Here is a 112580-nt window from a genome sequence, read left to right as displayed (position 1 = left end):
GTTGCCATCGCTTGGTATTGCCACATCCACCACTACGGCTTTCCTCTGCTCTTTATCCACCACCACAATGTCTGGTTGGTTCGCCATTACCATTCTGTCAGTCTGGATCTGGAAGTCCCACAGGGTCTTGGCTCGCTCGTTCTCTACCACCTTGGGAGGTGTTTCCCACTTTGACCTTGGGGTTTCCAGTCCATACTCCGCGCAGATGTTCCTGTATACTATGCCAGCCACTTGGTTATGGCGTTCCATGTATGCTTTGCCTGCCAGCATCTTACACCCTGCAGTTATGTGCTGGACCGTCTCTGGGGTCTCTTTGCACAGTCTACACCTTGGGTCTTGTCTGGTGTGGTAGATCTGGGCCTCTATGGCTCTGGTGCTCAGGGCCTGCTCCTGTGCAGCCAGGATGAGTGCCTCTGTGCTGTCCTTCAGCCCAGCCCTTTCAAGCCATTGGTAGGATTTGTTGAGATCAGCCACTTCAGTTATGTTCCGGTGGTACATCCCGTGCAAGGGCTTGTCCTCCCATGATGGTCCCTCTTCCAGCATCTCATCCTCTGTTCTCCACTGCCTGAGACATTCACTCAGCACGTCATCTGTCGGGGCCTTATCCTTGATGTACTTATGGATCTTGGATGTTTCATCCTGGATAGTGGCTCTCACGCTCACTAGTCCTCGGCCTCCTTCCTTGCGGCTAGCGTACAGTCTCAGGGTGCTGGATTTGGGGTGGAACCCTCCATGCATGGTGAGGAGCTTTCGTGTCTTAACATCTGTGGTCTGTATGTCTTCCTTTGGCCACCTTATTATTCCCGCAGGGTATCTGATCACTGGCAGAGCGTAGCTGTTTATTGCCCGGGATTTATATATATATATATGTTCAATATTTTACAGGCACATTTTAACTCTAAGATTATTTTTGACAAAAAGCTCAGGAAATGAATGGTCATCCGGACACTGAAATATATTTCTGGGCTTTTCACTTTCAGGGTTTTCATATAAACTATGAACACTTACTGCAAAACAAACTGATGGCACCAACGGCACTCACACATTTTCTGAAATTCCAGTGAACTTGACACTGCTTTAAAAAACACGTCCTTACTCTTCTGCCTCTATTTATATTTTTAATAAAAATAAAGAAAATCCATATAATTATTTGAGATATATTTCGTAAATTGACAGCTTGAAGTTCAACGTGATCTAATTAGAGGCCTAGGCTGTGGAAGGGCAGGAAAAGGAAAACCACTCCAGAGTCTAGATTAGAAAATAAGATGCAATAAAATAATATCATATTTAAAAATGAATACATTAGAATTAAAATAATTACAATGAAAATGAAATAAAACTAGACAATGCCTGTGGTTTTGATGGTTCCAGTGCAGGAATAAATTGTAAGTGACAGTTAACTAGTTTTCAGGTCACTCGCTTCAACATTTTCTCTCCTTGGTCGTAGCTAACGTTAGATGAAGTTGTTTAACGACCTTTAATCAGAGGAGAAATTACAGAGTCTAGTCTGCTACACATGAATGAGTTTCTCTAAATTCAGTGTGGAAGGTAACAATATCAGTGTGAGAGACCGTCTCTGTTCTCTGTCAGGGTGAAATAGATGAACCCACTCAAATGCTCCAGCAGCTCAGTAATTCAGCGTGTTACACATCAAGTAACACAGTAGCATCATTCACTTCTAATCAACACACAGCTTATGCACTGACGTAAATAGCAGGAAACAAATTCAACATGGCCACAGAAGCAGATCCTAATGCACATAACTGTTCTTCAGCTTTTCACCAGTATATTGGCATTAATTTAACGACTTATTGGTTTAATCATTAACCCCATTAACAAAATGATTTTAGTGTTGTACAGTAAAGACTGATCTGTTGAAATATACGTGACTGAAAGAATTTAACCCAGAAGCACATCAGTTAAAAACTTTGTTCTGCTGGTGTAACTTACAGTGGGATTTTTCATTCATAAAAAACATCTCATGAATGATAGTTGTGAATGTTTCTAGTGTTCTAAATGCATTTTGTCTTTTTTATTTAATTTTGTAAGGCAAATTAATTTGTGAGCCAGTTTGAACGCTGTTTTCAGTCGTAACAAGATGCTATCATTCATTTTCCATCCTTACCCAGAACCCGCGGCACCAAATCACTTAATTGTTGAACCTATTAATTTAACGTTCATAAATGTACTTCTGCGAAATTAATCACAATATAAATTATCTTCAGAATGGCAAATCATAATGTATGCCGGTGGCCAGAGGACGGAGAAATCTGTTCTGTCACTGAGCGAATAATGAAAATGTGTCATCTTGGACGAGGAAAGCAGACGGATACCGCTCTTCAGAGAATTCCATTTTCTAATTCTCTGACAGACGCAGAGGGGGAGCAGAACACATGTACCTCCCCCTCACATACACCAATTACTGCAATGAGCAAATGAAAGGCTGTGTCCCATCAGGGCCGCCGTAGGGGGTAGAGAGGGAGCGGAATGTGGTGAGGGGAGGGGGAGTCATACATAATTGCCCCCCCCCTTCAACCCCCACATACACACATACATTAGCAACAATCATCATCTGCTGTCACTGTTGTTGATAATTCTAGAGTTGTCTGTTCGGCTTTACAGCAGATCGGCGCTCGCTTCCTGCGTTTGCTCGCCCTGTTTTGTGTGTTTTTCTTTTCACCCTCCATTTCTTGTCTCCATTTCTCCATCATGCCATTTTACCCACTCCACAGATTTTCCCTCCTCCTCCTCATCAACTGTCACCGTGCTCAGTGACATTTTCACTGACTTAGTTTTGACAATAATAGCAGTCAAAATATGTAGAAAGAGTCTGTCGGGTCAATCAGGATTATTTGCAGCTTCACAACAACCAAATAAAAGAGGAAGATCGACTGGTTATGAAAAACGGACTCAATCCCCTTTTAGTGTTTGTATCAATGCTTAGTATATTTAATCATAGTCACTATGATATTGATGAATTTAGAACAGTAAAGGCAGCGATGCCAAGCCTAAAGTCTAAATATTGCTAATTTGCAGCTGCTCTGTGTTCGTCTCCTACATACTATAAATCTGTGAAGTCCACCTGACTGCATGTTCTCACTGCGCTGGGCTGCAGCTCCACGTCTCTGCAGGCTAATTGAAGTCAACCACAGGGCACTGCTAATGATCAGCCTACAGCGACCCATGATGGTCTGTCATTTCTCTGTCTGCATCCCCGTGTGGTATTTAGAGAGATTCTGAAGGTTGAGCGAAAATGAGAGAAAAGGCAAAGAGCAAGGGAGAGCGAAAAAAGCTGGGGGAGGAGGAAAGTGCACAAGGAGAAGGCAGTGGGTGTTAGACAAATGACCCAGGTGATAAAATGACCAGCACACTGTGCAGGAAGTAGCCACGTCCGGTTCGGCTCACTTCCGCTCAGTGGCCATTATCCCTCCTCAGAGATCACCAGCGGCTCCCAATTCACTAACACGGAATCAATACGAGCAGGTGGAGCAGGAGGTGGGAGGACAGGAACTGTGGATGAGGGGAGTGAAGGGGGAGGGGGGCAGTGTAAAGAAGGACAAAAGGAGCGAAAAAGAGGAACTAAAGAAATAGAAAGGACGCACAGAAAATGAGCAAAGCGGAAAAGAAAATGCAGGAGGAAGAAGAACAAAGAAGAAGAAGAGATAAATATTGTTATAAAAAGACAGAGTGTATAAAGAAGAAAGGCAAAGAAAGACAAAGAAAATGTAAACTAAAGCAGAGGAGATGGTGAAGAGACACAAGAGCAGCGAAAGGAAAGCAGAACGCACGTCAGTGGAGACAGATGTTCCTCCACGTTGTGCAGTTTGTGCTGGTTTACTGCCGCGGCTCTGGGCCCCGGCGCTGGAGTCAGTCAGCCAGAGCTGGGCTCTCCCACAGCTGCCCCTGTGGCATTTAGGTTTATAAGTCCCAGGCAGCGGAGGTCAACCACCACTTCAATATAACATAAAACTGAGCCAGTCAGACACAATGGCCTATATTAAGCCAGGACTTACACTGAAAAAAACCAGCACTGGGCACCAGCTTTGTTCCAGTTCTTTCATTCCGACAACCAAATATGAATCTTAGCTTCTTAGCTTCGTTTATTGTTTAACTGTGTTTGTCAGAAACACATACACTCATATATGGCATCAAGATTAAGAAAATGTAACAAATGACGGAAAGGGAAGTGAGTGGACAGAGTCCCACTGGGATCTTGCTGATCTTGCAGGCACACCTGTTGATCTGTGCCGTAAACGGAGAATCCGATGTGTAGCCGCATCGTCTCAGGTCGTCTTCATACGACTCTGCCTCCACATGACAGCACGCAGAGTTCTTCACGTGCATGGAAACAAACTCCTTTAGCTTCACAGAGGCTCTTGTTTCATTAACATGAAATCTATTCTAATTCGTCCTCATGAACAAACCGTTAATGATTTCATTAGCTTACTATATGTGAAGGGAAATTATTCTTATCCGATATGATGGAATATGATAAAAAGAACCCCCCGCACGTCCCCCGTCCCTCTACAAGAATTACATTTCACTAACTGGCCTTGACAACCTAATTGAACATTAGTCTAATACAGAACATTACCAGAGGAGAAATGAAAGCCTGCTGTCCTTGAACACTCTGTCAGGTTCATTGTGAACACTACTGTCTTCTCTCAGTTATTCCTCTCTTTGGCTCTGAGTAAAAGGACCTTCATCCCGAAGTGAAGAGCATAATTTAGCCTGCTCTAATGACATGGAACTATTCAACAGGCTGCTCATAATTGTTGGACCAGGGCTGGGAGAATAATAGCCCCAAACTCTTACCCTCCGTGCTTTTTTTCCCCACACAAACCTAAGTACATGCAGTGACCTAAGTCCTCCAAAAAGACAGAGAGATGGAGATAACTAGAGCCAGTAAGTTATGTGAACTACAGGAAGCCCATTATTTCTTAATATGCTTTTTTTAATGTGAAAATTAGAAGCAGACGGGACGTGGAGCTCATTTCTAATGTGTCGTTTGAGTGTGTGTGTGCGTGTGTGTGTGTGCGTGTGTGTGTGTGTGTGTGTGTGTGTGCGTGCGTGCGTGCGTGCGTGCGTGCGTGCGTGCGTGTGTGTGTGTGTGAGAGTGAGGAGGGGGTTCAGGAGTTTAACCAAGCAGCATGTCCTTGTGTGGCAATCTTCAATGTTCCTCAGCTAATACCTGTAACTCGGTGGCTCACACTGGACGTTAATGAGTAGCGAGCACTGAGGAGGGCACACCTCGGCAGAGAGAGAGGGCGAGAGAGGGCGAGAGAGGAGAGCAGTGCTGCTCTAATGAACTCATAGCGCTCTGTACGCCGTCACTCTCCTGCTCAGCGCTGTGACCGCGGACAATGCAGTCACTTTGTTGTCCCAGCATTGTGTGCGCTCGCCCCGGCAGCCAGCTCCCTGCCGAGAATCAATGGCTCCTGTAACTTAAACTTGGTGGCAGTGCGGGCCAGCGGCGGCAGCTGTCATTCTCAGCATTGTCGACTCTGACAGCAGCGCTTGATGAGGGCATTGTAAAGAAAAGAAGCACAGCAGAAAAGTACAGAGACGGCTCGGTGCAACGTGGAGGCTGAGGCTGAACCGGTTCAAAGCCGGGTTCGTGGTTGTGTGTGTTGTCTGGAGCTGCAGAAAACCAAAGAGCAGTTGAGTTCACTTGACATTGTGCAGATAATAGAGATGCACATCTTTTTTTAAATCGAAAAAAAAGCAGATTTCCAATAGATTATCATATTTGGAATCTGAATTAGGATAAACATAAACCCAAGTAATGCATGTATAAGTTTAAAGTCATATTCATACCTTCATTTATTAGGCTTCAAGAAAACCAGGATGACTTTATTATGATTATTCCAGTTTAAAGTGACGTCTCTATCGGGGCTTTAAAGGAGTAACCTGTGACATTTTCATGAAAGTAAATGTCAGCTCTGCTACATGGTGTTATCATTTTGATAAAAAAAAGGAAAAGCAGGCGGTTCATGAAAGCTTTTACATTTGCTGTCTAAGTGTTGTCTAATGCAGTAGACGGGCGGGTCGGAACACACAGCTGAATTCCTGCACGACGTCAGCACAGGGTGTATTAACACTTCACTCTCTATCAGGCGCAAATATACAATATGACACACACATTTGTACACATTCATATATACGCAACACATTTATATCAAAGCCTCTGTTATCAACAATCTGTCGTTTTCCCAGCACAGATGTACATTGCTATTTATATATATATATATATATATATATATATATATATATATATATATATAAATTTGTGCAATGACATTGACTTTGAGAAAAATATAGAATAATACTAATACTAGAGAGATTACTTTAAAGTGCCACTTACCACGCTCATAGGCTGATAAAGGATTTCTGAAGTACAGTGTAGAAACGCCAAAGCCTCAGCTAGTTAGCGCCAGGATGTGAAAATCAATTAAAAGAGAAACTCTAAGTTTTTTTGCGGGGTGTTGAGAAAACAGTATTGTTCTTGGAAAGCTGTAATTTTACAGTAATCACATGCTTTTAAGCTTGTGAAACAGCAGCTTGGGCGATTTTCTTTGCCTTTTTTTCACACTAAACCTCCCACAATCCTCTACAGTATATTTTAATATGCAAAAACCAGCGAAATCCATTTATCCTGCCCAGTGATTTCAAACATCAATCATTCACGTCAGGGGTAAAATAGCAATTTGTTACTTAATTCTTCTAAAAAAAAATAAGTGCGAATGAAGTTTTCCTCCAGCTGTAGTATTATGTGAATTTTAAATTTTACATTTAAGAGCTCAATGGCCCCAGGTCCTGCTTCTTAATGGGCTTTGGACTGATTTGATTGGGTCCTATAGTGCTGCAACCTCAACGAGGCCCTGAAAGCCTCCTCTGAGCAGAGCACCCAGAGAGCAAGGATATGAATAGAAAGGTATTGAAGAAGGTATTGAGGTCTTAAAGAGATGTGTTCCTACATGTGTGTGTGTGTGTGTGTGTGTGTGTGTGTGTGTGTGTGTGTGTGTGTGTGTGTGTGTGTGTGTGTGTGTTCTTTTTCAAGAGCTCTTATCCTTGAGCAGCAAAACATGGAGCACAGCGTCCCTCGACCCTGCCAGTCATTTCATCTACTTCCAAATGTCACAGTGTCACCAGTGTTGAGATCAGCAAACAGGACATCAGTGTGTGTGTGTATGTGTGTGTGTTCTGACCTCCCAGTCAAGGTAAAATATTAACTTTATTGGTCTGCTCTCCTCTCCTGTGCTTTCAATTTTTAACATGTGCCCGCCACAATAAAAGCGTTAGAATAGAAAAGATGCCCGTCAATAAATAAGGTGCGCATCTTGAAACTGTGGGTTGTAAATAAAGTGTGGGAATGACAAAACATTTGGTGTACATTAAGTGTACATACTGTACTTAATGTTAATGTTTAAGAGAACTAAGTGATTTCTTTGGTTTCCTTCTCTCCTCCAGGACAGTAATGAGGCGGGAAGGCGACGGCTGTCAGCGTGCGGCACGCGGCCGTTTACCCGCCATTAAGGATTAATAGGAATAGAGGAACGGCGGCGAGGTTAGCGAGGCCAAAGCCAGCGATATTAACAGGAAATGGGATGGAGCAGAGATGCCGTAGGCGGGCCACCGCTAAACAAGCCATTATCATTCATTTACAGGATATTTGTCATTCACAACACAGCCTGCACCCACAAATCATTTGGTGATGTTTGTCTTGAATAACAGACCACTGGTGAACATGAAAACAGTTATCTCTCTGCTCCATTCTCACACATCTGCACTTGCATTATTTTTCTTCTTCTTTCCCTTACTCTGCTGCTTTTTTGCCATTTTCTGTCTTTTCTCCCTGCTTCCCTCTCCTGTCTTACATTTTTCTTTTTTCTTCTCTTCCTCTTTTTCCCTTTTTCTTTCTCCTTTCAGCCACTTACGTGGTCTTTGTTCCTTTCCTTCTTTATTATTTCAGTCTTTATTTTCCTTACTTCACCTCATTTTACCTTTTCTTACTTTTATCTTAATTTATTATTTTTTATAATTGTATTAAATCATATTTTTATTTTCATTTTCTGTTTTTTTTCCTTCTTTTTTCCATTGTCGTTTGTCATTCCTCTCCTCCTTATCCTGCACAGATCCGACTTTATTGGCAGAGCTTTGGTGAACCAATACCGAGAGATTAAACTTGTGTCCTTTTACACTTCTGTTATTAAAGCAGCAGCTCCTCAGCTCTGTGTGTGTGTGTGTGTGTGTGTGTGTGTGTGTGTGTGTGTGTGTGTGTGTGTGTGTGTGTGTGTGTGTGTGTGTGTGTGTGTGTGTGTGCAGCAGCAGCAGAGTGGGATCCACAGCCGAGACTGTTGGTTATAGATGCATTATTACCAGCACCCAGGCAGCAGCTACGTGCCCTGATCTCCCTCCATGTTTACACCATGTGATGATTGAATAAAGACACTGTGACACATGTGATGCAGTGATACAGCACCATTGTACAGTGTTGAATGTGACATGTCATTGTCTAACACATTCATACAATTAATCCTAAAGGACCTGAACTATCAGCAGTTTCCTCTCTTTGGATTCATGAGCCGTGATGTTTAATACTAGTGGGTATTGGCTTCAACACCACTCTTAACAATGTCTCAGGGAGGCAGTTTCAGCTGCGTTAGTGCATCAGCTGCAGTTTGTTCTCACACACTGTTTTTAATCAGATCCTCAATAATTGGTGACACATCTGATTTCATTAGGCCTATAAGGCTGACTTTGATTAAAAAATGAGCCTTCATTTAGATTTTGATTTTTGTCAGAGCTACAGGTCTTTACATCGTGCTCTACACAACAGTGTGACACATCGTGGAAGACTAGTGATTTTGTTGTTGTAAACTCATGTTCTTGACAACAAGTCACAGTCTACCTCAGTGAGTCATGCGCTTCCACTTCTTCTCCACGTCTGCTCTTTTTGACTCAGTGTTTTCACACTGTTGTTTACAATTATAATCAACCCCTCTACATTTAGTTCGATTTTTACATCCTGGTGGAAATTAAGTAGTCAGTAAAAATGTGTTTTTATATATAATAATAATATATATTTTTTAGGGTGAGAGGTTAAAATCCTTTATATTTCAGTTCTGGTTGTTTTGCCAAGTGCTGGTTGCAGAATCAGTTTTACCACAATCAGTGGGGACAAAAAGGGACATTGACCAGAAATAAGTAAAATAGAAGAAAATGATACAACCTTTTAAACAATGACACTGAATCAGTAAAATACAACCAAAATGTTCTGACATGAATATATATTTACAGAACACTGTGTGTATGAATCAGATTTCCCCTGTCGTTTGGTGGGGGACGTCCTGTTGCTTGCTTGCTTTGCTTATGCAAAGGTAGGTACTTCCAAGTTTACATTTTTCCCATATTGTGTCTGTTTGTTGCTGTGTAAAGAGAATATATATAAATGCACTTTTATAAGATCAGATAATGGTAAATCTGCATTATTTCGCTCATGGTCAAACTATTCAGCGAACACACATGGACACCAGCAGAGCTGCGAGGCAATGCTACCACACATCATCCAAAGTCTGCGGAAAGAAAGAACGAAAGAAAGAGTGCTTCTGTCCTTCTCTCGTGTTTTTTTTTACTGTCGCCTCTCGCATGTAAATTGAACTGTGTACATTTTCCGCTGTACCTGAAATAAAACGAGAACCTGTAGCCCGTTCATGTGAGCTGATTAATGTTCTGCGCTCTGCATATTCCACCCCATTGTACAGCTCAGCCAGACTCCAACTGTGGCAATCAATTCAATCAGCAGCGCTTATGAACCCATTACAATCTAGCTGAGAGCAGGCGGGGGCTGCATCCTTCAACTAGCCTCAGAGTAATTACTATTTAGTCAAGCCAAAAAAGATCGAAAGATGGATGGATAGATGGATGGATGGACGGATGGGTGGGTAGACTAATAAAACATGTCCCTAACGACTTGCGTGTGACTATGAATATGCATTACAGCCATTGGGCAATAAGAGTGGGTGTTGCAATATTTACACCCCCCCCACCCCTCCACACACTCACTCCACCCCTCTGAGAAAGCTGTAGCGGGTTGCTATGACAACAAACCTGTACCATAGCAATAATGCTAAAAGGCCAGAGGTCTCACAGCACTGCGAGGACGTCTACAGGCCTTGAGGGTGTAATATGTGATGTCGGAAATTCACTGGCCACAGCGCAGACAGAGGCAGCCCACCACTCTCACCTCCTGTGTAATTACAGGATCAGCTCTCCATCTGTGCGAGGGAAAGGATTTAACAACGCCCCGAGTGAAGCGCTCCGGCGTGTGTTTGAACCGCTAACCTCAGCGACGAGCACGCACTTGGGACTCTGCGCTGCCGTTGTGTGTGTGCACATATGAAAGTGTTATATTAGCCAGAGGTGTCATGATTCACTAACAAAGCATTTATTTATTGGTGTTCTTTTAGTCAATCAGTATTTCTAAGTTCTCATCCTTCATTGACTCTTAGTAGTATTTTCATGGCACTGACATGTAATCACATACAGTGTGCTGCCAGGTGATGTCAGTACAGTCAAACAGGTTAAATCAATGACAATATCGTGTTAGAGTTTAATGTTAATCCAAATTATATATATAATAATATTAGCAGGTGCAGATCTAAAGCATTTTTTATGTAGTGGCCAGAACTGAGCACACACTCACAATACTAGAGGTAAAGAATGTGCGTGTTTTAGGCCTATAATGTGATATGAATTGACCTTATACTGTATTTGCGTATTGGTACAGAAGTGGTTCATCTCATCCCCAGCCCCACCCAGTACAGTACCCACCACCTTCCAAACTCTGACATGGGAGGAATCGATGGCCGGTCAGGCTTTTGTTTTTTTAGGGTGACCTGCTATGTAGGTGGGATGAGGGGATGACATTTATTTCTAATGCTGCCTGAACTATGTGATTGTATTTCAACCTGTTGCTGCAAAATTAAGCTGTATACTGTAGCATAAGCCAAGGCAACCCTGTCCTGATATAATAAACTTGGAAGAAGTTGTCAGAGGCTGCTGAGGCAGCACATCAGCACTGTTTGAGAGTGTAAGGAGGTCATCAGTCATATCTGAAATGGCAATAAGCAACGCTTTACGTTGGAGAACAGCATCTGTGCTGCTCTGTGCTAATGTCTTTTAATTTGGAGGTAATTATCTTCAATCTGAAATGCTGCTTGATGGTACTGACTGTGCTCTGTGGTTAAAGCCATTTAAAAACAATGTTCAGCATCCATATGATAACTGATTCCAAAAAGCAGTACATTAATGAAAAACTAAACACCCTTTTGATTGATATTCTGTTTGTCACTTAAAAAAATAAAATACAAGCACATTGTGATACACTGCTTGGCATCATGATTTGGAGGCACAAAATCTGGTTAGGTAGAAGAAAAAGATCTCACAAACACTGTATTTTTACTTTTACTACACAAACAGGACACATCAGCGCCAAGGGGCGCCAAACATAATTCATACAGTTTATCTAAAGTTGCCCAATGCTGTATGTAATATTTAATGTCCTTCTGCCCTCTGCTGTAAAGCTACTGTAAAACATTGCTTATTCATATAAGAGATGATGTCTACATTATGTCAGGCTCCACAAGTAGATGTCAGCTTAGTGTGGTAGGCAGACTACCAGTAGAGCTATGATAGTTGTAATTAATTTCCACATCTAAGACAAGCTTCTGTGCTGACAGTACTTTTCGCTGATGGCAGAAAATGCACTGTGGTATTTATGAAAGGAAACAGAGAACATGGTGGGACAGATCTTTCAGAGGCTGCAGTGTCAGTAAATGTTTAACACTTGTTTGACATTTTGCGAAGATAACTGTCACAATTGTGTCACAATTATCACTTTAGTGTATTTGCAAAGTACACAAGCCAGAAACACTGACAGCATCCACCTTACTCTTAATTGTGTCTTGGAGGGGAGACATTAGTGATTTATTTAGTGGTTAAGTGAAAAGGTAATTGATTTATATAACAATCCTCAGGTTGCAGAATCTACAAAAGCACACCAAATAAAAACAAGAGAATAATAGTATGCTTATGGGTGTATTTTAATAAAAATAATTCTGTCAAAATTAAACAGAATACAATATCTTTTTTTAAACATGTTTCCAGTACATAGATATTTTTTCAATTATTTTGACTTTTTTCAATATCATTTTACAGATTAAAAGTCATGCTAAGTAGAGGGTAACTCATTTCACAATTTTTTGGCTAAAACTTAAAATTCAAAACATGAAATTATAATCGTTACATAAGTCAATTATGCACAGCTTGTCTTTGATGCCTAAATGCTGCACTCTGGTACAGGTAGCGTCAGAGGCCTCAGGGCCCATTGCGAAAAAACTGCTCACATCCCTTCCTTTCTCAAAACAATCACTGATCATGTCAGTGGCTATGTCTACACAGACAGTAGAGGAAGGGTGTGTGGTAACAGTGTTGAGATGCAGCCCAGGCTAAAACACAAAGGAAAGCTGGGAGACTTGTTCCCTACAGTACAGGTATGCAACAGAGGTTGTTTCTCCTCATACATTGGGTGTAACAGAAGTCCGTTATAGCTGGAAAAGCAGGTGCCATGTATCAGCAGTATGTGTAGTTAGTAGCATAGTTCCCATTTAGCAGAAGGTGTTTATTAAAATCAGCTGGGTAAAAGAAAATCTGGCCACATACCCTGTATGAAACCCCACACTGCATTTACAAATCCTCCGTATCATAGGAGCCCATATTTCCCTACTGTTTGTGTTTATGAATTCAAATATACACTTCAGGATGGATCCAGATGCCGTTTATAAGGTCACAATAAAGCAGTCACTAATCAAACATTCAGTCATCCTCATTTGGTAAAGAAAAAAAAAAAACAAAGAAGCTCAATTATGTTTAGTTGGGTAGTCAATCAATGATAGAGGTTGAGCTACTTTGGAAATTGTGTGTTTTGTTTGATACATGCAGAAACAGAATACAAAGAGTTTAAATATAAACTATATAAAAGATGCCCAATATTACACAAGTAGTTCAGTCAACCCAATTATTAGCAGTTAGCTAGCTAGCCCTTAAGCTAAAGAAATCAAAAGCTTTGTGCTTGCTCAGTCTCACATTAGTAAACCGACTAACATTAGCTGTTGCTAATAATATCTGTTCTTTAACTGAGGTTAATGGCTAAGCCAAAAACCCAGATTACCAGCCAGGCTAGTGCGTTAGATGGCCAAGAGCTAGTTTAGCAACATTAAGCTAAAAAAAAAGGCAAACCGTTACTGTGCTGCTCGTTTATGCACGTAAGCAACAAGTGATCTCCTTTAAACGTTTGAGCTACTGGCGAGTTAGCTAGTAGCTAAGAAGAGCTAACTGGCTATAACAGGGTAGTGGTTTCTGAACCTAGAGGAAAAAAGCTAGAGATTCAAAATAAGGTAAGTGACATTAATTCAAACTGATGTGTAATAACATTATTTCAGAATTCATTAGTGCTGCTAAAAATTTCAGTTCATTTTTAAATAAATGTACTATTTCATATTAAATATATTAGTTCTCTATATAATATTTCTGAAAAGGAGGTGAAGTTGAAAATAATCTTATGCTTTGGGGTGTAAGAAAAAAGAAACACTTAAGGATTTTAGAAACAAATGATCACCCTATTTAATGTTACAGGAGGGGCAGTGTGTAAATCTCACAGCAGCCATCCAGGACAATTAAAATGTTCTTCTTAATTACTTCATTTTATTTTTCATACCTTTCAAACTCTGACCTTTCACTCTTGTCTATATAGAAAAGTTAGGGTTATGGGTGTAAGAAATGAAATGGTCCGTGTGCTCCCAGCAACTGGACTGGTTTCCACATTTGTGTGATTTGAAATTGAAAAAAAAGATACAGATTTAATTGTCTGCACTAAAAATAAAACTTTTCCGTTTCGACCAATGCCTTGATCTTGTTATTTTAAATTTTAATTGCAAAGGAATATGAACAGATACTGTGTCCATGCAGACTGTGGACCGTAGAGAAAAAAAAGACTGAGGTAATGAATGCACGGGAGGGGGCTTGACTTTTAGCCGTACACACACTGTGCTTGTTAGTCAGCCTTTGCTACTGATTTTCTCCATGCTGGCATCAAGGTGACTATGATAATAGTGTTAGGCTCAGTACTGAGAGCGGCCGTTACAGGTGCAGCTGGGGCCGTGTGCTGCCACCTGCAACCGCATCACTGATTGGTCGATGCAGTGGTTGTTACAGTGAAATTAAGGCCCCAACACCTATAATATTCCAATTGAATCCCTTATCATCACCTTTTTCCCTTGGTTACTGGCAGAGTTCGCCACTAGAGAGACCCCCCAATTATGTTTTATACACAGGTGATGTTTTTCAGGATGTGTCTTGTTCTTTGGCTACTCACCTGTTAGCTCACAGGACTTTATTCTCAACATGACTAGGGTTAAGGAAGGCAACAAAATACAGCCACCAAACTTTCTGGAATAATTTGGGGACTCGTTTTTGTTTAACATATAGCAATGTATTATATTTGTATATGAACTCATAAATGCTTCCAAACTCAATGTATATTTCTGGAGGCTCAAAGTTACTACTACAAAATCTGTCGGTCAGTCTTCTATAATGCACATAATACCACAGGGATACCATGGGGATGGGGACAGACGTGTAACCAGCTGTGGGTACTTTGGTGTATGATATGGTGAACAATAACAACATGTGAGTACAATACTGATAGTAAGGAATCAAAATGCACCCAGAAGAAAAATAGGAAGGAGTATAACATTTTGTTTTGTCCAGGATGAGCACAACAAACAGACATAAAAGAACTAAAAAGACTAGATAAACAGAATTTTTTTTTTAAATAGTGTCACACATTTTTTATTTGATAATACTAAATTAAAAGGAAGCTTTCTTCTCTCTCTCTCTTGCTCTCCTATGTCTGCGGTGATGTTTTGGCCTGACAGGCAGCCAAACACACAAATCACAGCATACTTATCCCTCCATCGCCATGACAACTGCCTGCTGGACATGCCTTTCCTCAGTGCTACTTAACATTACCTGTAGAGAGATGCATAGTAACGAATAAGATATAGTGTTTAAAACACCTTCCTAAAGTAAACAGCAAATACTAGTCAAATATTCTCACTTCTTAATTTATAATATTTAATTAAAATAAACTGCTTTCAAAAGTATTTTTACTTATAAAATTTGTTAACAACTTACTTGGACCTGGGCTAGTGCAAAAAGTTATCTACTCTGGCAAATGAGCAGGAACCAGACCGGACTCGGGCCATGAGTTGAACACACTCTGTGGCCTGACCCAGTGCCAACATCAAAGGAGGCTGTTTAGGCAGGTTTTGGGACTCTATAGCAGAAAGAATATACACAGTTACAGATTTATTAAGAGCTTATTTCTTCAAAATATAATGTTAGATGAAGAAAAACATTTCAACAGAAACAGAAAAGTCTGTCACAGTATTGTGCAGTGTTAATTTTTTTTGGATTACGTTATCATGCAAAGAGACAGAAATTATATTAAAAAAACATTTTCACATTGGAAATAAGCAGTGCACAAACTACTGTATGCAGACATGTAAGGTGTGAAGTCAATTAATGTAACGTTTGTTGATGCATTAATATGACTATTAACACAGGTGACATTGAGTTTTACCCAGTATGGCGCTGTTAAGTGCAGAGCAGAGTGATTCTCTCTGTGTGGGGTCCAGCTGCTGACCAACGGGACAGCTCCACGGGTCAGAGTATGCCAACAGACTGAATGCATCCTACACATCAACAGACAGAGATCAACATGAGTACTGAAATTCTTTCACAATGCTGCTATGTATGTAATAAAATACACCTGTATATCATCTAACTCACCAATATTTTGTCCATATACAGTATAATTATCAACTGACCGGACTTTAGTCTTTCATCAGTACAGTATGAACAGTATCTTGAAGTTCTAATAAACATTTTGTTTGAGTGAGATTCTCATGGTTTGCAGCAATTCTCGTTGCTTTTATAGAAAGGAATGATTTTAGGCAAACATACAGTAACAGTAATGTGTTTTTTGATTAGGCGTTGCTATAGTACACATGAACTTCCAAGGAATGTCGTGTCAATACTGGCATATTAAGCAATAACTGTGCTGACTTTATCATGATTATTGCTTTGCACAGTCTTTATGTTTGCATCCTGTCGGTGCACCCGCCAATATACAGTAAGAACACATGCTATTTTTAAAGGGCAAATCAAGGCTAATATCCTGATGTTAATGAGCCATCGCACCACCATCCCACCCTCTGACTTGCGAACACAGATACACTTAGCAGATCCTGAGAATGATATCATACAGTCGAATTTTGTGAGTAAGAACTTCATTAACCAAATCATAGGTCTGTGTTCACCTACTGTAAGTAGGGCTCTTTCTGCCCCCTGGTGGATAGAAGAATAACCAATTCACATTACATTAGTATAGGTTTCGCAGGGCTAAAAAACTCCCTGAGTTTAACCAGGAAGCTAGATTTTAATGCTTTTACCACACTTTTCCAAACACTATAGTTTGAGTAGCATCTGAACATCATCTGTGTATACCTGAAGCATTTTCTTGTGTGTGGCATTCTTGCCATATTCCCGGCACAGCTGGTCGTTCAGTGCCTGTAGCTCCCGTCCAAACTGAATCATTCTCTCTGTGGCCGCCTGGTTCCCACCACAAAGCTGTTTGCCATTACTACAGTCATCTGGTGGCAACATACACACACAGGCGATATTCTCATAATTCTAAGCAATCGAAGCCAATGTTCAATGAAAACCACCATCACAAGAACAAGCAATGGTTGTGGTCTGTGTTTGTACCTGCGAACCCGTTACTGATACTGTTGTCATCTGGTTGAAGGATCTCTTCATGTTTGTATGTGCCATTCATAATTCTTGCTGATGAGCTCTCAACAACCCCATTGGTATAGTGCTCTGCTTCTATCTCCATCTCACTGTCACTACAAATACGCACACACACGCACAGTGTAGGTATATAATGCAAGACAACATACCATAAATACGGAAGATTCACAGAATAATAGCATAAAAGTGATGGATAGAAGAACTTAGCCCCTGGCTCATTTTGACTTCACAAGCAGCCCAGAAGCTCACACGGTCTATCATTCTGAACTGAGATTTTTTTACAACGTATACAAACACACCTAAGTTGTTATATATTAAACGTACTGAAACCTCTTGCCACCAAGAGTTGGGCTTCTGCTGTATAGACTGGCAGGCCTTCTCACCTTGTTTCCTGGGTGCTGTTGGTACTGTGTGGTTGGCTCTTGGTGGAGTCTGAGAAGTTAGACTCAGAGTAGTTTACAGAGGAGGGGGAGGAGGAGGTGGAGGAGGAGGCGGAGGAGGACGCGCTGGGGTATTTGACGCTGCTACTGCTGGTGCCGCCGTGTCTCTTTGACTTGTTGGGAGGAGTTACCCCATTACTGCAGGTAGGGCTATCTGCTCCTGGGGTTGAATACGGGAGATGGGAAGACAAACATATTACATAAGATTGCAGTTAATCAATGCTTCTGGTGGATGTTTTTAAGTATTTCTATATCTTTGAGTTTCTGTAATAGGCTCCTTCTGCATTCATACCACCGGTGTGCAGGTGTGTGTTGCTGACTCCGTGGCGGGGGCTAAGGCTGGGTGAGCCTGAGTAACTGTCCTGGGACTTGGGGGAGCGAATATTCAAGCAGCGAACTTCACTGTCTGTACCGTTTACCATCTCCACAAACTGACGACACCTAAATCATAGAGGATACAGTACCAGTGATGGTTACAACATGCTAAAATCATTTATTTAAACAACCCATACAAAAGCAAACTGTGCTTCTGCACGAGCCATGATGAAGACATGCTTAGCTTTACATCATACATTGTTTTTAGCACATTTGTCCTGCATTCAAAAGTGCTAACTTACTTTAACATGAATAGCAGGTTGGGGTTATGTTCTAACAGACCCGGATAAATCTGCTGAGTAGCCTCTATAGCTTCACCGACCCGTCCTGCCAGCACCAGCTTTTGTATTCCTATTAGACAAAGGCAAAGATAAGACATGACGGCATTAGGAACCTGTTCAATATAGTCTAGTATGTCACAGGGTTAATGTGAGGGTTTGTACACTGACTCTGTCTGTTCTTTATAGATGTCTGGTCCTCTTGTATCATGGTCTCTGTGGCTCTGGCAAAGGCAGTTGCTGTTGCACAGTATCCATGGTGCACCAGATAGCTGGATACCATGCTGAACAGAAAACAAAACATGAGAAAACTATTTACAGTAGTGGAAGCAAAGGTAATCAACTAATTTCTATAGGATTTGATAATAAAATGCGAGATTTGTCAAACTCTCTAATATAAACGTATTCCTAAGTTGATAAAACACAAACAACATTGATGAACACACCTAAAAAACATGGTGAAAACAAGTAAACTAACTGTTGAACTTTGGCAGCAGTAAGCTCAAAAAAAGCATTTTCCATGGCTGTGACTTGGACCTGCACAACTTTGAACTATTCTGCTTCTTAAACTGCTGCAGCTCTGACATGCAGTATTCTCACCACTATTATGGGTACTTATTTGTTATTTCCACAGTATACAGTATGTCACATTAGGGAGGCAGATTTTCAGATGTTATATGGACATCCTGCACAACTGTTGCTTATCTCACCTTTGGTTTGAAACACATCTTACAGAGCAAACAGGTTTGTGTGATGTTTGATGCAAAGGTGTTTGCATAATGTATTGCAAATGCAAAATTAGCATTTTGAAACTTAATAGTGTATCAAATAAATGTTAATATATCCCACTCCTTGTGTGAGTAATTACTAATAGTGGGAGTGATCCGTCTTCTCCAGAGTTGCTCATATCTGCTATCTCGACTATCATTCTCTCACCTTAGAGATACATCTGTGCTGTTAGAGCAGCATAAACAGCAGTGCTGGTTATGAATCTTACTTCTGCAGGACTGCCTGCCACTCTCCCAGCCTTTCTCCTATGGGGAACCGTGCTATCATGCCATGGATCTTGGCCCGCCATTCACTCATGTAGTCCTCAATGTCGAACACAAATGGCTGCTGGCCAAAGTTAGCGTCTACAATCTCACCTGGTGTCTGGAGCCCCACAGTGGGGTACAGGTTGGGCTGTCATTTGTTAAAAAACAAGAAACAATAAGGGCTTCATTAATCGGTTTTCCAATTTCCACTGTTCAGCATGAGTTTGTGATTGTATGACATTTTTTTATTAGAACAAGTACTGTTTAGTGTATAAGCCTTACATAAGTTTTGCAAACACCTAATAGGAAAAGGCAAACGATGAATGTTATATTATAGAGAACAGAGAGAGAATTCATCATGAATACTTACAGGAAGGTCTGTGAAGGCTACACCTATAGATGAGAAGATAGTTAACCAAAAGATTTCTTATATTTATATACATCTACACATCTAATATTTTGCAAAAAAAAATCACCAACCTAAACTGATGCCGTTTTTGGTGTAAAAGCAAGTGTTGTTAATGAGGTTAACACAGCAGCCAATGACATCTCCTGTGGTGAATGTTGGCCCATATGGTTGGCCAGTCCCAGAGGAGCAGAAGGAGTGTCCATCATCTCCATGGTAACCATATGAGTGTTTGTCCCATCCTAAAATAGGACAAGGATTAGGATTAGTTTGGTTATTTCATATTTGACCCCTTATGAAGATGTGTTGTCAGTCAAAGCGCTATAATTAACACTAGGACTGTTGATAAATATGGATGATTTTAATGCTGCCCACTACGTATGACCGGTTTCTCTCTATAGGAGCATTTGAGGTGAAATGACTTGCTGCTGAAGGAAGGAAGACAGTTACTCAATGACTTCTGCTGCTCAGATTTTCCCCTCTACTACCACCGCCTGCAGGGCCTCTTATGAAAATTCCGTCAGATTCACACACATACTTAAAACTCTGTGGTATGTGGTGCAGTGCCCTCAACGACCAGCAGGAGGATCTCGTCTGCGTAAAGGAACTGGTGAATCACTGACAACAGGAACAGCAGTACAGAAGGTTGAACCAGGAGGAAGAGGATTCACCTAATTTCTTGTTTGTACTGGAGGAAATCAGAGCTGGTTTTCAGCTATAAGCTAAATCTTTGATTTTACTGCAGCTATAATACGAGTAGCTTATTATTAAATATAATGCACAGTATATTTGTTGTACAGTATAGTAAGACAGCAGGCAGAGGAATGTGCATTCTTAGAGCTTCCGTTTTGCCACCATCTATAACAGATCACAATTCTTCTTGAAGATGTGAGCAGTTTCTACAGTTTGCTAGTGCAAATGATCAGCGACATGTTTCAAACTAGGCCATAAGTGGCACCCCCCACCCCTTTGCTGAGGTCTGACAATTTAAATTGAAGGCAAGCAAGACATATGGAAATTTTTAACAAAAAAAAAAAATTGGTACTTGTTCTTGTATTAGTCTTAGTTTGTAGAATATATGTACTTGTTATTTTGTGTTATCAATTTGTTGATTACTATAGAAAGCTGTTAAACATACAGTATTTAAAAAGTATTGCACAATGCATTTAATTTAGACAAGGAGGCTCCTAAGTAATTAATTCATGCATGTTTAGCTGTCTATGACAGTAATATTTAAGTGACAGCTGTTTGTCTCTAAAACTAAAACATACAGTAGTGCAGAAAAGACAGGAAGAATACAACTGTGCAACAATAAACATAAGACAGAATTGCTTAACTTCAGTTCACCTAAACCAGACTGGATATCTAAAAAATGGATAGATCTTCAAAGACATCTTAACACTGGGAATTCTGTCCAAAAACAGCTCAAGGTTCTGCAGTAGGAGGAAACCACTACAGTTTCTAGTTGTAAGTTATTTGAATGAGCACCCTGTTGTGTTCTGTTTAGCTGATTGAGTTTCTCAGGAATTCCTCCTCCCGAGCTGACTGCACTGAATGGGACCTGAACTCAGCAGCATTTAACTTCAGCCCGCTGTCGCTCCATCAGTGTCTCATCTCAATCACAGCCTGTCTGTTGTTGCCAAAAAGCAAAGCGGGGGTTAGTGAAAGTAGGTCGTTGGTGAGGGCAGATATTAAATGCGTACTTGTATGTGTGTATCCGTGAGTGAGTAATTAAGAATTAACCTAAGCCAAATGTGTGTGTGCATTTGTAATTGTGCTGCTATTTACAGGAAGCACATTGAGAGACAGGGAGCTATTGTGTGACTTTGGTGCACACTGGCTCTGTCTCTCTGCTGCACTTGTGTATATGATTCTGTATGTGTGTGTTGAGAGGTATTAGATTAAGCTGCTGACAGGGATATTGCCTCTTAAGCCAGGGTCACTGCTGCAACATGCTAATGAAATGGGCAGGCCTCCACAGTAGGATCAGACACAGAGGTCAGCAGTGGAGAACATTGTACTATTAAGGAACCCACACACACATACACCCACACACACCGACAGAGTCAGTCAGCATTAAGGCAATCGTGAGTAATCTGTCTACCAGGTCTATAGACTGTAAACACTGCATTTGTAGTGGAATCCTAGCAACCAAGAATTTTTCACAAGTAATTGAATGATTAATGTTCGAGCAGGTTTGGAAAACATGCTCGTCAATGCAATATGGTTCCATATTGTTCCTCCCTTTGTGTAACATTTGACACATGATTCATGAAGAGAGGGGAAACAATTTATCTGAGTGTGTATGTGTGTGAGTCTGCTGCCCCAGTGTCCACACAGTTCCAGAAACATCAGCCACCGGACTGATCTTGACTCGTCAATAAGCAGGTCAAATGGCCCCAGACAGGCCTGGAAACTCAACACTGATTGGTCAAGCAAAGGCGACTTCTGATTGGTTGGGGGATGCAAAGAGCTTTAGACCAGACATGTGGCTACTATGCTTCTTTTTCATCAAAGATCTTTGTTGTCATTGTATATGTTTGCCAGGAGTTGTAGGGATGATTTGGAATAGAAATAAGTGAAGTAAAAATATATTTTTTTACAAAAGATATACATTTGATACTTTTGACATTTAATAGCTGGAGTGTATTAAAAAATATATAATTATATAATACTACTGTCTCTTTTCATTAGTTTGAGTGATGATAATAGACATAGAATTATAGAAAATGACCAAAATGTAAACAGGAAAAAGTGCAAATACTGTGAAAAATGTCCTTTTTTTTTTTTACAAAAAGCTTTGAATGAATGGGACATTCTCTTGTCTGTCATTGTTTGTGGTTAAAAAATTGCCATCTGTGTAACGTACTACAGTTATATTTTTCAAGAGGATGAGCTGTTAAATTTAACGATGTCAAGAACCCATGTCAGCTTGGGAAATACCTGTAGAATTGTAGCGAGTGTTGGAAATACCTTTTTTGATGTATCTGACAAATTAGCTCTGTGCCTTGAGTATATAGAGGCTCAGGCTGTGGCTAAGTTAATCACTGTTTAAACAATGACACTAAGCCCCCAATAATACTGTACGTTGAATGGCCGTTATTACAGTACAGTAGATTAGGTATAGATACAGTACTCTCAAAATTTACATTAACTGGACAGAGTTTATGAAGGGAATTGGCAATTGATCAAACATACAGATGGATGACAGATTAATTGAAAATTCCTGAATCCTTGGGGGCAATTTACTAACATGATCTGGGCCCAGTTGTCCCCACAGACACACAAAGTGGTTCTCCCCTGTAGTCACCATTCGGTTATCACTGAATGGTTTGAGAAATAGTGGGAATCCATATGGCATTTGCTGTCACTGGATCTTAACTCAGGGAACGAGGGAACTATTTTGGAAAATTGTGTTATAATTCTCCGGCAGAAACGGTAACACATGCAACACATAGTTCAGTCCAAGGTCAAACGACAAACCCAAGTCATCATCATCGGTCTCTGTCCATTTGACTGCTCAGTGACATGTCCCAGGTTGTTCTTTCTACCGTTGTCACATTGACAACAGCCGACACAAAACCCATTTAGATACTATACCAACACCACATATTCTCATTTCCTCCTGCTTCCATCCCTAAATATGCCACTTTTCTATGCTATTTTCACATATTCTTACAATCCACTTCTTCTCACTTTCATCTACTTTAAATATTCTGTGCAATCTCCACACACGCAAACTATCATTCATCCACATCCTTTGCTCTCTCTCAATACTCCAGATCCTAAAATATCTCCAGCCTGAATAAAAACAATGACTAAGTGTTAATAATCAACCCTTTTCCTGTCATGTTTTATATTTTACTACTATTATTATTATTATTTAACTATTGTAATCTGTAGTGTAAAAAACAACAACCACACACTCGTTAATTAATTAATATTGTTTTCCCTCTGGAAGTGACTGTTCTGCTCTCCTTTGCTCTGCTAGCTTAGTATGTAGATTAACGTCTGCCATGGCTTCTTCAACTGTGTTTTTCCTACTTTGTCATGGTCAGTGTGCGTTGTGTTCTCTCTGCCTCTTATAGTATCTGTGGCATTTTTAATAAGTGTAAGGTATTTTCAGCTCTAGAGGCGAGGTGACTGAATTGGAACCTCAGCCTCTTACAACGGAAAACACATACAGTTACACAATAGTGGCCTGATAGCCCATCTAGTAGAGCATCTCACATCTGTGTACCTACACAGAACACAGAAGTCGCCCTAATCCTACTACTGAACAGGTACATTGTCTTGTTGATGCTGGAGCTTCACTGTTGTTCCTCTCAAGGAGGCAGTGAATCAAAGGAGGTTAGCTTCATGGTATACAGTAACTCAGATCTACAGCCTAAAGCACTGGACCTGAAAACTAGAAAGACAGTGGCAAAAAATTACATGCAACTTGCAGGCAACAGTTTAATACTACATAAAAAAAGCACTTTGTGCAGCTAGAACTACATATTATTCATCAATCATTCATCAACGACCCAGGTTTCCTTTCAGCACTGTAGCCAGGCTGACTAACAGCCACAGTTGTGTTAAGCTTAGTATCCCCCTCAGCAGCAATGAATTAATTTTATTACAAATAAAACCATTACCATTAGAGAAAGAATTCACCAGAGTCTCCCAACAAATGAAATAAATCAATGTGCATATCAATCAGCTTCCTTGCTGGGGACGTCCTTCACCCACACTAACCTGCCACCATGGATCTACAGGTCACACTAACTGTCTCTTTTTCTTCTGTACTTGTGCTTCTCCCTTCAGACTTATACTTACACTGAGCCTCTTTCTGCTGGAAGTTTCTTCCTCTAAAAGAGGGACTTTTTCCTCTCTACTGTGCTATCAATATTTTATAGCATATACAAATATATTTGTATGTTAGTATATATAAAGTACACAAATGTTAAATATACTTTATTTATTGATTGGCTACAAATACAATCTTGCTTTATGTGTTGTGAATTGGTGTCTATATAAAATAAAACTAAATTTGACTGAATGTAACCATAACTGAACAAAAAGAGCTTTGCGGAATTTTTTTCTTTCTAATTTGCCAAAGAACTCATTTTAAGTGACTAAAAGTTGGCTCTTGTCCAAGGAGGCAATGCTCTTGCTGAACAGAAGCAGAATCAAGTATTTGACATGAACTCTATTCATGTTTTCAATCCTGCAAATCTTTATTTCACCACATTTGACTGCTCAAGCCAAAGACACCATTCCATCATTTTTGCATCAGCAGATTTAGTTTTCTACCAGCCTGCTGTAGCATCCTGAAAAAAACAAAAGCCTCAATCTGTTTCTCAGCTGGAGGGGAGTCCATTATATATAAAGAAGTGGTTTTAATGTTTTAGCCCTCCACATTCTTTATTTTATGGCCAAAACAAGAGCTCTCCAGTATGACATCATACACTTATAACCTTGGAAAAGTAGAATCAATGGTTCTGTTGCTGTAACTGGTTGAATTAGACTGTACAGGTGTATTGGATAAATTGAGTGCTAGTTAAAGGTATCATTGACGGTACTCACCAGGCAGCCTGTTCATGTTGACTCCCTGGGCTGACAGGCCAATGCCCATGTAGCTGCACATATGGGGAAAAATTCAAGTATTAGTCGCTTTTATACATTATGCACCCTTATCATTCAATCCTCTGGATGTTTAAAGTAACTTTGTTGCACAGTTCAAAAATTATTCAACTGAGGTTTCAGGTTTTGATGAGTGTTAAGCAGAAGTAACTTTGAAAATTCGTTGATGTCCTTTATTGCAGAGTGAATTTCCTCTAACAGAGAGTTGGTGAGGTTTGCACAAATTTCACAAATATGTTTCTATTTTAGGTCTATTATATCTATATTTCTCTATTTTAAGTTGTCTGAAGTTGTGGTTCTGAAATAGTTTTTCCCCAAACTTCTGGTGCATATTTGTAAACATGTTTTAAGTACTCTACATGTTTTTCCTGGTGTTCTTACTGCTTCTACAGGTAGTAGAATGACAGGACAGTCCAAAATGTGGTCTGTGAAAAAGCATGCCCTTATTTGACCTTATAAACAATAGTGGTATGTTGCTAAATTGTAACTACATAGCGCCATGTAATATCAGCACTGTTATCATATTTAGACGTGTGAAAATAGTTCGACCTCAGAATCAAACACATCTTCCAAAATGTGTTTATCATTTATTATAAATCTGGGGCAGAGAGCATTTTAGTGTGCATGAAGTGTTTTAAAATTTGAGATGCTGTTTCAGCATAATTGTGGTTACTACTATTGAAAAACTAATTCGCTTTTATGTTGATTTTTTAAGATAAATTAAACAATATATATGGGGCCATGAGCTGGTGTTCTTGAGGAACATGATTTTTTGCTTTTGGATTTTTTGCTTATTTTGTGGTAGGAATGTTACAAATCTCTGTACAAGCACATGTTATTTTGAGAGGTTATGATAATAACATTACCATTATACCAACTGAAGCATTAATCTGTACTTTTCCTGTAGTTTATGACAGCCCTAAAAATCAATGCAAGGTAAAACTGCTAAAGTTTTGCTTGTGGAGGACTTTGTTCGCTTGAGACTGGCTCTCTTGATAATACTCGTTGGAAACTGCAAATGCTATGATACAGGGACCCAAGCAAAAAACATAGAATGAAGTATAGCTAAAGATAAAACAGCTCAGTTTTACTTTAGTTTCCTTACAGAAACTGAAAAATCCTAACAGACCACACACACACACACACACACACACACACACACACACACACACACACACACACACACACACACACACACACACACACACACACACACACACACACACACACACACACACACACACACACACACACACACACCTTTATTTAAATTCAGATCACTTAGACAGAATCAGCAAACACTCTAGGTGTCAATAATTGAATGAGTAAAATGTATATTAGAGAACTGGCGATTAAATCAGCTCAAAATAACACTATTATAACTACATGGTCGTACAATCACACATGAATTAGCAGTAAAGTGACCCCAGACTGACTCACATGTTATTTTGAGAGGTTATGATAATAACATTACCATTATACCAACTGAAGCATTAATCTGTACTTTTCCTGTAGTTCATGACAGCCCTAAAAATCAATGCAAGGTAAAACTGCTAAAGTTTTGCTTGTGGAGGACTTTGTTCACTTGAGACTGGCTCTCTTGATAATACTCGTTGGAAACTGCAAATGCTGTGATACATGGACCCAAGCAAAAAACATAGAATGAAGTATAGCTAAAGATAAAACAGCTCAGTTTTACTTTAGTTTCCTTACAGAAACTGTTGAGAGAAAAATCCTAACAGACCACACACACACACACACACACACACACACACACACACACACACACACACACACACACACACACACACACACACACACACACACACACACACACACACACACAGTTGACTTAGTTAAGTTGACTTACCCATCTCGACCTTTGCTGACAATCTTGACTTCAAAGTAGTAAATCCCACATGCAGCAGGAATTGGGTGTGTCGCTCGCACGGACGCTGCATCCTTGTGATTCTTACCATGGCCTACAAGAAGAGAGGTGCAAATAACTTAGGTAGGCTAGTATCAACCTAGCATCTTTCACACAACTGGGAAAACGGCATTGTGAAAATTTGTGGTTCTGCTGGAAAGAGCTCAACTAACATTAAACGGACATTAGCTTGCCACTTCCACTATTATTTAACCAGCACATTGAGCTTTAGGATAACACTGGGTCTGCAGTGCCAAAGCTAATACATAAGGCCCAATGTTGCAGGCAGCAGCAGCAGCAGCAGCAGCAGCAGCAGCAGCAGCAGTAGCAGCAGAAGCACCACAACAGTTTCACTCAAAAATTGGCCAAGCTTAATTCCCAAACCACCAGCGGCAAGGCCAGCTGTTAAGTGCCAACATTTGTCCACACAAATTTCCACTCAGTACATTTGAATTTGTTTATAACATCCCAGATGAGTATTTAGCAGGTTTCACATGATAATGTGAAGCAATCTAGGAGCAACTGCAACCAAGTTCTATTTACTCAATATGTTTTTAACACAGCCCTGCGATGGACTGGCGACCTGTCCAGGGTGTACCCTGCCTCTCGCCCGTAGCCAGCTGGGATAGGCTCCAGCACCCCCGTGACCCCGCACTAGGGAGTAAGCGGTTAAGAAAATGGATGGATGGATGGATGGATGGATGGATGGATGTTTTTAACACACATTTATCTAGAGCTGTGTTTGACTATCAAGTTGCTTTTTATCATTCCACCTTTTTAGGTTTAATTCCACATGTGATAGTGACATCAAGCTTGTTAACTTGATCTAAGGTACAGTGAGATGAGCCAGGCCTAAATAATGACTGATCTCTGTTAAGGTGACTTTTCCATAATGATATTAAGCATGCTGCTGATTGGTTTGATTTGGTTTGTTGGTGAGTTAGAGACAAAGATGCATTTTACAGGTTCAACAGGAGTCTGAACTTATTAGACCCTGGCAAAACAGTGATTTCTTTCTGTCATTCTACTGTATATTCAGATAGCATCTTATGTAATCCCCTTAGGTCCTAAGAGAATAGGGAGAGCGACTACCATGTTCAGTAGTGTGTTGTATAACTGCAATTTAGCTTCAACATTAAACATGTGCATCTTTTACTGTTACACCTACTTCTTGTGACCCATAAGTCGTCAGGCCTACACACACACACACACACACACACACACACACACACACACACACACACACACACACACACACACACACACACACACACACACACACACACACACACACACACACACACACACACACACACACACACACACACAGCTCCTGTGTGAAATGTAGATGGACTGTAACCTTAAACGAAGCAGCTGGCTGTCAAGAGACACAGGTTGTTGCTTATACGGCCACAACCTCAAGGTGTGTGTGTGTGTGTGTGTGTGTGTGTGTGTGTGTGTGTGTGTGTGTGTGTGTGTGTACTAGACCTAATTTCCCAGTTTATGGAGACTTCAGAATGTACACACAGAAGATAAAACGCAATGAGGGGAAACTGAAGCAATGAAAACTACATTAGTATTAATCATGATTTGCAATCTCAAATATTTACCCAGCAAGTCACGTTATTTTAAATTGACCAACATGCTCAGTCACGTGTGAATCTGTGACATTGTCTGGTCTGAAAGTTGCAGGAATATTCATGTCATCTATTTTTAGCTGCTTCTCATGAAAACTAGTCCTCAGTAGAGCTACAGGTTAACATAGATGGGAACTAGAAAATGACCAATGACCAATAATGACCATATGGTAAACCAAGATCAGCAATTTATTATCAGTTATTGGAAGAATAGATTCATCTGAGTAGGAAAAAACTGTCCAAAATGCAAAAGATAAAACACCCAACTGTGTAATGAACAGCACTGGCATTGCCCAATTGCAAGTTTGCTGCCATTTTACATCAAATTTCTTCACCAGAGGTCAAGGATCAAGAATTAAGGTCCCGTTTGTTTTACACAACAGCTAAGAAAAAAAAATAAACTTTGGTATTTGAAAATCAAACTCTTTCCCAGTCCCCTTAAAAACACAAGTGGCCAATTTTATTTAGGTTTATAAATTAAACATGACTCTCAGCTTAAAAAAACAATTATTCCATCAACCTTGCTTACTGGATGTCTGTGTGGCAGCTGCCAGAAACAGTAAAAAGAATATTAATTGTGTTTTGTAATACAGTGAATAGAAATTAAATCAAGTGTGGCTATTTTTAACCATGCTAAAATGCACCTTTTATTTAGGCAAACTCTTGGTCACAGAATGCATTTTAACACCAGGGGTAGGCTGATGTCCTGCAATAATCCTTCAGAACTTGAACATATTAGATGGTAGAACACATTACGTATTGTTCAGTCATCAACAGATATTTCAGAAAAGACACACGTCTAAAAACAGATTCAAACAGATTTGAAGTGATCTAATCATCAGATGTATCACTTGTTCCGTGATGCATTTGGACATTTGTGATACACAAACAGACAATTCCTACAGTAACCTCATTGTATCAACATGCAATTATACCACAAAAACTATATTATAACAACCAAGAGTTAACTATGAAATCAGTATGTACAGTTGATGAACTTGAACTAATCAAAAGGAGTGATGATCAGGCAACACTGAGACATTGGCAAAATGAACACTTAGCCCCTCATGTAATTGGACCAAAGACTTTTGTCTTTGAGCTTGGCACCCTGTCAGACCTCGCTGTGCTGTGCTGTGCTGTGCTGTGCTGTGCTGTGCTGTGCTGTGCTGTGCTGTGCTGTGCTGTGCTGTGCTGTGCTGTGCTGTGCACAGTACTATAGGCTTTTCAAGGACAACCTTTCAAGGCACAGCCAAAGACTGGAGGATGTCCCCTCTGGACCTTGAGTTTCAGGATGTCTTACTTTGGCAAGTTATGAAACCCTTGTTACTTTTCACCACTGTACCTACAGTAACAGTCAAAGTTTTGTCGCACATAGTATCTCCTTAAATCTCAGCAGCCATAACTTTCTGAATTTTGTTACAAATAAATTAGTAACCACTGACTTTCTACAGCTTTGTTGTAGTAACGTTCATGAATATGTTGGAGCGTACACCTGCTGTCAATCCTGCAAATGGCATAAATATTGTGCAAGTTTAACAGCGTATGAGTTGTTGGTAGGACCTTTGCCTTACTTACTGTAGGGTGCCCCCCCCCCTCATACAGAGTTTACTTAACAATTAACTAATCTGAACCTTAAAAATGTCTTTTAGCAGGCCTTGTCTTTTAAAGCACAATATGTCTATGTCTAAACAATATGTCTATGTTTTTAAATAACATGAATGACTGGGATGTTCTTGTGTCCAAAATCCAAGCCAATAATGCGCTAATTAAATTTGTCAATCGGTGGACTTTTTAGAGTATATGTAGGTGTCTAACCCCAAAGTAAAAAAAAGGCTCTCCAAGGCAAGCTCGCCAAGTAGACGATCCAGTCTATTTGTCGAGCCCTAACCCACCAATGCTAACCCTACCCCCTAACCCTCATCACAAGTGGGCTTGGGGAATAGAGTGGGATACACTATTTAGGGAGCCGGGCTCGGCAAATAACCACTGCATTTCAAAAATGGCGGAGATAGATGTCTCTTAAATAGTCATTTAATTACATACCGGAACCAAGTATTGCTGTGCATTCGAAAATGTTGTGCCTGCAGCAATTTCGGGGAGCAAATTTGTGTTTGACTACTGTTTTTCCTGAGAAGGACAAAGTCTGTCTCAGACCCAATCCACTAGAAGTTTTCCCTTTAATTAGCATGTTCATATTAGATCAATCAGGATATGTACTACAAGGTTTTAAGGTTGCATCCAGTTAAGACTTAGATGCATTCAAGGTTAAAGATTACATCGACTGGGAGATTGCATCAAGATCAAAGGTTATCCCTTAAACAGATTCCAATTTTTTCATATCTTATGATAAATCTTGCATACAAGCAAAAATTTGATTTGATGTTTCACAGAGTGCTGTGCTTGGTCCAGTACTTTCTTCTCTTTACATATTTCTTCTAGGTCATATTATTTAAAGATACTTACATTGTCATTGCTACACAGATGACACCCAGATACTTTTATCTGTGAAGTCATATGACACTAATAAATTAGTTGAATCTCAAGCAGATTTAAAATATATAAAGACTACTATGTGTCATAGGTTTTTGCTAAATTCAGACAAAACATTATTGTTCTTGGCACCAAAAATCTAAAAGATATGTTACTGAATCAGAAAGTTACAAAATGTGGGCCTCAGGTTCTACTGTGATCTTAGTGCTCTCCTTGGCCAGGTTAGCTCCCTTACCTGGAATATAAGAAATCTTTACAACTGCCTTTTTCCACAAGCAAGCAAAATTAAGCTTCTGTGCATCGGCTCCCCGTAAAATCTAAAACAGAATATAGAATCCCTATGTATACTTACAAAGCAGTTATGATCAAGCACCATGATATCATAAAAACTCACATTTCCATGTCTTCCTAAAAGAACACAGAGTTCTGGTCTACTTTTTGTTGCTAGAGATGCCGAATGTAGAATGGGATCCACTGATGGGGTCTCAAACCCCATTTCTACTGTATAATAAACAAAAGAACCCCAAAAATAAACAAATATCCTAAACAAAACACCCTGACTGTACTACTTACAGGGATCAACCCTATAAACTGGGCCACCAGCACACTTTCAACCAAATTAATACAAAAAATAAATAGACATTTTCAAGTAAGAGAGAAAACACCCACTGCCATCAACAATCCATTTGAGGTTCCAACATTTAGGATAATGCTTGTTCAGCTCAACTGGAGTGCAATGGCTGAGTCGCCTTCTTTATCATGGTAACTCCCTAGCCTGGTTGGTACAGGTGGTTAAAAGTGGTAGTTCAATTATATGATTTGCTATTAAAGAAAACTAAAAAGTACTGACTACTAAGAAATATTCTGTCTGGTATCATGTTGTTTGAGGAGATCAGAACAATTACAATAGTCAAGAAATTTAAAAACCTACAAGACCATTTCCAACTCCTGCAACTACAGTTACTAATATTATTAATGGCCATGACAAACAGCTATTGGCAGGAGGACAGTTTTTGGAGTGTATATAAACTGTTGGCAAAGGTGAGACCTTGTCAGCGACAATGATCACTTAAGAGTCTCCATTTGGAGTTGCTATAAACATAGTAGTGTGAAACTAGCAAAATAACACTGCTGAGTGTTACTACTTACAGTTTCCAGCAACAGTTTTCGTAGTACCTTTACAAGGGAAATGTAAGGTGATGCAGCAAATGGTCTATTGGGCATAGTCAACCTCCCTGGATGTGTCCACTAAGTCCAAAAACTGTGAGGTATTCATAAGCACAAAGTCATCATTAAGGCAGGGCAGGTAGACACCATGTGGCCTTAAACTGACAAAATTGGCACACTGGCCAAAATAGCTTCCAAAACCACAAGGGTGAAGAAACAGAGCAGGAGCTAGAACAAGCAGGAGGAGAAAAATTATTCTATACATGGCAGAACAGACCTATTTATATAACACTTGTGCAGTGTCACTTAATCTGTGCACCTGTCAAAGAAATAAAGACTTGGGCTGCTGCTCTGCATAAGCTAAATGAAATGGCACGTCTTTTAATAATACAGGGCATCTATGGATTAGTTTTGCTAATAAAAAAATTAATTCATAGTTCTATACAGAGAAAAGGAGTCTACATAAAAACTGATTAGCAGCAGTTCACATGCAAAAAACACTGACAATTATGTCAATCTACATAACTCAATATATATATTATAATGTCATCCATTTGTATAACCACACATACCTGACAAATATTTTATTCAAATGATCTGTGTTGTGCCTACTTGGTAGCCTTGATTTAACAAATATTACGCCTTTTGTCTCAAACAATAGGACAATTACAAAGTATGTGCCAAATAAGGCTTTCAAAATAGGTTACACGGCCAGCCTCAGCCTGCATCCTCTCATCCACTGCATGTTTCACTGACGTAAACAGCCAGCAGGGCCAAAAGTGGCCTTGCAAAGCCTCTGTGGAGATTTCTCCTACCCATCCTGTTACTGTGGGGGGCTGACGGATCGCCTGACGAAAAATAACAGAGCAGGCAAAAAACTGACAACAGGACTTGACTTCACCCAAATGTCACCTTGTTTTGATTTACACACTGCACAAGTAAAATAAGGGCAGACACTACTAACATCGTTTAGCCATCTGAAATAAGTGAGTGACTATAGCCTGTGAAGGCAAGCGTTGCTGTTATTGTGAAAACTGTCTGGTGAAACTATAGATTTAGTACAAGATCGGTACATTTGGCCTGATGTAATGCGCAGAGGCCTCCTGCCTCACAGCAGCTGTTAGGAGTGAGCTGGCTGCCTGCTCGTTGGGGGATGGACGTGGAACTGGTGTGGTGTTCAGGGCATTTATGGACATGGATGGTGTTGAACCAGTTATTTCCAGGCGGGGGGGGCAGAGAATTGTGCATTCTGGAAAAAAAATGTCTAGAACATTGCCACTGAAATCACGCGAGAAAACACAATGCAGATTTTCTTCTATTTTGTTGCTTGCTGTTGTCAAAAACAACAATTGCAGTTCTGTACGCAGTCATACGTCATGAAAGGGTAACAAGTTTGGCTGACGTCCACTGCGTATCAGACTTATACTGCTGTTTTCAATACAGCGTTAATGCAGCTAGGTTAGCTAACGTTGGCTAATTAGCAGCAAGGCTAACTATTGTGTTTAGTTATGAGATAGCGTGCCGTTAGCTAGCTCCTGTTTGTCAAATGACATTAGCTAGCGTATTAGCAAACCCATGTCTACGCGTTGTTAATGCTCCAAATGCTTTCTTTCAGCATAAACTACAGGGGCCGTCAGATGTACAGTCAATATGCTGCAAACAAATAACGTCACAAACCGTAAATAAACAAAGGAGAATCGTTTTGTTCAAAGTAAATTTCAGTGAGGTGATAATGCGACCGTCAGGGTTAGCGAGTTCACTGTCAACCATTTGGGCATTCCTCTGCTCATTTGTTAGACAAAGCAAGGTTATAGGACAGGAGAGGCAGCTCAGGCTAGATTTACCAGGACTACACACACACGCGCGCGCGCACAGTCAACATAATCGCATACTGTGTGTGCGACTGAGAGACAGACCCCCTCCGCAATAACACGGTGACATATTTGAGCTGCGACCCTCTTATGGTGTGACTACTTGTTTAGACCCATCGGGACTGTGCCAGCTCTCTAACCTTTGTAATGGACCCGCAGGTTGTTCTGTGACAGTCCAATGTAGCTGTATTTATCCTTTGGGCTCCAGAATCGGGGTAATGGGGTCTCTTCCTCGTTCACAGCCGGGTAAAGACGTTTCAGACGTTCGTTCAGCTCGTGTTCCTGGTAATTAAAAGCAGGGTCTCCTAACGGCAGACTTCCCGCTCCAAGCTCTGCCATCTTTGGCCTCTGTCTGGAATCTTATTGTTCGTCTCTTTCTATCCAAAGCCCCGTGTCAGTCCGCTGTAGGCTGAGAGTGAGAGGGACTGAGGAGAGAAAATAGCAGCAGTGTGACATCCCCGGATAAGCAACAGAATGTACTGTAGGCTGCACCGGTGCCGTGTGGGTACTGTAGTTCAGTCGCACACTCGCTTTTGTGCTAAAGCCTCTAGAAATGACTACACTGCTCTTTTAGTACGACACCGTGGTTAGGGGCTTTAAATGGAAACGATTGCCTGAAATATTCGTTTTTTACTTAAAAATGTATATGTACAATACAACATTAGATCTAAGACAGATTAGATCTTAATTTTATCACACTGATGTTACTGACAGCATATAGCTATTTGTCTTCTAGAATAAAATAATATGACTACTGTATTTCTAAAACAATGCACTATTTGCAAAACAAGCATAAAAGACCATAAAGACCACCAAGGTCACTTCTATATTTTTCTTTCACTGTACAATGTAATAAGACATTGGTTATTACTCTTTTGCAATTTTAAACAACTTTAAAAGTAGTTAGGCGCGTTGCGGACTACTATATGGGGTCTTGATACGTTGACGTTGCCATGGACACACTGCTACAACAACGTGATCCGTGACACTAAATCGAACGCCCGAACCAATACTTGTTTGTTTTTTTATTATTGCGTGCTCATGTTATCGTTAAATATGTCACCACCAACGGATATTAAATTTCCACCTTTAACACCGTCACAAAGGCAAGTGATCTATACAGAAGTTAGTTGTTAAAGTAGCTGTTGCTAATATGATGTTAACTTAAATAGCGAGGCGAACTGTAATGTTTAAACCTGTTCTGTTATGTCTTTGTTTGTTTTAGAGTTACAAATGACAGACCGGCACAGCATCAACTCGTTAAATTCTCAGAACAAGGACAAGAGGCTTTACCTGTACGACCAACAACCAGACAGGTAAAACAACCAGGTACAGACAAATAAAATGTAGCAGATGGTATATTAAGCATGTTTTGAACATTTATATCTCTAGATTTAAGATTTAGATCTTACATTCTATTTTCATTTTTTAAGAGCGCGTTGTCTTGTGCTTTATGTCTGTCATCGTTGTAGCACAGAGGAACGTCGTTTCATTTCACTCTATATACCACTGTTTAGATTGAAATGACAATAAAATACCTTAAAACGTTTACGATAGATAGATAATTTAACTATAGTAAACACAATGTGTCTGATATAAATTTCTTTGTGTGTGTGTGTGTGTGTGTGTGTGTGTGTGTGTGTGTGTGTGTGTGTGTGTGTTAACTATTAAGTTGCGCTGGACAGAGAGTAATCACATTTATGCAGCTCCAGGGAGAAAGCCTCAACTCCTGGTGCATCTGGAGAACTCTGTGCAGAAGCAGCTACAAACTATAAATCCCTGTGAGCCAAATTATGAAGTGTTGAAACTACAGGTGCTATACCATTGGTTTTTATTTTACACTAAACCTAGATGAAATTACTTGCGCGCTTTTCATTCTCAGAATACTCAAACTGTATAACTTGGTTGTAGGTCTATCGCAGAGTCTTTGGTATTTTTATCAAAGAGTTCAAGACTTACCAACCCCTTCTGTCTGCCATCAAAAAGGAATATGAAAACACTTTAGGTGAATACTTACAATTTGTAAATTGTGACAAGTTTTTTAATTTTATTAAGTTTTTGTGTCGACTGAAAATCCAAAAATAGTGCAGTTTAAAACATCATAAATATCAAGGAGCTTGGCTAAATAACAGAAACATCTTTCTGTATAATCCTGTACACTTTTTCATAACAGCAACACACATTATAGACACCAGTAAAGCCATATCGTTGTTAAAAGGGAATGAATTCTAAAATTCATAGTTCCTATTTTTTCAAGCCTAGAGGAGTTTAGTTGGGGGAATCTATTAAAAGATGCATTTAAGAAGAAAACTTGCCATCCACAATGATCACATTTCCTTGGTTCAATGATTGATTCCTGATCATGCATTACACATCTGTTCAGCTTGTCAGCAGGATCGAATTCGGGAGCTGGAACCATTGAAATCTCATTTAAGGCTGGTGACAGAGGAATGTGACAAAAAGATTCAAGTTCGCTGGGAAGAGGAGCAGGCTGAGATTGGTGCCTTGAAAAGGGAGAAGCAGCAACTGCAGGGGGAGGTTGAGGCCATGAGGGAGAAAGAAAAGACCATGCAGGCAGTGGTATGTATGAGATACTTATTCATTATTAATGTAACTTTGTATGTGATACTTCACTTCTTGTTTCTTGTATGTGACAAATCTAATTAGTCATATCTAAAGATTCTTTATCCAAACATACAGAATTTTCTCCAATTAGTGAGCCAGGAGTAAAAGTCCTTTTATTAAATGACCACTTTCTTGACTTAGCCTATTTTACTAAACTTTGTTTCACTCCAGATTAAACATCTGCAGTCTGAACTGTCTAAGCAGTATTTGCAGTACAGGGAGGAGTGCGACGCACGCAAGTTGCTAATTTGGCAGCTCAGTGACCAGACAAGAAGCTCTGTGAAGCAGGAACATGCTGCCTATGGAGGTACAAGCAAACTTTTAATTATTCAGTTAATCACAATTTTCTACTTTCAGCTGAACAGCATTATTAGAAAAGAAAATGTTAAACTTCTAGCCTCAACTACGTCTAAAGGTCTTGAAGACACATATCAATTCAAATCACAAACCTCTTTGGCTCCTGCTACAAATTTGGCATACTGCCCTATAAAATATGTACCGTATTTTAATTGTAGGGGAAAACTATTGTATATTTTAACTATTAAACACCAAATATGTAAAGATCAATTATCTCCATATAATTCTATTGTGAAAGATGAGGATAAGGACCCTGTGGAGCTGCAGCTCGCTTTGAAGATGTGCCGGCAAGACTTGACTAAAGTGCAGGAGGAGCTCAACAGGATGAAGGCAGAGTACTGGGATGTTGTGCCTCGACGGAACTGGGACATCCTAGAACAAAACCACAAACAGACACTTCTGCAGGTAGCTTTTTTAGACACTAAACACATACTGTTCACATTGTGTACCCATATAGATAACGTCCTACACCCTTGTGTTTGTCTTTTTCTCTTTTGCTGTTTAGTTGAAGACACTACAGGGTCAATTTGACCAGGTGAAGAGTGAATATGACACCCTGCTAGAGATCCATACCTCCTTGCAGGCTGTTCAGGTGCTATATAATTCATTATACAACAGTATATATTATTGGTTCCATTATATTGTGATAATGCATGAGATTTTTCTTTAAAGAAAACCTTGTAAGTTACAGGAGTTGGCTAATAAAATAAATAATGTTAGCAACAGCAAAAAGCTATTCAAGGAAGATTCCGTGTACAGAGATCTTTTCAAATTATTCATAAACTTGAAGCTAAAGCCTTGAGATACTGTAGTAAAAATATAAAAAAAACTAAATATAATATCTGATACATGCAGAACAATCCAAGCTATGTCCCTCTGTTCAGTCATAGGGGATATGAGAACTATTGACCTTCTCATATACTGTAAATCTCAAACTGTTCATTTAAAGTGCTGTATTTCAGACGGCAGAGTGTATGTCTCAAGGACAAAGCCAGATGCAAACCAACCAAGGAAAAGAGATGATCAGCTCTGGTTGCACTGCGAGTGGAACACCCACTGCTCAGGACTTTAGGTGTTACAGATACACAGAAAATTGCAGTATAACCAGTTTTGTCCATACAGTCTAAAATCACAAATGTATCAGTTACCTTAGAAACCTTCACAATTTCAGAAACATGTTGTCTTGTTTGTGTGTCTTTCTCTGTCAAAACATTGTGCTTGTTGTCTACTGTATGTGTAGAACAGCATTCTCTCTGAATTCAGATGAGGAAATATATGAGCCTGTGGCTCAAAATGAACCTGACAGCAGCGATAATGCCATCTCACCCCAAAGACTGCGCAGCCCGGTATGTTCCAACAGAGGTTTCCCTGTCTTGTCAGGATAGACAAAAATGTAATTTTTGTAAAGCCATGTATGCATATACCTTCTTCCCAGTTTCTAAAATATTTTTACTTGAATGCTTTTACAGTTTGCTGAACATCATGTAGCAGACTTATCTTCGACACCTGACGAACCAGAAGGAAATGCTGCAGCACTTCATGTTACAGCCAGCAGCTAGGACAATGTTGTTGGGTTTTTTTGTCATTTAAGAAACCTTGTGACTTCAAATTACCTGTTTGCATCAGTGTGAATGGTTGCTAGTGTGGCACTGTGATGGACTGGTGTCCTGTCTAAAGTGAACCACAATAATAGTTGCCAATAACAGCTAGGATAGGCTCCAGCTCCCCCAAAAACATTACAAAGACAAGTTCGGTATTAGATATTTTGGAATAACCTTCCTAGGATGTACAGGATGTATGTAGCATTAATCATACCTTCCTGTCACATTATGGGGCAAGCACAACTCACAATCAAGTGAGTGATCAAGTGTTACTGTGGGTAAAATTATTGCCAAATTCAACTCAATAAATACAAAGAACTATAATTGTTTGTTTGTTCTGTAGGATATACTGTATAAATGTGTTGTGAGTAACCCTGTAAACAGAAAGTAATTAGCTTACTATACTCACCAACATTATAGTGTTGACTATAGTCAACATTCAAAAATTGTGACAAACATTTTGAATACATTTTGTACTTCATGAATGCTTGCAGAGTGTTTTTTTTATCAGCATTGAACAAAACATTAGAACCACCTCTTAATATAATACATTCTGGTAAAACTCTACCAACCACTGTGAGCTTGATAAAATAAATGATAGATACAGATGAATTATGACCATCTAAAAGTCCCATTAATATCCAAGTAGCTTTATTGGGTTGATTGTGTTCTGGGTTAGGAAGTTAGATCTTGACACATTCCTCACCCTGGTGTCGCTCTCATTGATTCTCCTATAAGCTAAGGAACAAGTTGGGCTTTTAGTTAAAAACCCAGTAAATCTTTGATCCCTCTCATAATATGTGGGAGAGGTCATTTAAAAAGGAACTAGAAGCACAAACACACACAAATAATATAGATGTCCAAAGCAAGGCCTGTTTGGGGTGTTCGCATGAGAAGGATTAATATTCTGACGATGTTACCCGATGAAGCTTTAGTAATCATATATGTCAGTTTCGGTATTCTTGTATATGAAGCAACCTGAAAGTGGTCACAAAAATGTCGAATCTTGTTCATACATCAACACTACGATCCCCAGAATGCACCGGGCCTGTAACGACGTTGACTGCGTGCACTCGTAGTGTAGCAGATACTGCACTCCACGATCGTGCAGCCGGCCTCGGCGTTGGTTAGAGGTAAGTTTCTATTACTTCTTTTCAGGAAACCCTCGTGTTGTACAATGAATGGAAACGTGCCAAAATAAAGAACGTTAGTTTAGTCTGACATCTGAACAAACGTTAGGTCATATAAGCACTTAAATTGGCCGCGGCTGCCCGGTTAGGGCTAACGTTGGGCACGCCTATGTGGGGTAGCTGCTCGGGGGTTGCAGGACAGTATGCGCGGGCCCTGGAGGAGGCATCAACACTTGGAGGAGAGGGGGTATTTTTAGCAACCGACGAAAAGGCCAGCGCCTGCCAGCAAGCCAGTAAGCAAGTGCTTGGAAATATAATGTATCTAGAGGCTAGCACTTGCTGGCGTTAGGCATGCTAGGTACATGAAGTAACGTTGCACCGTAGGCTAAGTTAACGCTAGCAAACACAAGCTACTAGCAGCTAGTTAGCTAGCGATAACTAGCTTAAATTAGTTTCCTCCCCACTCACCGTTACACAGGTATCTTTCACTGTGTCTCTACGTGCGTAAAGCTGATTATGCCCAGTCGGTAATCATGGTGTGGTGTGTGGACTCTTTGCTAATTGTTAGAGCTCTCGGTTTCTTCCAGTCACAACAGTGTATGGTTATGTGGAAGCACATGACTCGTGCTGTCAGTGTCACACAAGTGAAGCGGCCACTAACCGGCGTTATCAGCAAAACAGTGACTTCAGCACTGTTTATGGTTTTTATGCAGTTCTTTTCACAATGATCATATTTGTCCACATTTCGTGTAAAATATGTCTAATGATATTATAGGACTAGTGGGATTTAACCTAAAATAAATATCTTGCTCATGTGTGACATGAAGTGTCTAAACTGCTATGTAAACAGCCGTGTGTCCAGGCCTTTTCATTTCTTCCTAACAACTCTTCAGTGCTGTTTAGAAGTCTGTGACAACAATTACAGCCATGTCTTTATTACTGTCAGAATTCTTCCGACAGGTTCAAGTTCAGTTCAAGTTGAGCTCAGTGAGGTTGGATGGTAGGTGGCTGTTTACTCTGCACCTCAGAATCATAACAGTTTTATTGCCAGGTCCTGTAGAGCACACTTTACAGAATGAAGACTGTGTTGGCAGGTGATGCATTTCAGCATGAAAAAAGGTTCCGACAGTAAAACATACAACATGACATGGCACAAATAATTGGAATAGTGCAGTGAGGGATGAATTAAAATAAAGACATGAACTGACTATATACAGTGGAGTAAGGTGGGCGTGCCTGTGGTCTGGGATGGTGTGACCTGTAAGTGGCAGCCATAGTCCTTGGGTACTACCTTTTTGTAAATATAGTTTTATTGTCATCTCATCCCAACCTCATTTTCCCAGTGTGTGTTTGCAGGGTGATTCAGGATGGTGGACCAGCCTCTGTGGGAGCAGATAGGATCCAGCTTTGTACAGCACTACTATCAGATGTTTGACTCTGACAGATCACAACTCGGGTCGATATACGTGAGTGTGACAGAATCATGTTTTTGTTCAACTACAAGCGTTTACAATTTGTTCTGTCACGTTGAATATTGAGTTTAGTCTAATAGGGGTTGTTATCCTGTTATAGGAAAAAGTCACATTGTCCCTATATATGTGCCAATTTCTCTTTCTCTCTCTGCTATAGATCGATGCATCATGCCTTACATGGGAAGGACAGCAGTTCCAGGGAAAAAGGGCAATTGTTGAGAAACTCACTGTAAGTTTATTTATTTATTTTTTGTTACCTCAACATGTAGTAGTGTGTCAAGTTATAGTGGGGATCGAATAATAACTTGTGACCTTGTTAATGTAATATACAGCAGGTATCCCCGATTTGACTGGAACTGTGCATATACTAGTACTGCTGGTGTCCTCACTCAAAGATTTCATTATCTTAACTCAAGCTTTAAAAAGAGTTATGCTAAAGAAAATGTATGTAAATATTTTGTTATTGTTCCTGTCATACTTGCCTTTACCAATTTTAAGCTGTGTTTTTCTTCTTTGTGTGCGTGTGCGCGCGTGCACTAGAGTCTCCCCTTCACAAAAATAGCGCATAGTATAACGGCGCAGGACCACCAGCCAACTCCAGACTGCTGCATCTTGAGTATGGTTGTAGGTCAACTAAAAGTAAGCAGCATTATCTCACGCTTCTTTTCCACACAACTGTTTTGAAATTAGTTGTTATATGAGTAAAGTTGTTCATGCAGTGATTGCTTTAATCCTGTATCTCCACTGTGCTGTATGCCTTAAACCCTTTCTTCTTGTTTGTGTGTGTGTGTGTCTGCAGGCAGATGATGACCCCATCATGGGTTTCCATCAGAGTTTCATCTTGAAGAACATTAATGACGCTTGGGTGTGCACCAATGACATGTTCAGGCTGGCCATTCACAACTTTGGCTAACCACCTCCCCGCTCTGGTGGGCAGGGGCGACTATAGTGAAGGGCACCATGTGAGGAGGTATGGAGGGAGGGGAGGAGGAGTTAAGGATGAAGACAACGCTCATCCCTCCCTCCTGCTTTTTCATTTACGCCTGTTTTGAGAAACGAGCAAACACCGGATTCTAGATGTCAATCACTGAACCTCATCCAGGTGGGTTTTCAGACCACCCAGCCAGTAGAACTGCAATGTGTTTCTTTGCTGAGAGCCGGCCGACCAATCAGATGCCCCTGTCTGCCACTCTGCTGATCTGCATGATGCTGGGAGCCCCTTCATTACAATATCTACACTCAAGCCACCAGAAAGACAAACAGCTAATGCCGACGCCATTAACTCATACTCATCTCTGTTCTGTACTGCTCTTTATTCTAGTCTAACTCATTTTACTTTAATGATGACTCCATTGTTGTCAACTCGGTTCTATTAGCACTGCTGTTGACTGGTTTGTAGGTCCTTGTTCAGGTGTAGTCAGTCTCTTCAGTTCTGGCTTCTTGTGTTGTAATTTGCTCACTAGATGCCATTTGTGTGACTTTAGCTTGTCTTAGTGTGTTCAACTGCATTTTATCTTCCTTTTACATAATTGTTAGCCCTGCCATGATTCATTCTCATGTCAGGTTTTGCTCTTGCAAACCAAAGAATCATGGAGAACATAAAGTTCCACCTTGCTTTGTGATCGATTTGGATCTGTCATAAGATCTCTATCTCGCTGTCCCTGTCTTCGTTTTTTTTCTTTCACACGTTTGGCAGTTTAACATGGACTACAGCCACGATACACAATAAAACCTGGACTTTTTTCTTAATGGTGTGGCATTGTTATTTCTTATAAACTATATGAATCTAGAAAAAAATACTTTTTGTCTTTAAGAGCAAATTATATGTGGTTTTGTTTTATTTTGATTATAATTATTAATATAGGAGGTCAGCTGGTAAACTGAAAATAGCTTTAATGTGTTCAAGGTTAGTATCGGCTCTAAACTGACTTTATTTAGTTGATTGTCAATTGTGGCTGACTTACATTAATCTTTGGTTTCCACATGTTTTCATTGTATTTGTTAAAAGTCATTAATTTACAATAACCTTAGAACTCTTGTGTTCTTAAATTGGAATCATAAAACATCTACTCTTTCGGGTTTTCCCATCAGGGGTTGTAACAGTGAATCATCCTTTTCCATCTCACTCTATCCTGAGCATCTTCCACATTCACACCAGCCAACCTCATGTCCTCTGTTATCACATCCATATATCTCCTCCTTGGCGTTCTCCTGTCCTCTTGCCTGGCAGCTCCATCTCCAACATCCTTCTCCCAATATATTCACTCTCCCCTCTGTGTACATGTCCGAACTATCTCAGTCTGGCCTCTCTGACTTTGTTGCTAACGCAGGCAACTGCACTCTTCTTCACTTCTTTTCCACACTCTCCATTACACTGAACTGTTAAACTCCTGCACCTTCTTCACCTCAGCCCCCTGTAGCCTCACTGCTCTACCTCGCTCCCTCTCGTTTAAACACGTATTCTGTCTTACGCCGACTGACTTTCATGCCCCTTCTTTCCAGAGCAAACCTCCACCTCTCCAGCTGTTCCTCCACCTGCTCTCTACCTTTACTGCAGGTCACAATGTCAGCCGCACAAAAAACATCATTGTCCTGGGAGATTTCCGTCTGACCTTGTCTTTTAGCCTGTCCATCAGCATAGCAAACGACCAGACTCAAAGCTGATCCTTGGTGTGTCCCACCTCCACCTTGAACTCCTATCTCTGACCTACCTCTCACCATGTCATCCTCCTCTAATACATGTCTTGGACTACTCTGACGTACTTCTCTCCCACTCCCGACAACCTCATACAGTACCACCGCTCCTCCCTCGGCACCCTGTCACACACCTTCTCTAGATCCACAAAGACACAATGCAGCTCCTTCTGACCATCTCTGTACTTTTCCATCAACATTTTCAAAGTAAAAATGGCATCAGTGGTGCTCTTACGGGGCATGAAACAATACTGCTGCTCACAAATCTCCACCTTCTTACTAAGCCTGGCTTCCACTACTCTTTCCCACAGCTGAATAAAGCTGAAGGCTTCTCCTCCATTCCTCAGACATCTGCTCTCTCTCTAGAATCCTGTTGAACAAGCTAGTTAGAAACTCCACTGCTGTCTCTCCTAGACACTTCCACACCTCCACAGGTACGTCATCAGGACCCACAGCCTTTCCACTCTTCATCCTTTTAAGAGCTTCCTCACTTCATCCTTTGTAATTTCTGCTACTTCCTGCTCCACAACATCCACATCTTCCTCCCTTCTTCTATCTGTTGCACATCCTTCCCATTTCTATCTCTCTGACTAGCCTGTACAAGTCATTTTGTCCCTCCTTCGTGTCTAACCTGTCATACAGCTCATCGTAAGCTTTCTGTTTGGCCTTTGCCACCTCCCTCTTCACTCTGCGCTGAGCTTCCTTGAACTCCTGTCTACATTCCTCAGTCCTTTCTACATCCCACTTTTTTTAGGCAACCACTTCCTCTGGATGCAATCCTGTACCTCATTCCACCACCAAGTGTCTTTATCTTCTTTCCTCCATTCAGATGACACACCTAGCACCTTCCTACTTGTTTCCCTGATGACCTCTGCTATACTTTCCCAGTCATCTGGAAGCTCTTCCTGACCACCAGAGTCATTTTACACACCACCACGCTGTGCTGTCTGGCTACACTCTCCTACCACCATTTTGCAGTCACTAACCTCTCTCAAATGACATCTTCTACATAGGATGTAGTCCACCTGGGTGCTTCTGCCTCCATTTTTGTACGCCACACTGTGTTCCTCTCTCTTCTGGAAGTACGCAGCCATTTCCATCCTCTTGTCCACCACCATCTGTCCTCCTAGAATCTTTTCCTTTACACCAAACCTTCCCATCAGCCCATCACCACCTCTGTTCCGCTCACCAACATGCCCACTGAAGTCTGCTCCAACCACTACCCTCTCTCCTCTGGGGATACTCTCTATGACCTCATCAAACTCACTCCAGGATCTGTTCTTCTATTCTATATCACAGCCAACATGTGGAGCACTAACTACGTTCACCATCACCCCTTCGATTACTAGCTTTGAGCTCATCACCCTGTCTGAGACTCTTTTCACCTGTAGAACATTGTTCAAACTTCCCCTTCAGGATCAGTCCTACCTTGTTTCTCTTCATATCTACACCATGGTAGAAGAGTTTGTATCCTCCTCCAATACTACGTGCTTTGCTGCCCTTCCACCTCGTCTCCTGCACACACAGTCACCTCTCCATCATGTCAGTCAGCTATCTGCCTTTCCCTGTCATTGTACCAACATTAGGAGTCCCTATTCTCAGAACTAGGCCCCCTCCTTTCCTCTTTTCTCTCTGTACACAAACCCTTCTGCCTCTTCTCCTTCTTCGTCCAATTTTTACCGGCATCCTGTCGGTTAACAGCAATGGTGGCGGGTGTCATTAACCCGGGCCTCGACCGATCCGGTATGAAATTCTTATGGACGATTTGCATGTTTGTTTTTGGCAAGTTTTACGCCAGATGCCCTTCCTGACGCAACCCCCTCTATTTATCCGGGACTGGCACAGAAGTCACTGGCTTGCAACCCATGTGGCTAGATTGGAATCATAAAACCTCTGACACAGGTTAAAGTTTTACTGCTCTTGTGGTATTGTGAAAACATTTTGTACATGGCATAAAACGTCACTTGTTAAAACTTAACGCTGCCTCAAAATGTGAAGCCAGTCCCCTGACACGATGGTCAGTGTTTTGAATTATCATATGTGAGAAATAGGTATTTGTATGATAGATAGGTTATGATTACAACATCATAACCTATTGCTTGCAAATTAGGTGCTGATATTCAGGATCCATATAGTTAATGTTATACCATTTAGATTTAACTCAATAATTAGTAAAGCACCTGTGATTATGTTGCATATTAAACTAAAAGTAGTACTCTCTAAACTCGCTGTGTTGTGTGCAGAATGCGTGATCCTCTGCTAGGAACGATTGACCTGACTCACAGACAAGGCGGAATCTACGGCGCGGACACAGCGGAAGTTTAGACGGTTGCTGTGGGTGAATACTGACAGCATCGCAGCGCACAAGAAAACACTCTCCCCCTAAGTCAACCCATTCTCCCTTTCCCTCACCCATGGCGTCCAATTCTGATATAGATATAGAAGGTGCCACCCAGCATCTCCGGGACATCCTCAAGCTCGACCGTCCCGGAAACGGCACTGGTAAGTGGGACCGGGCATGAAAAACGCCTGCGTTAGCTAGGCCGCAGAAGCTAATGGTACGGTGGTTAGCTAAATGGATACCTTGCTAACATGAATTGGATTAGCGTTGCTAAACTGGAGTTAAGTTAGCTTAATGGCACTTTCACTACCTGTTAGGTAGACACCCCTGAACATAAGTTGATTCACACGTAATTTATAACAGTAATGTCCGCGGAGCGACGACCGTGTTCGGGCTTCTTACGTTAAAGCGCTAACTGCGTCGAGAATGTCTCTTCTATTTCATTGGTGTGTTAGCTACATTGCGAGCTAGCGCATTACTCTGCAGGAAAGAAGTTTTCTGGCATTCTACAATATATAGAATTTATACCATGGAATATTATGTATCAGTGCCTGATACTATATGCTTTGTTTTCTACAAATACAATGCCGTGTATTTCGTAATTAACGCAAATGTACTTTAATTGCGTTCCTAATCTGTCTATTGTGCTCGGCATTTTGACTACTTTGGTTTCGTTTGATTTCATTTTGTAACACATGGTACTTAGTTGTTTTAGCCTATTAACAATGTAGTAATACAGACTTCACCTTGCTCTCGGAAGGTTTGCGTAAGATAAATTACAGTTACTCAAGAAATGATGTTACGATTTTGACCTTATTAAACACTTGGAAATATATACCTGTGTGTTTAGCTTTTTTTAATTCATATATGCGCAGGGAATGTTGTACCTAAAGTTTGAAATGCGTGAACGTAAATACGTTTTTTTAAATTAATCGGTTTTAACAAATAGAATTCTTCATTTAATATCAAGTGATTTGGACAGAGTGCATCTATGTATTTCTGTCTTGAAGCATTTGTGTAAAGATAACCACAGTGGCTATTTGCCATTTGTGTCCAGTATGGAACATTTTTGAATATAAGCTGAATATTCTCAGTCCCATAATGTAGTAAAAGTTATAGTGTTTTATGTTCTCTGGTTTTTCATGTTTCAAACCCATGACTCCTATAAAATGTGCAAATAGTACTTACCATAAAAGGTTTGCATCTTTCTTTCAGGTTAGCTGTCTTGTATTTAAGTGCTTAGCGTATGTAGTAGTTTTTTAAAAAATTATTGTCTTTAAATTTATAAAACTCTGAAGCATTCAGCCTTTTATGAATCTCTGTTATTTAAATTTGCAAATTAACATTTTTCAGATGTACAGTCAAGTGACGGTCAACGAAAACCATCCTTTAATGGAGAGCTCAACGGGTTATTGGGAGCAGGCCTTTTAGGAAGCACGGATCTGCCAACAATGTCTGAATCCAGCAGACCCATTTCCACAGACATTAGCAACTCTCAGGAGAGTCAGATTATGTGAGTAGCTTTATCGAGTTGGTTACTTTACCATTGTAGTAACATTTCAAGGAGTAATATAAAATCCACACTGTAATTCCAGCTGTCTCTCTGGTGACGATGGTTCCACTTGTATCCCTATTATCTCCAACAATGTGGAGATTGTGGCGAGTCAAGACTCTAGCATCAAAAGCAAAGCCCGAGGCAGCAACAAGGTAGCTTCACCAACAAGCATCTGTGTACCTGAAGACTAAATATGGTGTATTGGGTCCTCTACATATTATGGTTAAGCTATTCATGTGAACTTGATTAAATTTATAATAATGAATTTGCTTTTTTATTTAGGTAAAGATTCAACCTGTTGCTAAGTATGACTGGGAACACAAGTATTATTATGGGAGACTGATTGCTGTATCCAACTCTTTTTTGGCCTATGCCATTAGAGGTGAGTTGCTTAAGTAATAATCAATCATCAAACTCTAGTCTGGATATTATGAATTAATAAGAACTGTTACCACTGACCATTAGGTTTAGAAGTATGTGTTGAGACATAAATACAGTAAAGACATTATACAATATACAAACTGAAATCTGGTAAAACATGATAAGATTCTGGTTTGGTAACATTTCACACTGTGTCTTCCAGGAGCCAACAATCATGCTATGATTCGGGTCTTGAGTCTGGGGTCTGCTGAGCGATCCCTACTGAAGGGGTTCACTGGTGCAGTCACAGATTTGGCTTTCGCTCACCTTGACTCCTCCCTGCTCGGCTGTGTAGATGAAGCAGGGAACCTCATGGTCTGGCAGCTCACTTGCACTGAAAGCAAAATACTGTATCCTAACGTGTTATTAACTGAATGTTATATATTTCGTTTGTGAAAAAAATGTGCTTGTAGAGTGGATATTACTGCTTGTCTGTGTTTCCTAATTTTATGCATTGATGTGTGTGATAAATGCCAAACAACATCTGCAGGCTGAACTGCCTTTTATTTTTTCACAGTAATAATTGGTATAATTGGTCTTTTTTTCCCAGTTTTCCTAAACTTAAATTTCCTTTTAGAGATCAGATAGTAATTCATATTAGACAACCAGAAGACACTCCACTGAACTCTCATCGTCGTCTCATCTGGTGCCCATACATCCTGGATGATAATGAAGAGAATCAGGATGACACCAGCCAGACTTTGGCCCTTTTACATGAAGACAGGGTATCAGTGTTTTTACAGAAATGTTTGTCAGTGGGATAGAAATTATGCAAAAACAGTGGACTGAAACTTTGTTTCACCTCAATGAACTAAACTTACAAACAATATAAAGATAGAAAAAGTGAATACTATCTGAGATATTACACCTTTAAATTTTGTTATTGTATTCTAGGCAGAGGTTTGGGACCTTGAAGTCCTAAGAACCAACAACAGCAGTTGGCCAGTTGATGCCACAGAACTGAAAGAAGGTCTCATCACAATCAAGGGGCACACACAGGTGAGATTCATTGAGTAAATATAATGCAGTAAGATCAATGATTGCTTTTAATTATTGTCTCTCTATGAAATAGTGTGTAATGCTCAATCAAAAAGCATTTAAGTCTTGACTTGTTCAATGAGGCATGCAAAACTCTTTTTTTATTGGTAATAGATGTTGAGTTAGATATTCAATATAAAACTCCTGTAACAAAATGTTCAAACCGAGTATGCTGTATCCTGTTTTCTCTGATAAATAATTTTCTCCACATTTTGATGTCTCTTTAGCGGGTCAGTGAAGGGGCCCTGTCTCCAGATGGAACTGTGTTAGCCACAGCTAGCCATGATGGATACATCAAGTTCTGGCAGATATACATAGAGGGGGGACAGGACAAACCCAGGTTAGCAACAGGATGGGCTTTGGATATGGGTAATAAATGTTTGACATTTATTTGATTCTGTTTTTTCTGCTTCACTTTTTCTTCATACTGTTGTTCAGATGCCTTCACGAGTTGCGCCCTCATGGAGGATGTCCCCTATCCTGCCTTCTTTTCTGTGACAACCACAAGAGGCAGGATCCAGAGTTAGTACACACAAGTGCACTCATATCAGCGCTCAGTAAAAAGTGACACTATATATACTATATTCACAGTATGTGAGATATCTATCTCTTTTATCGTCTTTGTCTCTTCCTCTTTGCAGTGTTCCTTTCTGGCGGTTCCTTATAACTGGAGCAGATCAGAATCAGGAGTTGAAGATGTGGTGTACTGTTTCTTGGACCTGTTTACAGACTATCAGGTTAGTGTGTGTGTGTGTGTGTGGGTGTGTGTGGGGGGGGGGGGGGGGGGTGGGGGGGGGGTGGGTGGGGGGGATAGAGAGATAGAGAGAGATAGAGGAGGGGGGTGGGGGAGAAGAGATATAGAGAGGAGAGAGAGATAGAGAGAGAGAGAGAGACACACACACACAGAGAGAGATAGAGATAGACACACACACACACACACACACACACACACGAGAGAGAGAGAGATATATAATATAGATAGAGATATAGATAGATATATATTATATATATATATATATATATATATATATATATATATATATATATATATTTAAAATTCAGATCAGATGATTTGACTGAATTTAGGAAAGAGTTATGTTATCCTATTAATTAACTGTATTGATAAGAATAACAATGTATTCCCTCAGGTTTTCTCCAGATCCATTCAACTCCACAGCTCTGCCAAGTCTGAAAGCCAGTCTGGATCTTTCTGCTGAGTACCTCATTCTCACGGATGTGCAGAGAAAGGTCAGCATAATGTTGTCAACTGCATGAGAGTTGGGAAAAATAGTTTTAACAAATAAGACTGCACAAGCACTTATTTGTTGGCGTTTCCTTCTTTACACCCCACGGTACTTGACGTACAGATTGAGAAAGTTATTTCAGTAAATAAATGATTAATAAAACAAAATCTTTTATTCTTTGCCAGGTTCTGTATGTGATGGAGCTGCGACAGGACCTAGAGAAAGGAAAGGCCAGTTTTACTGCTGTGTCAGAGTTCCTGCTGACACATCCTGTGCTCAGCTTTGGTGTCCGGGATGTCACAACAAGCCGATTGCGACACACCGAGGTCCTCCCTGCAGAGGAGGAGAGTGAGAGCATGACGACAGGTGAGTGTGTACACACACACACACACACACACACACACACACACACACACACACACACACACACTTACATAATACAAACATTCATTACTCTTCCTCTTCCTCATAACCTTTTTAACGCTACATAACACAGGATTTCTTTTCACTTATTTTGTTACAGAGGGCACTCAAGGACCAACAGAGTCCAAATCTGGGATACAGATTAAACTCTACTGTGTTCACACCAAGTAAGACTATATAACTATATATGACTTCATCTCATATTGACTTGTGCTAAACAGAGTAAAGCATGACTATCCAATAAGGGACGACTTGACTTTCATTAGCTAATAATGATCAAAACAACCAGACTTTTTGTTCGAATATGTGTTTCTGTTTTTAGGAGCCTGCAGGATGTCCAGATCTGGTTCCAGCCCAATGTGGGTTCCAGCTCTGTAGCCTGCCTGCCTCACTCGGATTCTCATGACGGTTTAGGTAAAATGTCATTTTTTACAAGAATTCTATATGGCCCAGTCATAAAGGTCAGTGAGGGGAAAGATCTGTGTCAACATGTGTTGTGTTCAGTTGTCCACACACATGGATGAGGATAAAATAAAGTGCTCGGTCAGGAAAAAAATGGTACATTCTTGGTTGGTAATATTATGAATATTATATTATGAAAAGAAAATGTAGTTAACAGTAAACAAGATGAACTGTATACATTTTCCTTGTTCTTCTATTTCTCAAGCAGTTTACTTATTTGTGCTGCTAAGGTATTTGATGCATGTCAGACACTACTCCACAGTGTAATTACAGTTCAAAATGTATGTTTCCAGCTGGGTTGTCAGATCATCTCACTGACCAGAGCTCTGACAAGGAGTCAGGAAGTGGCTCTCAGACGGACCTTAGGAAGATTCCATGTCTTCCTGCTCCTGCTGATTTTCTCTCAAACTCTGCCCCCATCAGTGGGCCGATGCCTAAGTTGATGACTCCTGATGCCTTCATGACACCAAGTTCGGTATGAGCACCTACATGCCACTTAAATTTCTATGCTCTTTTTAAACAGTGCACAACCTGAATTTGGAGTCTAGAATGCAGTTTGCAACATTTAAACGCTTTCTGCATGGTGACCTTGTATGTCCAAAAAGGTGCCCATAAATAAAATGTTTACTTTTGTGCTTTTCTACAGGTCCCAGCCTCACCAGGCAGCAGCGCCAGTAGTCTCACCATTGTAACAGCCATCAGTAGTAACTCTGACTCAACTAACAGGTGTGTGGGTATGGTAAGATTATATAGACATATACGATATGTGAAACACTCCGATACTACTACTACTACTACTACTATTGTGTCATATTAACTACTTGCTTTTATTAAAGTTAACGCAGATTATTTAGAATCTTAGCCTGAACCGATAAAAGGTACCGGTATTTAGATTTGTGAATACCTCATAGCTCAATTGGAGCTGCTATAGAGCATTTGAAAAAAATACCTGGTTGCCCAAGTGCAAGTTATGTTTGGTTGCAAGTTCGTTATTGTCACTAAAGATGTTTGACTGACTGCATTATATCTGTTCTTTCCAGAGCTATAGATGATGTTACTCAGAGTCCAAATAGACTGGACAACAGCAGTAGTTGCAGTTTGGCACTTTCTGCCTCCACTAGCAGCCCAAGAGTTGCTTCTGCTGTACTCTTGCCTGGACTGGAGAACCTACAGGTTGCACATAACATTTTTTCATTCCACTTAGTGTTTTTGTGAATTTTCTTCACTCCAGGTGTTTTTGTGAATTTTCTTCACTCTAGGTGTTGGTTCCTAGCAGCCCTCTTACACTTGAAAACCCTCAGGTCCTGGACTCTCCCCTCCTGCCACATCTCTCCTCTCCAACCAGGGCCCGCTCCCCTGATGTCATCTCTTCAGCCTCTACAGCTATGTCCCAGGACACACTGCAGCTTCAGCGCGGGTTGGTGTCCAGTTTGGAACCCATACAACTTTCTGCTCTCCAGACAGACAGTATGGCCTCTGCTGCCTCTGCTCTTCACCTGCTCACTTCACCACGTGCAGTCAACAACAGGTGCGGTAAAATTGTGTGACCTTGATTGTGGCTTGTTTGTGATTGATCAATAAATATTAGGTAGACTGGGAAATGGATGTATTGTTATTTGTAAATCTTTCAAACTAAAATAGCCTGATAATTAATTCTTCCTGTCATTATTTTGTTGACTCAGCCTGTTGCCTCTTGAGCTTGGAGGTGCAGATGGGGCAGTGGGTGGGGTAGTGGAGTCAGAGCCTAGACTCAGCCACACACCATCTCTGCTTGAGAATGCCTTATCGCAGGAGAGCCCTGGGGTGGGAGGAGGGTCCTCAGATGGGAGTATTGGCCACACACCTTGGCCAGCTGCACCCGATATTACCAGAGAAACCAGGAACAGTCTCAGGGACAACGGCCTTGGAGACTGGTAAGATTTCCCAATTATAGACAACTGTGAATGCAAATGTTAACTACCAGTAACTAAAAGTCTTTATCATTAATAGTTATCATAATAGTTTGTAACGTTTTAGACATTCAGTAACTAGCAATAATTTTACCATTATATGTTGATCATATTGAGTGTGAAAACATTTCTCAAAGATTTATGCTCTCTTGTAGTTCAAGAGAGGAGCCAAAGGACAGACACATGAGCTCACCATACCATCGACGTTCATATCACCTGACACAGAATGAAAGTCAGGATGCTGTTGCAGAGCAGAGGTAACACAAATTAACATACTATCACCTTCAATGGAATAAAGCTACATTAAATCTGTAACAAAGTACAACACTTATTTAAGGCACAGTAATGTAGTAGGCATCTAAGGCTGAAGCAGGTGGCATGTACTCATTGTGTTCATGTCCACAGTGATCCTGATGATGAGGTGGCAAGCCTGGCGTCCTCCACAGGGAACTGTGGCGCTCGCTCTGCACACAGACTTCCAGTCAAGGATTGGAAGACCTCACCACGAGGTTCGCCGAAGCTCAAGAGGAAGAGCAAGAAAGACGACAGGTACCGACAAATCCCTAACTAAGCTACAATTGTGGTTATACAGTAAAATAAATATAAATAATAAATAAATGCCGTGGTAAGAAGCAGTGTTAATATTTTCACTGACAGTTTGTGCATGTTTTCTCTTTTTTTAGTGAATTAACTCGGTTACGACAAATGGACTCAAGTCAGGTAAGAGTATTAAAAGGAATTTTTTCATGTGTTGTGTTTATATATTAGTCTTTGCAGCTGTTATTTCCTTGGGTCACTTCTTTTTGCCTGCTCACAGATGAGCACAGAAGCACAGGACGAGCTGTTGATTCTCCTGCGCAGCCAGCAGAGGGAGTTAAATGAGCTGCGTGTACAGATTGAAGCCATGCAGAGCTCCATTGTAGCTCAGGTGGAGCATGTCCTCACTAACCACCAGGAGCAAGAGCGTATCCTTTTTTCTTACTCTTTGAATGTGCTTACTGCAGTTTTCTTTAATGGTCTCTTACATTAGCTGGTTATTCAAAAGTGTGTGCGTGTATGTGCAGCTGTATCAGCTGAAGTTTAAAGTCCTAATTTATAATTGCCCCCCCCCGCACAGTAGGTATTATTTTGTGCCTTGACCTCAACGACCTCAGAGCGCAGACTAGAACGAGTTCTGGCAGAGCGTCAGAATCACCAGCAGCAGCTTCATGAACACCTCAGCCAGCAGCTCAGCCAAGCCCTCAACTCGGCCCTCACTAACAGAATGGACAAAGTGCTACGGGAGGAGATCAAGAAAACAGTACCACAGAGTAAGGAGACGCACGCACGCACACACACACACACATTCATTTCAGTTCATTTCTCAGTGACAGAGATGTCTAAATAATAATATAATGTAATTAATTAATAATAATAATACATTATATTTATAAGTAGCTTTCTAAAAACTAAGAGACACTGTGTACAGCAAGAAAAAAAGTGATTATTACAGTGAATATATGTTAACCAGGTGAGTTTTGAGTCTGGCTTTAAAGACGGGAAGCGAGTCGATGTTACGGAGGTCTGGTGGAAGTGATTTCCAGAGTTTGGGAGCAGGGCGTACTTGCTGCTCCCCATGGTACTGAGGCGGGCATGAGGCACAGTGAGATGGATGGAAGAGGATGATCTGAGTGAGCGGTAGGAGGTGGCGATATGGATGCTGTCGGACAGATATGAAGGGGCGAGGTTGTGAATGGCCTTGAAAGTATATAGGAGGATTTTAGATTTGATTCTGTATTTATCCAGAAACCAGTAAGAAAATGATATATATACATATATATATATGGCACGGCATTTACATAAAAGTGCAGTCCTAGGAACAGCAAGGATACTGCACAGAACCCTCAAGCTCCCTGGCCTCTGGTAGAGGAGGCCAGGGACTGGGCCAGGGACTAGGACTGCACTTTTCTGGACTGAGATTTCGGATGTTTTTCCAGGGATCTGTCGTAGCCACTCCTCCAGTTTGGGGGTCACAGCCCCTAGTGCTCCGATCACCACAGGCACCACTGTGGCCTTCACCTTCCAAGCCTTCTCCAGTTCTTCTCTGAGCCCTTGGTATTTCTCTAGTTTCTCATGTTCTTTTTTCCTGATGTTGCCATCACTTGGTATTGCCACATCCACCACTACGGCTTTCCTCTGCTCTTTATCCACCACCACAATGTCTGGTTGGTTCGCCATTACCATTCTGTCTGTCTGTATCTGGAAGTCCCACAGGATCTTGGCTCGCTCGTTCTCTACCACCTTGGGAGGTGTTTCCCACTTTGACCTTGGGGTTTCCAGTCCATACTCCGTGCAGATGTTCCTGTATACTATGCCAGCCACTTGGTTATGCCGTTCCATGTATGCTTTGCCTGCCAGCATCTTACACCCTGCAGTTATGTGCTGGACCGTCTCTGGGGCCTCTTTGCACAGTCTACACCTTGGGTCTTGTCTGGTGTGGTAGATCTGGGCCTCTATGGCTCTGGTGCTCAGGGCCTGCTCCTGTGCGGCCAGGATGAGTGCCTCTGTGCTGTCCTTCAGCCCAGCCCTTTCAAGCCATTGGTAGGATTTGTTGAGATCAGCCACTTCAGTTATGTTCCGGTGGTACATCCCGTGCAAGGGCTTGTCCTCCCATGATGGTCCCTCTTCCAGCATCTCATCCTCTGTTCTCCACTGCCTGAGACATTCACTCAGCACGTCATCTGTCGGGGCCTTATCCTTGATGTACTTATGGATCTTGGATGTTTCATCCTGGATAGTGGCTCTCACGCTCACTAGTCCTCGGCCTCCTTCCTTGCGGCTAGCGTACAGTCTCAGGGTGCTGGATTTGGGGTGGAACCCTCCATGCATGGTGAGGAGCTTTCGTGTCTTAACATCTGTGGTCTGTCTCTTCCTTTGGCCACCTTATTATTCCCGCAGGGTATCTGATCACTGGCAGAGCGTAGCTGTTTATTGCCCGGGATTTGTTCTTGCCATTGAGCTGGCTTCTTAGGACTTGCCTTACTCGTTGGAGGTATTTGGCTGTTGCCGCATTCCTTGTTGCCTGTTCAAGGTTGCCGTTTGCCTGTGGTATTCCAAGGTACTTGTAATTGTCCTCAATGTCTGCTATTGTTCCTTCTGGGAGTGAGACCCCTTCTGTGTGGATTACCTTGCCTCTCTTTGTCACCATCCTCCCACATTTCTCGAGTCCGAATGACATCCCGATGTCCGAGCTGTAGATCCTGGTGGTGTGGATCAGCGAGTCGATGTCTCGCTCACTCTTGGCGTACAGCTTGATGTCATCCATGTAGAGGAGGTGACTTATGGTGGCCCCGTTCCGGAGTCGGTATCCATAGCCAGTCTTGTTTATTATTTGGCTGAGGGGGTTCAGACCTATGCAGAACAGCAGTGGGGACAGTGCATCTCCTTGGTATATGCCACATTTGATGGATACTTGGGCAAGTGGCTTTCCATTGGCTTCAAGGGTGGTTCTCCACAACCTCATCGAGTTTGCAATGAAGGCCCTTAGAGTTCTGTTGATGTTGTACAGCTCCAAGCATTCAGTGATCCATGTGTGTGGCATTGAGTCATAGGCTTTCTTGTAGTCGATCCAGGCTGTGCACAGGTTGGTGTGTCGCATTCTGCAGTCTTGGGCGACTGTTCTGTCTACCGGGAGTTGGTGTTTGGCTCCTCTGGTATCCTTACCAATGCCCTTCTGTGCTTCGCTCATGTATTGACTCATGTGCCCACTTATCTTAGCCGTGATGATGCCTGACATGAGCTTCCATGTTGTGGAGAGACAGGTTATTGGCCGGTAGTTGGATGGGACTGTGCCCTTTGAGGGATCCTTCATTATCAGGATCGTTCGCCCTTCGGTTAGCCATTCAGGGTGAGTCCCATCCCTTAGCAGCTGATTCATTTGTGCTGCCAGGCGCTCATGGATTGCAGTGAGCTTCTTTAGCCAGTAGGCGTGGGTCATGTCAGGGCCAGGTGCTGTCCAGTTTTTCATACCTTAGACTCTATGTTGGATGTCTGCCACTGTGATAGTCACTGGATTCTGTTCAGGGAGGTTGCTGTGGTCTTCCCTCAGATCCACCAGCCACTGTGCATCACTGTTGTGTGATGCCTCCCTTTCCCATATACCCTTCCAGTACTGTTCAGTTTCCAGCCTTGGTGGGTCTGCTCTGTTGTTATTACCCTGCCATTGAGAGTACACTTTCGCAGGTTGTGTTGCGATCAGCCGGTTTATTCGTCTGGCTTCGTTATCTCTGGTGTATCTCTTTAGGCGGCTGGCCAAGGCTTGTAGCCTTTGCTTGGCAGTTTCGAGTGCTTCAGGTATGGTCATCTGGCTGTACCTCTTGGGCATCGGTCTTTTCATTGCACCTCTCTGGGCCTCTGTCATTTGGCTCACTTCCCTCCGAGCTGCCTTGATTTTTGCCTCCAACCTTCGTTTCCATGGTGGGTATTGTTTCTCATGGCTCCCATGGTTGCTCTTATAGCCAAGCACCTCTAGGATCACTGATGCTGAAGCGTATATCAGCTCATTGGTTTCTGTGATTGTTGTGGTAGGGATCGCTTTCAATGCTGCATTCACATCTTCCATGAGACTTTCTGATGGTACTTCACTTAGCCGTTGTAGTGGGGTTCGGGCTTGCCTGTTCAATCTCGCCATGATCTTATCTTTCAGGTCAGTCGTATATATATGTGTGTGTCTTTAAATGTCTTTAAATATTACAAGCCACCTTTTATGCAGCAAAACAGTTTTAATAATGACAACAACTTGGTTATAGCATTTGAATTTACCCATTTTCCTCGACCTCTGCAGTGATCTAGAGAGTTTAGTCCAGCGTTCTCAAACCTAAGGCAGAGCTGCTCTGGTTTTTACTTTATAATCTAGTTACTCTGAGAGCTAATTCTAATGTTCATCATCCACATTTAGAGAGGATCCATCATCCTAACTGCTTTTGATGTATTGGCCTGTTATCACTCTATTTGCTCTACTCTCACTTCAGTCTCTTCATATTCAAGTTATAGTAGTTGCTTTTGAGTTACAGTAGACTATACACTAATAAATCACATTGTGTCGTCGTCGACAAAGATGAGAAGTCCTCAAGGGCCACTGTCCTGCTGCTTTACCAACTAAACCTCTTTTTTTAGCTACTAGTGATTATACTTTCCAACTGCTTATTGACTGAACACACCTGGTCAAGGTAATCTGTAGTAGCTAGGGGCAGGGATTGCCCAGCCCTGGTCATCAACAAGTAGGCGGTCTGGTAGCTCAATACATAAAGCATTGGGCTTCCCCCAGCCCACTGCTCCCAGAGGACACAATTGCCCCAAGGGGATTAATAAAGTATGTATGCATTATCTTAATGCATAATAAGGTGTGTTTGACTGACATTTGCCTCACGTGTATAACAATGAGATTATGAGTTCTTGTCTTTTTCCTCCTGCTCACATAGCTAATTATAGCAGTTATTTCTTGCTAATTCTTTGTCTCTATAGCAATCTCCAAAAGTCTGGAGCCTGTGACAGGCCAACTGAGCAACACAATTGCTTCTAAGCTGACTGCTGTGGAAGTCACCCTGAAGGACAATGTCACCAAAGTGGTCAAATCCAAGGTAGGAGCCTACTGATGCCACCACCTTTTTAACATTTTTCCTGGTCTTGTGAATGATGACATTAAAGTGATTCATTTCTATTGCCAGAATACAACAGATGCAATTGGTCGAGCAGCAGCTGAAGCGATGCAAGGCCCCATCCAGGCAGCCTATAAAGATGCATTCCAGAGCATCGTGCTGCCTGTTTTTGAGAGAGGCTGTCAGTCCATGTTTCAGCAAATCAATGACAGCTTCAAGCAAGGAACACAAGAATGTAAGGCAACATCCGAACACGGGAACTCTGATTATTTAGGTGCAAGAATTTGACCAATTCCTCAGGTGACAATAATTTGTTACAATATGTACTAAAATAATTGTGCTTCGGAAGCTTATTTGCGATTTATCTTTAAGTTCAAGGCCATGTTTTATTTTGCGTCAGGGCCCTGATGTGTTGACAAGCACTCTATTTGAGTGTGTTTATGCTAACGCCTAAAAGCTGACAACTAATTGTTTATTTTTTTATTTACCAAGGCTGTATAATGAGAGCAGTTAGCATGCAGTAAATAACAAGGCCACAATAACTCTCAGACTGTGTGCGCGCTTTGGTGATGTTGCTCCAATTTAAATTTAATCCATGATAAGATTTAGGGTTTACACTTTTGTGTGTAAATATATTCTATAAATTCGTTAAACTAACAACTGCTCAGTAGTGGCAATGTTTTCAAGGGAGATATGATTTGCCTCTTGGATTTTCTCTTTTGCAGACATCCAGCAGCTTGAGACCCATCTTAAGAACAGAAGGCAGAGGGAGCAGGACACACGAGACCCCGTGATCAGCCAGCTCCAGCAAATGATCGACAGCTTCCAAAGCTCCACTGATCAGCTGGCCAATAACATCACAGCTACTGTCCGGGCAGAGGTCCAGAACCAGGTCCAGCTGATGGTGGGAAAGTATGTATTTTGCTATCCCTCATCGGTTACAGTTGGCCACTTTTGATTTTGTTCTAGTTTTTAATATTTAAGTTGACAAAGATTATAGACTGCTTATTCAGTACTACTGGCTGGTACTGACAGATTTCACAGAAACCTTGCTGTTGACTAATAATTGTTGCAGGTATTGATCTAAAAGCACAGACTCATGGGGATTATATTAAATATGCAGATCAGCTATGCCAGCAGTCCTGGCATTTAATTCCCTGCCTGTTAATCAGGTGTCTAATGGTTTGAAGAGTAGAAATGAGCAAAGCCTAATTTGGGGGCTAATGTATAAACATAAATTCAATTGAGTCTCTTGTTCCCTCTGCAATTATTCTCGTGGCCTCTAGAGTTTATAGATTTGCAGGGGTGTGGCGGAGAAAATAAATGGCTAAAACTTCTTAAATTTTGCAAAGAAAACCACAACACTGGACAGAGCTGAGGCCAATTATCTGCTCTGAAGTTAAAGGTGTTAACTTGTATGTTAGGAGGTTGAGGATAGAGCTGCCTGTCCTCACATTTTTGCTTCTGTCCTTTTCCTGCCCAGTTTGCAGGAGTCTATTCTTAGTCATGTGCAGAAAATTGTCAAAGGAGAGGTGAGCCTGGCAATGAAGGAGCAGCAGGCAGTGGTCACCTCCAGCATCATGCAGGCGATGAGGTCAGCGGCTGGCACGCCCGTTCCCACTGCTCACCTAGACTACCAGACACAGCAGGCCAACATCCTGCAGCTCCTCCAGCAGGGCCAGCTCAACCAGGCCTTCCAGCAGGTAGCTTCCACTCACAAAAGCAGGTGTAGCATGCCGCAGTCACGCCGGGTGACATGTGTACCAAACTCGTTATGAATGCGCATTATAAGCACCCACACACAACCATTTATTTACTAATGCTCATGTGCACACACACACGCCCAGTAGGATGATAAGGCCCAGAAAACCAGTATGTCGCTACTGCTCCTCTAAATGGACTTTTTTTAGTCTTTGTCATGCTCACACATGCCGAGTTAAGCTCTCTCATAGGCTTTTCGGGTTTTATACAGCATATGGCCACAACTAGCATCTGCATAGCTTTAGAAGGTACTTTGTAAGAGTATGGAAAAGGTAACCGTGGCCTTATCATTACAGCGCCAATGTACTGCTGAACTCATGTTAGTTTCACTCCTGTTTAGTATATTCTTCATATAAATAGTTCATGTGAATTAAAACCCTCTGGTTGTCTCTCCAGGCGCTGTCAGCAACCGATTTGAACTTGGTCTTGTATGTGTGTGAGACCATCGACTCTCAGCAGGTGTTTGGTCAACACCCCTGTCCCCTCAGCCAACCCGTGTTGCTGTCACTCATCCAGCAACTCTCCTCCAACCTCACAACCCGCTCTGAGCTCAAGATCAGGTAAGGAGATGCTTGAGTGATTGTTTGACACTACTTACCAGCCTCCAAGGCCATTGGTTCGAATGTATGTACTTAATGGACTTCTCATAATTTGAGGATCCTCACAAAGAAAGAGTAGACTCTAACACAAATCTCCTGAGTTCTAAATGTTGCCAAAATGCTGATCCCATCACTCTGGTCCATCTGTAGTCCTGCTGCACAGGGAGCTTGGAAGATGTTGCATATAACAGCTATCATTCTGGTTCTTTACATCCTTGTCCTCTCATCCTGTCCTGAGCTCCTACACTCCTGCTTTACTGAGGTTTTTTGTGCTCTTATTCTCAAGATGTGTAAATGTGTTTTTATCGATGAGACCCTGCTCACTTAACATTCTCATTCCACCTGCCTGCTGCTGCTGCTGATGCAGCCCTCTGGTGCCACTCAATGCCATCTGGAGAGAGGGAAAGGGGAGCGCAGTGGGGTGTGGTTCAGTCTGAGCCATTATTAGGACAGAATCTGTCCTGTTTGGATGAAGGGGGAATGTGCAGTATATACAATAAAAACTAAATGCGTGCAAACATAGCATTCGTAAACAATTTGTAGAGGTTCCTATAGAGAGATAAAACAAGCTAAATGTCACAAAAGCTGTGGTTTTACCAGGTCATAAGCCATTTACATGAGAGTAATCAGTGGACAGCTGAGAATGGAAAGGACAGAGCCTAACGTCTCGACGGTAGAAGGCCTGTGCTTTTTCTTTCTCTCTCCTGCAGTTGCTGTAGCTTTGAGTTTGAGCTGGGACTTTCTGGGTCACAGTGCAAATGCAAACTCTTCGGCTTTATGTTTTCCATATGGAACAAATATGAACAGAGCTTAGTTTTGAGTTGCTTTTCTAATTTGACCTCTCCTTTAGATGATGATGTCTGACTATCCGAATGAAAGCTTTCAGTCTTTGGTGTTTCTCCAACATCTTGTCTTGTCGGTCTTCCTGTGCAGCTACCTTGAGGATGCAGTGATGAACTTGGACCACAGCGACCCCCTGACCAGAGATCACATGTCGTCCGTGTTGGCTCAGGTTAGACCAAAACTCCTGGTCTTCCTGCAGCAGGACCCGCACAGCCCAGTCAACAAGAGGGCGCGGCGCCTGGTGATGATGCTGCAGGGCCTCGTCAACCACTAGACCGTGATGTTGAAGTCTGGTGCGGAGGTGTTGTTTCCCTCTAGACATGTCTCAAACCCATTTTTGTTAAGCGTGAACAGTTCCTTGGAGCTAGAGGATGAGGTGATGCTGTCCCTCCACAGTTCTAAACCAGCTTTTCTCCCCATTTGTTTCTTCTCATTCTTATTGCACCAGTGAAGTGTCAAATTACGAAATGGACTGTTTTTGTTTGTTCCTGGACACGCTGTCAATGGAAAATTGCGATTATCCGAACAGAACAGATTGATATTTCCTGTTAATGATGTTCTCTGAAGATTGTTCTGGTCTTCGTTACTGCTGCTGCTTCTCCCAGCATTCTGCTAACTCACCCTCTTCTCCCCACAAGAAGCTAAAGACTGTTTCAGACATGACAATGGAGATCTCCATCATCCTGGTGGCTCCCATCTCCTGGACACATGATACCTGCCACACAGTTAAAGTCGTGTCATTGAATTATGCATCAAACTCAAAGAATGTCCAGCCGAGTGGTCCACAGGACCAAACACTGCTGTTCCTGTTGGGTTCCTCTTACCTGTCAATAGAACGCGTTGAGTTCTGAGACGAGCTGTGATGCCTGAGCAACAGAAGGAACAAAAGTATGCCTTGTGTGTTGCCTTAAGAACAAACAGCAGGCCTGGACACATTTTTTTTTCTTGGAATTCAGTTGCCACAAGATTACAAAACCAGGGTTCAGGTTTTTTATTTTAATTAGGTCAACCCAATCCCAGCAACAAGAAGCATGAAACATCCAAGGCTGTTGCTGCCTTCTTTTCTTTTGCATTTCTTGAATAGGTTGAAGGCAACAACCTTCCCAGGCCAAATATTTTTTAGTGAGGAGTGGGTTTGCTGAAAGTTCCTAGAACGAGCTTGTGCATTAAAAGTGCAGGACAAGAAGCTCTTTGTGTTATTCAGCTTGATATTGTTTACACTAATCACGCTAAAGAGGGGCTCACAAAGAAACAAAATTAGCCGTTGTTTATTCTAACATTTATTAGTGAATGTCCTTTGGGCTGAATCCTCAGTTATAATGTTTGGAGCCCAGCACGGAGGCTGGCAGCCGTCCACTGGTGCAGCTCTGACCCATACGTCAGACTGTTCCATGTTTTCTCCTCTCGGTTCCTTTTTATGTCAACATTTAGTATTTGTAAGACTTGTATACTTGTTTTAGGGGATGTGAGACTAGATCTACAACATAATACAAACACTTCCTGAACATCAATATTACTTATGTTATTTTTAGGAGGATGTTCCAGATGTACCCTTGTGCAGTTACTTTTCTTAGACTCTAGGAGGCAGCGTTTAGTCGGCGGCTTTACAAGCGTTTAGCTTGTAAAGGCAGCGTTCATCTTTGAGGCGTAGTGACAGTGTATGATAACTAGTGTACAGCCCATTTACACACCTCATTTAATTACAGGGTGGCCACGCTGTTGTGCTGATTGTAAAATAAAAAGCTGTGGTAATTTGACCTCCGTGTTTAGTTTGTTTAAGTTGGGTTTGTCTAGAAAGTGCCTTACTGTATTTTATCTGTTCTGGACCGTTTGATCCCATATGGGCCTTTAGACAACACCTGACGATGAGCTGTTCAGCAGCAGCAGCAGCAGTTAAGTGAAGTAGGGCTCAGGAAGGAGGGACGTTGGAGTGGACAGTTTGCTCTGAAAGACGTGTGTATGAAACAGTAACTTGTTCTGACTACCTGACCCGTCGCACAGGGCCACTGCTGCTTCGCCCTAGCAGCAGCTGCATCTGCCATTTGTTTTCTGGTTCATTTCCCTCTGCTTGGGCGTTTTTTGTTGTTGTATCTTTTAGTTTATTTTACCCTGAACATTTTGGAATAAAAAGAGACTAAAAACTGTTTGTCTGTTCTTCCTAAAACCTAGCGGAGTGGAATCTTGCTGTATGTTTAGTAGCGAACAACATGTTCAGATGAAAAAGACACTGTTGGAAAAATGCATTTTTGTTGCACTGCCTTAATTCACAGTTGCGAAAGATGGCAGTCATTTATAACTTCCAATATTAGGCTTGATGCATCTCAGTCCTCATCAATCATCTGATATCTTGCTTACATCGGCTAAACCAGGAAAAACTAATAATAGTTAGATAATTGCGCCTTTAGTTGGATTGTTAGCTCCTTAAAATGAGGATCTCGCCAGGGAGCAGCTGTGGACCTTCCTCCTCCCCCTCGTCCTCCTCCTCCTCGGCACGGACGCGCCCACCCCTTCAGCGGAGCGGATGAGCGCGGTGAGTGGATGCTCTGACGCTGGAGCGCAGTGGGGGAACGCCGAGTGGGACGGTGGGCGCAGTCTGAGAGAAAATACACGGCAAAAGACAAGTTGGGAACTTAATCTCAAACTCGGAGCGGTCAAAGGACAAAGTGACGGGTCAACATGACGTCTTTGATGAACTCTGCGTGTCTGCTCTTCTTGCCTGTTGCTCTGCTTCTGAGTAAGTACCGGACTCATCTGAAGTGATTCTGACTGAGAGAGTAGCGATAACTTCCACTGCTGTTTGGGCGAAATGGGAGTAGTTTGGGTTTGAACTAGACGACCATTATTTAATGTTTATTTTTCGCCAGCTGTTTATATTTGTGGGCCTGGTTCGGTGTCGCGTCTCTGTACCCGGCAGTTTACGGAGGTCCCGTAGTTTGTCCCGTCTAAGCGCTTCATCCAGCGGAACATGTGCCGCTGGAGTCCGGGCGAAGCACAGGCAGCCGGCGGCGTGTGGAGCTTTGGGAGCGCTGTTGACTGGGAGCATTGGCTCCCAGCGGTGGATACGGAGCCACTGCGCCCAAACACTCTCCTTATTCCCACGGACCGTCTCCTGGATGCGTCTTTCCAGCTCCGTTACGCACGACAGCTGCCGACGCACAACCGGAGTGGAATTAAACAGCCGCTGTTACTTGTGATCACTCAGTGACTTGTTCAGGTTAAACAGCCAGCTGATGGGACAGTTTTATGCCAGAGGTTAGTCTACCTGCTGCAAAGCAAGTAAAGTAAAAATAAAGTAAATTCCACGCAGTCAAAAGTACAAGTTGATTTGAAGAAAGGAACGGCTTTTACGCAATTCAGTTCTGCACTTTTAGAGAGTTTGGTCTAGAAGATTCAAACAGGAGACACAATGAAAGAAGCAGAGCTTGGTAAATGCTGACTTGTAGTCTTCAGTATTTGTTATAACCATTGGTCCTGCATTTCCCACAATGCCACATGCTACCAAGTCTAAATCACACGCTCCTTTCTAAAATACCCACCCATTCCTCCACAAATGCAGGTCCCTGCTCTGTTCTGGCATCTTTAGTGAAGACTCACCATCACACCCTGAGCTCTTGTAAATTACACTTTATGGTTAAATATCTCTGATCTCAGTGAGTGAGTGAGTGGGTGCAGCGGGTTGTCGTGTGAGCTTGACACACGCAGTGAAAATTAAAACAAAAGTCCCATTCATGCGCTAAATGATAAATGAATCACATCTGCCCTCTGCCTCAGTCTGTGGGGATTCAGGTCAGAAGCGTCAGAAGGTGAAGGGGAAACTTTGCTGTTTGCTCTAATCTTCCCCAGTCCCTCGGCTGTGTGTGTGTGTGTGTGTGTGTGTGTGTAGGAATGGGAGAAATACGTCAAACAATACATTAGTTCTTTTACCAGTACCTGCATGCTTATGGAATATTTCTGCTCCTTCGCCCAATCAAGTTCAAATGTCTCAAATTTAAAAGAACGTAGAAGTTCCTGACGCAGAGTCGTTCTGTCTCTGACGCCTCATATTAGTCAAAGTCGCTGAAACAGACCGGCGGTTTCACTCAGAGCGTGATGGCAGCCTGTGAGTAGGATGCTTGTCTTTTATTTAACAACTATTTATTGCTCACTGTGGAATTTTAAAAGCCTGCTCTTGTCCAACAACACTTCTACAGGATTAATTTAAACCCTTTCTAAATTCAATGAATACAAATCGAATTCCAACATAAAAGGGAGTCTAGCGACATAAAGGTTTTAAAAGGAGCAGCGTGAGGAGGAGCTGTAGGAATCCTACCACCTTTTACTCATGACATTCTGACATGTCACGGTGTAAATAATTAAGGTAGTGATGTCTGAAATTCATTTCGCTGCTGCAGTTTCGCGTCCTGCCACGCTGCACGCTGCTTCGCTGTCAAACTGTTACCAGTTACTGACACTTCAATGGATCGGAGCCGCCTTTAATGTTATTATAAACACCTGTGCTGCTCCTGTTAGGAGTAGTTGGGGTGAAAACCCAGCGCTCGCTTCTCACCAAGTGTGAAAATAAAGCCTGTGCTGTGCAATCATTCATATTCATACCTTTCAGGCTCGTGCACGAGACAAGAGTTCTGATTCCTTCTCTGGGATATTTACAGCATTCAGTAGTTAGAAGCAGCACGAGGTGTAAACATGCATGGCAACATTCCTGTTTCCTTCAGCTTGGACAGTGTGACTTTAACCTTGTCTTCCATTGATGGTGGATGGAGTTTAACACATTGTCCCTGGATCTTCATTATAAAAATGATAATTTCCACATCTGCAATCTACGGCTTCATTTACAGCACCCAGAGGAAACCCGCCTCCTCCAGTCACTGTCCTGAGTCCTCATCAGGGAACCATGGGTTGGAGGGGCAAAGGTCAAGTGAAAGGACTACCCCAGCACTTTAAATTGGCATTGCCATAAATGTGGAGCCCTCGCGAGGCAGATATCACAGAACAGCGAACATCTGTGCAGCTAAGGCTGCGAGAGCCAGACTTTCTCTCTCACTTCAGTTCCCACCCCTCCTCTCATTAGACCCTCCACGCTGTGGAACCGTTTAGATCCTTGAAACTCCTCAGCTTTGTGTCCGTTGTCAGTGACTATTAGAGCTGGAGAGGAAGGTGAAGGTTCCCCTGGGTCCCTGTCTCCTCCCTGCGTCATCACAGCCCCAATAATCGCATTAAGAACAGTCCATGAGTGAGGGCGAGATTATATTTGGCTTTTAATTGTTCTCCTCAGGAAGCCTCCCTCTCTCTCTGCTCTCGTTCTCAGAGGGTCCACTGCAGTGTTTTGGAGGTGTTTTTATTTTTTAGCTGCAGCACAGACACATGAAGTGGAAGATTCCTCATTAAAATACGTTTTAAAGTCTTGTGGAGAGCTGCATGCCCCATCCTCCCTCCCCTCCATTCCCTCCCTCTCTCCATCACACACACACACACACACACACACACACACACACACACACACACACACACACACACACACACACACACACACACACAGCAGCAGCAGCAGCAGCAGCGTCCACCACACGGCAATGGCAACCAGCCTCTCCTTCCATCCTCCCTTCTTTCCTCCTAGTGTGCTTCCTTACTCCCTCTTCCTTTCCTCCTGCACTTCAGACCTCCTCATTTCTCTCACTTCACCCGCCTCCTCTGTCATTTCTGCTCTGCACCATCCCTCCATCCTCCATCTCTCTCTTTTTTTCATCTTGCTAAATTGCTCCGTCTCTCATGTCTCTGCCTTTGCCCCTTTCATCATGTCCTCCTACCCATTTCTTACTATCTCCATTGTCTCTTCATCCTTTTCAACAGGGATTTACAAATATTATTAATGGTTCTGCTAGTGAGGATCCTGCGTTGTGTATTTTAAAACAAAGCCAAGCTGCTTAATTTCCAGTGTTTTGGACAGATAGGCTTTATGAGATCTCTGGATTTCCATACCTCACGAGCCACAGGTTGATTGACGTGCAATCTCATGGGGTGATGGCAGGAATGACGTGTTGCACTGAGGAGAATTGGTCCGTATCACGCTTCATTCATTGGGCTCTGTGTGATGATTGGATTCAAAATAAAGACGATGATAATCCATTGATGGTCTCGTCTCGTTTAGCGTTAAAACCCCTGTTTGCCCCATCGCCGCCTGGCTCTCCTCATCCTCTGTCCCCAGCTAATACACTCAGCTTAAAGTGGAGAAGAGGACGAGAACACGTGGGTACAGAACGAGGCCTACGGACTCAGAGCGCTTTGAGCTCCCGAAGAGTGGTCCAGGTGGCGGTCACAGCAGCAAACATGCATGCAGAGCTGTTTGAAAGCGGGCTGGGCCATGGAGCAGGACCTGGCTCCTCACAGCGCGTACTCTACATGTCTGCTTGTGATTGCAGAAACGCTCCACATTAGTGTTGCACATTGGTCTGGCTCACCTTTTGTCAGGGCTGCTTTGCTCCGCTGCTCATTAAAGGAGTTCAGAATGCGGATTAAATGTTTTACTCCCAGTCCTTCTGCTGAGCTCAGTGTAATGAATCATCAGCGTTAATGACTGAATCGGGGGCTTTTTGTAATGGAGTTCCTCGACGTCGTGACTGAAACCGCTATTGTTTGTTACCTGTTACTGAATCCACAGTTTTCTCATTTCCTCACATGGAGAGATGCCAGTTATGACTCTGTCTTTATGATTTCCTCTTACCTGTTATGCTCATAAACCTAAATCTTGTCTCGTCCTCCTAAATGCTCTTTGAAGGTGTTGGAGGACAGGGTGAATGTAAGCAGAGCCATTAGAACAGAGGACAGTGACTCCTTTCCAGATTGTGAGCCCATCTTATGCAGAGCAGTCTGGTAGATTGATGGCTCCATGGTTTACACACAGTGTGGCAGAGGGACTCGTCCTCCTTCCTCCACATTTGTCTTGTTCGTCCAGTCTTGTCCCACAACGGTCTGTTCAGAATCTTTGATGATGTCACACATCCTCCGCTTCAGGCCTGACCCAAACTCTGCCCACCTGGAGTTCACTCCTTCACAGAGCTGGAATGTGACAGGGAACATCTACGGGTCCCATGAAAACGCACTCAGTTGTTGGACACTCCTGCACAGAAGCCTTTCCTCTCTACCGCTGGAGCGAGACGGGTCGGGCTCTGTCACCTGTTTCTGTTAGCGGACTGGGGCTTGTAAATCTGTGGACCTTCTGAGACAGAAGAAGGGATTTGCACACGCTCCTCCACCACCAGTGACTACGTCCTCCATGTGTCGGTGTGTTACAAGTATGTCATGCTCGTTGCATGACATCCTGCTGCCTGCTCTACATAGGTGGATGTGTCTGAGGTAAATCAACCAACTTCACTGAGCTTTCTGTCCAGAACCTGAAACGATCCTGCAACTGGTTTCTTCGAGTCTGTGTATGGCACGGTGGTGACGCTGACTGCATAACAGATATTGGTGTAACACAGTTGTTATATTTGCAGAAACCATAAAATGTAAATATAATAAGATATATAGTATAATATATATAGCCGGTTACTGGGGCAACAAGCAGGACACTGTGACCTGACCTCCCCTACACTACGTCCTATGAACTGAGGAGGCAAATGTAACTAAGCAACATATCCTGAAAGCAGCTCCTTTTGTCAATGGGTTGTTCTAAACGCCTTATTGAGACATCCAGGTCCCATAATAGGGATCTTTAAAACTAAAGTTTTAATCTGATCACTGACTTTATTCATATTCATAAACAGTATATGTGTTCATTTGTTCCCCTTAAACGCCGCTCTACAAATACACAGTGTCTCCCCTGTGTACAAAGTGCATATAGTAGGGTTATTAACGAGGAGGAGAACAATGGGTATTCAAGGTCAGCATAACTGTGCCTCTCAGCCTGAACACACACACACACACACACACACACACACACACACACACACACACACACACACACACACACACACACACACACACACACACACACACACACACACACACACAGAGTCTGTGGGGAAGAGAAGTTTTAGGTTTCAGTCTGAAAGCAGGAGAATGTGAGCAAAGTGAAAAACTGCAATATCGTTTAATACAAGCAAAGAAAAATAAAATGTAGGAGTGCTACGGAGGTGAGGGGAAGACAAGGGGATAGCGAGAAGATGGAGAAAGTAAGATCAAGAGAGAGAGAATCAGAGAGATCAAAACCTGTATTTATCAAGCCTGTCAGAAAAAAATCGAACCACCATGGATCACTGACCGGAGACTCTGGACAATTCAATTTAATATGATCTGATGCCAACAGAAAGATCCTCCACAAGCTCTGCAACCTGGCGCACTTTGAATAAAGCCCAGCAGATGCAATCACAGAGGCTGATACACATTAAGGAGACACAACCTGCACTTTTGTGAAGGACAAACGAGGAGGGAACATATTTTTTGCACAGCTCAGAGTAATATGTGAGTGCATCGGCAGAGTAAACAGAGACGACGGGGCAAGTAGCAGCCCATGATGCTGCTATTAGTCAAAATGTAATCAGGCGTTCCCCTAAATGGGCAGAAAATGTGATAAAGCCTGTTAGTGTAACAAATGGCTGGATTGTGTAGTACCTTGGCACTGATAATGTTCCCATCTCATCCCCACTGGGCAGAGCATTACCCAGCAGTCCTACAGTCAGCTGCTGCTGTTTCAGGGCCCTGAATGTGAGCACCGCACCTCCCAGCAGACGTTGAGCTTCGTTTGAGCCTGTGGCCACTAGGGGCAGCGCAGCAACCTGCAACTCTGTATTCTGCTTGTCTCATGATGACCTTTGTAATAAGGAGAATCAAGTCTTTGTTATTCATCACCAGTTTGTATTGAGTGCATATTATTATTTCGGGTTTTTCATTCCTTGCATTGGACCATGTTGCCTCTGTTCTGGCTACACAGAAGCACTGTAACCCACCTCCATTGTGGCTCCAGTAAGGACTACTGAGTGAATGAGTGGTGCAGAAACAGCACGCCCTCTGTTGGGAGTCCACTGGTGTATCAGCTACTGTCCAGAGTTGCTTTTTGAGGCTCATCTTCTCTTTGCACTCTTGAAAACCAAGAAAAACCTGCAGTTCTTTTAACTGCATGCTTTTAACTTATTAAACACTCCAGTGGAGACACTGTGTATTCAGCAGCCGTGCTTTTGTAGCCTCTGCTCTTTAAAGCAGTCGAGTTATTTTTTTCCCTCGTGTTTTTGTTTGTTTGCATCCTGCCGCAGATGAGAGAGGAACTTGTTTGAATAAATGTGCACAACCTGCGAGGATGTGAAGTGACTTGAGCATTAAAAAAAGATGCGCGTGTCCCGAGCAGACGAGCGCGTGTGTCCTGTGTGCCTGCGTGCACTCGACGTCTGCGTGTCTGCATGAAGAGCGAGGTGAAGAGGATGGAGCCCAGGTCTGCGGCTGCACCGCCGAGAGCACAATCGACCGGCACCTCTTTGAGGAACCAGACTGTCGAGATCAACCAGACACAGTCAAAGAAAAGAGAGAAGCAAGCCAATAAGAAAATCAAACGCAGCCGTCAAAGATGTGAAGGTTTCAGGAGACACATTTGTTTGCCTGTCTGAGTTGTTAATAACAGAGTCAACCTACACAGATGTTTAGTCGCATACAGCTCGTGACCTCTCTATAACCTAAACTTTTAACAACTTCTGATGCTGCAACTCTCACTTACAGCTTTACTTTATGTTTCATATACAAAGCAGCTTTAGAAATTCATGCCACTAAGGGTCCAGAGCAGAGGTCTGCTGCGTTTTATCTAGTTGTCATTGATTTTTTCCACAGTCTTGCTCGACTTTCTTCTTTTACTCCTGGCACTTTTTCAACATGTGGTTACCCTCAGTGTCTGACGCACTGCAGTAGTTTGTTACAGGGGATTCCAGCTCCTCCTGAACGCCGACCGCCGTGCTGCACCAAACCGTTCAGATGGACCTTCTATCTTGCTCCATTGCAAATGAGAGTAAGCGCAGCCGTAAGATGTGTTGCTGTGTATGTAGTTGTTCTGATGACACCAGGATATCCAATGAAAGCGGATCTTATCCTGTGCATCTATTGAGTGTGGCACAAAACAAAATTGAAACCCTGATCAAGCTGCACAGTCTTCCTTGTCTTAAAATGTTAAATTAAGCGTGTGGCTAGTTCACGTTAAACCTTTGTTAATATCAGTGTGTAGATAATTACTCAGGCAAATTTACATCCTACTACTTCTGGCATCTTTATGTTTAAACAGTCTAAAGCATGTGTTCTACGATTTTAGAACTGCTTGACTTATATACTTAAAGACAGGTGATTTGTAGAAATGTAGAAATTCTGAAATCATAAAGCATCAAACCCAAAAACTACAGAAGAGTTGCTGTTGTCGTTTCTCTCTCCACCGCAACTGAACAAACCTATGTTACTCATGCAATTAGGTTAATTGTTATCACTCTGTGTAGCCCTGCAATAGACTGGTGACCTGTTCAGGATGTAGAACAAGAGCGGTAGAAAATGGATGGATGGATGTTTTTTGTAAGAGGGGGGTAAGAGGCACCGGTGAGCAACTGGCCATATGTCATCATGACCATGACATCTGCTGCTTCAGTGTGTTGCAGTCTGTGGATCGTGTAAACGGTTTACAGGAATCTTCGCAGTCTTGGACAGATTAGCCACTGTTGGCCGTACCGGTTGATAACGAGGTATTGCATAATGTGTGCATACACGACAGCTGTAGCTCATAGACAGATGCTGGACAGTTCTGTAGGTGCAAGGGCCTTTTAAACAGTGTACCTTCCTACGATGCATCCTCCGTGTGTGAGGATGAGGTGAATTACAGGCTGCATTGTTCCCGTGTATCCTTCAGCAAAACCTTTAAACAATCACAAGCACTAATCCTCAAACGCAACATGCACATAGCTGTAAACACACGGATGAAATGAGCCTCACCAGCGCAGCTTCACTGCTGATCACTCAGTCCCCTCAAATGTGGCACGTGGACAAAAGCAACACATTCATCCACGCGTGTACAAGCTATCACCCAACACATATAATTACTTGCTGCCAGTGAAGGAGGGGTGTTTGAACGGCTCTACTTTGATCATGTGTAATAATGCAGACATGCAAGCATTAAGCTGTATGAGTACACAAAACAGCACACAGCCCCAGGGCTAAGGAGCGGCGAATCAGAGCTCCATACTGTGTTGTTCCATAGCTGGCAAGTTTTATGTTCACAGGGAATAGTAACAGTTCAGTCTTCAGGCAGCTGTGTACAACATGTATATTTATGCTTGTGACGTTTGACTGTATAGAATGACGTGTTTCCGTTTCAGCTCAGTGACAACATCCATTATTCTGTGAATCCGCACTAAAACACACATTGTTTTAACAGATCGTTCTCATTCAGAGATGCTGTCGATTCAAAACAAACCTAAGAAAGTGACACATAAAGAATTAGGTTTGAAGCAGAACAGTCACTGCTTTTGTTTGTTGACATGTAAACAGAGATCTGTTGTTTTACACGTGCTGCCTTTAGTGAATAATTCTGAACATAATTGTTATGCTGACATTGGTTTTCCACAGTTTTACAGCGACAATAGGAATAATCAGTTGAAACAGTTCTGACTGCTTAGCTGACTGCTATATATGAGCAGGCTCTGAAAAATGAGGGTTGCTGAAGTAACATAAAATCCATTCCCACATAGAATATTAAGTAACAGCAATAAGGGGATGAGTCTGCTTGTGTCTGCCTCATTGGCTGGCGAGTAACAGGATTAGATACATGACAGTATATTATTCAAAGCTGAGACATGCAGTGTCTGACTTCATCATGTGATGCAACTGTAGCCACTGTCCAACGAACGCTGAGCCTGAGCAGGAACCCATGGTTTAAAGAACTTTGTTAGGAACAGTGTTGTTTGGCAGTCAGAGCAGACAGGGCAGTCACAGCAGTCACTGCAGACAGAGCAGACAGAGCAATCACAGCAGTCACTGCAAACATAGCAGACAGAGCAGTCAGAGCATTTACAGCAGACAGAGCAGTCACAGCAGCCACTGCAGACAGAGCAGTCACAGCAGTCACTGTACACAGAGCAGACAGAGCAGTCACAGCAGTCACAGCAGTCACTGCAGACAGAGCAGACAGAGCAGTCAGAGCAGTCACATCAGTCACTGCAGACAGAGCAGTCACAGCAGTCATTGCAGACAGAGCAGACAGAGCAGTCAGAGCAGTCACAGCAGACAGAGCAGACAGGGCAGTCAGAAAGGCCATTGCAGACAGAGCAGTCACAGCAGTCATTGCAGACAGAGTAGTCACTGCAGTTACTGCAGATAGAGCAGTCACAGAAGTCACTGCAGATACAGCAGTCACTGCAGACAGAGCAGTCAGAGAAGTCACTACAGACAGAGGAGTCACAGCAGTCACTGCAGACAGAGCAGTCACTGCAGACAGAGCAGTCACAGCAGTCACTGCAGATAGAGCAGTCACAGAAGTCACTGCGGACAGAGCAGTGAGAGCAGTCAGAGCAGTCATTGCAGACAGAGAGGTCACTGCAGACAGAGCAGTCACAGCAGTCATTGCAGACATAGCAGTCAGGGTCGTCACTGCAGGCAGAGCAGTCTCAGCAGACAGAGCAGTCACAGCAGTCACTGCAGACTTAGCAGACAAAGCAGTCAGAGAAGTTACTGCAGGGAGAGGAGTCACAGCAGTCACTGCAGAAAGAGCAGACAGAGCAGTCACTGCAGACAGAACAGTCAGAGCAGTCACTGCAGACAGAGCAGACAGAGCAATCACAGCAGTCACTGCAGACAGAGCAGACAGAGCAGTCAGAGCAGTCACTGCAGACAGAGCAGTCACTCCAGACAGAGCAGACAGAGCAGTCACTGCAGACAGAGCAGTCACAGCAGTCACTGCAGACTTAGCAGACAAAGCAGACAGAGCAGTCACTGCAGACAGAGCAGACAGAGCAATCACAGAAGTCACTGCAGACAGAGCACTCACAGCAGTCACAGCAGTCACTGCAGAAAGAGCAGTCAGAGCAGATAGAGCAGCCAGAAGAGCCTCATGCGGACCTGGAGTCAGTCAAGTCCCAGGCACAAGTCCCAGTTGACAAAACAGCACAACGACGAGTTACAGAAAAGCATATGCTGATCCAGGATCAGTCATAGCACAGGGAAATGTGGCTGAAAACGCAACTGCCGCTTATATGAAGTGACCTAACAGACTTAACTGGTCACAACATAAAATGCAGAGTCATCTAGTCCTCCTGAGGCATAGATCTTTAGGCAAGGGGATGCTAGATGTGCCATTTTATCAAGCCTTGTTGGATGCTGGGGTCACTGGAAACTGTGGTAAAGCCCCCCCCAATTGAGTTATTACTCACTTTGTATTTTTGGCAAACCATGAGAACATTTACACCTATCAATCAATTGATCATGCACCCGCAAGGTAAATCTGAAATGTTTATTCTGTAGGTTCTTACCTGTGTATTCCCCTCCAACGTTTTGGAGCCAAACGTTTTGACTAAACAACTGCTGACCCTCGTGACCCCTGCACATAACAGTAGCCTACATGTAAATCGCCAACATGTAGCTTTTAAAGTGACAAATGATCTCAAAGAAACATAAACGCACCATCTAGTTGTTAGAGGCACCAAGCGGTTAAAACGTGGACTGTGAAGTTCTGTGGTTCTGAATCCCATGAGGGTTTGTGTGTGAGCTCCCATGTCTGTATGGGTCTTACACAAACAGACACTGTATATGTGTGTGTCTGTGTGTGCGTGTCTGTGTGTGTGTGTGTGTGAGCTGGCTCCCCTGTGTGTTGTGCTTCTGGGGAGTTAGGTGCTAACAGTGATAAGTTACAGCAGAAGCTTCTGGAGCTGAAGTCAATAAAAGCTCATTAACTCAACAAGAGGGTCAGTGGCTCCGTCCACCACAATATACCTCCCACTTTGTCTTCTTCACAGGGAGTGAGGTGGTTCCTCCTCATACACATGCATGTGCCAGATGCTCGATCGATGCGGCTACATGGTTCATTTCCTCTGACTTTAGAAAGACAAAACAAGGAAACCAGTGAAACAACAACAGCTACCGACACTAACAGTCATCAGCAGACACTGTAGCAGTTAATGGTCGTTTCTATAGCTGGCTGTGAATCCATGGCAGCTGATGTGATGCTTGCCTGATGACTGGAAGCCATGGACCCAATCACCAAATGAAGAGCAGCCCCTTCCCATCTCTTCCCTTTCCACTCCAGTTGTTTTGGGGACAAATTGATCTTTTCATCTTGTTCATTTGATGTGTGTGAGTCCTGAGATTTACAGGTAGATAGGGACGCATCGCCCCCAGTCAGAATGCTTCCATCATCCAGCGCCGTCGTTAGGTGATTTTGCTAATCTCAACAGCGCTCCCACATCTGGCCAGGGAACAGCTGGCCATCCAAACACTTTGGAGTCACAAGATGCTTCTTCAATCTTTTAAAGCTACCAGTCGATGACTTGTTTCATTTCACACACAGTCTGGCTTTGAGAGTCAAAGTGACTCAACCTCTTTGTTGTGCATCTCTACACTGACTTGGCTGCGTTTCCCGTGTATTCACTGTGTTTGTGGGAGCTTCTCCTCCTGTTGCTGGCCCGGCCCATACGTTCCGTAGGCCGCTGCAGGCAATTGTTTGTCTCCGTGCTGTAATGTGCTGTGTTCTACTGTTTGGTCTGGAGAGGTTGTAACTTGTCTGGAGACGTGGTCCAGTGCCTCAGGGAGACCTTCATTAATACATCTGAGATCTCTCTCTCTGTCTCTGGTGCTCTCCGCTGCTCTGAGGCCCGTTCTGCGCTTGTTCTGCGCTTGTTCTTCGCTGTCACGCGTCCTCGAGTTTTCCTGCTTGTTGTGCGTTTGTCACCGTGTCCTGTTGGCTGTATCGCTCTCTCTCTCTTTAATCTCTTCCGTCTCTCCTGCTTTTCCGTGTCACCTTGGAACTGCTGCTGTATTGCTTTACATAACGTGGCTAGCTAAAGAGTTTTTTTTAATCATCAATCTTTTATTATAGCTCCGTTGTGAGCGCTCCCTAACAAGCTTTTAGGTTGAATTATGCACCAACCAATAGCCGACGGCCTCTGCTGCAAGGCCATGAACATCACTCGTGTGAATATTTGTGGGTCCGATTAATTTGTGTAGCAGAATAGGTAGTCGCTTAATTGAACCATCTGCTGCTGGCAGGGCGTTGACAGCGTTGCAGTCTTGGAGGGAGGACGCAGAGACTCGGTCAGTGCCGTGCCAACGGTTTCACTGTTAGGGATCACACCCAAGTGACCATGACTGAGTTTCACGTGACGCTGCGAACTGTTCAGTTACTTCAAATGATCATACACAGAGTTAAAGCTTCTCATCTCTTCTTCACCAGCCACATACTGTGATAATTAATAGTGAATCCAGACTGTGTTAAGCTACAGATCAGTCAGGTCAAGGTTGTACACTGGCTGAGGCAGGGTTTTCTATGATGACATGATGACATGCTAGATTTAAAATGGTTTAATGAAACTATTTGCTCCATATTGTTTTTATGATCTAATCTAATCTCGTCAAGTGTTTGCCATTGGAGACACAATAGACTGAAAAGTTGAGAACTCATTCTCTGATTAGCTTTTAGAGTATTTCAAAATAAGCACCAATTGGAGTAGCTAAAAATGTGCACCTTCATCATCATATTAACAGGTCTGTGTCACACACACACACACACACACACACACACACACACACACACACACACACACACACACACACACACACACACACACACACACACACACACACACACATAAAATTACTGGATAAGGTGGAGGTTATTAACTAATTTGTTTAAAACCAGGACGGCAGCTGGCCTGGCCTTTTCAGGTGACCCTCAGTGCTTTAAAAAACCCAAGCGGGCTATTTTCTTCACTTACTTTTGCTGCTCGAACATAATGAAAGCCACATGTTATGCCTCGATATTTGCTTTTATTTGTTTTGAAGAGGATTTGGTGGAAAAGAAGATCTTCATATTGCCAATTAATGTGAAAAGCCAATCTGTGCAGCTGTGGCGTGAACCAGAGCCCTGCTCCGTAGTGACAGATGAGCTTTCCTCCGGGTGCACGGCATCATTTGTGCCATTTCAGTGCTCACTTATTGGTTGTTTTAGAACCGTGCACACATTTGGTGATGTTGAATAGAGGACACATCAGAACTGTGCGTAATTCTGGCAGAAACTGTAATAATTATTTTTAGAGCTACATTTACATAAGCTCTGAGCAGAATCAGAGATGGCCACAGACAGTGGATTAAAACCACAGTCATTATCTCAGGAGTCTGAGTAAGAAACAAACGCTTTGCTAAACTCTGAGATCCACCTCACACATAATAACCGCGTGTGTGGCTCCTGCAAATTGGACTCAGCCAGTGTGGAGCAGTTCTGGAGTTTGTATTTTAACAAATGTTTTTGTAAGCGTTTCTTCTCGTTTTCTTGTTTTACTTTACCATAAGGAATCCAGTTTTATTGCTCAGCAGGTTGCAGTTAAACGCCCACACCGTCAACAGAGTCATCAGGCCGGATGAGAGGAAACGCCTGGAATGAGTCCGAGAGAAGCGCGGTTCTTATTTGCTTTTAATGGCCTGGCAGCTGGATGTGAGATCGCTGAGGCCAGAGGACAAGCAAACGAGGTTTGTGGAGTCCAATAAAGCCAAAGAGTGAAAACTTCATCTGTTTCATGCTCGTTCGCTTCACACATCGATGCTGTTATGAAAAAAAACAGCTGATGCCTTTGTCAGTTTGGAAGCGAGCTTCTTGTGGCTCCCCTCTCCTGCGGTGGGTGCGTTTGTTTTATCGTCACACTCGGTCCTGATGTTGGTGTGGGGGGAAGGGGGTGGTGTCTGATGAGAGCAACTGTGCTGAATAAAACACACGAGCTAATGTAAAAGCTTTCTGCCAAAATGATTAGATCCTCGGCCTCCTGAGGTGCAACAGTCACTGAGGTGTGTATGAATGCGTGAGAGCAAGATGTGGGACTCATTCAGCTTTAAATATCTGGAGGATCCCCAACAATCACACACACACACACACACACACACACACACACACACACACACACACACACACACACACACACACACACACACACACACACACACACACACACACACACACACACACACTCTTTTTGAAAGGCGAACACACATTTCTCAACAAATGCCATTTGTTCAAAGGTCTGTTTAATCACCCCCATGTTGCTGTGGGGCGACTGAAAGCTAAGCAGGAGTGTGTGTGCTCTGGATCACTTACAATAGCAAGTGTGTGAGTGTGAGAGACCAGCAGGGAAATCACCAAGAACAATCATGGCCACACATCACTGCCTTCATTGTTTTATCGGAGAAAGTGACAGATCTTTACCACAGCAGGACGATGTGGTCTCTGCCTCATTGTCTGTGTCTTTCCATCTTACTTGTAACTATCTCAGTCACTTTCACTTATTTATCAACTTTCTTTTAGTCTCTCTGCGATTTCTCTCTCTCTTTAGTTACAACCCAGGTTGAACAGCTGTACCCCCCCCCCCACACACACACATACGCACACACTTCCCACCACTGATCATCTACCTTCTCAAGGTGAAAAAGGAGGAGTTCCCCCATCACCATCCCATCATCCAACCTTTCCCCAGAGCCTCTTCTATTCTGTGCTTCCTCCCATTTTTGTTTCCTGTCTTAAAATTCTTAGCAACATCCTCTTTCTGTTCCTCACATAAGTGCATCAGTCGCTCGTACTCAGAGGATTGCTGCCGTTAGATCGCCTTGTGTGAGAGTGGGGTTGTACCCATCAGAGTCTGCCTCTGGAGGCATTCACTTTACGCATGTGCTGCTGCGGTTCGGGCTGAGCCTTATACATATTCATCAGCGGAACCTTGCATATTTCCAAAACGCAGGGAGTCTGTGTTCCTGCCCAACTTTACCGAGCTGTGTTAACACGCTGCTCAATGTGATGAAACAATGCAGATGAGCTGTGGGGATTTAATTCAGGGTAAACTCTGCTGAACCTTCGCACCCAGATTTTTCTATATAAAAAAGCATTTCTCGCATTTCCAACCTACTGTAACTGAACCCCCATCAGATTTTCCCCATTCCAAGTATAAATGAACTTTGTCCTGGTTCCCAGTTTTCGTCTGGTGAGGCCCTGCTGAACTGTATAAGCACCCACCAACCGGCCTGATCCTCCAGCTTAAAGGCACCCGTCAGTCTGGTGCCTCTCACAAACTTTGTTACCCACTGCATGTAACCTCCAGGAGTATTGTTTTTAAAAGAATTGTGCTTTTGATCCACTCTGTTTTAACGGCATTCTGGATTTATCTTGTCTTTTATTGCTCTGCTCATAAAGATTCTTACAAAACATCTACAAACTTAAATTAAGAAAGAAAGAGTAAGAAAAATCTGGGACAAATGACGAAAACACAGAGAGAATCACAATGTTTATATGGAGGTAAGGTTGTTATCAAGCTACATAATTTTTGATGTAGCTTGATAATAGCTCATTTTTGTTGCATATGAATGAATTAATGTTAATAATGACAACAGGCCAGACTTGCATATCTGTGACCATCTTACCAGGTGACTCACAGACCTACAGTAGTAGAGTTCATGGTTTCCACCAGTGGACCTGTTTAGGTGGTTTTCTGCTGATGCAGACAGTCTCTGTGCCAAACTCCTTCTCATCTGTCCAGCTTTGTTTGCGCTGGCCTGGGCTCCAAACCACCTTAATTACACTCTCCATGTTTGTTTGTCAGGAGGCGACACAGGTTTGGCAGTCAGTCAGTGTAATTGGCTATGCACCAGCAACCTAAAGCCAGCACGGAGCCAATAAGGCTCCATGTCTTATTACGCAGCTCGTCGTCACTAAATCCTCTACTACGTTGGGTTTTCGTCCAGTATTAGTTAGTTGGATACATAGTGTCGGATTTGTAGTTGTAAATGAGATTGTGTGCACAAAATAAAAGAATAAACAAGTAATAGACTTAGTAAAACCTGTCTGAGAACTTGCAGCGCTGCAGTGGAGGACATCACAGCTTCTACTCTAGTTCCACTTAGTGATGCAAATAAACCTGCAACATGCAGCAAACACTGTACAGAGCAGTCAACACCAGCTGCTGATGGAACCACGGACAGAGACGTCCTCACTGCTGCACATTTGCCTGGTGAACTGAAAGAAGCTTGGATGATGTTGCAGCACTAATGCAGCACAGCGCAGCGTTAATGGCTCAGGGACCAGGAGCGATGCATCGGTAAACACTGCAATTCCATCGTTTCTCAGGGAAACACGCCGGAAGCCCTCCTTCGTGACATCATCTGTGAAGCTGCTGGATAGAATATTAATCACCTCATGGATTCAGGGTTAGTAGGAAGGATGCTGTGGATTTTTAGATTAAACTGATAGGAAGGGATGAAGGAAGGAAGGAAGGAAGGAAGGAAGGAAGGAAGGAAGGAAGGAAGGAAGGAAGGAAGGAAGGAAGGAAGGAAGGAAGGAAGGAAGGAAGGAAAGGAGGAAGGTAGGAAGAAAGGAAGGAAAGGAGGAAGGTAGGAAGGAAGGAAGGAAAGGAGGAAGGTAGGAAGGAAGGAAGGAAAGTAGGGAGAAATGAAGGAAGAAAAGGAGGCAGGAAGGAAGGAAGGAAAGGAAGAAGGAAGGAAGGTAAAAAGTGAGGAAGGAAGGCAGAAGAAAGGTAGAAAGGAAGGAAGGAAGTAGGAAGGAAGGAAGTAGGAAGGAAGGAAGTAGGAAGGAAGGAAGGAAGGAAGGAGGAAAGAAGGAAGTAGGAAGGAAGGAAGGAAATGAGAAAGGAAGGAAGGAATAAAGTAAGGAGGAAGGAAGGAATGAAGGAAGGAGGAAGGAAGGAGAGGGGAAGGAAGGAAGGAAAGAAAGGAAAAGGGTAGGAAGGAAAGGAGGAAGGAAGGAAGGAAGGAAAGAAGGAAGGAAGGAAAAGAAAAAGACAGGAAGGAAGGAAGGAAGGAAGGGAAGGAAGGAAGGAAGGAAGGAAAGGAAGAATGAAGGAAGGAAGGAAGGAAGGAAGGAAGGAAGGAAGGAACGAAGGAAGGAAGGAACGAAGGAAGGAAGGAAAGGAAAAAGGTAGGAAGGAAGGAAAGAAGGAAGGAATGAAGGAAGGAAGGAAGGAAGGAAGGAAGGAAGGAAGGACGGAAGGAAGGATGGAAGGAAAGGAGGAAGGAAGGAAGGAAGGAAGGAAAGAAGGAAGGAAGGAAGGAAGGAAGGAAGGAAGGAAGGAAGGAAGGAAGGAAGGAAGGAAAGGAAAAAGGTAGGAAAGAAAGGAGGAATGAAGGAAGGAAGGAAAGGAGGAAGGAAGGAAAGTTGGAAGGAAGGAAGGAATGAAGGAAGGAAGGAAGGAAAGTTGGAAGGAATGAAGGAAGGAAGGAAGGAAGGAAGGAAGGAAGGAAGGAAGGAAGGAAGGACGGAAGGATGGAAGGAAAGGAGGAAGGAAGGAAGGAAGGAAGGAAGTAGGAAGGAAGGAAGGAAGTAGGAAAGAAGGAAGTAGGAAGGAAGGAAGGAAGGAAGGAAGGAAATGAGAAAGGAAGGAAGGAATAAAGTAAGGAGGAAGGAAGGAATGAAGGAAGGAGGAAGGAAGGAGAAGGGAAGGAAGGAAGGAAAGAAAGGAAAAGGGTAGGAAGGAAAGGAGGAAGGAAGGAAGGAAGGAAAGAAGGAAGGAAGGAATAGAAAAAGACAGGAAGGAAGGAAGGAAGGGAAGGAAGGAAGGAAGGAAGGAAGGAAGGAAGGAAGGAAGGAAGGAAGGAAAGGAAGAAGGAAAGGAAGGAAGAAGGAAGGAAGGAAGGAAGGAAGGAAGGAAGGAAGGAAGGAAAGGAAGGAAGGAAAGGAAAAAGGTAGGAAGGAAGGAAAGTTGGAAGGAATGAAGGAAGGAAGGAAGGATGGAAGGAAAGGAAGGAAGGAAGGAAGGAAGGAAAGAAGGAAAGAAGGAAGGAAGGAAGGAAGGAAGGAAGCAAGGAAAGGAAAAAGGTAGGAAGGAAAGGAGGAAGGAAGGAAAGGAGGAAGGAAGGGAAGGAAGGAAGGAAGGAAGGAAGGAAGGAAGGTAGAAAGGAAGGAAGGAAAGGAGAAAGGAAGGAAGGAAGGAAGTAGGAAGGAAGGAAGTAGGAAGGAAGGAAGGAAGGAAGGAAGTAGGAAAGAAGGAAGTAGGAAGGAATGAAGGAAGGAAGGAAGGATGGAAGGAAAGGAGGAAGGAAGGAAGGAAGGAAGGAAGGAAGGAAGGAAGGAAGGAAGGAAAGGAAAAAGGTAGGAAGGAAAGGAGGAATGAAGGAAGGAAGGAAAGGAGGAAGGAAGGAAGGAAGGAAGGAAGGAAGGAAGGAAGGAAGGAAGGAAGGAAGGAAAGGAAAAAGGTAGGAAGGAAAGGAGGAATGAAGGAAGGAAGGAAAGATGGAAGGAAGGAAGGAAGGAAGAAAGGAAGGAAGGAGGAAGGAAGGAACGAAGGAAGAGAGGAAAAGAAACAAAGAAAGGAAGGATGAACAGATAGAAAGATACAGTACATAGCAGTGAAAGGAGAATTATATTTTATCCGTACCTGCAAAACCATTTGTGAACCAGTAGTCCGGTTTTGTATCTGCTGGTGATGCATCAGTGTGTCTGATTACCTTCATAACTACAAACCACATTCAGCCCTAAACACAAAACAAGATGAGCTGAAGAGCGAAAGAAACCTCCAGCAATCAAGACGTTGATGAAAGAAAAGTGCTTATGGATCGGATCTGACAACAGCACGAAACTCATGCCACGGACTGTGTTTTACATATTGTAGCTGAGTGAACTGAAATGAGTTCTCTGCTGCAGCGGCGCAGAAAGTTCAAAGTAGATGAAGAGTTCAGTCGTCTCGACAGCAGCAGCCGGTCAATTAGGTGAAGCAGGAGGGTGTGTGCACAGATGCAGGCCGTGGAGCAGCAGCATCACCTCGTCTGACGGGGGAAGGACACGCAGCAGCGCTAAAGGCAGCGCCTTTAGGGAGCTGTTTGTTAAGCAAACGAGTGGGGAGTGTGTGTGTAAGCGCGCTCTTTTCCTGGAGAGCCTGCAGTAATTGTTGTGTACCTGTTTGTAATTGCTAGTTTAGCGAACAGCTAATTTTCTCTCCGTCTCTTTAGTTACAGCTTCATGTACAAACGTGGTTTGAAGCTGCATTGATTTCACCGTGGAACAGGGAGGATCTGCTAGTGAAGGTGGATGTTCTGCTGACAGAGCAAAAAAAGACAGTGTAACCATAGCAACATATATTACAGCCAGTACAAGGCTTTTTGTCATTTGTCATATTAACTTTCTAACTTGGCATTTTTTGGGGCCATTTCTGATGATTGATGCTATTCACATGCACTTAAGTGAAAAATCAGTAGAATGATGTCATAACTGCTCACTTCCTGTTTACTTTCATACAGCCGGCGGTCACTCAGGCCCATTAGCAGCAGTGAAGATGGAACCGTCTCTTGAGCAGAGTTTTAGCAGGCTCGTGTAGCCTGCGTGTTGTGACTGTTCTACTCCAGCGGTGACCTCACGCGCCTGATCCTCCCATGAATATTCCACGGCCTACAGTCAGCAGGCAGCGGGGCCGAGACAGCACGCTGTTCAATACAGTCACCCACGTCATCCAGAGGTGGACATAAAACTGCTCATTGAGTAAATAGGAGCAGCTGATTAATAGCAGAACAATAAAATATCAGAAGAGGCATTTCTTTGAAATGCATTTCCTTTATGAAAGCCTCCCTGCAGTGGGAGGGAAGAGGGCTGCAAAATACAGCATCAAGCTCCAATTTGCCCAATTTACATCAAACCAGGGAACACACACACACAACCCCACAACCCTGCCCCCGCACCCCCCCCCCCCCCCCCCACACACACACACACGCCCACACACACACGCGTTTCCAATTTACTCACTGATCACGACTCTTACCAGACTTGAAAGACCTGCGTACATTTGGAGAGTTATTTAATTCCAGCACTGCTTTAGATGTAAAGTTGTCATCACCCGCCTGTTTGCTATTAAACGTCTTGCTCCTGCCAAGTGTCTGGTGCACAAATATATTAAGATCAAAGCTAGATTTGTCTTCGAGTGCAGCAGCAGCTACTTTTGTGTTGTAAATGCCAGTAAATACAAACATCAGCCTAATTATGAGAATGGGATTTTTCTACCTTCTTTTTTTTTTCTGTTTGTGGAACCAATCGTGTTTTTGGTTGGGGGCAGAAAAGAAGGATGAACTTACTGCTTCCTACTGAGAACACACACACATACACATCACGTTAACCACTTTAACTAAACTGTGGCAAATGTTGGTTGTCAGGCTGATCAAGGAGGTTGCAAGTGATCTAGTCCCACAAGACAGGAGGCAGTAATCAGCTGCATCCACTGAGGACAGAGACGCGTCATACTCGGTCTGAAGCACCTTCAGGGACAGGACAGCGTCTCGGCCGCCCGTGGCTCAGTAACAGTGTGAGGTGTTCAGGGACCACTGGATAGCAGGATGTGACTACTATAAAACATTAGGAGTAGAATTTCATACTCTACAACCACTGGACCCTGTTGGACTGATGCATCATTTGAACTTACAGGGTGCAAACTGAGGTGACAGCGATAGGACAGTTACATTTCTGACTGTTTCGCCATCAAATGAATCTGAACATAACGTTATTGTTTGCATTAGGATGATAACTACTAGCATGGCGCTTCGGAGGCTTGTTGAGTGATGTGAACATGGACTCCCACTAATGCGTCTGTGAGCTGCGTTGCTGTGATGAAACCACGGTGCAAATTGCTCAATCGACTGGCTGCACAGAAGCAGGAGCTCCGCTCCGTCACGCATGGTTTATGGACGCAGGGTAAAAACCCAGACGAGACACGAGCCAACAGGAACTACTCCACTCGCTTTTGACTGTGAATAAGATCTGCACTGATACTGATGCATGATTGAGTGAGTGTGAGACCGTGCTTTGGGTTCGCACAATCTGGCAAATGTCTGCTTTACTTACAGAAAGAAATTGCACGTGGTTAAAGCTACACAGTGAGACGAGACACGAGCGAGTGAGTGAGGGAGTGAGTGAGGGAGGAAGAGCCTGGTGTTCATCAGGGGGAGCTGGTGACGGACTATGGGAGCGTTGCTATGAACAGTGGGATGAACACAAACACACGGTAAAAATAGTAATGAAACTGTTGCAAATGATCAGAGCTGTGACCTTCAGTGACCTTCATGTGGCCGCTGCTATGCAACAGAACGTTTAGATCGCCCACTTCACTTTCACAATTCACTTTCAGGTCTGACCACTTAGCACAGCTGCTAACAGTCTCTACATGAATAGTAATCAATGCAAAGGATGAACACACTGTGGTGGAAATTTCCCATAAAGCAGATGGGAGAGTTGTCTTTTATGTGATTTAATATAAAAAAGGACAATAAAAAATTTGGGCAAAGCAAATCAAAAATCGGTGCACATCAACAAACCAAAAACCAACTGAGAGATCAGTGCACACACCACAAAGGTGTGATGCAAAGAGCCCGCGATCCTCAAGTTGTTTCTGCCTTTTAACCCCTTTCTCTGGCTCTGGTGGAATGTCTCTTTGCAGCAATGGAATTGTTTGCACCACTTTATCTCGCTGTGAGTGAGAATGTTTGCTTTCTCACTTCTGCATCATCATGTCTTGTTATCCAAAGGAAGGAACACCGAGCTTCCAAGACATGATGCATTGGCTTTAACAGCCTTGGGTCTGGTGGGGAGTCAGATAGGATGGAGCCAGGGTCCGGGTGTAAAAGAAAAACATATATCATAAATTATTAGTCAGTCAAATGGAACATCAGATGTTTAAAGATTATTTGTTTGTGTAAGAATGTTCAGTGTTGCACCTAACCAGCACATGACGACTGTGTTGGATAAGAAAAAGCACAAAGGCACAATTTTTCTCATTACACATACAGGACACTGACGCTGGTTCATGAAGATCATCTCTGTGGATTTGTTGCCTCGGTGACGTCAACACATTGGTTCCTGAGATGGTTGTAGCATGAAAACCACATTTGACATGAATTTGAAATATTTGTATGTGGACAAAAACACAAGCCCTCTTTTTAACATTGGAGGAAAATTAGTTCTGTGGGGTAGAAAACGAGATTTATGAAGAGGCCACGGTTTCTGTTAACAGGCGGTGAACTCGTCCACAGGGGCTCTGAGCACTTCTCTCCCTCTTCACATGTTCCACACTCCTCCAAGTCAGTTACCTAAAGGCCTTCGCTAACCAAGGAGCTGCTGATTGGATGCTTCTCCTTCATATTTTTCTTTCCTGCTTTCATTTCCACTCCTCTCTGGGATGCTGTCTCCCCCACAGAGATAACAGGCACTGGGGAAGCACACACACCCTGAGGTGTTAATGGAGAGCTGCTGTACAGCAGACTCACATTCAAGGGTCACCTGATGTGGACTGGTCTAATTATAAGATGTTGTTGTCCATGATCACACACACACACACACACACACACACACACACACACACACACACACACACACACACATACATACATACACGCACAGACGCACACACACACGCATAGGTTTTAATGAGGTGACGTCAGAGGCCAAAGTTTCCATAGTGAAAGCAACTATAGCATCACCATCACTGTGTGTGTGTGGGGGTGTATGTGTGTGTGTGTGTGTGTGTGTGTGTGTGTGTGTGTGTGTGTGTGTGTGTGTGTGTGTGTGTGAGGGAGTGGTGGAGAAGGTGGAGGGTCACAGAACACCATGTGGATCATTCAATGAAGGGATTGACATGTGAAGAAAAATAGCTGCAGGTCTAATCAATGTGAATGGGTTCCCCCGAGACCCCGCTCCGTGTGTGTGTGTGTGTGTGTGTGTGTGTGTGTGTGTGTGTGTGTGTTTGTCAGGTGAGGTGAGCAGCAGGCATCAGCAGCATTTCGGCCCAGTCAGCATTCGTCCTGCCAGCCTCTGGCTTATGGGCAGACTCATGAATAGATCTGTGTGTGTGTGTGTGTGTGTGTGTGTGTGTGTGTGTGTGTGTGTGTGTGTGTGTGTGTGTGTGTGTGTGTGTGTGTGTGTGTGTGTGTGTGTGTGTGCGCATACTCATTCTTCCTTCTTAAAGCTCAGAGACATCACGGTGCCGTGTGTGTTGGGCGGCTGGGTCGGTACAATGGCAGCAGGCCTCTGAACACTGAGCTGTCACTGTCCTTGTTGCTCCACACTTGCTGTTAAAAATGTAGCAAAGGGGGAAAGAACAACAACAAAGAACAACTCTGATGTTTTTCATTGAGAGCAGAAATGTTAAAGTAAAAAAAAATAAAACACACTATGGCACAAACATATGGTGAGGACAGACTGAACTCTCTACCCCGCTGCTCTGTGAATCCATCAGAACGCGTGTCAGCTGTCAGACATGTGGTTCAGAGTCTGACTGACAGTAAACATCACATCTCCATTGGAAACAAGGGAAACTAGGACCACGCACGCGCTCATTACAGACGCTGTCACTGACTAAAAACCTGTGAGAGCCCTCAGAGGTGGAAGATGATCCTATAACCACAAAACATGGTGCTGTCTTCATCAACCATGTTGGAAAAGCTTCATGTTATGTTCATATTTCCCTAAGTTTAAGTTATCAGCACAAACACAGTGTCAGATCTTTTCAGTTAAAAATGAAAATAAGTCGGAGGCAATGGCAGCAGTTTTTATGAGTTAGGAGCTTTGTAAATTTGCTTCAATAGCTAAACACAGATTCTGTTCAAATTCTCAAATACTGTTCACTCAGTGGATAACGTTCATTCAACGTCATGTTTTAGGGCCTTTCAGCTACAAGTTCTCAAAAAGTGGGTTAATATTTAAATTGGCAGGTGAACACGCAGGAAATATTTAAATTCAAGTAAATAGTTGACTTAAATATTTCACTTTTCAGTGTAATTACATTTTAGTATTGCCACCCCCCTGTCCCGATTTCAGCAGCTGTGCTCTTTTCAGGGCGACTGGCAACTTGTGTCTCTTCAGGCAGAGTCTTTGATCACTAACAACACTGTTGTGTTCAGTTGACGTTAGTCTTCGAGCTCCTTTGCTGCAGTAGCGTCACATTAAACAACTCAGAACGAAGAGTGTTTAGGAAAATTCAACTCAATGAGTTGTTCTAGTCGGCAGCTGTGGACACAAAAGCATGTTTTCATCCCTGTGTCAGCTTCACCTGTTACTCTTTTCCATCTTCAGACAATAAATAGAGCTGGCCCCATCGCCAGCACCACTGCAATTGACGATTGTCACGTTTAAGCATAACATCATGTCAAGTTCAAGTCTGTTACAGTGAATGCAAGGATTAAGGAAACTTCAGAGCCAGAGTTTATTAATTCATGTCAACAATCATCACCTTATTGATTAAGGATGAAAAGAAATCTAAAATTGAGACGAATAGTTAGTTCCTATGATTCCTTGTTCTGGATTAAGATCCGACCTCCAGCCTTTCCTTCCGTTCGGTGTGTGAAATAAACTTGAAACCACAACAAGGTGCAGACTCCTATGATCCGCCTTCCATGAGTTTCCAGTGAGGGAGACAACCTGTGGAGGCATCACTCCCATCTGTTGTGGTCCCTCTGGTTTACTGGGCTTGTGACTGAAGCAGTAACGCTCCTCCCAGACCATCAAACCACAACCACACAAAAATCACACTGTACGGAGCCCCTCAGAGCAATGTCTCCTGACATGTATAGTCTTAAAGTGCTCTGCCAAACAAACTCTATTTATCAGTGCTATTTATAGACCCCCCTCTCAGAAAATTGCTTCTCTACACTCCCTGGTCCCTTTTGATCCTCGTTATCGTCCTCTGATCACAATCATGTCTGCAGAGCCTGGCCCCGTCTCTCTTTGTCTCTATCAATCAGTCACTGCTGTCTGCGTTCCCTCGCTCCCTCTCTTCCTGAGCTCAGTGTCAGTTCAGATATCAAATATTAATCGCCGTAGGTTGAGAAGCGGTTGATCATCTGTCCCTTAATGATGTGTATTTTCCCTTAAACACCAACGTGTCCCATTTACTGTAGCTTCTGTGTTCTGTACAATCTTTTGTAGTTTCAGCTGTGTTTTAATCTCACGTGCTTTTTTATTCTGTTTTTTGTGTTTGTTTAACCTTCTTTTCTTTTCTGTAAGCATTTCTACTTTTGTCTCTGTCTTCGTGTCATAAAGCCACTTTTTTTGCAGCAGTAATATTTCACTAACAAATTTCAAACCATTCGTCTGCAGTTTAGTCCCACTGGTGTGAAGGAATCCATTCAAATTCAGGCCAGTCAGCTCACAGCCACACTAACCTTGACAGATTCTTGCCATTGACTAATGGGGATAGTCCGGCCAGATTTTTAATAATTCTCAGTAGGTTCAGATTATTTAAATTCAGAGTTGGAAACGTCTTAGACCTACTCAATGATTTATTTTCTTTATCTCCAAAGGGGAATGGAGCCTTTAGCAGGAATCCAGATCCTCACAGCCTGCACCACATGAATGCACATTTCATGCCATTATTAACAAGCAGCCATTAGCCTGGTCTAAACTACTGACAGGTTTGTCATGGAATTTGGTATAGACAGTCACAGTCCCCAGAGGATGATCCCTGATGATGGTGCTGATCCCCTGAGTTTTCCTTTAGTACCAATAAGTAGGTGTATACTTCACTTGGACAGGTGAGGTTGGTAACGGGACAAAATAATCAGTACTATTTCATGTATTTATTGCTTGTACAGACTTAATTCTAATAACTTTAAGAATCCTGTTATTTGCCTCCAAAAGACTGATACTTTTGCCGATGCCTAAGCTGCTACTGGATAAGATACGACAAACCTTATTGAGTCCCTCGGGAAAGAGCATTTGAATAGCCATTAGAGTCAAACTACACCTACAGTATGACCCCCCCCCCCCCCCACCCCCCGACCTCACGCTGAGGGTTCAACCCAGCAAACAAATCACCAGTTTACAAGCCGAACCAGGAACTACAAATCCATGCCAGTTGAACAGATGTGCTTCTCTGCCTTGATTTCCCAACTGCACCCCGCAGCTCATTTCCGTTTGAATAATGTCTAGTGGAGAGAGTCATGGAGCAATTTTCTGAAGAAGAGTTAGGACCAAGTGTAGAATTTCAAATCTGTGTGTCGTGAGGAACACCCACAATTCCGCTGATTTGCATTTAGTCAATATTATTAATTTGACTACACATAGTTCAATCATTTGCATGTTGCTAAAAATAATTTAGAGCTTACTGGCACAACCAGCGTTGTCACTGTTAACGATGCTCCATCTACTGACGGTGGAACAGTTGCTAATCTCGGTTTAACAGTGTGTCGAAACCACAGCCTGACAGTGCACACCCTCGCTGAGTGTGCGGCTCAGCCGTGTAATTTCACTGCGTTTGGATTGGAATTTGCATAATGAATTTCTAAAACTTTGTGTGATTTAATCGATTAGCCCAGCATTGTCGATCACTTTGCTGTCTGCTTCCTGTCATCTCTACCTCCACTTCTTTCACCCACGAGTTTTCTTTTCTCCATCTCAAGCAGATTTTCCTCCTCAGGTCTTCATTAAAACTTGATGTAGATGAATAAAGCCAATAGTCTTCAGACCATCTGAACAACCCTACCTGAAATCAATAGAAAACACACACACACAAAGACAATAGGGGAGGTGGGAGAAGGTCTGGATCATCAAATATTAAACATCCGGCCTCTGGGGAGAGGGGGAAGAGTTGTGGTGGTGCAGTGTCTTATCCAATTAGCATCTTGTGTTCACCTGCCAGGCTCCAGCCGCGGCTCCGCTCTGACTTTTACTTGTCACGACAGTCACACGCTCTTCAGGAGCGCTATTCCAGCCGTCTCGTACACTAATCATGACACGATGCATCTGTGCCCGTCCCGTCCCTGAAGAAGGCCCGTCTTTGCTGGAAATATTGGTTCCTAGTAGCACCAGACGAGAGCTGGCTGTCAGCAGGACACAATTAGGCTCTTCGGGGATGAGCTAACACTTGTGTAACCTTGTCTCAGCTTTGGGCGCTACCAGAAGGATTGCTAGGGCTTTGACAACATCAAAGGAATAGAGGTGACTATAATGTTGCCTGGTGTCGCCTTCGTCTGAGGGAGATGAAGCTTTACACCAACAGGTGCCTAAAGACTGAGCTTGTTCTATCCATCCATCGTCCTCTCTGCCTTCTGTTGTGGTGGTGCATGGGCAGCTCAGCCAGTCCATCGCAGGGCGTGTTTTTTAGATCACATTTAAACAGTATTCTATGGTTTAAAGTTATATTTCCCACCTGACAATCACTCATCCAACAAGAGAACGATGGAACTAATGGATGATACTAATATCCAAAAATTATCTATTTTAACAAAGGTGTCTGTCAGTCACTTGTTGAAAGATTCGTTAAGGGATCAGTTAGTTGATTTAGCTTCGTCAAACGATTGGATGATTTATTTTATCTACCACGCATTTATTCTCTGTCAGAAAACTTCGCTTTTCTTCTATATTATCAGAGATTAGGACATAATTATCACCAGTGTAAAAATATAGACAGAAAATCTGACGGTTTGATGGAATGTTCCAGCCTGATAATTCATTTCAGCCCATTTCTGTAAGTTTTGAACTTATCTATGAGTGATAAGCAACATCCTCTTTACAACCTTCAGTGAGAATCCGTCCTGCTTGAAGGACTTGGGTCACATACGTACACGCATGCGGTGTTGCTGCATGTACAAACCTCTGGCTACTGTACCATCCACACACACTGTCCTTCTATTCTATATGCACAATTTGCACCTTTTCCGAAGGAGGCCGGTTGGAGCTGACGCTGAATCAGCATCAGTTTAGAAAATCCTCTTCCTTCACAAATGTCTCCGGAACAATCGGTGGATAGCGGTACTGTACAGAATGACATCTGGCTCACAGATGGACAGCCACCAGCTTTCATCACATCGCTCGTCCTCAGTCTAATCAAATAGCGGCGGTGCCCAGATCCCAGGTGGGACATGGGCCTCTGCTGGATGAGTTCACTGGTTCAACACTATTGCGTCTGACTGGTGTTAATTATTATCTCAAAATACATCAGTCAGAGAGATTTCCTCCCAGTTGTGACTCAACAAATAGCGTTGCACAGGAGAGGTGTTGTAAATAGCTGTACAAACTAAATGACTCGTGAGACTGGGAGTAAATGTGCTTGTGCAGGAGAGGTTTAGTGTACGCTTTTAAATTCAGGCGTAAACAATGAGACATCTTTTATGAGTCCCAATGGGACTTTTGCTATTTGTCAAATCTGAAATATTATAAAATTAGAAAATAAATCTTCCAAACACCTGAACATTCTGGTTTTAGGTTCTGACACCTGCCATTAAACTGCATCTGCAATAGAAAAATCTGACTCTTCCCTCTTCAAAGCTCAGATTGTCATGGATGTCACATCCTTCCATAACATTTGTACCTGCTTGGATCTGACAATGAATGTTGCATCCTGCTTTTTCTCCATCACCAAGTGTCCTGACAACTCATAAGGTGCTTGGTGAGCTGCATGACAGCTGACAGATCTGTAGCTTGTCTTAAATAATGCCTGTGTTTGGATGCGCTGCTGGTTTGGGTGTTGTTGCACCTACACTGAGGGGAGGTAATTGTTAACAACAGCTACCGTGTAGAGCTAAAGATCAGGTCAGAACGGACATAACACTCGGCTCCTCCTGTTTGATGATTGAGTAATTGGTCGAAGGAAACTCCCACATAAAGTTTGCTCGCTCGCTCAGTCACTCACTTAGTAAGGGTGCATGCTGGACCCTCGGCCACATTCAGTAAGGATTGTGTGCTCCAGCTGTCAGTCACTGCTTCATGTGTTTGATCTTACACTGGTCCAACAGCTGCAGGGTGTAACAAAAAGAAATGCTGCGTAACTGATTGTCTTCCTAGTCCATGTAGTTCAGCTGCTCAGCCATCCTTCCTGTGTATGGTGTGTTCCAGTGCTCAGCCCCTGCCCTGTCACCGTAGCCTCAGCCAGAAGGTGTCACTCCATCTACAAGGGTTTCGCCCAGTGTCTGATGGCTCTGGGAGACAGTCTGACAGACAACGCCCGCAAGGACGAGGACGTACATGAGATACACTCCATCTGCAGGTCAGTGTAGTTCCACACAAACACTGCAGACAACGCTGAATCCGTTAAACACATCTGGAGGTTTGCACAGTTTGGATATTCACATATGCAGAGCCAAAGCCCACAGGCCGTCTGGGTCAGTATTAGCGAGCATCGAGGAGCTTTAAGAGGAAAGACAAACAACAACAAAGACAGAAGCTCTCATGGGGAGGCAGTACATATTCTCTGAGCTGGAAATGAAGGCGTAAGGCTTTGTGAAAAAGTTTAGACAAGCATTTTACAATCCCACAAAGCCAGTGAGCTATCTGATATCAATAGGCCACGTCCGAGCCGTACGTCGGCACGGAGCGCAGATCGAAGCGTCTGATCGCTCGCTGGACGGATTCTTAACCTGTTCACACGCAGATGGAGAAGTAATCAGCTCTTCAAACGCCTGTTCTCAAGCAACGATTAACTGTTGCAGAGTTGCTGTAATAAAAACACAACAGTGCACCGGAGCTTTAAAAGTGTGACATTCACTGCTGTAAATGAGACTTGTGCTGTAGCACCAGTTCTGCAACTAAGGAACATAAAATAACTAGTTTTTCAAAGCAATAAAACCTGAAATGAACGACTCATTTCATGTAAAATTTATACATTTTTTTAAATGTGTCTGTTGTTATTTCAAAAGGGTGAAAACATGCTTTCTTTTAAAAAACAACTAGCTAAATGCTAACAGTAGCATGTCCATGGTGACACTCCTACGAATATTTACAGGAATAAGATTTGTCATTGAGTTTTGCACATTTAGTGTTTGGAATATATTCTTATTCAAAGTTTGTATTAGGGTGAAAAAACATTCAAAAACAAGAGTGTTGTGAGTTTTAAATAAAATACATTTATACATTATTTATACATTGTTTAAATATTAATGTTGCTATTGTAAGGTTTCATTTACACTTTTAAAAGTAGAACAATTTGGTGGGTGTGATAAGTAACGTTTCTGCCCACATCACCACATACACTGACATCTGAGTGATGGTTGCTTTGAGAGTGTTGCCTTCAGTTTTGATCAATCCAGGTCTGGTAATTAATTTGGAAGTGAGCATTTTTTATTCTCTTCTCCAAAGTCTTGGTTTTTAACATTTCAGGTAAGTTGTTTTCATCTGCAGAATGTTTCCAACTGTCCGAACGCTTTTAATGTTTTTATCCATGTTCCCTGGGGAACCTTTAACTTGATTGCTGATACAGATACACTGTGTTTGTTCTACTTGGGAAGGAATATGTATAAGGAAAAGCTTTTGTTTAACAGTAGGTTGTGGTTCTGACTAGCTGATTGGCATGAAGTGAAAAACCTAAACTAATTTTCAGTGATGGATTCTGTGTTTATTTTGACTTGCTCTATGAACAGCACTGCCTCCTCTCTACTACCAGCAAGCCCTCGCTCTCTTCAGGCTCTCATTGTTGGGCTCAAGGCCCGATGACACTGATTAAACATGCAGAACATCTCTTTCTACCGCCCACCACTTCCCCTTTCCTCTCTCCCACCACTTAATTTCTCTATATCCTGGATCCATCCGTCATTCCTCCCTCTCTCTTTGTCATCTTCACTCACCACTCTATTTATACACACCCCTCATCCATCTTCCAGAGAAGCTGGGGCCTCTTGGCCGAGGGAACGTGTGAGGGCTCTTAGAATAGGACTGCTGACTTATAAGCTGTGTTTCTGTCAGCGGGAATTTGTACAGTATTAAAATGAAGTTCAACTCATAGAATTATAACAGAAGACTCGAGATAGATGGGATCTAAACATGGCAGAAGTAGACGCTGCACACAGGCAGGTACTGTATGATTGTTAACAAACAGTAGTAATGAAGTATAATAGGACCCTTTACCTTCGCTGTCACCACAAGGCTGACATTGTTGCTTTTAAGAGGAGTATTTCAATAATGATCAGGTCAACTGAACAATTCGCCATTAAGTCTAGACTGACCTAATGACCTAATCGCACTTTCTGATCACTCATTTCTTTATTTTTCTGTCATCCTAAGAAAAAATGAAGCTTAACGTTACCTTAATGTTTTCAAATTATGACTTTCTTTGTCCAGACACTATTCCAATAGGCTGAATTAAATTTAGTGATCCTCATCGTCACCTCCAGCTGAACCAAGCTTAATGTGGGCAGATATATGCCTCGACCTTTTGGGGGGAGCGGAACAGCAAGAAGCAGAAACAGAACACAGGCAGAATGGTTGGACCAGTAACTGCTCATTAGAGACACACATTTCTGAGTCTGATGAAAAAGAGTTAATCACATGTAGATCCATGGTAGCAGGTTAGTTGATAGAATGAACAGATAGAAACATAGAGGAGCTCACTGTTTGGGCCTAAAGCAGACGGTTCAGAGTGACTTGAGCCATCTCCAACTTTAAGCTTCATCATAAAGGAAGGTTTTAAGCCTGGTCCTAAATATTAAGCCATAGATGTGTGGGGATCCTGTGACGTGGAGCCCATCCAGGCCTGTGAGTCAGCAGCTGGAGGAGAATGAAGCACATCCTGTAAAGATGACTCTGCCTACAGCAAAGCTCATGGTGGCTCCGAACACCTGCGATGTGTCGTCGGCAGGATGGATTCAAGCTCTGGTCCAGTCGTCCTTGGACCTGATCTCATTCCGTGTGTGAGGAAGCTGAAGTTCTAACATCACTGGACCTTTGAACAGAACAATGACCCAAGCGTTCCAACTTCACCCCAGCTCGGTTGCAGAATCGTTTCTAGAGCGGCCGTCACGCTCACTTAAAATCATTTCTAGATCTCATATGGGACATGAAGAAGACAACCAACAGTATCAGTGAGTTGGAGGCCTTTGTCAATGCAAAATGAATTAAGATGAATTATCCCACGAGGGATGCTGCCAGAAGCTGACTATGAATCAAGACTCAGAAGAGGAAAATTGAAGGCGTTGATTCATGTGGAGACTGTATCAGTCATCAGCCACTGACACCACTTGATATTTATTTTGTTACGCTAATGCAATGCTTCCTGTTTGATCCGGTCCCTTAATGAGTCAATGAAGTAATGCTGGTGACGCTGACAAGATGCAGAAGCTGGTGCTCACCCGTCTCCTCTCTCTGAGCAGCCAATGGACCCACTTCCGTTCGCCCGGCAGCCAGGCATTGGGTTGAAGGTGCTGTTATCCTCCTCCTGAGTAAAGCCCCCTCCCACCTGAATGAGTCAGACATTCAACCTGCGCTGAGCGATAAGATATCTCTGGATAACTGGATACTGGACTAGCTGGCAAAGCGGCCGCAGACTGTGACTGGCGACTGTGAGTGTGACGCCGCCGCAGGTTCTCAAGTTCAGCTCAGGATCCTGTCTGCACTAACATTATCCCCACTCATCCAGGGAAGGACGGACTCCTACAAATGCCAGAAGACTGACCTGGACTGGTCCCATAGCACAGACGCCCTACAGGAAAGGCATCTGAGGGGAATGAGGTGGTCTGGTGACCCGGTGGTCTCGTCGTTTATGGCCTTCTGGTGCCACAGCATCTGCAGACTAAAGGAGGCTGGAGCTGCTTTGAAAGGCCAGCGTGGTTTTGGGGATGCCCCCGTGCAAGTGGGAGAGGAAGATGGGAGCCAAGCTATCATCCCACCTCCTGTATGATGCAGTGTCACCTCTGAGCAGCTCCTTTAGTCACAGACTCTTAGATCCCAAGTGCCTGAAGAAGCCACATCGAATGTTGTTTCCTCCTGAGGCTGTCCATTGCCCAGTGAACCACTGATTAGACACTTTAGAGCAGTTTGATTGTGCAATAGAAATGAGCCACGCTGCAGTTGCTTTATAATTGTGTGTGCCTTGATATTATTGACATATTTAATACTAGAATCTGACATAGTAAGCGTACTGTAGTCTTCTTTCTGCTGCCTTCTCTGCTGCTGTAACCTAAAAATTAATAAAGTCAGTTTATCCTACTTATAAGATATTCTATACAGTATATGTGTGCGTGTGTGTGTGTGTGTGTGTGTGTGTGTGTGTGTGTGTGTGTGTGTGTGTGTGTGTGTGTGTGTGTGTGTGTGTGTGTGTGTGTGTGTGTGTGCTTACAATGGCCCTGCAGCCCACCCATGGAACCACTCCACTGTTGTTAAGTCTCCTCTATTCCTTAAGGTACCAATTAAACTACTAATCCTGCAACCCAGCCACCTTGGTGTGAGTGTTGCCTAATGCGGGGACATGGGTTCACACACACACACACACACACACACACACACACACACACACACACACACACACACACACACACACACACACACACACACACACACACTTTCCTCTAATTTACACTCTCTCGCCTCACTTTTCTTCTCCTTTTCCCTTTCGTTTTTTGTTCCCTTGTTCCCCTTCCTCCTTTTTCCTCTTTGTCCCGCTCCGCTGTGTTTTACTTCCCTCCATCCCTGTGCTCTGTTATCCTTTTCTTCCTCCATTGCTTCCTCCTCTCCGCTTAGGAACATGGTTTTTAGCACTTCTATCAGAGCCACCTAATGAGGAGGTAGCACAGTGCTCCCCTCTGAAGAACACACACACACACACACACACACACACACACACACACACACACACACACACACACACACACACACACACACACACACACACACACACACACACTGAATAGGAGGCTATGATTTGCATCTAGGCCAAGGCTGCTCCATTGTCAGTGCTCTCCCAGGAGTGCAGCGCTGCTTTTACTCTTCATATTCACAATAGGCATTATGCTGTTGCATTTACTTACTGTGGATCCAGAGTAGTTGAGGTGAAAAGGAAATATTTGGGGATAACGATACAGAGGAATTAAGCACAATTGCATTAAGCTACATTTTGCAGCAGTTTAAAAATAACAGTAGAGGTTTATGTCTAAAATACATTACAGAACTTTACAATTGAATAGTTTCATTTATTAGTAGTTAAAATGACTATTTTAGTCAATTAGTTTTTAATCATAGTATGAAAAGATGTGTAATTACGTGTAATGTACTGTAATCCTCTGTCAGCCCTGAAGGTGGCTTGATGGTATAAAACCCTTTATTCAATTATTTGGTGTGTCACAGTAAGACGAAGGCTTTGTTTTCTTGATTTTTTTAAATACAGTTTTTATGAAATCATTCCTGCATTTTGGGCTAAATGAGGGGGCAGACAGAAGGTTTGTTTATAAAATTTGTTTGCAGATGTTAGTTAGGTCAAACTCTGACATGGTAACATCAGGCATCACTAGGGATCCACCAATCAGAGGGCAGATCAGTAGGATCGCGCTACAGAAGCCATAAGATTAAACGGTAATTTTTCACTGCTTTATTAAAGATTCAGCAAAGTTTGTCGTCGGGTCAGAAAATAAAATCAATTATCTCACATAGGTACAAACTTGGAGTCTGTCAAAACAATCAAAGTTTGAAGAGAGGTCTCGCTGGAATGACAATCGGTTCAGTGGTAGCGAAGTAGAACACTCCTCAATCAGCCGAAGTATTGAAAAGTACAGGAGTGAAGTAAAATGTGCCTTTTGTTTCCTTGGTTACAGTCACGCAAACAAAAGCCGGAGTCTAGCGATCGCTAAAACGGGTGTTATCAGAAAACGCTCCCTCACAAGGCTGAGATCCTTTCATTCAGCCTTCTTTCCGAGCAGCCTTTATATTTTTATCCTCCACAGATTTCGATAAGGCCATTCATGCTTTCATTGCATCTCATTGCAGGTCTTTCTCTTCCTATTCCTGCCAGAGTTTAAAGTCACTCTGGGCTCCGCAGCTCATTTAGGATGCAGCTGTTAGGATTTAAGCTGCCAAACAAAGATTCGAATATTCCCAAGTTCAGTTTAAAGTGGATTTATGTAGAAATAATTTAAAAGGTAGAGGAAGGTTCCTGCAGCTACTGTCACCTATATGTGATCACGGCGTTGTGAAAGCCAGTCCTGCACCACATGCAACACAAAGCACAGAAAACACGGTTCATTCAAAGTCTGCAAAATTTAGATCAGGTCTCATAGATGTGAAAAACAGATTTTCTTTCTCTCTGTGCAACAAGGTGAAGGAAGCCTTCCTGAAGCGTGTCAACCCAGTAACCCTGATGAAGGCCACCGCCGCTGAAGGGTGTTGCTTTTAATATAAAAGCTTTGTCAACTCCTCCTAAGAATAGCCCAATGCTTTTCATTCCTCTGCTTCTTTTCAATTCACGCAGCCGAGGGGCTATGACAGGGATGCGTGTGTGTTGGTGCAGCAGCCTTGGACGGAACAGTCACCGTGCGTTCTAACATTTCTGCAGGATGTGAGAAAACATCCACATTTTTCCAGGAACGTTGTGTTATTTCCAGCTCTGTTGGGAAATATGACAATGCAGCTTAAGTCTAAATGTTTCAAGCTGTAACACGGTGTTTTACCTATTTGTATTTCTCTGCTCTATGTGTTTTACATTGTTCCTCGTGTGCATCACTGAGCTTTGACCCTGTTGCTGGTTTTACTGGTTGTTCTTGTCCACTCCACCTTAGGAAAGTACTTGTCTCCCCGGACTCAGACCCAGTTGTTTGTCCATCACAGCTTTTTGGATCACAGATCCTACATTTGCTCAATTTTCATCCTTGCAGCACTTTCACAAAATACTGAATATAGATTCTACAACAATGTATAACAACAATGAACAATCTGGTATATATTTAGATGAGTTGAGGAATAAATATTTGCTTTATTAGACCCAAGACATTTAGTTATCAAGAGGACCATGAAACTGTAAGTGTAAAAAAAACGAGAGAGCGTCCTGTCTGTACAGTACTTAGTTTTAAATATGTATTACAATTTCTACAAATAGTTTACAATTAGAAACAAACACAATCAGTTTTAACCAATAACACACACATGCTCATTTAACATCTGATCCCTAAGCTTAAATTTCCTCCTAGTTACGTGTCGATCAAAATCAGCTGAGATTAGGAAGGACTGATTTTTTATAGAAGAACAAAGTGGCTGAACAACCGGAAGGACATTTTCCCTCAGATTGCATCCAGTGAAGAAGTTAACCAGCACATAGCTCAATAGAAACAAACCTATTTCCATATACATGAACTCTTGGTGGATATTCAGAAATGATTATGAAACCTTGAAATGCAATTCATAAAAAGAAGAAGAAGAAGTGTGTTACATTATATTTGGATTGTTTTGTTAATGGATCTATATAAAATATTCTACGGCCAGTTGATAAACCAGTTAATTTCAGTTCTAGTCCTGCACGCTTAGTTGCAGCCTTAGATGCCTTCAAGAGAATTGATAAAAACTAATCTTCATGTGCTGCAGTAAGTCTTAAAGCCGCGCTTCTCTGGGGTCATGACCTCTCAGGACTCTCCAGCACACTCACATCCACAATCCTCTCATCATGTCTGGGTTGTCTTGGTTCACTCACTCCTGCTCCCTCGTGTGAACAGGAAACTGTGACCCAACTTTCTTGGCATTTTTTCAGATGCCAATGAAGAGATCCACTGCTGCGGAGCCATGAAACTTAGATTTCGAACGTCAGATTTCAGATGTTGATATTGCTGAATAGTCACTTCCAGTCCAAAACTAAGCTGTGAGCTGGGGTTTGGAGGTTTCCACATCTCAGCACCGTGTTAGCAGCACCACACGAAAACTCCCGGGAGGTTTTATTATTGTGCGAACAGCTGGTTGTCTGTCAGTGTCCTCGCTGTGTTTCTGCTGTCTCTGCACCACCTGTGACTTTTGCAGAGACCTGCACACCTACAGCAAACACACACTCACACTGTGGTACAGATGAAAAACTCCGCACCGCTGCACATCTCTGTCTTTGTCGTCTCACACGCGCACACGCTTCTTCCTTTTTCCTCAAGAGCCAGATGCTGCTGACACCCCCACACACCCCTCTCCATCATCTGCTCCTCCCTGGCAGCAGGGAGGCGCCCGTCGTCCTCCAGCAGCCGCTCTGTCAGAGGTGGACTGCTCCAGTGTTTAAGCCCTGGACGCAGGCCAGACACACAAACGCATCCAAGCCACCGCGTCTGACAGCGTTGTGTGTTTTCCACAATGCAGTAGCTCACAGTAGCTCCGTCTGACAGAGGCAGTCAGAGACATTAGTTCTTAGTTTGACAGCTACTCTGTTTGATCTATATACTGTAATTTCATCCCTGTGCCTTGTTTGATTCTTACCTGTTTTAGTAAAATTGTGTGTCGTCTTTCTCTGGCTGCATTGTGCATTTTTGGTTGGGCATTTTGTTAACGCAGTACGTCGACTGAGTACCTGATTCGTTAAGCTGCGACTTATTGGATCCTAATAACTAATGGAACTGTGTATCAATGTGCATCAATGATGTAACTCTGTCTTGATACCCCACTAAACCATATGCTACTCTCTCTGAGAAGGGTCAGGTTCTTCAGAATGGAGAAGGCAAGGTCAGGGAGCACGGCGTCGTAGCTGCTGTGGTCAAGACGTTGTTCTAAAGTGTCATTTGTAGAAGACATGCTGAGTTTGTCACATAGTAAAGTAGTAATAGACTTTTAGTAATATCTTCTCAAGATGAAGTTTTAGTCTAGTGAGTAGCAGCGGGGACAATTGTGAGTCTGGTGTTACACTGGTTAAAAGCTGACGTTTGGTCATAATCTTTTGTTTTTAATGTCTCTAAGCCTCTGGCGTTCATGCTAATCAGACTAAACGCGCTGCCCTTCTGCTTCCAACATTAAGATTAAATAAATATTGATTGGAACCACAACTTGCAGTGTATAAGCAGCGACATGCAAAATGTCAGGCTGTTGTTGTAAAGTTCAGACAGTGTGTGTGGTGAGTGTGATTGGGATCAGTCCATATTTCTCCTGTTATCAAGGTGGGAAACCTCGGTGCTGCTTGGTTTTCTGGTAATGCGCTTTGAGATTTCAAGTCTTTAGCAGCTCGGTGTTTTGGAGTTTGACCCATCGGCCTCTGCTTTTTCAGCCAGTTCGGCCCTGTAGCCCACCGGGCTAATGCCTACATGATAAGAGTTAGCAGCCAATTACAATCGACTGACTCAAGTTTGGATGTACAGCTTGAAGGTTGCTGGAATAACGTTTAATTCAGCTTTACTGGGAAAAGATGTGCATGTACATTTGTTTCTCCGCTCTCCTTTTATCCTCTTGTTGTTTTTCTGGCTCATGATCAATAAAACACAGTAGTAATTCAGTTTGTGGCACCGTTTCGATCTTTGCAAATACAGTAACAAAGGTTTCCTCAGTGTGACCCGAAGGTTGACCCTTCTATGCAGCTCATCAAATGGTCTCTCAGCAGCTACTGGGTCCAAAAAACCCAGGGAGCAAATAAAATGGAATGAAGTTGATTCACGGAAAGAAGGGCCTAATGTTTCATTGTCACCGATTCTTATCGCCTGGACACTCACACAGGCATAATCAAATTTGTCCCATGAAAGAAAGTCACCATGGTGTGAATATAAGATGATAAACTACTAAACTAAACTACTAGACAGCGGCATGGTGAGCTAGGAACAAACAATTCATCAAATGCCAATGTCCAACAACAACAAGGAAAACAGATGCAGACTCCGTCTCTATTATCTATTAGAAATCCTTTAACCAAAACATGCTTGGTCCCAGACTTAATAGAAATCATCTGTTAGTAATTCTCTGGACCAAAACCACAGGGTTGTTGGCTTTGATGAGCACAAGTCCTTGAATTCATGAGTTTGGTGGCTTGCAAGCTTCCTGGGTGACTGACATGAAACCCCTGATTCTTTAGACTGGCTCGGCTGATGCTTGCAGGTACGATTACAGATGATCCAGTAACTTTGGCATAAAACCTCCATGTAATTGAAAAAAACAACAGTCCAAATCCTTTTGACGCATCATGACTGTGACCAGCTCAGTGTCTCTACAACAATCACACAAGTCCTCTTGCTCGTATAGAGGCTAATTTAGCTAAAGTTAAGCTGATGCTAGCTAATGAGCGGCAGGAAATTACAGCTGCTCAGGTATTTCTCATTATACCAAAATTACATGACATAATGATAAATAAGAAGCCTGAGTGTTGTACCAATCAATCAAAACTAATTGAAATAGTTTGACTGCTTAGAACATGAGAGTCATTAAGCCATAGACTCATTACTGTCCTTTAGACAGTACTCATATTCATTGTACTTACTATGAAGCTCTCAGTAGATCTGTCTCGGTGTGGAAGGAATGCTTCACGTCCCCCTTTTTCTCTGTCCTCGTTCCTTCCTCAGGTCGTGGGACGAGTTCCACGATTGCGCCAACGTGGCAATGGCCGGCTGTCCGGAGGAGGCCGCCGCCGTCTGGGAGTCCCTGCGCCAAGAGTCCAAGAAGATGCAGTTCTCCGGAAACCTCTACGACATGTGCTCCAACCGCGACGGCCACGCGGCCCCGTCCGCCTCCCCGCACGGCCCCCCCAGCCAGGAGGAGCTGAACCAGGAGTCCCTCAGAGGCGGCAGCCGTCATCGGGGCTGCCCCCCCCTCCTCGCGCTCCTGCTGCATCTGCTGCTCGCCTTCCTTTGGATAGAACTGCCACGGCACATGTAAACTCTGTGTTTGCTCCACTCGTCCACAGACTCAGTGTTTCCTCTGCTCCGCCAGGGGTTGATTTCTTCTAACTGCATGTCTGGACGCCCGACAGGCTTTTTGATAATGTATCTTTAAACTGCCTGTGCCGTTTCATGCATATCTCTGCCTTTCTATCAGTCTCTCTGTTGGAAACACACACAGTTCATACAGAGACACTCTAACACTCTACAACAACAACCTCATGTGTTGTTACATTATGTCCTACTACATATAGTGAGTTTAAGCAGAAGTTTCAGGGGAGTCTGTCCGAGTAAGGGAATATAATAATAACAGCTGGTACCTGACAGAACAGAGACCAAAAGTTTTATTATGTCTCCAGTGACCTACTTTATGTTATTTTTCCCTTCACTCTCTTTTATTGCTCCTGTTTGTGTGACCAAGTGTAAATATCCACATTTCCACCGGACGCAACAGAAAAAGAAAATGCGAATGTAAAAACACTGCCGTGAGTAACAAAGGCTGATCAGCCCCAGTCAGGAAGGAGGGAACGTACAGGGCACAGACGTGATGTCATTGAATTCATCAGCAAGAGTGCACGCAAGTCTCTTTACGCTCAAATTGAAAAGCAGCCTCACTGACAAGCGAAGATGTGAATGCTTGACTTTTTAAACATAAGTCCGATGTTTAGTTTGTAACTACTCTCTCCTGTCACCTGAACGTGAAGTCAGTCTCCATAAAGGCTCAGCGGGCACCTCCCTCCATTCCATTGGCCTGAACGCGCAGGCTCTTAGCCAGGACTGGTGCCGAACGGTAAATTGGTTTGGGGAATACCGGTGTGTGTGTGGGAGCGCTCCGGGATGCGGGAGCGTTGTTTTGATGCGGTGAAAAACCTAGATTGTTTTTTAGCTGTCTTTGAGAAACAACATGATCTGAGGGAATATGAAATATCAAAGTCATCAAACCAGCAACGGCGGCTTTGAATGCTTGTCGTCACACTGAGCACACACACTCACCCCATAGGATCAGGAGGATATAAAGGAGTGAATACAGTCAGGATGATGAAGGAACGTTTGAATAGCTGCAGCCTCCACAGCAGCGCTGGAAAACCTCACACTGTAAACTGGAGGTGCATTCAGCTGGTTGTAGTTTTAAGTCATTAACCTATTGTGCATCTTTTTATTTTGGCTTTTAGCTGCAGCTACTGTGTGTGAAGTTGAAGTGAAGTCATACTGTGCTGGAGTTGAATTTCACTTGGTGTTTGTCCAGGAATCCTCCGGGGTTCCCTGTTTGGCATCCAGCGTTGCAGCCCTGCAGCAGGGGACCAATATGTCCTCCCGTCAGAATCCCAGTCCTCGTGCATGCCAAGTGTGCTTCATGCTCCGGGAGTGTGGCCCCCACCGGAGCTGCTTGTTATTCTAAGTGGCTGCAGGTAACAGTTGTTTCTGTCTGGCCTGGGATCAGAAATACTATCAGATTAGAGACAGAGAGCGAGGAGCACACCTGGAAAACAAACAGCATTCTGCTTAGCGGAAGATTGAATCCTGGAGAAACGTGTGGAGCGTGCGTTACACAGGGGGGCTTAAGGTGGCTGCTTTACTATCTTCACAACAAATAAATCAAAGCCGGGCCGACTTTAAAGAGTTATTCTGGAATAACTATCATAAGAATATGAGAAGCACAGAACAAAATCCTCACGACGGTTGTAAATAAATCTCAGCTGATAAGCCACAGATATAAACGTATTAAACCACCTACATGGCTGAATTAGAGTTCAGGCAGTTGTACAGATGTGTCATTTTTTTGTCCTTGTTCACATCGGTATAAACCATTGACTTGTTTCTAAATACTTATATGTGTATAAGTGTTCAGAATAAAACCAGCAGCTTCTGGGAGGCCACTGGCAGAAAACACTGTGAGGTAAACACTGTGAAAAGTGCAAGGCTGAAGGAGTGAAGCAGAAGGAAAAAAAGAGACTGAAATCAGCCCACAGCTATTTTTCACATAAGGGACTCAGCTCAGCGATATGCTTGGATGTCTTAAAAGAGGCTGCTGTAGGTCTGAACTTTAATTAAACTGACAGAAACAGCAATTAGCAGCCTTAATGGCTGAATCACCAAGGCGCAGCGCTTTGAAAGCTATCTTCATAGAGCTCAGATAAGAGGCTGTCACTAGAGGCTAGAATCTGATTCAATCACAGGCCGGAGGCTTCGTACAGTAGGAAAACCTGACTGAACGCTTGAATGAACCCTACAGTGAGTCCAGCCGCCGTAGCCTCCCAATCAGCATCACTTGTCCAGGACAGTAACTTCAGATTCAATTTAGAGTCTGCTCTGCTCTGAGGTGTTGCGTTCGTTGCGAAATCACGTTTTATGAGAAGATGTGTTTGGTGTAGTGTCGGCGGACAAATGTGATTTTCTAACGGTTTTCAATAACGCTGTGGTGTAAAGACAATGTTATTGACCAGAACGGAGCAGGGGGGTTATTCTCCAGCACTGCATCACACACTATACATCTCTTTACCCCGGTGCTCTGACAAATAGGTTGAATTGGGCAGAGAGGCCTGCAGGAGAATGAGAAGCGGTGTTAAACACCAATGCATCATTGTCACATTAGCGGTGGAGTATGTGTTCAGTGTTATTACTGGGAACAAACACTGGTGTCAATTTGCTGCATAAATCTAGTATCTGTAGAGATTGATTTCCCACCAACACTCAAGGATACATGTGCAATGCTCGTTGGAGCAGTCATGAGTTAACACATGGATATTTACGCAATAAAGAAATACTGGAACACTTTGAAATTACAGTTTAGATGGTGATATGTGCATATTTGAACACACACCCTTAAAAAACACACACCGAACTCCAGAATTCATCAAATAAGGCTGGAGTCAACTAAAAGAAACAAAAATAGATTTTAGAAAATTATGCAACTGCAACTTATTAAAGAAACATACTAAATTGCTGGTCAAAGCTTTTTGCAGTGTGAAGCTGGGAGAGAGACCGTCGACAGCAGCTTGTGTGTATAATAATCTGGCCGGGAAGTTCTGCTGGAACGCCGGGAATCAGACAGACGAACTCTCTCCTGGGCACCACATTAATATACTCGCCTCCAGCAAGCTTCTGCGAGCGCAGCTGCGCGTATTTTCGGACTCAAAGTTCAAACCTGACGCTTCCCAGCTTTAATTACCGCCGAGACAAAGCAGAAACGACTAGGAAAAGAAAATTTGGAAAAAAATAAATGATAAGTTAGACTCGAATGTGTTGGCGATCCTAATGATGGAGGCGCTCGCTGATAGGAGACAAGTCAGCTTTCCCCTTTTTGTTGAGGAGTGTCTAATGAACCTGAACGCCTCCTCGTTCCTTTATTGAAGCACCCACACACACCTAAACACACAAATAAATTGACACAGCTACTTGTAAATATGGACAAATCACCATCATTACATGAACGGCACACACTGACGGGTTGCATCACATCACTGTGTATAGTGTGAATAATTTCACTTCTGTGAATACCAATGTAAATAGCAGTATTTCATTTGTATATGGACAATGTCATGTATAATGTATACTTCAAGTGCTCCTTTTGAAGCTTCACCACATATTGTTTGTGCTTCACATTGTTTATATTGCTGAGCGTGACTTTCAGTTGGAATTTGGACTTGGCTACAAGTGTCATTGTTCTGGTCCAAGGAGGGGTTGGGGGGGAGCCTTGTTTCATTCAAGGCTCTCGCAGACACAGACAATCTTTGCCTGAAACTGACACAAAGTGTAAAAGGACTGGACGCAGCACTGATTGGCTAAAAAAAAGTCTCTTACTGAATGTCCACCTTTGTGTTCCACCAGTAGTCCAACGTACAGTCAACTGTTCAAGAGACAAAAAAGGGACTTCTATTTATTCACAATATATTGTTGTCTTTGTATCTTTGATTGTGATGCTGTGTTCAGTTTTGTGATTAACTGCGTGTGAGAGACTGGGAGCAGAACGCAGCCATGTTCAAACAGCGCTACCTTTGTTCTGCGTGAATCTGTGCACATGTCAATCCAACAATCCAGCAAAGTGGAACTGTTTGCTTTCATCTTATCCAAAACCTGATTAAACACACGGACAGTTGTAAGCAGCGCTCAGCATTCGCCCATGCACAACTGTATATTCACTGGTCATGAGGATGATTGGGACCATCATCATCCAGCTTTAGTTCTGTAACATTTGCTATGGCATTTGCCCCTAGAACCATCTGGCTCACTGTGGAGAGGACTCCAGACTAAGTCCTCACACCTCTACTGTATTTGACCTGCTCATTTAAGAGAAACAGCTTCACTTCGGCCTCGGCAATAAACAGCACATGGCTCCACAAGCTGCCGTTAGTTTACATACAGTTTGACACAAACCTCCGTAGGTTCATGTTCTTTTAGACGAAGGAGTTTATTTCCTGACAAACATTCCATGGGATTTAATCTGGAACCCAGTGAGGCCTGTAGGGTCTGAGGCGTGGCAGTGTGACCTGGGTCAGCCACAGCTCCACGCTCAAGGTCCAAAGTCCAAAGTGGCTGGTCGGAGGTCACATACCTTCATGCTGTGAGCAGATGAAATTGATAATTGTTAATTTGATGATCAAATTAACAGAAGAGGTACTGCACTGAGCCCGACCTCATCATTGCAGCTGAATAAACTGCTCTTTTCTAGCGCTTCTCAAACACGCCGTTCAATCTCTCCTGCCCGTTGTTAGAGATACAGTGTGGCCTCCACCATTCTGTGACGTGTGTTAACGCAACACACCTGCTGTATGTGAAGCTGTCCTCTGCTAATCCTGCCTCCTATCCAACAGATGGAAGATGCTAACATCCCAGTTGGTTTGTCTTAGATGGAGCAATTTGAGGTTTCAAATCTGACTTTGTGTTTTTATTTGTCCTTGGTTTTCCTTAGTTTTGCCTGCTGGGGTCACGCTGCCCTTCCTTTTCTACAGGTCCTTGTATCATCCATGTAGTTGGTTTTGCTACCTTTATAGAAAATCATTAAATTGACGCTGAGTGACTGACTGACTGATTGTTTTTACACTGAATATTTAGAGGTTCTGTACAGGATGTGCTTGCTGCTAGAAGTTATAGTTGAATAGTGAAGTTAAATAAAGCTGCACGTTATTTTCTCTCGTGGCTGTTGAAACCTCGGCGTGTTCCTGAAAGCAGCTCAAGTGCTTTGTATCGCGGTCTTTTGAGCTGCATTTGCAACATTTTGGGTCTTACTCAGTTTGTCCTCTACATGTAGAGCTCTTCAGCGTGGCCACAAGGCCAAGTGTGGAAGTTCACCGGCATCACAACCATTGAAAAAGGAAAAGGAAAACAGAAAAATATCTACAAGTTAACACTGAGGAGCAAGGACAGATTTGTAAACAGTCCTACAAGATTCAACAGCAGGCAAGGCCTAAGTCATCTCTCTGCCAGAGGAATGGCTAGAGTTTAAGAGGAAACCTGTTTTGTGGTGCAGGTTTTTAGCAATTTAATATTTTAATAGACAGAATTATGCCTGCTGTAATTATAATGATAGACTCCACTATTACTGATGATTCTCAGTTTATTACTTGGACCTTATTTGATTGCTTTGACCTTTGACAGTAAAACATTTATTTAAGTTTCGACATCTTACAGCCCAAGAAACAACCAGTTTGTCGTACAGTTGTCAAACTTAGACACAGACAGGATAGATTTAGGTCAATTTATAGATATAGATTAACATGTTTTTCTACTTCTTGTTACTCTTCCAGTGAAGAATCACTAAGTATAAAGCTTTATTCTATCACTCTCTTCTGTCACAGCAACCCAACTGTTATGTCTGAATAAACTGGATTGTTTCCTGGACGACCAGCTGTCTTCATTGTGGCCAGTTGACTGATCTCGACTGAGCAGGTGAAGTCAGAGATCTGAGCTTTTTCATGATCATCCATATCATACATATAAATAATAAAGGGAAGTAATAAAATGAACTCATGCACCGTTTTACAAATGTAGCCGCAGAGTTTTCCTTAAACCAATAAATTGAATTGTCTTCCCAGATAAAATGCTTTAGATAATCTATATATAGCAGTAGTCACTTGTTGCTTGTTTACAACTTGTGGCTGCTTCTAACCCTTTGCCCGTTTACAAATGGTGTCAGTGTGTGGATGAAGAAAAAATGCCTGTGTTCATACTACAACCACAGCAATTAACTGCAACGGAGTTGTCACTAACGAACTAGACACCAGTTTAAAATAAAACTCAGCTTGCAATGCAGACACATGTTGAATCTGCCAGCAACAGAGCATTGATGCAGAAGTCGGTTGCCATTTTCCAAAGTCACCTTGTTTAGGTACCTTACATTAGCAATTCAGTGGGTCATTACAACAAATAAATAAGATATATTTTGTTAATTAGTGAGCTTTAGAGCCAGGAGCTTGTGATGCATCATAATCTTCCTTCCGGTCAAACCCTTACAAATCTTTCTATGTCAGTATGTTGAAGATTCTCCCCAGATTTAAACATCACCAGAGGCAGGCAAAAGATATGTGAGAGATGTGTGGAGTTTGGACATTTGGAGCTTCAGTACCTGAACGTTCTTTAGGGTGATGACGGTAAGTGGAATCTTCTCTTCTGCGATGCTTTACACCAAAGAAGAGCTGCGTGGTGGCACTGCCGAAGGTCTACACTGCTGAGTGCAGCTCCGTCTGGACCTGGTGCTGCTGTCCGCTCTGTGGAAAACAGACTGCAGTTCACTTTTAAATCAGCATTCTTCTTGAAAGTAATTTATAGTTGAATTGTGAGATTTTTCTGCACCAGACATCATCCAGATATTTCGGCCGAATGTGCTGGGAATGAACTAAATAGGAAACAGCAGCCTCAACCCCTCGTTGCTCAATACATGACCTTAGATGTGTAATTTATCAAATTCCAGGTTCAGTGTGTAGCCGTTTACTTAAACTCGGTTAACCTCAAAGTGGAAATAAATTTGAACATTATGAGCATTATGTGAGATGTACAGGTCCTATGTCTCCACCACAGGGATTGCTTTGCCCTTTAGTCCTTCTAAATATCTGGTGTGTGAATGTAAAACATGTTGTTCTACACAGAGCAGAGCCTCCTGCCTCCTGACCTTTTCCTCATGTTTGCATACGACACTCTGCAGAGCTGCCTCATAACCTGTGGTCTCATACATATTTCATAAAATCTAGCATTTTCCTCTATAATGTAACTAATATCGTTTTAGGATTGTGCTGCATTTACAGTCAGGACCATAAATATTTGGACAGAGAAACATTTTTTCAAATTTTGTTTCTGTACATTACCACAGTGAATTTTAAATGAAACAACTCAGATGCCATTGAAGTGCAGACTCTCAGCTTTAATTCCATGGGTTGAACAAAAAGATTGCATAAAAATGTGAAAAACTAAAGCATTTATTAAACACAATCCCTTCATTTCATGGGCTCGTAAGTAATTGGACAATTGACTTCCATGCTATTGCATGGGCAGGTGTGGACAATTCCCTTTTTATGTCATTATGAGTGAAGCAGATAAAAGACCTGGAGTTGATTAGAGGACTCGTGTT

At 42.7% G+C, this 112580-nt stretch overlaps 5 protein-coding genes and 1 long non-coding RNA gene across 12 annotated transcripts; 5 read left to right on the top strand and 1 right to left on the bottom strand.

The window, feature by feature from the left end:
• Nucleotides 1-12086: 12086 nt before the first annotated feature.
• ranbp10 (RAN binding protein 10) lies at nt 12087-34701 on the bottom strand. The gene is made up of 15 exons (XM_029152929.3): nt 34326-34701; nt 26964-27075; nt 25037-25089; nt 19543-19710; nt 19433-19455; nt 19026-19210; nt 18200-18312; nt 17993-18101; nt 17668-17816; nt 17319-17535; nt 16891-17030; nt 16630-16775; nt 15704-15815; nt 15256-15397; nt 12087-15090 (listed from the first exon to the last, which is right to left on the bottom strand). The coding sequence occupies exons 1-14, from the start codon at nt 34522-34524 to the stop codon at nt 15267-15269; spliced, it is 1857 nt and encodes a 618-aa protein (XP_029008762.1). The 5' UTR covers nt 34525-34701; the 3' UTR covers nt 12087-15090; nt 15256-15266.
• Nucleotides 34702-35131: 430 nt separating this feature from the next.
• Nucleotides 35132-39249, top strand: tsnaxip1 (translin-associated factor X interacting protein 1). 4 transcript variants are annotated; one of them, XM_055509923.1, is made up of 11 exons: nt 35132-35291; nt 35411-35501; nt 35858-35998; nt 36097-36190; nt 36569-36765; nt 36982-37117; nt 37406-37572; nt 37673-37759; nt 38130-38239; nt 38408-38513; nt 38637-39249. In XM_055509923.1, the coding sequence occupies exons 1-11, from the start codon at nt 35227-35229 to the stop codon at nt 38724-38726; spliced, it is 1284 nt and encodes a 427-aa protein (XP_055365898.1). In that variant the 5' UTR covers nt 35132-35226; the 3' UTR covers nt 38727-39249. The 4 variants fall into 4 exon arrangements, with proteins under 4 accessions (XP_055365898.1, XP_055365899.1, XP_055365900.1 ...); XM_055509924.1 differs by lacking the exon at nt 36097-36190 and having other exon boundaries at nt 35858-35966; XM_055509925.1 differs by lacking the exon at nt 38637-39249 and having other exon boundaries at nt 38117-38239; nt 38408-38492.
• A 507-nt stretch (nt 39250-39756) lies between these two features.
• nutf2 (nuclear transport factor 2) lies at nt 39757-43119 on the top strand. Of its 4 annotated transcripts, none has more exons than XM_029154743.2 (5): nt 39757-39901; nt 41242-41364; nt 41528-41599; nt 41911-42009; nt 42170-43119. In XM_029154743.2, exons 2-5 carry the CDS (start codon nt 41266-41268, stop codon nt 42281-42283), a joined length of 384 nt encoding a protein of 127 aa, XP_029010576.1. In that variant the 5' UTR covers nt 39757-39901; nt 41242-41265; the 3' UTR covers nt 42284-43119. The 4 variants fall into 4 exon arrangements, with proteins under 4 accessions (XP_029010576.1, XP_029010578.1, XP_029010579.1 ...); XM_029154745.2 differs by having other exon boundaries at nt 39764-39901; nt 41255-41364; XM_029154746.3 differs by lacking the exon at nt 39757-39901 and adding an exon at nt 39997-40191 and having other exon boundaries at nt 41255-41364.
• Nucleotides 43120-46361: 3242 nt separating this feature from the next.
• Nucleotides 46362-63563, top strand: edc4 (enhancer of mRNA decapping 4). The gene is made up of 30 exons (XM_029153985.3): nt 46362-46566; nt 47759-47918; nt 48001-48112; nt 48243-48342; nt 48544-48730; nt 48958-49105; nt 49275-49379; nt 49646-49758; nt 49857-49940; nt 50060-50155; nt 50567-50666; nt 50848-51028; nt 51186-51252; nt 51408-51499; nt 51841-52022; nt 52194-52273; nt 52588-52720; nt 52807-53075; nt 53230-53460; nt 53652-53753; nt 53902-54045; nt 54180-54216; nt 54314-54461; nt 54651-54806; nt 58999-59114; nt 59202-59367; nt 59858-60044; nt 60616-60835; nt 61290-61453; nt 62426-63563. Exons 1-30 carry the CDS (start codon nt 46479-46481, stop codon nt 62607-62609), a joined length of 4152 nt encoding a protein of 1383 aa, XP_029009818.1. The 5' UTR covers nt 46362-46478; the 3' UTR covers nt 62610-63563.
• Nucleotides 63564-64789: 1226 nt separating this feature from the next.
• On the top strand, nt 64790-110036 carry nrn1la (neuritin 1-like a). The gene is made up of 3 exons (XM_029154014.3): nt 64790-65069; nt 94347-94497; nt 104705-110036. Exons 1-3 carry the CDS (start codon nt 65012-65014, stop codon nt 105015-105017), a joined length of 522 nt encoding a protein of 173 aa, XP_029009847.1. The 5' UTR covers nt 64790-65011; the 3' UTR covers nt 105018-110036.
• Nucleotides 83211-87285, top strand: LOC129604270 (uncharacterized). Its single transcript, XR_008695027.1, has 3 exons — nt 83211-84391; nt 84491-84565; nt 84779-87285. It is a non-coding gene; the product is annotated as an uncharacterized LOC129604270 (long non-coding RNA).
• Nucleotides 110037-112580: the final 2544 nt, after the last annotated feature.

The sequence above is a fragment of the Betta splendens genome, chromosome 6, assembly GCF_900634795.4.
Source record: "Betta splendens chromosome 6, fBetSpl5.4, whole genome shotgun sequence".
NCBI classification, from domain to species: Eukaryota; Metazoa; Chordata; class Actinopteri; order Anabantiformes; family Osphronemidae; genus Betta; species Betta splendens.
Note: the sequence above shows the minus strand (reverse complement) of the source record. Positions and strands in the feature narration are given on the sequence as shown.

Excerpts from the sequence above, each read along its gene's own strand:
- ranbp10 (XM_029152929.3), bottom strand. The coding sequence starts at position 34,524 with ATGGCAGAGCTTGGAGCGGGAAGTCTGCCGTTAGGAGACCCTGCTTTT. Across the intron at positions 19,211-19,432 it reads TAGCCTTCACAGACCTTCCT|CCCAACCTGTACCCCACTGT; the intron begins GTAAGTATTCAT and ends AACAAATGACAG. Across the intron at positions 17,031-17,318 it reads AACAGCACCCAGGAAACAAG|TGACAGTGAGATGGAGATAG; the intron begins GTGAGAAGGCCT and ends GCGTATTTGTAG.
- tsnaxip1 (XM_055509923.1), top strand. The coding sequence starts at position 35,227 with ATGTTATCGTTAAATATGTCACCACCAACGGATATTAAATTTCCACCT. Across the intron at positions 37,118-37,405 it reads GGAACATGCTGCCTATGGAG|ATGAGGATAAGGACCCTGTG; the intron begins GTACAAGCAAAC and ends CTATTGTGAAAG. Across the intron at positions 38,240-38,407 it reads CCCACTGCTCAGGACTTTAG|AACAGCATTCTCTCTGAATT; the intron begins GTGTTACAGATA and ends CTGTATGTGTAG.
- nutf2 (XM_029154743.2), top strand. The coding sequence starts at position 41,266 with ATGGTGGACCAGCCTCTGTGGGAGCAGATAGGATCCAGCTTTGTACAG. Across the intron at positions 41,365-41,527 it reads CACAACTCGGGTCGATATAC|ATCGATGCATCATGCCTTAC; the intron begins GTGAGTGTGACA and ends TCTCTGCTATAG. Across the intron at positions 42,010-42,169 it reads TGGTTGTAGGTCAACTAAAA|GCAGATGATGACCCCATCAT; the intron begins GTAAGCAGCATT and ends GTGTGTCTGCAG.
- edc4 (XM_029153985.3), top strand. The coding sequence starts at position 46,479 with ATGGCGTCCAATTCTGATATAGATATAGAAGGTGCCACCCAGCATCTC. Across the intron at positions 49,106-49,274 it reads CCCTTTTACATGAAGACAGG|GCAGAGGTTTGGGACCTTGA; the intron begins GTATCAGTGTTT and ends ATTGTATTCTAG. Across the intron at positions 49,380-49,645 it reads CAATCAAGGGGCACACACAG|CGGGTCAGTGAAGGGGCCCT; the intron begins GTGAGATTCATT and ends ATGTCTCTTTAG.
- nrn1la (XM_029154014.3), top strand. The coding sequence starts at position 65,012 with ATGACGTCTTTGATGAACTCTGCGTGTCTGCTCTTCTTGCCTGTTGCT. Across the intron at positions 65,070-94,346 it reads GCCTGTTGCTCTGCTTCTGA|TGCTCAGCCCCTGCCCTGTC; the intron begins GTAAGTACCGGA and ends GGTGTGTTCCAG. Across the intron at positions 94,498-104,704 it reads GAGATACACTCCATCTGCAG|GTCGTGGGACGAGTTCCACG; the intron begins GTCAGTGTAGTT and ends TTCCTTCCTCAG.